The 144,179-nt window shown below is 42.0% G+C and overlaps 4 protein-coding genes, 9 non-coding genes and 1 pseudogene across 13 annotated transcripts; 7 read left to right on the top strand and 7 right to left on the bottom strand.

Annotated features, from left to right (window-relative positions):
- Positions 1-7,770: 7,770 nt before the first annotated feature.
- On the bottom strand, positions 7,771-7,877 carry LOC141777835 (U6 spliceosomal RNA). The gene has a single exon (XR_012595999.1). It is a non-coding gene; the product is annotated as a U6 spliceosomal RNA (small nuclear RNA).
- A 3,815-nt stretch (positions 7,878-11,692) lies between these two features.
- LOC141777302 (uncharacterized) lies at positions 11,693-15,069 on the top strand. The gene is made up of 4 exons (XM_074651441.1): positions 11,693-11,775; positions 13,135-13,531; positions 13,660-14,267; positions 14,395-15,069. The coding sequence occupies exons 1-3, from the start codon at positions 11,693-11,695 to the stop codon at positions 13,924-13,926; spliced, it is 747 nt and encodes a 248-aa protein (XP_074507542.1). The 3' UTR covers positions 13,927-14,267; positions 14,395-15,069.
- A 6,369-nt stretch (positions 15,070-21,438) lies between these two features.
- LOC141777836 (U6 spliceosomal RNA) lies at positions 21,439-21,513 on the top strand (annotated as a pseudogene).
- Positions 21,514-53,844: 32,331 nt separating this feature from the next.
- trnat-ugu (transfer RNA threonine (anticodon UGU)) lies at positions 53,845-53,918 on the top strand. Its single transcript has one exon. It is a non-coding gene; the product is annotated as a tRNA-Thr (tRNA).
- Positions 53,919-54,211: 293 nt separating this feature from the next.
- trnat-agu (transfer RNA threonine (anticodon AGU)) lies at positions 54,212-54,285 on the top strand. Its single transcript has one exon. It is a non-coding gene; the product is annotated as a tRNA-Thr (tRNA).
- Positions 54,286-54,520: 235 nt separating this feature from the next.
- trnat-ugu (transfer RNA threonine (anticodon UGU)) lies at positions 54,521-54,593 on the top strand. The gene has a single exon. It is a non-coding gene; the product is annotated as a tRNA-Thr (tRNA).
- Positions 54,594-55,525: 932 nt separating this feature from the next.
- Positions 55,526-58,352, bottom strand: LOC141777283 (uncharacterized). The gene is made up of 7 exons (XM_074651408.1): positions 57,692-58,352; positions 57,431-57,502; positions 57,054-57,292; positions 56,651-56,704; positions 56,426-56,536; positions 56,184-56,261; positions 55,526-56,076 (listed from the first exon to the last, which is right to left on the bottom strand). Exons 1-3 carry the CDS (start codon positions 58,350-58,352, stop codon positions 57,228-57,230), a joined length of 798 nt encoding a protein of 265 aa, XP_074507509.1. The 3' UTR covers positions 55,526-56,076; positions 56,184-56,261; positions 56,426-56,536; positions 56,651-56,704; positions 57,054-57,227.
- A 10,159-nt stretch (positions 58,353-68,511) lies between these two features.
- On the bottom strand, positions 68,512-68,584 carry trnat-cgu (transfer RNA threonine (anticodon CGU)). Its single transcript has one exon. It is a non-coding gene; the product is annotated as a tRNA-Thr (tRNA).
- Positions 68,585-68,830: 246 nt separating this feature from the next.
- trnat-agu (transfer RNA threonine (anticodon AGU)) lies at positions 68,831-68,904 on the bottom strand. The gene has a single exon. It is a non-coding gene; the product is annotated as a tRNA-Thr (tRNA).
- A 296-nt stretch (positions 68,905-69,200) lies between these two features.
- On the bottom strand, positions 69,201-69,273 carry trnat-ugu (transfer RNA threonine (anticodon UGU)). The gene has a single exon. It is a non-coding gene; the product is annotated as a tRNA-Thr (tRNA).
- A 3,004-nt stretch (positions 69,274-72,277) lies between these two features.
- trnat-agu (transfer RNA threonine (anticodon AGU)) lies at positions 72,278-72,351 on the bottom strand. The gene has a single exon. It is a non-coding gene; the product is annotated as a tRNA-Thr (tRNA).
- A 706-nt stretch (positions 72,352-73,057) lies between these two features.
- Positions 73,058-73,131, bottom strand: trnat-ugu (transfer RNA threonine (anticodon UGU)). The gene has a single exon. It is a non-coding gene; the product is annotated as a tRNA-Thr (tRNA).
- Positions 73,132-78,462: 5,331 nt separating this feature from the next.
- LOC141777788 (voltage-gated inwardly rectifying potassium channel KCNH6-like) lies at positions 78,463-135,579 on the top strand. The gene is made up of 20 exons (XM_074652343.1): positions 78,463-78,689; positions 81,809-82,039; positions 102,391-102,555; positions 104,592-105,084; positions 105,264-105,427; positions 109,131-109,210; positions 111,221-111,343; positions 122,936-123,108; positions 124,590-124,728; positions 125,989-126,099; positions 126,399-126,553; positions 127,642-127,883; positions 129,204-129,403; positions 129,724-129,811; positions 131,282-131,446; positions 131,603-131,724; positions 131,947-132,018; positions 132,343-132,442; positions 134,361-134,469; positions 135,311-135,579. The coding sequence occupies exons 1-20, from the start codon at positions 78,614-78,616 to the stop codon at positions 135,513-135,515; spliced, it is 3,213 nt and encodes a 1,070-aa protein (XP_074508444.1). The 5' UTR covers positions 78,463-78,613; the 3' UTR covers positions 135,516-135,579.
- Positions 135,564-140,389, top strand: LOC141777278 (uncharacterized; the record flags this gene model as incomplete). The annotated part of the gene is made up of 3 exons (XM_074651402.1): positions 135,564-135,850; positions 137,122-137,635; positions 137,961-140,389. Coding segments are annotated over 3 exons (1,086 nt in total), but the record flags the coding sequence as incomplete, so codon positions are not given.
- Between the last annotated feature and the right edge of the window lie 3,790 nt (positions 140,390-144,179).

Here is a 144,179-nt window from a genome sequence, read left to right as displayed (position 1 = left end):
GACAGACAGCTACTTTATTTGACCTCTCAGGTGGTGTTTCAGCCGACTATAGAACAAACCGTCTGTAGTTGTATTGTTTTCTACTGTTGTTGTTTCCAGAGTGAACAGATGTAGAGGAGGAAACACACACAGCTGTGTAGATGTGTGTAGATGAAGCTTTACATCTAAATAATGCTCCTTGTTCACTGCAGCTGAGGACAAAGACTTTAGATACTTCACGTGTTCATCCTCAGCTGATAGAAGGGAGATGATGTTTCACTCTCATGGTGTCAATAATCAAACAGCATGTTGTAATCAGTCATCACTGTCTGGACCAGCAGCATCTGGCTCTATCTCTGTACCATTTATATATATATATATATATATATATATATATATATATACACACACACAGTATTATTATTATTATATTGAATGTAACCTTTGAATGATTTGAGGTGTTCAATAAAAACAGGCCTTCTGTGCTGAACTGTGGATCGTTGTCTCAGACTGTGTTCTTGTTTCAGGCTGACAGAATGATGTTATTATAACCTCACATTTAAAAAGATCATCATGTGAGAGTCTGTTTAATGCAGAAGGCTTACTTTCATTTCAAAGGGGGGGGTGGGGGGGAGATGAGAGATCTTTGTCCACCCAGACCCTGATTCTGGTTCAACAGCTGGGTCTGGGATCAGGGAAACGTCATCGGAACCGGACTGATGTGGTTCAGGACTGATGTGGTCTTGCTGTGTTGTAGTACAGTCTTCAGGTTTCAGTCTGAGGAGACAAACAAGGTCATCTGCTGTGCAAATAAGGTGAAAAAGCTGTTTCCATGCCAGAGTATCTATCAGAGCATTCCAGCTTCTTAAAAGTGGGATAAGGGCTTATCTGGGTTTCTACAACCGAGCAGAGCTTCAAGAAATAAACCACATATTCAAAAATCTTGATCATAACCAGGATACTACTATACATATACTATACTATACATATACTATACATATACTATACTATACATACCGCAAGGCCCTAAGGGCGCTGGCACATGCCAACATTTAGTTTTGTTTTTTTTAAACAGAGTTTATTTATACATTTTGCTAATACAACTCTTACAATCCATTGCACAAACATGTTTGGACTGGTATATAACCCCCCCACCCCCCACCCCCCACCCCCCACCCATGACAATACCCGGAGGGCACTCAGAAAAATATATATATATATATATATATATATATATATATATATATATAAAGTGTACAAGAATGAATATAAATACATAGATAAATAAATAAAAATAAATAAATAATAATAATAATAATAAATAAACATAAATCATGATAAATTGATAGAGGTCTAGGGTGTTACACCCTGTCATTTAGGGCACTTTTCCTTTGAAATGTTCCTGGTCAAATATCCATATACATATACATACACATACATATACATACACATACATATATGTACATACATATACGTACATACATATACACATACATACACACACATACATCAAACTTTAATCAGCCACAAAGTTATCTGAGTCTAAAGAGTCAACGTGACTAAGAAAAGGTTGCCAGATCAATGAAAACTTCTCGGCTGACCCTTTAATAGTATACCTAATTTTCTCCAACTTAATAAAATATAACATGTCTCTGAGCCATTGTGCAAATGTTGGAGGGTTGCAATCCTTCCATCTAATCAAAATTTGTCGTCTGGCCACCAGCGTAGCAAAAGATAGAAGGTTTAGTTTATTGTTGTTTAACGTAAAATTTTGTGGTACCACCCCAAACAAAGCAAGACAAGCTGATGGTTCTAAGAATCTGTCGGTAGTTTTGGAAAGCATATTGAAAATTAATTGCCAAAAATTAGATAGTTTAGGACAATCCCAAAACATGTGAATTAGAGTGGCCTGGTTCTGCTTGCAGCGGTCACACATGGTGTCTATATCGGATTTGAATTGGGATAGTTTAACTTTGGTCCAGTGCAGTCGATGAAAAATTTTAAACTGCATGACAGTATGTCTCATACATATGGAAGATGAGTATATTCCCCTCATCATTTTTGACCAGATAGTATCTGAAATAACAACACCAAGGTCCCCCTCCCACTGATTTTTAAGGGAGTTAAGACTTGTCATATTTTCTCTCATTAATAAGGAATATATGTCACCTATCTTTCCCTTTCTGAATGATGTGATGTCTAGTCTAGGAGCGTGTTTAGTGGCTGTGTAGGGAATTGAATGATATTTGAAGACATGAAGCTGCGAGTTTGTAGGTATCTGAAAAAGTGTAACCTGGGAATATTGAATTTCTGAACAATCTGCTCAAAAGAGGCAAATGAGCCATTTATGAACATGTCTTTAAATGAACAAATCCCATTTCTCTGCCAACCACTGAATAAGGCATCCGTCAAAGGCGGCAGGAATGCATGGTTATTTACAATGGGAGCCAGTATTGAAAATTTACAGATCTCGAAGGATTGTCTGAATTGTTTCCAAATTTTTAAAGAATGAATAACAACTGGGTTACAAGTATATTTAGTAATAGGCTCCGAGTATGGCAGGCTAGAGCATAATAAGGCAAGTAATGAGGTGTTCTTACAAGAGTCTCTCTCTAGTATTAGCCATTCAGGCACAGCTGTTACTTCAGTTCCTTCCATCCAATAGGAAATAAATTTGATATTTGCTGCCCAATAGTAGAACTGAAAGTTTGGCAGACTAAGCCCTCCCTGCTGCCGAGGTCTCTGTAGTATAGCTTTGCGTATACGTGGATTCTTCTTACTCCAAATGAAAGAAGAAAGCTTTCTGTCCAGGGAAATGAAAAATGTTTTAGTTAAGAAGACTGGTATAGACTGAAACATATAAAGAAGTTTAGGCAATAAGTTCATCTTTATAGCGTTAATTCTACCTGCCAGAGATAAGGGTAGCAGATCCCAACGATTAATATCCTCCTTGAGAGAGGACAGAAAAGGAGGGAAATTTGCTGAGAAGAGGTCTTTAAAATTGGATGTGACCCACACACCAAGATATTTAATTTTGTCCATGCACACTTTAAACGGCACAGTACGAATAAACAGGGAGTCTCTTGCTGCCAAATTTATGGGCATCAATTCACTTTTTTGTGTATTTACTTTATAGCCAGAAACTTTGCCAAATTCAATTAAGAGATTAAGAGCTGCAGGAAGAGAGGAGGGTGGGTCAGACAGGTAGAGTAGCATATCGTCTGCGTATAGCGAGACGTTATGTTCCAACCCTGCCCTTGTAATACCTTTAATATCCTTATTATTACGCAAAGCTATAGCCAACGGCTCAATCGTAATCACAAAAAGAAGGGGGGACAGAGGACACCCCTGTCTCGTCCCTCGTGTTAGTTGAAAAGGAGGTGAAATCCGAATCTCTCAAGAGTACAAAATAAATAGTCCCACTCCACCCGATCAAAAGCCTTTTCGGCATCTAGAGATATCACCACTTCCGGTTCGTCGGGTGGAGAGGGACCATAAATTATATCGTATAAGCGCCTGATGTTGAAAGAGGACAGTCGATTTTTTACAAAGCCCGTCTGGTCAGGAGAGATTATGGTTGGGAGGACTGTTTCAAGACGGCGAGCAATCATTTTTGCCAGGATTTTGCTGTCCACATTGATCAAGGAAATAGGACGGTAGGAACCACATTCCTGTTGATTTTTGCCTTTTTTCAGAATAAGTGATATGGTAGCTTGTCGTAATGTTTCAGGCAGTGAGCCAGCTGACAGGGAGTCGTTATATACAGAGTTTAAAATTGGAGCCAATTGATTTGAAAATTTCTTAAAGAATTCCCATGGATACCCGTCTGGGCCAGGGGATTTTCCACATTGCATACTCCTGATGGCCATGTCAATTTCTCCAATTGAAAACGGAGACTCTAGCTCGGCAGCTGTCACAGGGTCTATATGAGGGATCTCAACACTTTGAAGAAATGATTTAATCAAGTAATCATCTTTCAACGATTCAGATGTATACAAGTTATGATAAAACCTTAAAAAGCGTGAGTTAATGTCAGAGTGATCTATACAGACCATTCCAGACTCATCCCGGATCTCAGGGATTGCCTGCCTTGCTGCTTTTTGGCGAAGTTGGTGTGCAAGGATCCTCCCTGTTTTTTCACCATGCTCGTAGTATGTATGATGAGATCTAATCAGGAGGTTCTCAGCTTTTTGTGTGGTTAATAAATCAAATTCTTTTTGGAGGAGTAAACGTTCTTTAATGCCATCGGCTGATGGGGATGTTGCCAATTGTGAGTCAAGATTACCAATCTGAGTCATCAATTCATTAGCACGGAAATTTCTGGTTTTCCGTAGATGTGCGTTATAAGAAATAATTTGGCCCCTCAAATATGCCTTAAGTGCTTCCCATACTGTTGATGATGACATCATTGGTGTTTGATTAATTTCTAGAAAAAAATCAATCTGTGATGAGATAAAATCTGAAAATGTTTTATCTGAAAGTAAAAGTGGGTTGAGTCGCCATGGTCTGTAAGCGTTTTTTGAGGTTGGTAGATTAAGCTTCAGTTTAAGGGGAGCATGATCAGAGATTACAATCGTATGGTAGTCACATTCCTGCACCAAAGGGAGAAGATTCTTATCCATTATGATATGATCAATGCGTGAAAATGTTTTATGAACAGCTGAAAAGAAGGAATACTTGCGAACAGTAGGATTGAGAGCACGCCAAACATCAACCATCCCATAAGTATCAAGAAACAGCTGAATTGAAAGGGCAGCTTTAGAAGTTGGTGTAGTTTTGGCAGCGCTACGGTCTAGACTAGGGGATATCACGCAGTTCATGTCTCCACCTATCAACAAATGATGTTCGTTTAAATCAGGTAATCGGGAGAAGAAATTAGTGAAGAAAGCAGCGTCGTCCCAATTAGGGGCATAGACACTAGCTAAGATAACTGGGATGTTATATAATTTGCCTGTAACAATCACATATCGGCCCATTGGGTCTGCACAAATCTGAGAAGAAATAAAAGGCACATACTTACTAATAAGGACTGCTGCTCCTCTTGACTTACACTGAGATTTTGAATGATAAACTTCACCAACCCATCTAGTATGCAAACGTGAGTGGTCAGATATATTCAGATGAGTTTCCTGAAGGAAGGCAATATCCACCTTTAACTGATGCAAATGTGTCAGGACTCTCTTGCGTTTCACATGATGGTTCATCCCCTTAACATTCCAGCTCACAAAAGAAATTGGGCATGTAGCCATCATTCCTAAAGTCATATTGTGTACCATGGCCAGAGATAATGAGTATATCTAGTGACAAATAATAATTTGCATGTTATGCCCCTATCGTTGCTCAAATAAAAAAAATAAAAAATAATATAACATATGATGTAAGCCAAATGAAAAAATAAACCCAAGTACAGAAAACCCTTTAAGTCCCTCATTTCCCTTCCCTTCTCACCCATCCTAGCTGGGTTGAACCTTCTTCCCAAAGTAACAATATCCACACTATGTGCTTGTATTGGGGAAACTACTAAACTAGAAGCTAAACTCAACAAAACATGAAAACTTCTGGGCGTAGATATCAATATAAAATAAAATAACCCTCAATAAGGTTTCAACTAACTCACTTTAACCTTCCATTTATTTATATATGAACTCACATCAAGAGGCTACATACTGCAAATGTATAAAGATAACATACCAATTGTAGCAAGCAAATAATTTAGGCCTGCATACGGACCTTGACATTAACCTGATATTGGCTTAACACTATACCCAGAGTAAATAGGCAAACAGGCTGGTATAGATTATATCAAGTTAAATTCAAATCAACCTCCTAATGCTTTAAATAATTTCCCAACTAACTTATTTTAATTCACCATGGTTTAAACAAAGAAAGAAAAAAAAAAAAAAGAAAAAATACCTCACATCAGGAAGTTAGACATATCTGCAATTGCTATCTAAATATTACACACTACTGTATAATATAACAAATGAAAATCAACAGTGTACATTAACAGGCTTATAGGCTACTGACATTAGCTTGACATCATCACGTCACTTACCCAGACAGGCTGGTTTGAGATTATGTCAAATCAGTTTGGACAGCCTACAGTAAGAAATAATATCCTCCTTCCATGAGAGCCAGTCATTAACGAGGATCAGCCGCTTGTTTTGTAATGTTTTTCGTGATGTATTTCTGGGCTTCATCGGGCGACGTAAACATTTTCTCCACTCCGTTGTAGGTAATACGAAGTCGCGCTGGGTGAAGTATGCCAAAGCGAAGTCCCTCGACCCCCCGCAACATTTAGTTTTAATCAAACTCTGGTGCGTTGCAGATGTGCATCATCATACAACTCTTGAACCATCTTTTAACTGTTCACCGGAGCACTATTAATCTTTTTACTATTGTTCTATATCATTTACTACCATCCCTCACTGTTTTACTGTTTACTGTAGTTTAACAACCTTTACTTACCTTGAAGCTCTTCTCCATCCTTGATCTTACCCTGAAGTTCTTCTCCATCCTTGCCCTTACCCTGAAGTTCTTCTCCATCCTTGCCCTTACCCTGAAGTCCTTCTCCATCCTTGCCCTTACCCTGAAGTTATTCTCCATCCTTGCCCTTACCCTGCTTGTCCGACAGCCTGGGTGAAATGTTGATTCATAGGTATGTGATATTACCAGTTGGCAGAAAGGTGAGTGGTGTTGGAACTGCCACATCCCAAATATTAGGGCTGAGTGGGAGAATGCTGGATTCAGACCAGTTGATAGTGTAATCAGATATTTTAGAAAAAGTATTTATGAGGCGGATGGTTTCGGGTAATGAAGATGAAGGATTTTGTAAGTAAAGTAGAATGTCGTCTGCATAAAGGCTGACCTTGTGATGCATATTGTTTGTTTGGATTCCTGTGATGTTTACTTTTTGATGGATGGCTGCTGCAAGTGGTTCGATGAATATGAGTTTGAGTGGGTTATAGAATTCTGTTATTGTAAATGGTTTGTCAAGTGTATTTGCTGTCAAGTGTATTTGACTTAGTATTTCTAAATAATTACTTTGTATTTCAAATTAATGACTTAGTAGTTCAAATGAATGACTTTGTATTTCAAAATATTGACTTTGTATTTCAAAATAATGACTTTGTATTTCAAAATAATGACTTTGTATTTCAAAATAATGACTTTGTATTTCAAAATAATGACTTTGTATTTCAAAATAATGACTTTGTATTTCAAAATAATGACTTAATACCTCAAAATAATGAGTTAGTATTTCAAAATAATGACTTAGTATTTCAAAATAATGACTTAATACCTCAAAATAATGAGTTAGTATTTCAAAATAATGACTTAGTATCTCAAAATAATGACTTAGTATTTCAAAATAATGACTTAATACCTCAAAATAATGAGTTAGTATTTCAAAATAATGACTTAGTATTTCAAAATAATGACTTAATACCTCAAAATAATGAGTTAGTATTTCAAAATAATGACTTAGTATCTCAAAATAATGACTTAGTATTTCAAAATAATGACTTAATACCTCAAAATAATGACTTAGTATTTCAAAATAATGACTTAGTATTTTCAAATGACTTAGTAGCTCAACAAGTACCACAATAAATCATAAAAAAATCATAAAATCATCAATAAACATCACAGTCATAAAACATCAGAAAATAATCAGAAAAGTCATAGAAAATAAATAGAAAAGTCAGAAAATAATCAGAAACAATTCTAAAAATTTCCAAAAAAATCATTAAAACATCAGAAAACATCCCATAATGATCAGAAAAGTCATAATAGAAGGAACGCTTCACGAATTTGCGTGTCATCCTTGCGCAGGGGCCATGCTAATCTTCTCTGTATCGTTCCAATTTTAGAATATGCATTACCGAAGTAAATGCAATAGGAGGAAGATCCTGAGATGTTTTTATAGGCACTAGTCCTTTACGGGACCAGACTGAGGGTCTGGAGGACAGACGAGACTCTACTGGCTTCTAGTAAATACATGTGAACAGTAGAGACAGGTCTGGGGGCTGTGCTGGTGGTTAGGTACCTTAACTAAACCATAATGGCTCTCCAGCTCTGGTCTGGATTAGTCTGAGGTGGTACGAGTTCAGGCTGAGCCTGTGAGTGTTCCAGAGGCATGCTGGGAGATTTAGACAGGCTGGGGTGACGTCAGCCGTTGAGGATTGGATGCCTGAAGGCGCGAGAACAAAAGGCTGACTCGACGCCCCTCCTCCAGGAGGACTCTGACCCCCCTCCAGACCCTCAGGGGTTAGCGGGGGCTGGTAGAGCCACACTGTGAGAGACGGGCGGCGGGGGGGGGGGTAGAGAGAAAGCAGGAACCGGTCTGGATTACATCATCCTGCCGCCTTCGAGCCGGAAGAGACGAGGAGGACGCTCGCAGCAGAGAAAGCTCCTGGACGTCTGGAACCTGCTTCACAATAAGAAAACAGACCCAGGAGACTGATTTGGACCTGAACCAGGACCTGGACACACTCTGACCCTGCTGCTATGTGGATTAAAACAGCCTGCATGTCCTGCTCTTTGTCCTGCTGCTGAATGCCTCTGAAGTGGCTCCTATCTGGACTCAGTCTACAGCGGTTCTGGTCTAGTCGTGCTGTGTTTGCTGCTTGTGAACATTAAACGTGTTGATGTGAGAGTCTGACGGATCCAATCACACTTTAATCTCTTTATTTCACCAGTTAAACTGCTGCTTAGAAGCAGGAAGAGAACCCTTCTGTCTGCCTCTGGCTTCTATTCAAACATACCAGCTGCAGTTCACCGACCCGCCACCGAGTGTCGCTGTCGGACCGCTCTACATGGGGCGTTCAAGGGCGCCGCGGAAGCGTCGGACTCCAAAGAACTGAAAGAGAAGAGAGAAAGAACCCAATTAGCAGTCACAGAACACCAAGAACATAGTAAAATAGTACATTAACTTGACTTATTGTCCACATAATGAGCTCCATGAGCGTTTCTGTGATAACAGGCCCCACTGACTCACGTTAGTCTCAGCAGAAACAGCCCGTTCTCACGTTGACACAAACACATCCACCAGACTCACTGATACATTCTTTCACTTTAGTGAAAAACGTTCACAACTCCACAAATATGACTCGGAACATCAATCCGGTTTGTTTATTAAAGCCCATTGATAAATTCGGCATACATAACGGTTCACTATTTCAGCTTCATTTAGACTTTTAAACCAGTTCTTAAGTGTTCCCACGAGCAGCTAGCGAAGCAGCAGAGGACTTGTGAGAGTTAAAACTGCATTAAACTCTGCTGAACTTACATGCTTTATGTGCCGAACTGAGCAGAACACCGTCAAGTTTCGTCAAATATATTTATATTTGTGAAGAAGAAAAAGTGTGTTATGTCTCGTGAATCACATATGCTCACATTTTAAACGGAGTCTGGCTCAGGAGGAGTGATTCTCTGATTCTACTGCGACCACCTGCTCTCGCTGTTCTGATCATTAATTAAACTAACCGAGCAGGAGAAACTCTACCGCTCTTAAATTCATTCTTATTGACATCATTTACAAGCAGAATTCATCAAATCATGCTAAAGAGTCGTATGAACTCTGTTAAAGTTTTACAGGGAGAGGTTGTCGTGTGCACATAACCAATAATACCTTAATTTAGTTCATCTGTTGTCGGAGTCTGGCTCCAGAAGCTGCTCTCCTCTGAGGCTCCACTCATCACCTGTCAATTACCTGCAGAGGGGGCGGGGCTTCTTCTTCTTCTTCTTCTTCTTCTCTTCCTAATGTGTGTAGCGTCGCTGTGCTGTGACAACCTGCTGTCAGCTCTGTGATGGTGATGCATCTTCATCTTCATCTTCATCTTCATCTTCCAGTTTATTTAACTTCAGGAGGAGGAAGAGGAGGATCTACTCTTCATCCTTCAGGTCATCACAAACATCAACACATCTGGACACAGCTGGTTTCAGGAGATGAAACTCTGTAGTCACTGTTCCCTTTGATTATTATTATTTTTATTATTATAATTAACATTATTATTATTATTAATGCTATTATTATCATTATTATTATTAATTATATTATTATTGTTAATACTATTGTTATTATTATTATTATTGTTAATGCTATTGTTATTATTATTATTAATATTATTATTATTAGTAGTAGTAGTATTAGTATCTAGATTACTTTTAATATCTGAGATAATATTTTCAGATTGTTGTCTTTGACCCAGTGAAGTGCTGAAGAAGATAATACAGAAATACATCATATTTAATAATATAAAGGACAACAAGAAATACATTCATAAACATTTATTAACATTTATTATTAGAAATAGTTTTTCTAAATCAATAAGAAATGCATTAAAACTTAATTATAAAGTAAATAAATACATTTTAAAAGTGATGTCTCGTAAACGGGAGATTTTGGGTTCAAATCCCAACAGTGCCTCACACAGGACAGCAGTCTGTGGACTTTAACAGTAGAAAAAAGATTCAGGACATGATGTGACATATTTCTGGAAAACATTGTCTCATTTGGAAACAATGGAAGAGAGAACGGAACACCAACAAGAGGAGGTGCGGTAGTACTGTAGTCTGGTAGTTATAGTTTATGCTATGTGGGGGGAGACAGGGAAGGGGGGTTCTGCTCCTGTGTATTTGCTACGGAAGGATGAAGAAATGGCAAGGATGGAGAAATGCCTCAAGGTAATGAATAAATGGTAAAGGAAGGCGGGGTACACCCTGGACAGATCGGCAGACTATCACAGGGCTGAGACTAGAGACAGACAACCATGCACACTCACATTCACACCTAAGGGCTCATTCCATATCTCTTTGTACACTGGAACAGCGCCACCTGTCCCTCGACGTGCCAAAAACAGGGATGAAGCAGTCCTCGGTAGTATAGTGGACAGGATGCAAATTGGTGATTTCGTTCCTCAAATTGGTGTATTTGTGTTTCCAAAAAAAGACAAGCTCTGTAAGAGTGCTATTGTGAAGTGTGCTATACATTGTGTCTACCCGTCATCATCCTCCTCCTCCTCCTCCTACTCCTCCTAATCATCAGGAATTCTGCTACTCTATCTCATCATCCTCATCATCATCATTATCATCATCATCACCATCATCACAACTCCATCTGGAAACATTGTCCACATTGTCTAAACTGAACTCCTTTACCTCCGTATTCATGTTCTATCATATATTGAACTTGTGGTTCCATGATCACATACTGGAGGTAAACCAATAACCAGTCAGTTTTTGTAAAGATGAACAACTTTATTTAGAAAAAACACACACAAACACAGCAAACCAAAATCCAACATAAATATATAAAATAAAAAACCAATATATTATATATACACACACACACACACACACACACACACACACACACACACACACACACACACACACAAACACTCTTCTCTGTCAGCCACTGCTCCACAGTCCTGCCCTTTAGGTCTGACGCCGCGCAGAACGTCTCCCTGGTCTTTCTGTAGAGACTGTGGCCAGTGGCTTTCGCCCTTTGTTGGCCACACTGGCGGCAGGTCCTCTGTTTCAGGGGCGGCAAAGGGCCTTCCTGCATGGCCTTCCACTTCTTCTCCAGCCTCCAGATGGTGGTCCTGGGGATGCAGGTCTTCATCTACTGCTTCAGAGTCATCCGTCCTGCTGCCGCCACCTTGCAGAACTGATGTCCTCTGAAGCTGTAAAATCCCCTGTGACCGGCATGACCACCACACATGGGGCAAGAGGCTGCTGGCTGCGCTACAGAATCCTCCTCAGAGCTGCTAGTGGGCTGGGCTACAGAGAGTTTGAGGGGACACACACACACTAAAAAAGGAAGGAAATAAAGAAAGAAACAATGCCATTCACGACCTAGATCTCACAGCTGATGAGGAAATGGATTTACTCACAAAATGGTAGGACAAGGAATCATCGGAGCACGTGAGGAGAATTCGGTCAGTCTATGTGTCTGACCCCAGCGCAGCGCTAGGAATGGCTTGGAGGAGGTTAAACGAGTGTTATGGCGAGATGATTGAAAATGCACTTTTTAAAAAACTGGATGCCTTTACTAAAATCTCTAACAGAGACTACGCCAAGATTAGAGAACTTGGAGACCTTCTAATGGAGCTGCAAACGGCCAAAGATGATGGATACTTACCAGGACTGGTGTATTTGGATACCGCAAGAGGGATCAATCCAATAGTGGAGAAGTTGCCCCATTATCTACAAGAGAGGTGGATTTCTCACGGCATGAAGTTTAAAGAGGAAAACCATGACTGTTTCCCTCCATTTTGGTATTTCACCAGTTTCATCTGCCATGAGGCAAAAGCAAGGAACGACCCTAGCTTGTGCCAAAAACAGGGATGAAGCAGTCCTCGTTAGTATAGTGGACAGTATCTCCGCTTGTCACGCGGAAGACTGGGGTTTGATTCACCGACGGGGAGGCTAGCGTCTTCTACCAGCTGCTTATTATTCACCAAGAAAGACAAAAGCTGTAAAGCAACAGCAGTTGTTACTTCACAGCAAAATGGAGAATTCACAATTAGATGCATCTCATAATAGGAAATTATTCATCCATGAAATGTAATATCCATACCATGTGTTGATGCTACGGAGAAGGACTTTCCTTTGTCATCATGGAAGTTCTGGCAAACAGTTAAGACGACTCAGGAAGGGAGATCAGGGTTTGGCTCAGAAACATACCAGAAGTTGTTTTACAAAAAGATAAATATTTAATAAAGATTCTCTTGGCAAGTAGTAAGAAAGCCATAACTCGAAAGTGGTTGCAGACTGATCCTCCAACATTAGACCAATGGCGGGGTATTGTTAATCAAATATATCGTATGGAAAGACTCACATTTATTTTAAGGCTTGAATTGGAAAAAAGTATTGAGTACTGGGAAAAATGGATTGTGTATTTACACCGTTGATTGAAGTGTGACAATTTATATTAAGATGTATTTACAAAAATGTACTGTGATTTCACATTGTAACACCCATGATGACCTCATGTTCTTTGTTCTCAAATAAAAAAAGAGTTTAAAAAAAAAAGAAAGAAAGTAAGCAGTAAAGCTGGGGACACACCAAGCCAACATCAGGGACGCTGACCAGCAAGTCCGCTGCAACAGCTAGCGACAGCAGCAGGTCTTGAACCGGCTGACCCAGGAGTTGTACAGGCAAACACTGGTTGAAGACTACACAGAGGCCAGGGGGTACACTGGTAAGGGTTAACTCTCTGAAACTCTCCCTCATACAAACACACAGAGAGATTTGGTTAAATTCACGTTTATGTATTGATTACCTATCAGCTCAATCCAACCACCAGCCGGATCAGGACCTGGGGGGAGATCCTGATGTACCTGACGGCATCGAGCTGGAGGAGGAGGAGGAGGAGGAGGAGGAGAAGGAGGAAGAGGAGCTGCTCTACACCAATGCAACTCTCCACTCCTCTGAGACAGTGGTCCAGCCTCCTCCAGCTGCCTCCCAAAGCGCCCCGGTCCAGCAGGACCCAGTCCAGGAGGACCCAGGACAGCAGGAGCCAGCCACTCCAGACCGCGGTGATGTGAGTACTTTAGAGACTGGTCTGACCTGCTGTTATTCTTAATAACTGTAGTCTTGTGAAGCACGTTGTGACTAACTTCCCTTCCTTCACTGATGTTGATCCTCCTGTTCTCTCCCTGTTTTCTCCAGAGCTGCTCCAGGCCTGGAGGTACAACAGCTGAGGGTTACGAAGATGTGGTGAGGCTGGCTGACAGCCTGGTGGAGCTGCGCCACTACATGTTCGCAACCCACGCCAAGGCTCAGGAGATCGTGGCCTTGTGGCAGAAGCTGCCTGCCCAGGACAAGCAGGCTCTTGACTTCCCCGCTCGGCACAGGGACAAGCAACCGACGGGGAAATACAAGGTGTCCTACAGAAGGACCACGACCTGCGTCGGTTTTGACAGCCTTAGACGGTGAGCCAAAAACCAAACTGAATATATAAACTATATCTCAGTGTTCACTAGGAGCTGGCTGTGGAGACGTGTTACTGATAAGCTGATTGGTGTCCGTCACGTGTGCGTACGGATACGACATCGGCCTCGGCCAGTGGCCCAGCACCAGCAGGGTAGTGGAGGCCATTTGTGTCCGGCTGTGCTGGGAGCACCTGGAGGGCCGGGTTGGGGGCAGGAGGAGCAACCGCTGGACGCTCGTCCTGAGCGATTACACCATAAAAAGAGAAATGTCATCACAAACGAGGACATTATGACTCCCACCCGGCTCCAGCTTTTCAAGATTAACCAGAGGACACTGACTCAGTGGTGAGTTCTCCCCACTATCATGTCCTCCTGAGGTTACAGCCTGTCTGCTACAGGTGGGACATCACTTCCTCTCTCTCTCTCTCTCTCTCTCTCTCTCTCTCTCTCTCTCTCTCTCACACACACACAGGTACAATCAGAGGGGGAAGGCGATTGAGCTGAGGATGCTAGAGCAGTACATCCCGGCATCCATCGTGTCCATGGATGCCTCCAGCCTGCTGCCCCATGCCAGGCCGCTGCTGGGGACTCCACAGAAGCGTTACGACCCCCTGGTCTACGAGGACCCTGAGAACACCACAGGTCAGGGGGTCGTCGGGCAGAGAGAGGTGCATCCTCCCTCTCCTCCCTCCACCACCACCAGCAGCAGTAGCCACCACCAGCCGCCACCACCACCAGCAGCAGCCACCTCCGCCGCCTCCTCTCTGCCTCCACCAAACCCCCCCCCTCATCTTCGCTCCACCAACCCCCCCCCTCATCTTCGCTCCACCGGTGTATTTTATCCGGCCGCTGCCCCCCCAACCCCAACCTCTTCCTCCTCTCCCAACCCAACCACCCAGACCTCCCGACAGACCTACATACATTCTTCCCACCCCTCAGCCCACCACCTGGTCCCAGCCAGCACCACATCCTCTCCCTGTCCCCGTCTCCACGGCCTGGAGACGAGGAAAGAGGGAGATGGAGAGGAGAGAGGAGGAGAGGAGAACAGGACTTAATCCTCCTCCCAAAAAGAGGGCCACATTTGTGGTTAAGTGCAGCCTCTGTGGGAAACGCTGGACCGCCGAGTTTGGCCACCGCTGCAAGCCAGACAAGACATTATGATGTTGATTTGTAAAAAGTCTGAATTCATGCTGTGTCAGGTCTGTTCGCAACACGACAAGCAAACAGCTGTTAAAATGCTTGTTTTCTGAATAGAGTTCTGATGAATCAGTGCCATGCTATGCAGCTGCTCATAAACTTTGACATAAACTTTAGTGAAGTATTTATATATTGTTACACACCACTTATATGATGAATGCACATGCTTTAATAAAACACTTAAATATGTTTAACCTCACAGACTGTATGTCATGCTAATGTGGCACACCTGAGACAGTGTGGCCACATTTCAGTGATAATATGGTGTGTGATGATTTGACTTATTATTTTGGATCATTATTTGCATTTATGTTAGGACCTTTATTTATTTTCTTACATTAATGGAGTAATGATACGGTTTTAAAAATGAAGTAGTGAGGCGGAACGTTTGTGTTCACTTCAGTTGCTCCGGGGAACTTCTTTCCTCAGAAGCAATCTGGCGGGAAAACGAGATGCACCGTGTCCTCATTGCTACTCTTCTACCTGCTTAATACAGGTAACATTTCTGCTACGGTGACACTCATCCCTGGGACCCGTAACACTAACACCTTTTCACCTTGTATAAATGCATAATATACTGACCCTTGTGTGAAGGATTGACAGAAGAGGACTTGAAAGAGCGTGCTACATGGATGAGTGAAGCGATTCACTGTCCCATGTGGAGAAACGCTCAAAGCGTTCCGGACCAAGTTTTCTGTCTTTCACGCTGGTTGAAGATGTGGTGACTTGGAGCTGAAGGCAAACCTCAGTATCTATCTCTGGACTTACCAGCTTCTCTTTGAGGTGAATGTGGTTTTCGCAAGGTGTAAAGACGGAAGGCCTGCCATACTCTAACACACTGTTTTTTAAACATTGCACCCTAGGCATATGAGAGCTGCCCAAACACACTTCGCCTACCAGAACCCACCCCAGGTCCAGCTTGAGGGCAAAGGGAGCATTGTGACGCCCATTCACTCGCTTCCTCACCTTGTAGACTCTCAAGATGTCATGACTTAGCAGCAGGAGGATTTGAGCTTTCTCGTCTAGTTCTGGGATCTTCAAGGCGATAGACTTCAGGTGTGGATGGTGACGGGCTGCCTGGTGTTTAGGTATCTCAGATCTGTTATCTGGTATTTCGTCACATTCTATCAGTGTCGGAAGTGACAGACTGACTCCACCATGTACAGGCTCTATCTGGTAACCGTCAGCCCTTCTTCCAGCTGTGTCTGTTATACCAGTACAGGTCTTCAGTGAGTAAGGAGATGCATTGCTGTTGACGTGGAAGTGCTCAAAGAATTCTGACTTCGCTAGCGATCTGTTGCTCTGATCGTCGATCATCGCGTACATCTTCACTGCATTCTCCCGCTTACCTTTCGGATAGACTCAGACCAAACAAATCTTTGAACAGGACTTGGCTGTAAGACCTTTGCCGCAGACCTCTGTGCATGCATTGTTCACAGATATTAATGAAGATGAGGCTTCTTTCTCCCCGCCATGACCTGTAGAGGGGCTGAACGCCTGATAGTCTGAAGGGGGTGGCCCTGGATGGAGAGCCGTGCTGTGGTTTTCACTGTTGCACTCTGTATACTTAACCACGGCTCTGCAATGGCGTGCAAAGTGAGAGGAAGATGCGCAACACCTGAAGCAGATGCCGTTCTCCTTCAAATAAGCTTTCCGCTCCTCCAGTGTCTTCAACCTGAAGCCCCGGAACTTCCTCAAGGGGTGAGGCTTATTATGGATAGGACAATGTTTACCAGGGTCATTCTCTTTGGAACATGGATCTATGTTGGAGGGTTTTTTGGGGAAAACATCCATTTTGTTGACAGCAATAGGCATTCTCTGACTGTTGTCCTTGGGTGTAAATCCGTCACCCTTTGTAGGATTACTGCTGAGGATGGCGAAGCTAGGGTCGTTCCTTGCTTTTGCCTCATGGCAGATGAAACTGGTGAAATACCAAAATGGAGGGAAACAGTCATGGTTTTCCTCTTTAAACTTCATGCCGTGAGAAATCCACCTCTCTTGTAGATAATGGGGCAACTTCTCCACTATTGGATTGATCCCTCTTGCGGTATCCAAATACACCAGTCCTGGTAAGTATCCATCATCTTTGGCCGTTTGCAGCTCCATTAGAAGGTCTCCAAGTTCTCTAATCTTGGCGTAGTCTCTGTTAGAGATTTTAGTAAAGGCATCCAGTTTTTTAAAAAGTGCATTTTCAATCATCTCGCCATAACACTCGTTTAACCTCCTCCAAGCCATTCCTAGCGCTGCGCTGGGGTCAGACACATAGACTGACCGAATTCTCCTCACGTGCTCCGATGATTCCTTGTCCTACCATTTTGTGAGTAAATCCATTTCCTCATCAGCTGTGAGATCTAGGTCGTGAATGGCATTGTTTCTTTCTTTATTTCCTTCCTTTTTTAGTGTGTGTGTGTCCCCTCAAACTCTCTGTAGCCCAGCCCACTAGCAGCTCTGAGGAGGATTCTGTAGCGCAGCCAGCAGCCTCTTGCCCCATGTGTGGTGGTCATGCCGGTCACAGGGGATTTTACAGCTTCAGAGGACATCAGTTCTGCAAGGTGGCGGCAGCAGGACGGATGACTCTGAAGCAGTAGATGAAGACCTGCATCCCCAGGACCACCATCTGGAGGCTGGAGAAGAAGTGGAAGGCCATGCAGGAAGGCCCTTTGCCGCCCCTGAAACAGAGGACCTGCCGCCAGTGTGGCCAACAAAGGGCGAAAGCCACTGGCCACAGTCTCTACAGAAAGACCAGGGAGACGTTCTGCGCGGCGTCAGACCTAAAGGGCAGGACTGTGGAGCAGTGGCTGACAGAGAAGAGTGTTTGTGTGTGTGTGTGTGTGTGTGTGTGTGTGTGTGTGTGTGTGTGTGTGTGTGTGTGTATATATAATATATTGGTTTTTTATTTTATATATTTATGTTGGATTTTGGTTTGCTGTGTTTGTGTGTGTTTTTTCTAAATAAAGTTGTTCATCTTTACAAAAACTGACTGGTTATTGGTTTACCTCCAGTATGTGATCATGGAACCACAAGTTCAATATATGATAGAACATGAATACGGAGGTAAAGGAGTTCAGTTTAGACAATGTGGACAATGTTTCCAGATGGAGTTGTGATGATGGTGATGATGATGATAATGATGATGATGAGGATGATGAGATAGAGTAGCAGAATTCCTGATGATTAGGAGGAGTAGGAGGAGGAGGAGGAGGATGATGACGGGTAGACACAATGTATAGCACACTTCACAATAGCACTCTTACAGAGCTTGTCTTTTTTTGGAAACACAAATACACCAATTTGAGGAACGAAATCACCAATTTGCATCCTGTCCACTATACTACCGAGGACTGCTTCATCCCTGTTTTTGGCACGTCGAGGGACAGGTGGCGCTGTTCCAGTGTACAAAGAGATATGGAATGAGCCCTTAGGTGTGAATGTGAGTGTGCATGGTTGTCTGTCTCTAGTCTCAGCCCTGTGATAGTCTGCCGATCTGTCCAGGGTGTACCCCGCCTTCCTTTACCATTTATTCATTACCTTGAGGCATTTCTCCATCCTTGCCATTTCTTCATCCTTCCGTAGCAAATACACAGGAGCAGAACCCCCCTTCCCTGTCTCCCCCCACATAGCATAAACTATAACTACCAGACTACAGTACTACCGCACCTCCTCTTGTTGGTGTTCCGTTCTCTCTTCCATTGTTTCCAAATGAGACAATGTTTTCCAGAAATATGTCACATCATGTCCTGAATCTTTTTTCTACTGTTAAAGTCCACAGACTGCTGTCCTGTGTGAGGCACTGTTGGGATTTGAACCCAAAATCTCCCGTTTACGAGACATCACTTTTAAAATGTATTTATTTACTTTATAATTAAGTTTTAATGCATTTCTTATTGATTTAGAAAAACTATTTCTAATAATAAATGTTAATAAATGTTTATGAATGTATTTCTTGTTGTCCTTTATATTATTAAATATGATGTATTTCTGTATTATCTTCTTCAGCACTTCACTGGGTCAAAGACAACAATCTGAAAATATTATCTCAGATATTAAAAGTAATCTAGATACTAATACTACTACTACTAATAATAATAATATTAATAATAATAATAACAATAGCATTAACAATAATAATAATAATAACAATAGTATTAACAATAATAATATAATTAATAATAATAATGATAATAATAGCATTAATAATAATAATAATGTTAATTATAATAATAAAAATAATAATAATCAAAGGGAACAGTGACTACAGAGTTTCATCTCCTGAAACCAGCTGTGTCCAGATGTGTTGATGTTTGTGATGACCTGAAGGATGAAGAGTAGATCCTCCTCTTCCTCCTCCTGAAGTTAAATAAACTGGAAGATGAAGATGAAGATGAAGATGAAGATGCATCACCATCACAGAGCTGACAGCAGGTTGTCACAGCACAGCGACGCTACACACATTAGGAAGAGAAGAAGAAGAAGAAGAAGAAGAAGCCCCGCCCCCTCTGCAGGTAATTGACAGGTGATGAGTGGAGCCTCAGAGGAGAGCAGCTTCTGGAGCCAGACTCCGACAACAGATGAACTAAATTAAGGTATTATTGGTTATGTGCACACGACAACCTCTCCCTGTAAAACTTTAACAGAGTTCATACGACTCTTTAGCATGATTTGATGAATTCTGCTTGTAAATGATGTCAATAAGAATGAATTTAAGAGCGGTAGAGTTTCTCCTGCTCGGTTAGTTTAATTAATGATCAGAACAGCGAGAGCAGGTGGTCGCAGTAGAATCAGAGAATCACTCCTCCTGAGCCAGACTCCGTTTAAAATGTGAGCATATGTGATTCACGAGACATAACACACTTTTTCTTCTTCACAAATATAAATATATTTGACGAAACTTGACGGTGTTCTGCTCAGTTCGGCACATAAAGCATGTAAGTTCAGCAGAGTTTAATGCAGTTTTAACTCTCACAAGTCCTCTGCTGCTTCGCTAGCTGCTCGTGGGAACACTTAAGAACTGGTTTAAAAGTCTAAATGAAGCTGAAATAGTGAACCGTTATGTATGCCGAATTTATCAATGGGCTTTAATAAACAAACCGGATTGATGTTCCGAGTCATATTTGTGGAGTTGTGAACGTTTTTCACTAAAGTGAAAGAATGTATCAGTGAGTCTGGTGGATGTGTTTGTGTCAACGTGAGAACGGGCTGTTTCTGCTGAGACTAACGTGAGTCAGTGGGGCCTGTTATCACAGAAACGCTCATGGAGCTCATTATGTGGACAATAAGTCAAGTTAATGTACTATTTTACTATGTTCTTGGTGTTCTGTGACTGCTAATTGGGTTCTTTCTCTCTTCTCTTTCAGTTCTTTGGAGTCCGACGCTTCCGCGGCGCCCTTGAACGCCCCATGTAGAGCGGTCCGACAGCGACACTCGGTGGCGGGTCGGTGAACTGCAGCTGGTATGTTTGAATAGAAGCCAGAGGCAGACAGAAGGGTTCTCTTCCTGCTTCTAAGCAGCAGTTTAACTGGTGAAATAAAGAGATTAAAGTGTGATTGGATCCGTCAGACTCTCACATCAACACGTTTAATGTTCACAAGCAGCAAACACAGCACGACTAGACCAGAACCGCTGTAGACTGAGTCCAGATAGGAGCCACTTCAGAGGCATTCAGCAGCAGGACAAAGAGCAGGACATGCAGGCTGTTTTAATCCACATAGCAGCAGGGTCAGAGTGTGTCCAGGTCCTGGTTCAGGTCCAAATCAGTCTCCTGGGTCTGTTTTCTTATTGTGAAGCAGGTTCCAGACGTCCAGGAGCTTTCTCTGCTGCGAGCGTCCTCCTCGTCTCTTCCGGCTCGAAGGCGGCAGGATGATGTAATCCAGACCGGTTCCTGCTTTCTCTCTACCCCCCCCCCCGCCGCCCGTCTCTCACAGTGTGGCTCTACCAGCCCCCGCTAACCCCTGAGGGTCTGGAGGGGGGTCAGAGTCCTCCTGGAGGAGGGGCGTCGAGTCAGCCTTTTGTTCTCGCGCCTTCAGGCATCCAATCCTCAACGGCTGACGTCACCCCAGCCTGTCTAAATCTCCCAGCATGCCTCTGGAACACTCACAGGCTCAGCCTGAACTCGTACCACCTCAGACTAATCCAGACCAGAGCTGGAGAGCCATTATGGTTTAGTTAAGGTACCTAACCACCAGCACAGCCCCCAGACCTGTCTCTACTGTTCACATGTATTTACTAGAAGCCAGTAGAGTCTCGTCTGTCCTCCAGACCCTCAGTCTGGTCCCGTAAAGGACTAGTGCCTATAAAAACATCTCAGGATCTTCCTCCTATTGCATTTACTTCGGTAATGCATATTCTAAAATTGGAACGATACAGAGAAGATTAGCATGGCCCCTGCGCAAAGGATATGGTTCAATCTTCTCTGTGGGAGGAGGGAGGGAAGGGGTGCTCTGCTCCCGTGCACCTGCCGCGGAGCAGGAGGTCGGCGGTTCGACCCCTGCCTGCGGCAAGGCTGGAGAAGAGCTTCAAGGCAAGGGCAAGGATGGAGAAGAACTTCAGGGCAAGGGCAAGGTTGGAGAAGAACTTCAGGGTAAGGACAAGCAGGGTAAGGGCAAGGATGGAGAAGAACTTCAGGGTAAGGGCAGGGATGGAGAAGAACTTCAGGGTAAGGGCAAGGATGGAGAAGGACTTCAGGGTAAGGACAAGCAGGGTAAGGGCAAGGATGGAGAAGAACTTCAGGGTAAGGGCAAGGATGGAGAAGAACTTCAGGGCAAGGGCAAGGTTGGAGAAGAACTTCAGGGTAAGGACAAGCAGGGTAAGGGCAAGGATGGAGAAGAACTTCAGGGTAAGGGCAGGGATGGAGAAGGACTTCAGGGTAAGGACAAGCAGGGTAAGGGCAAGGATGGAGAAGAACTTCAGGGTAAGGGCAAGGATGGAGAAGCAGGGTAAGATCCAGGATGGAGAAGAACTTCAGGGTAAGGGCAAGGTTGGAGAAGAACTTCAGGGTTAGGGCAAGGAGGATGGAGAAGAACTTCAGGGTAAGGGCAAGGATGGAGAAGGACTTCAGGGTAGGGACTTCAGGGTAAGGGCAAGGATGGAGAAGCAGGGTAAGATCAAGGATAGAGAAGAACTTCAAGGTAAGGGCAAGGATGGAGAAGAGCTTCAGTGTGAGGTCAAGAGGTCAAGGATGGAGAAGAGCTTCAGTGTGAGGTCAAGAGGTCAAGGATGGAGAAGAGCTTCAGTGTGATGTCAAGGATGGAGAAGAACTTCAGTGTGAGGTCAAGAGGTCAAGGATGGAGAAGAGCTTCAGTGTGATGTCAAGGATGGAGAAGAACTTCAGTGTGAGGTCAAGAGGTCAAGGATGGAGAAGAGCTTCAGTGTGATGTCAAGGATGGAGAAGAACTTCAGTGTGAGGTCAAGAGGTCAAGGATGGAGAAGAACTTCAGGATGGAGAAGAGCTTCAGTGTGAGGTCAAGAGGTCAAGGATGGAGAAGAGCTTCAGTGTGATGTCAAGGATGGAGAAGAACTTCAGTGTGAGGTCAAGAGGTCAAGGATGGAGAAGAACTTCAGGATGGAGAAGAGCTTCAGTGTGATGTCAAGGATGGAGAAGAGCTTCAGTGTGAGGTCAAGAGGTCAAGGATTGAGAAGGATGGAGAAGAGCTTCAAGGTAAGTAAAGGTTGTAAACTGTACAGTAAACAGTAAAACAGTGAGGGATGCTAGTAAATGATATAGAACAATAGTAAAAAGATTGATAGTAAAGAAAGGTTTGTAATGGAATCTGTGCTCCAGTGAATGAGATGAGTGAAGAGATGGTTCAACAGTTGTATGATGATGCACATCTGCAACGCACCAGTTTGATTAAAACTAAATGTTGGCATGTGCCAGCGCCCTTAGGGCCTTGTGGTGTGTATAGTATAGTATATGTATATGTATAGTATATGTATATGTATAGTAGTTTCCTGGTTATGATAAAGATTTTTGAACATCTGGTTTATTTCTTGAAGCTCTGCTCGGTTGTAGAAACCCAGATAAGCCCTTATCCCACTTTTAAGAAGCTGGAATACTCTGATAGATACTCTGGCATGGAAACAGCTTTTTCACCTTATTTGCACAGCAGATGACCTTGTTTGTCTCCTCAGACTGAAACCTGAAGACTGTACTACAACACAGCAAGACCACATCAGTCCTGAACCACATCAGTCCGGTTCAGTCCGGTTCCGATGACGTTTCCCTGATCCCAGACCCAGCTGTTGAACCAGAATCAGGGTCTGGGTGGACAAAGATCTCTCATCTCCCCCCCACCACCCCCCCCTTTGAAATGAAAGTAAGCCTTCTGCATTAAACAGACTCTCACATGATGATCTTTTTAAATGTGAGGTTATAATAACATCATTCTGTCAGCCTGAAACAAGAACACAGTCTGAGACAACGATCCACAGTTCAGCACAGAAGGCCTGTTTTTATTGAACACCTCAAATCATTCAAAGGTTACATTCAATATAATAATAATAATACTGTGTGTGTGTATATATATATATATATATATGTATATGTATATATAAATGGTACAGAGATAGAGCCAGATGCTGCTGGTCCAGACAGTGATGACTGATTACAACACGCTGTTTGATTATTGACACCATGAGAGTGAAACATCATCTCCCTCCAATCAGCTGAGGATGAACACATGAAGTATCTAAAGTCTTTGTCCTCAGCTGCAGTGAATAAGGAGCATTATTTAGATGTAAAGCTTCATCTACACACATCTACACAGCTGTGTGTGTTTCCTCCTCTACAGATGTTCACTCTGTAAACAACAACAACAGTAGAAAACAATACAACTACATATGGTTTGTTCTATAGTCGGCTGATACACCACCTAAAAGGTCAAATAAAGTAGCTGTCTGTCTCTCTGTCTGTCTGTCTGTACTGTATGTCTCTGTCTGTGTTTCTGCAGAGAAGGACATTAATAATAAAGAGACATCAGAGAGACTGAAACACACAACAACAGGAGGAGGTAACTCTGTTTGGATCCTGCCTCCTCTTCTCAGCCAGTCAGTCCTCCACAGAGCGTCCTGAAGTGATGTCCTCTGTCCCGGCTGTGTCCACAGACCAGACAGATGTAACGCTCCGTCTTCAGTCCAGCAGGGCCTGGATCAGCTTGGGGACGCGCTGATAACCTGGCTGGACATCAGGACCCTGCACCTCCTCCTCCTCCTCCTGAGAAGAAACACAAGAAAGGAAGAGAAGAAGTTGTGTTGTGATTAAACGGAGCGCTGTGAAACATGTAACCGCTAACCCTACCACATCACAATAAAAGGATTCTAATATCTTCACTGTCATTATTATTGTCACCAGTAGCTCCGTCTCCTCCTCTCACATCTGTATGACATCAATACCAAACTAAAGCATCACAAAATGTTCATCATCACATGTTCTGACATCTTTATATATATGAAATATAGGATACAGTAGGTGGATGAACAGATGCTGTTAGTACAGTTAGCTGTATTAATACAGCTAACTGTATTAACAACTGTATTAATACAGCTGTATTAATACAGTTGTTAATACAGCTGTATTAACAACTGTATTAATACAGCTGTTAACAGACAGCTGTATTAATACAGTTAGCTGTGTATTAATACAGCTGTTAATACAGTTAGCTGTCTGTTAACAGCTGTATTCAGCTCTACTGGACTGTAGAACTCCAGACACATGAATGAAAGTAGCCTCGTGTTTCTTGGCTCTACATGATAATCATGAGAGATCAGTTTAATGGAAGCAGATGGATCAGATAAGATAATATCAGGTGATATTAAACAGGTGAGTTACAGCTACAGCAGAGTGTTAGAGATGTTAGCAGCCAGCAGCTGAATAAAACAGTTTAAACAACATGAACGTTAGCTGGTTAACACGGAGCAGTGATTCATAGTGTAACGTTATAAGTTCATACAGTAACATTAAAGTTTGACGTTATTACAACTATAAACTATAATCTCTATAGCATCACGGTGGTTGTTGACATCACTCAGGTATCAGTCAACGGGACGTAAAAAGCCGTAAAAACCCCTCAGCTATCTCCGCGCGGTAACGTCAGACATGAATGTGTGTTTTTATAGAGTTATACGCTCATAATTAATGAATAATAACATATTTAACTCACGTAGTAGCGCCGCTGTCAGGCTGACGGCGAGAATCCAACATGGAGGATGTTCGCTTTGGCTTTGACCCGCCCTACGAGGCTCCCCATTGGCTCCGGCCAATTGTGTCACCGACCCGATTGGACGGCAAAAGCTTGGATCGTCTGACTGGCTCCGGCCAATTGTGTCACCGATCCGATTGGCTCTCGCCAACTTGTTCCAATTGTGTCAAATTCACAGAGAAGAATGAGCCCAGCTAGGCGCAAGGATGACACGCAAATTCGTGAAGCGTTCCTTCTATTATGACTTTTCTGATCATTATGGGATGTTTTCTGATGTTTTAATGATTTTTTTGGAAATTTTTAGAATTGTTTCTGATTATTTTCTGACTTTTCTATTTATTTTCTATGACTTTTCTGATTATTTTCTGATGTTTTATGACTGTGATGTTTATTGATGATTTTATGATTTTTTTATGATTTATTGTGGTACTTGTTGAGCTACTAAGTCATTTGAAAATACTAAGTCATTATTTTGAAATACTAAGTCATTATTTTGAGGTATTAAGTCATTATTTTGAAATACTAAGTCATTATTTTGAGATACTAAGTCATTATTTTGAAATACTAACTCATTATTTTGAGGTATTAAGTCATTATTTTGAAATACTAAGTCATTATTTTGAAATACTAACTCATTATTTTGAGGTATTAAGTCATTATTTTGAAATACTAAGTCATTATTTTGAGATACTAAGTCATTATTTTGAAATACTAACTCATTATTTTGAGGTATTAAGTCATTATTTTGAAATACTAAGTCATTATTTTGAAATACTAACTCATTATTTTGAGGTATTAAGTCATTATTTTGAAATACAAAGTCATTATTTTGAAATACAAAGTCATTATTTTGAAATACAAAGTCATTATTTTGAAATACAAAGTCATTATTTTGAAATACAAAGTCATTATTTTGAAATACAAAGTCAATATTTTGAAATACAAAGTCATTCATTTGAACTACTAAGTCATTAATTTGAAATACAAAGTAATTATTTAGAAATACTAAGTCAAATACACTTGACAGCAAATACACTTGACAAACCATTTACAATAACAGAATTCTATAACCCACTCAAACTCATATTCATCGAACCACTTGCAGCAGCCATCCATCAAAAAGTAAACATCACAGGAATCCAAACAAACAATATGCATCACAAGGTCAGCCTTTATGCAGACGACATTCTACTTTACTTACAAAATCCTTCATCTTCATTACCCGAAACCATCCGCCTCATAAATACTTTTTCTAAAATATCTGATTACACTATCAACTGGTCTGAATCCAGCATTCTCCCACTCAGCCCTAATATTTGGGATGTGGCAGTTCCAACACCACTCACCTTTCTGCCAACTGGTAATATCACATACCTATGAATCAACATTTCACCCAGGCTGTCGGACAAGCAGGGTAAGGGCAAGGATGGAGAATAACTTCAGGGTAAGGGCAAGGATGGAGAAGGACTTCAGGGTAAGGGCAAGGATGGAGAAGAACTTCAGGGTAAGGGCAAGGATGGAGAAGAACTTCAGGGTAAGATCAAGGATGGAGAAGAGCTTCAAGGTAAGTAAAGGTTGTTAAACTACAGTAAACAGTAAAACAGTGAGGGATGGTAGTAAATGATATAGAACAATAGTAAAAAGATTAATAGTGCTCCGGTGAACAGTTAAAAGATGGTTCAAGAGTTGTATGATGATGCACATCTGCAACGCACCAGAGTTTGATTAAAACTAAATGTTGCGGGGGGTCGAGGGACTTCGCTTTGGCATACTTCACCCAGCGCGACTTCGTATTACCTACAACGGAGTGGAGAAAATGTTTACGTCGCCCGATGAAGCCCAGAAATACATCACGAAAAACATTACAAAACAAGCGGCTGATCCTCGTTAATGACTGGCTCTCATGGAAGGAGGATATTATTTCTTACTGTAGGCTGTCCAAACTGATTTGACATAATCTCAAACCAGCCTGTCTGGGTAAGTGACGTGATGATGTCAAGCTAATGTCAGTAGCCTATAAGCCTGTTAATGTACACTGTTGATTTTCATTTGTTATATTATACAGTAGTGTGTAATATTTAGATAGCAATTGCAGATATGTCTAACTTCCTGATGTGAGGTATTTTTTCTTTTTTTTTTTTTTCTTTCTTTGTTTAAACCATGGTGAATTAAAATAAGTTAGTTGGGAAATTATTTAAAGCATTAGGAGGTTGATTTGAATTTAACTTGATATAATCTATACCAGCCTGTTTGCCTATTTACTCTGGGTATAGTGTTAAGCCAATATCAGGTTAATGTCAAGGTCCGTATGCAGGCCTAAATTATTTGCTTGCTACAATTGGTATGTTATCTTTATACATTTGCAGTATGTAGCCTCTTGATGTGAGTTCATATATAAATAAATGGAAGGTTAAAGTGAGTTAGTTGAAACCTTATTGAGGGTTATTTTATTTTATATTGATATCTACGCCCAGAAGTTTTCATGTTTTGTTGAGTTTAGCTTCTAGTTTAGTAGTTTCCCCAATACAAGCACATAGTGTGGATATTGTTACTTTGGGAAGAAGGTTCAACCCAGCTAGGATGGGTGAGAAGGGAAGGGAAATGAGGGACTTAAAGGGTTTTCTGTACTTGGGTTTATTTTTTCATTTGGCTTACATCATATGTTATATTATTTTTTATTTTTTTTATTTGAGCAACGATAGGGGCATAACATGCAAATTATTATTTGTCACTAGATATACTCATTATCTCTGGCCATGGTACACAATATGACTTTAGGAATGATGGCTACATGCCCAATTTCTTTTGTGAGCTGGAATGTTAAGGGGATGAACCATCATGTGAAACGCAAGAGAGTCCTGACACATTTGCATCAGTTAAAGGTGGATATTGCCTTCCTTCAGGAAACTCATCTGAATATATCTGACCACTCACGTTTGCATACTAGATGGGTTGGTGAAGTTTATCATTCAAAATCTCAGTGTAAGTCAAGAGGAGCAGCAGTCCTTATTAGTAAGTATGTGCCTTTTATTTCTTCTCAGATTTGTGCAGACCCAATGGGCCGATATGTGATTGTTACAGGCAAATTATATAACATCCCAGTTATCTTAGCTAGTGTCTATGCCCCTAATTGGGACGACGCTGCTTTCTTCACTAATTTCTTCTCCCGATTACCTGATTTAAACGAACATCATTTGTTGATAGGTGGAGACATGAACTGCGTGATATCCCCTAGTCTAGACCGTAGCGCTGCCAAAACTACACCAACTTCTAAAGCTGCCCTTTCAATTCAGCTGTTTCTTGATACTTATGGGATGGTTGATGTTTGGCGTGCTCTCAATCCTACTGTTCGCAAGTATTCCTTCTTTTCAGCTGTTCATAAAACATTTTCACGCATTGATCATATCATAATGGATAAGAATCTTCTCCCTTTGGTGCAGGAATGTGACTACCATACGATTGTAATCTCTGATCATGCTCCCCTTAAACTGAAGCTTAATCTACCAACCTCAAAAAACGCTTACAGACCATGGCGACTCAACCCACTTTTACTTTCAGATAAAACATTTTCAGATTTTATCTCATCACAGATTGATTTTTTTCTAGAAATTAATCAAACACCAATGATGTCATCATCAACAGTATGGGAAGCACTTAAGGCATATTTGAGGGGCCAAATTATTTCTTATAACGCACATCTACGGAAAACCAGAAATTTCCGTGCTAATGAATTGATGACTCAGATTGGTAATCTTGACTCACAATTGGCAACATCCCCATCAGCCGATGGCATTAAAGAACGTTTACTCCTCCAAAAAGAATTTGATTTATTAACCACACAAAAAGCTGAGAACCTCCTGATTAGATCTCATCATACATACTACGAGCATGGTGAAAAAACAGGGAGGATCCTTGCACACCAACTTCGCCAAAAAGCAGCAAGGCAGGCAATCCCTGAGATCCGGGATGAGTCTGGAATGGTCTGTATAGATCACTCTGACATTAACTCACGCTTTTTAAGGTTTTATCATAACTTGTATACATCTGAATCGTTGAAAGATGATTACTTGATTAAATCATTTCTTCAAAGTGTTGAGATCCCTCATATAGACCCTGTGACAGCTGCCGAGCTAGAGTCTCCGTTTTCAATTGGAGAAATTGACATGGCCATCAGGAGTATGCAATGTGGAAAATCCCCTGGCCCAGACGGGTATCCATGGGAATTCTTTAAGAAATTTTCAAATCAATTGGCTCCAATTTTAAACTCTGTATATAACGACTCCCTGTCAGCTGGCTCACTGCCTGAAACATTACGACAAGCTACCATATCACTTATTCTGAAAAAAGGCAAAAATCAACAGGAATGTGGTTCCTACCGTCCTATTTCCTTGATCAATGTGGACAGCAAAATCCTGGCAAAAATGATTGCTCGCCGTCTTGAAACAGTCCTCCCAACCATAATCTCTCCTGACCAGACGGGCTTTGTAAAAAATCGACTGTCCTCTTTCAACATCAGGCGCTTATACGATATAATTTATGGTCCCTCTCCACCCGACGAACCGGAAGTGGTGATATCTCTAGATGCCGAAAAGGCTTTTGATCGGGTGGAGTGGGACTATTTATTTTGTACTCTTGAGAGATTCGGATTTCACCTCCTTTTCAACTAACACGAGGGACGAGACAGGGGTGTCCTCTGTCCCCCCTTCTTTTTGTGATTACGATTGAGCCGTTGGCTATAGCTTTGCGTAATAATAAGGATATTAAAGGTATTACAAGGGCAGGGTTGGAACATAACGTCTCGCTATACGCAGACGATATGCTACTCTACCTGTCTGACCCACCCTCCTCTCTTCCTGCAGCTCTTAATCTCTTAATTGAATTTGGCAAAGTTTCTGGCTATAAAGTAAATACACAAAAAAGTGAATTGATGCCCATAAATTTGGCAGCAAGAGACTCCCTGTTTATTCGTACTGTGCCGTTTAAAGTGTGCATGGACAAAATTAAATATCTTGGTGTGTGGGTCACATCCAATTTTAAAGACCTCTTCTCAGCAAATTTCCCTCCTTTTCTGTCCTCTCTCAAGGAGGATATTAATCGTTGGGATCTGCTACCCTTATCTCTGGCAGGTAGAATTAACGCTATAAAGATGAACTTATTGCCTAAACTTCTTTATATGTTTCAGTCTATACCAGTCTTCTTAACTAAAACATTTTTCATTTCCCTGGACAGAAAGCTTTCTTCTTTCATTTGGAGTAAGAAGAATCCACGTATACGCAAAGCTATACTACAGAGACCTCGGCAGCAGGGAGGGCTTAGTCTGCCAAACTTTCAGTTCTACTATTGGGCAGCAAATATCAAATTTATTTCCTATTGGATGGAAGGAACTGAAGTAACAGCTGTGCCTGAATGGCTAATACTAGAGAGAGACTCTTGTAAGAACACCTCATTACTTGCCTTATTATGCTCTAGCCTGCCATACTCGGAGCCTATTACTAAATATACTTGTAACCCAGTTGTTATTCATTCTTTAAAAATTTGGAAACAATTCAGACAATCCTTCGAGATCTGTAAATTTTCAATACTGGCTCCCATTGTAAATAACCATGCATTCCTGCCGCCTTTGACGGATGCCTTATTCAGTGGTTGGCAGAGAAATGGGATTTGTTCATTTAAAGACATGTTCATAAATGGCTCATTTGCCTCTTTTGAGCAGATTGTTCAGAAATTCAATATTCCCAGGTTACACTTTTTCAGATACCTACAAACTCGCAGCTTCATGTCTTCAAATATCATTCAATTCCCTACACAGCCACTAAACACGCTCCTAGACTAGACATCACATCATTCAGAAAGGGAAAGATAGGTGACATATATTCCTTATTAATGAGAGAAAATATGACAAGTCTTAACTCCCTTAAAAATCAGTGGGAGGGGGACCTTGGTGTTGTTATTTCAGATACTATCTGGTCAAAAATGATGAGGGGAATATACTCATCTTCCATATGTATGAGACATACTGTCATGCAGTTTAAAATTTTTCATCGACTGCACTGGACCAAAGTTAAACTATCCCAATTCAAATCCGATATAGACACCATGTGTGACCGCTGCAAGCAGAACCAGGCCACTCTAATTCACATGTTTTGGGATTGTCCTAAACTATCTAATTTTTGGCAATTAATTTTCAATATGCTTTCCAAAACTACCGACAGATTCTTAGAACCATCAGCTTGTCTTGCTTTGTTTGGGGTGGTACCACAAAATTTTACGTTAAACAACAATAAACTAAACCTTCTATCTTTTGCTACGCTGGTGGCCAGACGACAAATTTTGATTAGATGGAAGGATTGCAACCCTCCAACATTTGCACAATGGCTCAGAGACATGTTATATTTTATTAAGTTGGAGAAAATTAGGTATACTATTAAAGGGTCAGCCGAGAAGTTTTCATTGATCTGGCAACCTTTTCTTAGTCACGTTGACTCTTTAGACTCAGATAACTTTGTGGCTGATTAAAGTTTGATGTATGTGTGTGTATGTATGTGTATATGTATGTACGTATATGTATGTACATATATGTATGTGTATGTATATGTATGTGTATGTATATGTATATGGATATTTGACCAGGAACATTTCAAAGGAAAAGTGCCCTAAATGACAGGGTGTAACACCCTAGACCTCTATCAATTTATCATGATTTATGTTTATTTATTATTATTATTATTATTTATTTATTTTTATTTATTTATCTATGTATTTATATTCATTCTTGTACACTTTATATATATATATATATATATATATATATATATATATATATATTTTTCTGAGTGCCCTCCGGGTATTGTCATGGGTGGGGGGTGGGGGGTGGGGGGTGGGGGGGTTATATACCAGTCCAAACATGTTTGTGCAATGGATTGTAAGAGTTGTATTAGCAAAATGTATAAATAAACTCTGTTTAAAAAAAACAAAACTAAATGTTGGCATGTGCCAGCGCCCTTAGGGCCTTGCGGTATGTATAGTATAGTATATGTATAGTATATGTATAGTATAGTATATGTATAGTAGTATCCTGGTTATGATCAAGATTTTTGAATATGTGGTTTATTTCTTGAAGCTCTGCTCGGTTGTAGAAACCCAGATAAGCCCTTATCCCACTTTTAAGAAGCTGGAATGCTCTGATAGATACTCTGGCATGGAAACAGCTTTTTCACCTTATTTGCACAGCAGATGACCTTGTTTGTCTCCTCAGACTGAAACCTGAAGACTGTACTACAACACAGCAAGACCACATCAGTCCTGAACCACATCAGTCCGGTTCCGATGACGTTTCCCTGATCCCAGACCCAGCTGTTGAACCAGAATCAGGGTCTGGGTGGACAAAGATCTCTCATCTCCCCCCCACCCCCCCCTTTGAAATGAAAGTAAGCCTTCTGCATTAAACAGACTCTCACATGATGATCTTTTTAAATGTGAGGTTATAATAACATCATTCTGTCAGCCTGAAACAAGAACACAGTCTGAGACAACGATCCACAGTTCAGCACAGAAGGCCTGTTTTTATTGAACACCTCAAATCATTCAAAGGTTACATTCAATATAATAATAATAATACTGTGTGTGTGTATATATATATATATATATATATATATATATATATATAAATGGTACAGAGATAGAGCCAGATGCTGCTGGTCCAGACAGTGATGACTGATTACAACATGCTGTTTGATTATTGACACCATGAGAGTGAAACATCATCTCCCTTCTATCAGCTGAGGATGAACACGTGAAGTATCTAAAGTCTTTGTCCTCAGCTGCAGTGAACAAGGAGCATTATTTAGATGTAAAGCTTCATCTACACACATCTACACAGCTGTGTGTGTTTCCTCCTCTACATCTGTTCACTCTGGAAACAACAACAGTAGAAAACAATACAACTACAGACGGTTTGTTCTATAGTCGGCTGAAACACCACCTGAGAGGTCAAATAAAGTAGCTGTCTGTCTCTCTGTCTGTCTGTCTGTACTGTATGTCTCTGTCTGTGTTTCTATAGAGAAGGACATTAATAATAAAGAGACATCAGAGAGACTGAAACACACAACAACAGGAGGAGGTAACTCTGTTTGGATCCTGCCTCCTCTTCTCAGCCAGCCAGTCCTCCACAGAGCGTCCTGAAGTGATGTCCTCTGTCCCGGCTGTGTCCACAGACCAGACAGATGTAACGCTCCGTCTTCAGTCCAGCAGGGACTGGATCAGCTTGGGGACGCACTGATAACCTGGCTGGACATCAGGACCCTGCACCTCCTCCTGAAAAGAAACACAAGAAAGGAAGAGAAGAAGTTGTGAAACATGTAACCTTAAGCGCTGTGAAACATGTAACCTTAACCCTACCACATCACAATAAAGGATTCTAATATCTACACTGTCATCATTATTGTCACTAGTAGCCCCTGTCACACAGCAGAATCAGAGAACAGAGGATTTAAGAAATGCTCCTCTTCCTCCTAGTTCTGCTGATATCTGTGTCCTCAGCAGGTGAAGTCCTGAACCAGAGGACACATACAGCTACATTACAGTGGTTTCCTCCTCTCACATCTGTATGTCATCAATACCAAACTAAAGCATCACAACATGTTCATCATCACATGTTCTGACATCTTTATATACATGAAATATAGAATGCAGTAGGTGCATGAACAGATGTGGGTTAGCTGTCTGTTAACAGCTGTATTAACACAGCTGTTAATACAGTTAGCTGTGTATTAATACAGCTGTAATAATACAGCTGTATTAACAGCTCTACTGGACTGTAGAACTCCAGACACATGAATGAAAGTAGCCTCGTGTTTCTTGGCTCTACATGATAATCACGAGAGATCAGTTTAATGGAAGCAGATGGATCAGATAATAAGATAATATCAGGTGATATTAAACAGGTGAGTTAGAGCTACAGCAGAGTGTTAGTGATGTTAGCAGCCAGCAGCTGAATAAAACAGTTTAAACAGCATGAACGTTAGCTGGTTAACACGAAGCAGTGATTCATAGTGTAACGTTATAAGTTCATAGAGTAACATTAAAGTTTGACGTTATTACAACTATAAACTATAATCTCTATAGCATCACGGTGGTTGTTGACATCACTCAGGTATCAGTCAACGGGCCGTAAAAAGCCGTAAAAACACCTCAGCTAGCTCCGCGTTGTAACGTCAGACATGAATGTGTGTTTTTATAGAGTTATACGCTCATAATTAATGAATAATAACATATTTAACTCACGTAGTAGCGCCGCTGTCAGGCTGACGGCGAGAATCCAACATGGAGGATGTTCGCTTTGGCTTTGACCCGCCCTACGAGGCTCCCGATTGGCTCCGGCCAATTGTGTCACCGATCTGATTGGACGGCAAAAAGCTTGGATCGTCTGATTGGCTCTCGCCAATTGTGTCACCGATCCGATTGGCTCTCGCCAACTGTGTCAGGGCTCGTTCCAAATGTGTCAAATTCACAGAGAAGAATGAATTCAGCGAGCCTGGGAGGATATGGTTCAATCTTCTCTGTGGGAGGAGGGAGGGAAGGGGTGCTCTGCTCCCGTGCACCTGCCGCGGAGCAGGAGGTCGGCGGTTCGACCCCTGCCTGCGGCAAGGCTGGAGAAGAGCTTCAAGGCAAGGGCAAGGATGGAGAAGAACTTCAGGGCAAGGGCAAGGTTGGAGAAGAACTTCAGGGTAAGGACAAGCAGGGTAAGGGCAAGGATGGAGAAGAACTTCAGGGTAAGGGCAGGGATGGAGAAGAACTTCAGGGTAAGGGCAAGGATGGAGAAGGACTTCAGGGTAAGGACAAGCAGGGTAAGGGCAAGGATGGAGAAGAACTTCAGGGTAAGGGCAAGGATGGAGAAGAACTTCAGGGCAAGGGCAAGGTTGGAGAAGAACTTCAGGGTAAGGACAAGCAGGGTAAGGGCAAGGATGGAGAAGAACTTCAGGGTAAGGGCAGGGATGGAGAAGGACTTCAGGGTAAGGACAAGCAGGGTAAGGGCAAGGATGGAGAAGAACTTCAGGGTAAGGGCAAGGATGGAGAAGCAGGGTAAGATCCAGGATGGAGAAGAACTTCAGGGTAAGGGCAAGGTTGGAGAAGAACTTCAGGGTTAGGGCAAGGAGGATGGAGAAGAACTTCAGGGTAAGGGCAAGGATGGAGAAGGACTTCAGGGTAGGGACTTCAGGGTAAGGGCAAGGATGGAGAAGCAGGGTAAGATCAAGGATAGAGAAGAACTTCAAGGTAAGGGCAAGGATGGAGAAGAGCTTCAGTGTGAGGTCAAGAGGTCAAGGATGGAGAAGAGCTTCAGTGTGAGGTCAAGAGGTCAAGGATGGAGAAGAGCTTCAGTGTGATGTCAAGGATGGAGAAGAACTTCAGTGTGAGGTCAAGAGGTCAAGGATGGAGAAGAGCTTCAGTGTGATGTCAAGGATGGAGAAGAACTTCAGTGTGAGGTCAAGAGGTCAAGGATGGAGAAGAGCTTCAGTGTGATGTCAAGGATGGAGAAGAACTTCAGTGTGAGGTCAAGAGGTCAAGGATGGAGAAGAACTTCAGGATGGAGAAGAGCTTCAGTGTGAGGTCAAGAGGTCAAGGATGGAGAAGAGCTTCAGTGTGATGTCAAGGATGGAGAAGAACTTCAGTGTGAGGTCAAGAGGTCAAGGATGGAGAAGAACTTCAGGATGGAGAAGAGCTTCAGTGTGATGTCAAGGATGGAGAAGAGCTTCAGTGTGAGGTCAAGAGGTCAAGGATTGAGAAGGATGGAGAAGAGCTTCAAGGTAAGTAAAGGTTGTAAACTGTACAGTAAACAGTAAAACAGTGAGGGATGCTAGTAAATGATATAGAACAATAGTAAAAAGATTGATAGTAAAGAAAGGTTTGTAATGGAATCTGTGCTCCAGTGAATGAGATGAGTGAAGAGATGGTTCAACAGTTGTATGATGATGCACATCTGCAACGCACCAGTTTGATTAAAACTAAATGTTGGCATGTGCCAGCGCCCTTAGGGCCTTGTGGTGTGTATAGTATAGTATATGTATATGTATAGTATATGTATATGTATAGTAGTTTCCTGGTTATGATAAAGATTTTTGAACATCTGGTTTATTTCTTGAAGCTCTGCTCGGTTGTAGAAACCCAGATAAGCCCTTATCCCACTTTTAAGAAGCTGGAATACTCTGATAGATACTCTGGCATGGAAACAGCTTTTTCACCTTATTTGCACAGCAGATGACCTTGTTTGTCTCCTCAGACTGAAACCTGAAGACTGTACTACAACACAGCAAGACCACATCAGTCCTGAACCACATCAGTCCGGTTCAGTCCGGTTCCGATGACGTTTCCCTGATCCCAGACCCAGCTGTTGAACCAGAATCAGGGTCTGGGTGGACAAAGATCTCTCATCTCCCCCCCACCACCCCCCCCTTTGAAATGAAAGTAAGCCTTCTGCATTAAACAGACTCTCACATGATGATCTTTTTAAATGTGAGGTTATAATAACATCATTCTGTCAGCCTGAAACAAGAACACAGTCTGAGACAACGATCCACAGTTCAGCACAGAAGGCCTGTTTTTATTGAACACCTCAAATCATTCAAAGGTTACATTCAATATAATAATAATAATACTGTGTGTGTGTATATATATATATATATATATGTATATGTATATATAAATGGTACAGAGATAGAGCCAGATGCTGCTGGTCCAGACAGTGATGACTGATTACAACACGCTGTTTGATTATTGACACCATGAGAGTGAAACATCATCTCCCTCCAATCAGCTGAGGATGAACACATGAAGTATCTAAAGTCTTTGTCCTCAGCTGCAGTGAATAAGGAGCATTATTTAGATGTAAAGCTTCATCTACACACATCTACACAGCTGTGTGTGTTTCCTCCTCTACAGATGTTCACTCTGTAAACAACAACAACAGTAGAAAACAATACAACTACATATGGTTTGTTCTATAGTCGGCTGATACACCACCTAAAAGGTCAAATAAAGTAGCTGTCTGTCTCTCTGTCTGTCTGTCTGTACTGTATGTCTCTGTCTGTGTTTCTGCAGAGAAGGACATTAATAATAAAGAGACATCAGAGAGACTGAAACACACAACAACAGGAGGAGGTAACTCTGTTTGGATCCTGCCTCCTCTTCTCAGCCAGTCAGTCCTCCACAGAGCGTCCTGAAGTGATGTCCTCTGTCCCGGCTGTGTCCACAGACCAGACAGATGTAACGCTCCGTCTTCAGTCCAGCAGGGCCTGGATCAGCTTGGGGACGCGCTGATAACCTGGCTGGACATCAGGACCCTGCACCTCCTCCTCCTCCTCCTGAGAAGAAACACAAGAAAGGAAGAGAAGAAGTTGTGTTGTGATTAAACGGAGCGCTGTGAAACATGTAACCGCTAACCCTACCACATCACAATAAAAGGATTCTAATATCTTCACTGTCATTATTATTGTCACCAGTAGCTCCGTCTCCTCCTCTCACATCTGTATGACATCAATACCAAACTAAAGCATCACAAAATGTTCATCATCACATGTTCTGACATCTTTATATATATGAAATATAGGATACAGTAGGTGGATGAACAGATGCTGTTAGTACAGTTAGCTGTATTAATACAGCTAACTGTATTAACAACTGTATTAATACAGCTGTATTAATACAGTTGTTAATACAGCTGTATTAACAACTGTATTAATACAGCTGTTAACAGACAGCTGTATTAATACAGTTAGCTGTGTATTAATACAGCTGTTAATACAGTTAGCTGTCTGTTAACAGCTGTATTCAGCTCTACTGGACTGTAGAACTCCAGACACATGAATGAAAGTAGCCTCGTGTTTCTTGGCTCTACATGATAATCATGAGAGATCAGTTTAATGGAAGCAGATGGATCAGATAAGATAATATCAGGTGATATTAAACAGGTGAGTTACAGCTACAGCAGAGTGTTAGAGATGTTAGCAGCCAGCAGCTGAATAAAACAGTTTAAACAACATGAACGTTAGCTGGTTAACACGGAGCAGTGATTCATAGTGTAACGTTATAAGTTCATACAGTAACATTAAAGTTTGACGTTATTACAACTATAAACTATAATCTCTATAGCATCACGGTGGTTGTTGACATCACTCAGGTATCAGTCAACGGGACGTAAAAAGCCGTAAAAACCCCTCAGCTATCTCCGCGCGGTAACGTCAGACATGAATGTGTGTTTTTATAGAGTTATACGCTCATAATTAATGAATAATAACATATTTAACTCACGTAGTAGCGCCGCTGTCAGGCTGACGGCGAGAATCCAACATGGAGGATGTTCGCTTTGGCTTTGACCCGCCCTACGAGGCTCCCCATTGGCTCCGGCCAATTGTGTCACCGACCCGATTGGACGGCAAAAGCTTGGATCGTCTGACTGGCTCCGGCCAATTGTGTCACCGATCCGATTGGCTCTCGCCAACTTGTTCCAATTGTGTCAAATTCACAGAGAAGAATGAGCCCAGCTAGGCGCAAGGATGACACGCAAATTCGTGAAGCGTTCCTTCTATTATGACTTTTCTGATCATTATGGGATGTTTTCTGATGTTTTAATGATTTTTTTGGAAATTTTTAGAATTGTTTCTGATTATTTTCTGACTTTTCTATTTATTTTCTATGACTTTTCTGATTATTTTCTGATGTTTTATGACTGTGATGTTTATTGATGATTTTATGATTTTTTTATGATTTATTGTGGTACTTGTTGAGCTACTAAGTCATTTGAAAATACTAAGTCATTATTTTGAAATACTAAGTCATTATTTTGAGGTATTAAGTCATTATTTTGAAATACTAAGTCATTATTTTGAGATACTAAGTCATTATTTTGAAATACTAACTCATTATTTTGAGGTATTAAGTCATTATTTTGAAATACTAAGTCATTATTTTGAAATACTAACTCATTATTTTGAGGTATTAAGTCATTATTTTGAAATACTAAGTCATTATTTTGAGATACTAAGTCATTATTTTGAAATACTAACTCATTATTTTGAGGTATTAAGTCATTATTTTGAAATACTAAGTCATTATTTTGAAATACTAACTCATTATTTTGAGGTATTAAGTCATTATTTTGAAATACAAAGTCATTATTTTGAAATACAAAGTCATTATTTTGAAATACAAAGTCATTATTTTGAAATACAAAGTCATTATTTTGAAATACAAAGTCATTATTTTGAAATACAAAGTCAATATTTTGAAATACAAAGTCATTCATTTGAACTACTAAGTCATTAATTTGAAATACAAAGTAATTATTTAGAAATACTAAGTCAAATACACTTGACAGCAAATACACTTGACAAACCATTTACAATAACAGAATTCTATAACCCACTCAAACTCATATTCATCGAACCACTTGCAGCAGCCATCCATCAAAAAGTAAACATCACAGGAATCCAAACAAACAATATGCATCACAAGGTCAGCCTTTATGCAGACGACATTCTACTTTACTTACAAAATCCTTCATCTTCATTACCCGAAACCATCCGCCTCATAAATACTTTTTCTAAAATATCTGATTACACTATCAACTGGTCTGAATCCAGCATTCTCCCACTCAGCCCTAATATTTGGGATGTGGCAGTTCCAACACCACTCACCTTTCTGCCAACTGGTAATATCACATACCTATGAATCAACATTTCACCCAGGCTGTCGGACAAGCAGGGTAAGGGCAAGGATGGAGAATAACTTCAGGGTAAGGGCAAGGATGGAGAAGGACTTCAGGGTAAGGGCAAGGATGGAGAAGAACTTCAGGGTAAGGGCAAGGATGGAGAAGAACTTCAGGGTAAGATCAAGGATGGAGAAGAGCTTCAAGGTAAGTAAAGGTTGTTAAACTACAGTAAACAGTAAAACAGTGAGGGATGGTAGTAAATGATATAGAACAATAGTAAAAAGATTAATAGTGCTCCGGTGAACAGTTAAAAGATGGTTCAAGAGTTGTATGATGATGCACATCTGCAACGCACCAGAGTTTGATTAAAACTAAATGTTGCGGGGGGTCGAGGGACTTCGCTTTGGCATACTTCACCCAGCGCGACTTCGTATTACCTACAACGGAGTGGAGAAAATGTTTACGTCGCCCGATGAAGCCCAGAAATACATCACGAAAAACATTACAAAACAAGCGGCTGATCCTCGTTAATGACTGGCTCTCATGGAAGGAGGATATTATTTCTTACTGTAGGCTGTCCAAACTGATTTGACATAATCTCAAACCAGCCTGTCTGGGTAAGTGACGTGATGATGTCAAGCTAATGTCAGTAGCCTATAAGCCTGTTAATGTACACTGTTGATTTTCATTTGTTATATTATACAGTAGTGTGTAATATTTAGATAGCAATTGCAGATATGTCTAACTTCCTGATGTGAGGTATTTTTTCTTTTTTTTTTTTTTCTTTCTTTGTTTAAACCATGGTGAATTAAAATAAGTTAGTTGGGAAATTATTTAAAGCATTAGGAGGTTGATTTGAATTTAACTTGATATAATCTATACCAGCCTGTTTGCCTATTTACTCTGGGTATAGTGTTAAGCCAATATCAGGTTAATGTCAAGGTCCGTATGCAGGCCTAAATTATTTGCTTGCTACAATTGGTATGTTATCTTTATACATTTGCAGTATGTAGCCTCTTGATGTGAGTTCATATATAAATAAATGGAAGGTTAAAGTGAGTTAGTTGAAACCTTATTGAGGGTTATTTTATTTTATATTGATATCTACGCCCAGAAGTTTTCATGTTTTGTTGAGTTTAGCTTCTAGTTTAGTAGTTTCCCCAATACAAGCACATAGTGTGGATATTGTTACTTTGGGAAGAAGGTTCAACCCAGCTAGGATGGGTGAGAAGGGAAGGGAAATGAGGGACTTAAAGGGTTTTCTGTACTTGGGTTTATTTTTTCATTTGGCTTACATCATATGTTATATTATTTTTTATTTTTTTTATTTGAGCAACGATAGGGGCATAACATGCAAATTATTATTTGTCACTAGATATACTCATTATCTCTGGCCATGGTACACAATATGACTTTAGGAATGATGGCTACATGCCCAATTTCTTTTGTGAGCTGGAATGTTAAGGGGATGAACCATCATGTGAAACGCAAGAGAGTCCTGACACATTTGCATCAGTTAAAGGTGGATATTGCCTTCCTTCAGGAAACTCATCTGAATATATCTGACCACTCACGTTTGCATACTAGATGGGTTGGTGAAGTTTATCATTCAAAATCTCAGTGTAAGTCAAGAGGAGCAGCAGTCCTTATTAGTAAGTATGTGCCTTTTATTTCTTCTCAGATTTGTGCAGACCCAATGGGCCGATATGTGATTGTTACAGGCAAATTATATAACATCCCAGTTATCTTAGCTAGTGTCTATGCCCCTAATTGGGACGACGCTGCTTTCTTCACTAATTTCTTCTCCCGATTACCTGATTTAAACGAACATCATTTGTTGATAGGTGGAGACATGAACTGCGTGATATCCCCTAGTCTAGACCGTAGCGCTGCCAAAACTACACCAACTTCTAAAGCTGCCCTTTCAATTCAGCTGTTTCTTGATACTTATGGGATGGTTGATGTTTGGCGTGCTCTCAATCCTACTGTTCGCAAGTATTCCTTCTTTTCAGCTGTTCATAAAACATTTTCACGCATTGATCATATCATAATGGATAAGAATCTTCTCCCTTTGGTGCAGGAATGTGACTACCATACGATTGTAATCTCTGATCATGCTCCCCTTAAACTGAAGCTTAATCTACCAACCTCAAAAAACGCTTACAGACCATGGCGACTCAACCCACTTTTACTTTCAGATAAAACATTTTCAGATTTTATCTCATCACAGATTGATTTTTTTCTAGAAATTAATCAAACACCAATGATGTCATCATCAACAGTATGGGAAGCACTTAAGGCATATTTGAGGGGCCAAATTATTTCTTATAACGCACATCTACGGAAAACCAGAAATTTCCGTGCTAATGAATTGATGACTCAGATTGGTAATCTTGACTCACAATTGGCAACATCCCCATCAGCCGATGGCATTAAAGAACGTTTACTCCTCCAAAAAGAATTTGATTTATTAACCACACAAAAAGCTGAGAACCTCCTGATTAGATCTCATCATACATACTACGAGCATGGTGAAAAAACAGGGAGGATCCTTGCACACCAACTTCGCCAAAAAGCAGCAAGGCAGGCAATCCCTGAGATCCGGGATGAGTCTGGAATGGTCTGTATAGATCACTCTGACATTAACTCACGCTTTTTAAGGTTTTATCATAACTTGTATACATCTGAATCGTTGAAAGATGATTACTTGATTAAATCATTTCTTCAAAGTGTTGAGATCCCTCATATAGACCCTGTGACAGCTGCCGAGCTAGAGTCTCCGTTTTCAATTGGAGAAATTGACATGGCCATCAGGAGTATGCAATGTGGAAAATCCCCTGGCCCAGACGGGTATCCATGGGAATTCTTTAAGAAATTTTCAAATCAATTGGCTCCAATTTTAAACTCTGTATATAACGACTCCCTGTCAGCTGGCTCACTGCCTGAAACATTACGACAAGCTACCATATCACTTATTCTGAAAAAAGGCAAAAATCAACAGGAATGTGGTTCCTACCGTCCTATTTCCTTGATCAATGTGGACAGCAAAATCCTGGCAAAAATGATTGCTCGCCGTCTTGAAACAGTCCTCCCAACCATAATCTCTCCTGACCAGACGGGCTTTGTAAAAAATCGACTGTCCTCTTTCAACATCAGGCGCTTATACGATATAATTTATGGTCCCTCTCCACCCGACGAACCGGAAGTGGTGATATCTCTAGATGCCGAAAAGGCTTTTGATCGGGTGGAGTGGGACTATTTATTTTGTACTCTTGAGAGATTCGGATTTCACCTCCTTTTCAACTAACACGAGGGACGAGACAGGGGTGTCCTCTGTCCCCCCTTCTTTTTGTGATTACGATTGAGCCGTTGGCTATAGCTTTGCGTAATAATAAGGATATTAAAGGTATTACAAGGGCAGGGTTGGAACATAACGTCTCGCTATACGCAGACGATATGCTACTCTACCTGTCTGACCCACCCTCCTCTCTTCCTGCAGCTCTTAATCTCTTAATTGAATTTGGCAAAGTTTCTGGCTATAAAGTAAATACACAAAAAAGTGAATTGATGCCCATAAATTTGGCAGCAAGAGACTCCCTGTTTATTCGTACTGTGCCGTTTAAAGTGTGCATGGACAAAATTAAATATCTTGGTGTGTGGGTCACATCCAATTTTAAAGACCTCTTCTCAGCAAATTTCCCTCCTTTTCTGTCCTCTCTCAAGGAGGATATTAATCGTTGGGATCTGCTACCCTTATCTCTGGCAGGTAGAATTAACGCTATAAAGATGAACTTATTGCCTAAACTTCTTTATATGTTTCAGTCTATACCAGTCTTCTTAACTAAAACATTTTTCATTTCCCTGGACAGAAAGCTTTCTTCTTTCATTTGGAGTAAGAAGAATCCACGTATACGCAAAGCTATACTACAGAGACCTCGGCAGCAGGGAGGGCTTAGTCTGCCAAACTTTCAGTTCTACTATTGGGCAGCAAATATCAAATTTATTTCCTATTGGATGGAAGGAACTGAAGTAACAGCTGTGCCTGAATGGCTAATACTAGAGAGAGACTCTTGTAAGAACACCTCATTACTTGCCTTATTATGCTCTAGCCTGCCATACTCGGAGCCTATTACTAAATATACTTGTAACCCAGTTGTTATTCATTCTTTAAAAATTTGGAAACAATTCAGACAATCCTTCGAGATCTGTAAATTTTCAATACTGGCTCCCATTGTAAATAACCATGCATTCCTGCCGCCTTTGACGGATGCCTTATTCAGTGGTTGGCAGAGAAATGGGATTTGTTCATTTAAAGACATGTTCATAAATGGCTCATTTGCCTCTTTTGAGCAGATTGTTCAGAAATTCAATATTCCCAGGTTACACTTTTTCAGATACCTACAAACTCGCAGCTTCATGTCTTCAAATATCATTCAATTCCCTACACAGCCACTAAACACGCTCCTAGACTAGACATCACATCATTCAGAAAGGGAAAGATAGGTGACATATATTCCTTATTAATGAGAGAAAATATGACAAGTCTTAACTCCCTTAAAAATCAGTGGGAGGGGGACCTTGGTGTTGTTATTTCAGATACTATCTGGTCAAAAATGATGAGGGGAATATACTCATCTTCCATATGTATGAGACATACTGTCATGCAGTTTAAAATTTTTCATCGACTGCACTGGACCAAAGTTAAACTATCCCAATTCAAATCCGATATAGACACCATGTGTGACCGCTGCAAGCAGAACCAGGCCACTCTAATTCACATGTTTTGGGATTGTCCTAAACTATCTAATTTTTGGCAATTAATTTTCAATATGCTTTCCAAAACTACCGACAGATTCTTAGAACCATCAGCTTGTCTTGCTTTGTTTGGGGTGGTACCACAAAATTTTACGTTAAACAACAATAAACTAAACCTTCTATCTTTTGCTACGCTGGTGGCCAGACGACAAATTTTGATTAGATGGAAGGATTGCAACCCTCCAACATTTGCACAATGGCTCAGAGACATGTTATATTTTATTAAGTTGGAGAAAATTAGGTATACTATTAAAGGGTCAGCCGAGAAGTTTTCATTGATCTGGCAACCTTTTCTTAGTCACGTTGACTCTTTAGACTCAGATAACTTTGTGGCTGATTAAAGTTTGATGTATGTGTGTGTATGTATGTGTATATGTATGTACGTATATGTATGTACATATATGTATGTGTATGTATATGTATGTGTATGTATATGTATATGGATATTTGACCAGGAACATTTCAAAGGAAAAGTGCCCTAAATGACAGGGTGTAACACCCTAGACCTCTATCAATTTATCATGATTTATGTTTATTTATTATTATTATTATTATTTATTTATTTTTATTTATTTATCTATGTATTTATATTCATTCTTGTACACTTTATATATATATATATATATATATATATATATATATATATATATTTTTCTGAGTGCCCTCCGGGTATTGTCATGGGTGGGGGGTGGGGGGTGGGGGGTGGGGGGGTTATATACCAGTCCAAACATGTTTGTGCAATGGATTGTAAGAGTTGTATTAGCAAAATGTATAAATAAACTCTGTTTAAAAAAAACAAAACTAAATGTTGGCATGTGCCAGCGCCCTTAGGGCCTTGCGGTATGTATAGTATAGTATATGTATAGTATATGTATAGTATAGTATATGTATAGTAGTATCCTGGTTATGATCAAGATTTTTGAATATGTGGTTTATTTCTTGAAGCTCTGCTCGGTTGTAGAAACCCAGATAAGCCCTTATCCCACTTTTAAGAAGCTGGAATGCTCTGATAGATACTCTGGCATGGAAACAGCTTTTTCACCTTATTTGCACAGCAGATGACCTTGTTTGTCTCCTCAGACTGAAACCTGAAGACTGTACTACAACACAGCAAGACCACATCAGTCCTGAACCACATCAGTCCGGTTCCGATGACGTTTCCCTGATCCCAGACCCAGCTGTTGAACCAGAATCAGGGTCTGGGTGGACAAAGATCTCTCATCTCCCCCCCACCCCCCCCTTTGAAATGAAAGTAAGCCTTCTGCATTAAACAGACTCTCACATGATGATCTTTTTAAATGTGAGGTTATAATAACATCATTCTGTCAGCCTGAAACAAGAACACAGTCTGAGACAACGATCCACAGTTCAGCACAGAAGGCCTGTTTTTATTGAACACCTCAAATCATTCAAAGGTTACATTCAATATAATAATAATAATACTGTGTGTGTGTATATATATATATATATATATATATATATATATATATAAATGGTACAGAGATAGAGCCAGATGCTGCTGGTCCAGACAGTGATGACTGATTACAACATGCTGTTTGATTATTGACACCATGAGAGTGAAACATCATCTCCCTTCTATCAGCTGAGGATGAACACGTGAAGTATCTAAAGTCTTTGTCCTCAGCTGCAGTGAACAAGGAGCATTATTTAGATGTAAAGCTTCATCTACACACATCTACACAGCTGTGTGTGTTTCCTCCTCTACATCTGTTCACTCTGGAAACAACAACAGTAGAAAACAATACAACTACAGACGGTTTGTTCTATAGTCGGCTGAAACACCACCTGAGAGGTCAAATAAAGTAGCTGTCTGTCTCTCTGTCTGTCTGTCTGTACTGTATGTCTCTGTCTGTGTTTCTATAGAGAAGGACATTAATAATAAAGAGACATCAGAGAGACTGAAACACACAACAACAGGAGGAGGTAACTCTGTTTGGATCCTGCCTCCTCTTCTCAGCCAGCCAGTCCTCCACAGAGCGTCCTGAAGTGATGTCCTCTGTCCCGGCTGTGTCCACAGACCAGACAGATGTAACGCTCCGTCTTCAGTCCAGCAGGGACTGGATCAGCTTGGGGACGCACTGATAACCTGGCTGGACATCAGGACCCTGCACCTCCTCCTGAAAAGAAACACAAGAAAGGAAGAGAAGAAGTTGTGAAACATGTAACCTTAAGCGCTGTGAAACATGTAACCTTAACCCTACCACATCACAATAAAGGATTCTAATATCTACACTGTCATCATTATTGTCACTAGTAGCCCCTGTCACACAGCAGAATCAGAGAACAGAGGATTTAAGAAATGCTCCTCTTCCTCCTAGTTCTGCTGATATCTGTGTCCTCAGCAGGTGAAGTCCTGAACCAGAGGACACATACAGCTACATTACAGTGGTTTCCTCCTCTCACATCTGTATGTCATCAATACCAAACTAAAGCATCACAACATGTTCATCATCACATGTTCTGACATCTTTATATACATGAAATATAGAATGCAGTAGGTGCATGAACAGATGTGGGTTAGCTGTCTGTTAACAGCTGTATTAACACAGCTGTTAATACAGTTAGCTGTGTATTAATACAGCTGTAATAATACAGCTGTATTAACAGCTCTACTGGACTGTAGAACTCCAGACACATGAATGAAAGTAGCCTCGTGTTTCTTGGCTCTACATGATAATCACGAGAGATCAGTTTAATGGAAGCAGATGGATCAGATAATAAGATAATATCAGGTGATATTAAACAGGTGAGTTAGAGCTACAGCAGAGTGTTAGTGATGTTAGCAGCCAGCAGCTGAATAAAACAGTTTAAACAGCATGAACGTTAGCTGGTTAACACGAAGCAGTGATTCATAGTGTAACGTTATAAGTTCATAGAGTAACATTAAAGTTTGACGTTATTACAACTATAAACTATAATCTCTATAGCATCACGGTGGTTGTTGACATCACTCAGGTATCAGTCAACGGGCCGTAAAAAGCCGTAAAAACACCTCAGCTAGCTCCGCGTTGTAACGTCAGACATGAATGTGTGTTTTTATAGAGTTATACGCTCATAATTAATGAATAATAACATATTTAACTCACGTAGTAGCGCCGCTGTCAGGCTGACGGCGAGAATCCAACATGGAGGATGTTCGCTTTGGCTTTGACCCGCCCTACGAGGCTCCCGATTGGCTCCGGCCAATTGTGTCACCGATCTGATTGGACGGCAAAAAGCTTGGATCGTCTGATTGGCTCTCGCCAATTGTGTCACCGATCCGATTGGCTCTCGCCAACTGTGTCAGGGCTCGTTCCAAATGTGTCAAATTCACAGAGAAGAATGAATTCAGCGAGCCTGGGCGGATATGGTTCATTCTTCTCTGTGGGAGGAGGGAGGGGAGGGTTTGAGGAGGGGTGTTCTGCTCCCGTGTATCTGCCGCGGAGCAGAAGATCAGTGGTTCGACCCCTGCCTGCGGCAAGGATGGAGAAGAGCTTCAAGGTGAGTAAAGGTTGTTAAACTGTACAGTAAAACGTAAAACAGTGAGGGATGGTAGTAAATGATATAGAACAATAGTAAAAAGATTGATAGTAAAGAAAGGTTTGTAATCAAATCTGTGCTACAGTGAACAGTTAAAAGACGGTTCAAGAGTTGAGAGATGATGCACATCTGCAACGCACCAGAGTTTGATTAAAAGTAAATGTTGGCATGTGCCAGCGCCCTTAGGGCCTTGCGGTATGTATAGTATAGTATATGTATAGTATATGTATAGTAGTATCCTGGTTATGATCAAGATTTTTTGAATATCGGGTTTATTTCTTGAAGCTCTGCTCGGTTGTAGAAACCCAGATAAGCCCTTATCCCACTTTTAAGAAGCTGGAATACTCTGATAGATACTCTGGCATGGAAACAGCTTTTTCACCTTATTTGCACAGGTGCACAGGTCAAACTGAAACCTGCAGACTGACTCTGTACTACAACACAGCAAGACCACATCAGTCCTGAACCACATCAGTCCGGTTCCGATGACGTTTCCCTGACCCAGCTGTTGAACCAGAATCAGGGTCTAGGTGGACAAAGATCTCTCATCCCCCCCTTTGAAATGAAAGTAAGCCTTCTGCATTAAACAGACTCTCACATGATGATCTTTTTTTTTTTTTTTTTTTAAAGTTATTTTTTGGGGGCATTTTTAAGCATTTATTGATAGGACAGTGGATAGAGTGTTGGAAAGGGGGAGAGAGAGAAATGACATGCAGAAAGGACCACAGGCCGGATTCGAACCCTGGTCCACCGCTGCTAGGACTGAGCCTTGGCCATACATGGGCGCTCGCTCTACCGACTGAGTTAACCAGCCGCCCGTGATCTTTTTAAATGAAATGTTATAATGACATTATTCTGTCAGCCTGAAACAAGAACACAGTCTGAGACAACGATCCACAGTTCAGCACAGAAGGCCTGTTTTTATTGAACACCTCAAATCATTCAAAGGTTACATTCAATATAGTAATAATAATACTGTGTATATATATATATATATATATATATATATATATATATATATATATATATAATGTGTACAGAGATAGAGCCAGATGCTGCTGGTCCAGACAGTGATGACTGATTACAACATGCTGTTTGATTATTGACACCATGAGAGTGAAACATCATCTCCCTCCTATCAGCTGAGGATGAACACATCCATATCTAAAGTCTTTGTCCTCAGCTGCAGTGAACAAGGAGCATTATTTAGATGTAAAGCTTCATCTACACACATCTACACAGCTGTGTGTGTTTCCTCCTCTACATCTGTTCACTCTGTAAACAACAACAACAGTAGAAAACAATACAACTACATACGGTTTGTTCTATAGTCGGCTGAAACACCACCTGAGAGGTCAAATAAAGTAGCTGTCTGTCTCTCTGTGTCTCTGTCTCTCTGTCTGTCTGTGTTTCTGCAGAGAAGGACATTAATAATAAAGAGACATCAGAGAGACTGAAACACACAACAACAGGGGGAGGTAACTCTGTTTGGATCCTGCTTCCTCTTCTCAGCCAGTCAGTCCTCCACAGAGCGTCCTGAAGTGATGTCCTTTGTACCGGCTGTGTCCACAGACCAGACAGATGTAACGCTCCGTCTTCAGTCCAGCAGGGACTGGATCAGCTTTGGGACGCCCTGATAACCTGGCTGGACATCAGGACCCCGCACCTCCTCCTCCTGAAAAGAAACACAAGAAAGGAAGAGAAGAAGTTGTGAAACATGTAACCTTAAGCGCTGTGAAACATGTAACCTTAACCCTACCACATCACAATAAAAGGATTCTAATATCTACACTGTCATTATTATTATCACCAGTAGCTCCTGTCACACAGCAGAATCAGAGAACAGAGGATTTAAGAAATGCTCCTCTTCCTCCTAGTTCTGCTGATATCTGTGTCCTCAGCAGGTGAAGTCCTGAACCAGAGGACACATACAGCTACATTACAGTGGTTTCCTCCTCTCACATCTGTATGTCATCAATACCAAACTAAAGCATCACAACATGTTCATCATCACATGTTCTGACATCTTTATATAGATGAAATATAGAATACAGTAGGTGGATGAACAGATGTGGGTTAGCTGTCAACAGCTGTATTAACACACAGCTAACTGTATTAACAGACAACTGTATTAGCTGAATACAGCTGTCTGTTAACAGCTGTATTCAGCTCTACTGGACTGTAGAACTCCAGACACATGAATGAAAGTAGCCTCGTGTTTCTTGGCTCTACATGATAATCACGAGAGATCAGTTTAATGGAAGCAGATGGATCAGATAATAAGATAATATCAGGTGATATTAAACAGGTGAGTTAGAGCTACAGCAGAGTGTTAGTGATGTTAGCAGCCAGCAGCTGAATAAAACAGTTTAAACAGCATGAACGTTAGCTGGTTAACACGAAGCAGTGATTCATAGTGTAACGTTATAAGTTCATAGAGTAACATTAAAGTTTGACGTTATTACAACTATAAACTATAATGAATTATAAATAATCAGAAATAATAAAGCTTCCAAACAAATTGCAGACTTTTTCATTTTATTTAAAAAACAAAAACTGTCAAACAGCAGCGGAAACAGAGTTCTAGACTAACTGGTGAACATAAAGTACAGTGAAAACATACATCATAAATGAAAACAAGGAGGAGGAGAAGGAGGTTAAATAACGCTCCAAAGTTGGGCTAACTTTTAGCGGGGAAAGAATTAACTGTCATGTCCATTTTCAAAGGGGTCCCTTGACCTCTGACCTCCAGATCAGTGAATGTAAATGGGTTCTATGGGTACCCACGAGTCTCCACTTTACAGACATGCCCACTTTATGATAATCACATGCAGTTTGGGGCAAAAAACATAAGCTGAGACTCTGGTGGATCCAATGAGCCCAACTGGATTCATGTGTGATGATGTTAGTCCCCATAGGAGACATTTTATTGACCTCCCTGTATAAAATGACCTGTGGTGAACTCTAGGATAATCACAGCCTCATGAAACTTTACAGCCACAAACTAAAGACCTAGAGCATTCAGAGGATGGATGGATCAAACTAGAGACCTAGAGCATTCAGAGGATGGATGGATCAGACTAGAGACCTAGAGCATTCAGAGGATGGATGGATGGATGGATGGATGGATGGATCAGACTAAAGACCTAGAGCATTCAGAGGATGGATGGATGGATCAGACTATAGACCCAGAGCATTCAGAGGATGGATGGATCAAACTAGAGACCTAGAGCATTCAGAGGATGGATGGATCAAACTAGAGACCTAGAGCATTCAGAGGATGGATGGATCAAACTAGAGACCTAGAGCATTCAGAGGATGGATGGATCAAACTAGAGACCTAGAGCAAAAGTCAAAAGTTTTTGATCCCAAATCACAGCATGGCCTTTTCTCTGGTGTTCCTCTTCCTGTTGACCCACAGTGCTGAGCTGCATCTCAAATGTCCCTCAGTCCCCGCCCTGGTCTCCCCCCCGTGTCCTCATTTCCTCCCTCCATTCCTCCACAGTTTTTACGCCAACCGATGCGCAATACGCGACTCCTCCAATGCGAGTGTGGCCGGTGTCGATCGTCCTGGGCTTGCCACACTTGCTGCAGGTGTACTGCAACATCGGCCGGCGGGTTTTGCTCCTGGGCGGCGGCCCCAGCCCTGCGGCAGCTTTGGCCGCCTTCCTCTTCCTGTACATCGTGGACCGGGACAGTTTTTTTTGGTCCAGAAAGAGGAGGCTGGCCAGCAGGGGGAGGAGTGATAAGGCCACCCGGGTGCGGTGCTGGAGGAGGACGAGGATGGGGGTGGCCACCAGATGAGGGTCCTGGCTGCTCCTCATCTGGTGGAGGGGGAGTAGGGAGTGGAGGGGGAGGAGGGGGACCTTGATGTGAGGGTCCTGGCTGGTCCTCGGGGACATTGAAGCTAAAGGGCTGTCCTTACCCGACCTGTACAGAGGACAGCCCTTTAGCTGGAGGACGACGCCAGTTCCCTGCAGCAGCTTATCCCTCCCCGCCCCTTTCTGGCGCCGAGAGAACCTGGAAGACAAACACAGGCTGTTTTTAGGCTCCTCATCTAACATCAATGACAGTAGAGATTACAACACATCAACACAGCTTCATGTTTAACTCTTACCACTGGTACAGGGTCCTCTGACTTAGCTCAAAGAGCTGGATTTCAGTCTGAGCCATCATCCTCGGCTTGCCAGCACTGCCTCTCTGATGGCCACGTAGTCTGCGAGGACGAGGGACCAGCGAGTCCTTGTGACCCCCCCCCCCCCCGAACGAGTCGGATAAGTCGGTCTACCCTTCTGTCAGAAAGGACCTCATGAGGACCTGCCCGTACTCGTTACCAACGTTAGTAACCCAGGTGGCCGTGTCAGAGGCTGTACCTGCGAGCTTCTTCATCACCTTGAGGGAGAGAGATTTCAAATGTTAATATGAGTGTATAAACACACACACAGATGCCTTGCACACACATTCCAGATATCTAGCATGCTGAATATCTGGACATGTTGGGGACTCCTGCCAGAAGCTACAGCCAATGAGAGCGCAAGAAGTTTATAATAAAGTTTAGTCTTCCTTTGTAAAATGTGCCGCTCTGCCTGTCTGTTTGCAAGTCAGTAGACTTGTCAATGTCTGTGATTGGTCATATGCTGCAAATACCGCCCCGTTCATGTGAAAACGCTCATATCCAGACTGAGAAAGCCTGGGTTGATTTACCGAGTTGATAACCACCGCTGTAGGACCGCTTAGCGGGATCTCATTTGTTAGGGTTAGTGAAGCCAGATAACGAGAAGATACCGTATGTTGAATTTGCTTCGTAGTACAGACCTCTGGTCAAAAGTTGAATGTTGTGATGAAGAAACAGAAAGCTCCTGTGTTGAACTCTTTGCAACTATTTTTTACATTTTGGATATGTATGCAACTTTGATTTGAGAGAAGAAGACAACAAAAAACAGAGACGCTGTGGCTTAGTGGTTAAAGTGCCTGTCTTGTAAACAGTAGATCTTGGGAAAATAGATTCAGGACATGATGTGACATTGTCCTGGAAAAACATTGTCTCATTTGTGTGGAAATGAAAGGAAACAATGGAAGAAAGAACGGAATGAACACCAACAAGAGGAGGTGGTGTAGTACTATAGTCTGGTGACGTGTCCAGGGTGTACCCCGCCTTCACATAATGTCAACTGGGATCTGCACCAGCCCCCCCCCCCCCCCGCCCGACCCTGAATAGGATGAGCAGGTACAGATAATGGATGGATGGATGTTTATCTCTGCCAGCTCTGTACCAATGTTTTAGTCTAGGCAGGAAAACTACATAGTTAAGTTTAGAGGAACACTGTTGTTCTGGTTAAATGTTGACTGTTGGAGTGAAGAAACACAGAATGGAAGAAGCTATCAGTGAGTTTCTAAGTGTTTTAAATCCAGTACTGTTTACATCCATGTTTACTAGCCCGTTGTCTTCTTGCAACGGGGAGCTGCAGCAGTAGGAGGCGCTGTGGCTTAGTTGGTTAAAGTGCCTGTCTTGTAAACAGGAGATCCTGGGTTCAAATCCCAGCAGTGCCTTTTGGTTGCAGAGATTGTCTCTCTCTTTGGACTAAATGCATTTCATATGAACTACCCAATACAAGTTTGTTTGACCCCCGACCACAGTCAGCATCGCATGCACCTGAAACCACAACCAACAGTGATGTCACAGGGTCTCGGAGTATACCTGTACACTGCAGCATGGTGAGAAGTTAAAGGTGCCCTGTTTAGTTTTCTTGTAAACAAACAAAGTTCATGTTTACATCATAGAAATAGAATAGAAGTAGAATGCCCATCAAACTGTTTTCCATGGTCATTCGACTACTGTAGGAGGTGCTGTGGCTTAGCTGGTTAAAGTGCCTGTCTAGTAAACAGGAGATCCTGGGTTCAAATCCCAGCAGTGCCTGGTTGTTGCAGAAATGAGCTCTTAAATGAAGTCTGTCATGTTTATCTCTGCCACCTCAACATCAAGGGTTTAGTTTAGGCTGGAAAACTCAGTGGTTCAGTTTAGAGCAAGACTGGTTCCGGTTAAAAGTTGACTGTTGTGATGAGGAAACAGAGAGCTCCTGTGTTGAACTCTTTTTTACATTTTGGATATGAATGCAGCTTTGACATGAGAGAAGAAGACGGCAAGAAACGGTGGCGCTGTGGCTTGGTGGTTAAAACGCCTGTCTTGTAAACAGGAGATCTTGGGTTCAAACCCCAACAGTGCCTCACACAGGACAGCAGTCTGTGGACTTTAAAAGGAGAAGAGTTATTCAGGACATGATGTGACTTTTTTCTGGAAAAACATTGTCTCGTTTGGAAACAATGGAAGAGAGAACGGAATGAACACCAACAAGAGGAGGTGCGTTAGTACTATAGTCTGGAAGTTATGGTTTGAGAGGGAAGGGGGATTCTGCTCCTGTGTATTTGCTGTGGAGCTGAAGGTCATGGGTTCCATTCCCACCTGAGGCAAGGATGGAGAAATGTGTCAAGGTAATGGATAAATGGTAAAGGTAGGCGGGGTACACCCTGGACAGATCGGCAGACTATCACAGGGCGGACACTAGAGACGGACAACCAATCACACTCACATTCACACCTACGGGCTCATTCCATATCTCTGTATATTCCCTGTATACACTGGAACAGCGCCACCTGTCCATTGACGTGCCAAAAACAGGGATGAAGCAGTCCTCGTTAGTATAGTGGACAGTATCTCCGCTTGTCAGCGCGGGGCAAGTCGCGTATAGGTGGCATACACTGACAGCCACTGAAATTGCAGACTTATTAACGCTGTCCAAGGTGCTGAAAACGCGGCTCTGGTCCAGCAGTTTTCTCCTGAATATTTAAGAATGATTATCTGGAGCTGGTTCGAATCCCACTTGGTACAAAGTCTGTGATACATTGTCAAAGATAATGAGCTATTTGGGAATCAAGAAATGTGAGTCTTAGTTTGTTATTTACTTCTTCTGATTATCATTAGATTAGACTAGTCTGGTTATATCAAGTTCTTGACTTACTTAAAGCTATTAACCAATTATATTACAGAGTTTTCTTCCTATGTGTAACATTTAAATTGCAATTACTTAATTACTTCAATTAGAGACTTTACTGTTCACTATAAATTATTAATTTATTAATGAGACATGTAGACATTAGTGAATTAAATGTATTTATTAACCACAACTGTAACAGTAAATATTCAACAGAGCCCATATTGCAAGGTCACACATATATCACACAAAAATGTAAGGTAAAGTAAATATAATATTGTATATAATAAATGTAATAATTATTTACATGAGCAAAATATACAGTATATACAGTGGAAACCGGTTACAGTGATCACGGTTACATTGATAAACCGCTTATATGGGGCAGTGGTGGCCCTCCCTCATTACCACCACTGAGATGCCCTTGAGCAAGGCCCCCCCAACCGCTCCAGTGGAGTTGCTCAGTGACCAGCAGATCAGACTGTGGTTGTACTGGGCAGCTTCCAGGTGTGAATGTGTAACTGTGTGAATGTGATCAGGGCGTTCCTGAAAAAGAGAGCATTGCCCTCAGTGAACCTCCCCCTGAATAAAATAAAGGTAAAAACAAATAAATAAAATATGGATCAAAAAGCTTGGGACAGAATCATTCCTATGCAAATGCTGTTTAAGCTGTGGAGGAGGACAGCTGGGGACAGCTGATGGCCTGGGTAATGGCTGACCTGGTCAGGCAAGAAGAAAGACATAGCAAATTATTAAGATTGTGTGTTGACTTGATTCTATCTCTTTGACACGCACACAACCAAATCAAGAACATTCAAATACTTACTTTGAGCTCTTGGCGGTTGCAGCGGCGGTTGAATGGGCTCTGCAGACGTCTCAGGAGAAATCGGAAGTGCCTCTGACACTATATAGAATATTAAACATTTCATTATTATTCACAGTAAGATAAATAAAAAACTTGACTATGACATTGTGCACCAGTATCTGATTTACATCAATGAGAACAGTTCCGATGGACACTACATATGGATATTTTTAAGATGCAAATACAGTTAAAATAATACACACCTGGGACAGTGACAGTTGTCTCTGTTGGCAAGGGTCCTGGTGTTTCTGGCATCAGGAACATCAGCTCCTGAGGAAGGGGCACAGGTCTCTTTACCATCGGCAGAGCAGGGGCTGCAAGGAGATAAGGACCACAAAAAGTAATCAATTATTGGTTTATAACGGACATAATCAGAGGGAATATGACAGAAAGGTTTAAATGGATAAAAAGAAATATAATGCATTTACCATCTACTTGTGAACCCGTCAGTTCAGTTGGTGTGGACAGTGTAGCAGATGGTACTACAACAGAAAAAATCTTGTCAGTCATTTATATTTTGACAATATAAAAAAAACTGGTGTTAGTAAAGGCATACATTATCCATCTTTTACTTCACCTGCTTATCTCAGCCTTATATAGTTAAACAGACTGTTTGTTACATTAAAGTATAAAGAATTTCATTCATACACATGCAGTTTAGTTCTGTATGGATAAATATTTAGTAGTCAGTCATTACAATTTAGCCTAAGCAGGGGAAGCAACATGGCACACTGCAAACACATGCATACAAGTGTTAGTAACCACAGCAGTCCTATATATATATATATTCATCATATAAGTCTAAAAACTGGAATAAAGAGTGCTACTTACCCTCGCCATGACTGGAATCAATTCATAGTCACTAGGACAACAAGTTGAACAGCAAAACACAAACATGACCAGAACATGGTCAACATGAGAAGGAACGGTTTATGTCATGCTTCGGTTTGGGATAAGAATTCATGGTCCCAGAGTCTCTGTCGACGACAGGACGTTTTTGTTTGGTTAAGAACCTCTTTCTGTTCCCGAAGCCTGTCGTCTGGCAGTTGATGCTGATGGTGCAGAAACAGCTGTAAAACACAAACAAAAACAATTAAATATAAACTATATAGAATACACAATTAATATTAAACAGGCTGAACTGTAAATTATTTTGAATCTTCAGGCAGTAGAAACAAACCAATATAAGACAACAAATGTTTACTCACAGCTCTGCACATGTTGCTTAGAAGGACAGATACCCAGCATCGCTCTCTCCAGCTCTTCATCTTCATCCATCACTGTGATGCAAACGGACAAGAATTAGAATGTACTAAAAATATGGCTTTACTGTACTTAGGATAGTATGAATAAAATCACCACTGAAATAATGGAAGACGAAGTTTACTCCCTTTGGTGTACTAAAATACACTGGATACCATGACAGCATATACATTTTTTTGACAAAACAAATGGAAAACAAGACCCACCCATGGCTTCAGCAGGGGCCTGTGAGGCATGTGTCACCAGAGAGGAGCCAGAGGGGGAGGGCAGCTTCTTCTGCAGGTACACTTGTAGTTTGTGCATCTTTGTTCCTGGAGCACAGCTTTTCCTCATAATAAAGGCTGCATAGCCATCATCCCTGCTGTCCCAAATCTCTCTCCAGGTGCTTTTGGCACGAGAGCCAAAACCAACCAGCTGGTCATCCTCTGATGCTGCTGCTGTCACAACTGGCTTTTGTTTCTCATAATTGAGAAGAGACTGGATTTCTTGAAAGCTGAGGGCATAGCTCACAAATGACAGCAGGCTGTCCTTGCTGTGCCCCCCTGCCATGAACACTCCTGCAGTCTCCTCCTTTTGCTGGTTCTTGATTAGGTAGATGGTATACCCAATGTCATTTTCAAGGAGCCAGCGGAAGGACTTCCCTTTATATTTCCCAAACTGCAGGATGTATTCTCCAGCCACCTCAGTTTTATCTGAAGCATCCCCTCCTCTTAAAATGATCACAGACAGTGCATTTTTCCTGACCAGCTCCTCCTTCACGGGTGCAGACTTGTCCTGTAGAGAGGGGTTGTCTTTAAGGAGTTTGGCTGCATCCGTTGGATCCTGACGGAGATAACCAAGTGGTCCCTTGCGGAATGTGACACTCATTCTCCCAGGGAAAAAAACAGTTTTCTGCATTTTACCTGTAGTGAAGAAAAGCATATTGATCTATTAATATGTTATAGACAGGCATTGTTTTCATAACAAATGTTAATAGTGAGGGTCTCAAGGGAGAGCAGGAATTAGGCGGTTCACATCTCAGCTCTAGCCCCTTTACTGTCTACATATTCTCACTGTATTTATCAGGGTTTTGAAGAAAAAAAAAATGATATCAAATACCTTTACTTTAATATTACCTTTACTACTTTGTATAGTACCTTGATTAAGTGCCTGCCTTTGTGTATGTCTTAACGATGAGCTCTGGTTGTTGAGGCAGACTATTTACACCTCAAAGATGCCCCCCCCCCCCCCCATGGGTTAAATGCTTTGAACTACCCATGGGAAAGAACTTGAAGGTGAAGGGAGCTCAGCCCCCCCACCCCCAACCAGTGATTCTGACTCAAGTAACACTGAAGTGTGAAGTGTCTTATCCAGCAACGCCCTGCATTCAATTCACCTTTCCTATCCCAAACAGACATGCATTAGACTATATTTGATATATTCTGCTTTTGACAAGCTCAGACAAACGTGGCCTATTTAGTATTTTGAAAATTGTAATATGGTATAGAAGCATATAATAAGTGTTAAAATTAAGCATGAATAGTACGTTGTACACAACATGACAAAGTATGAAAAACCCTCAGAGACATTGGTTCTCAATTAATAAACAATATTCTGGTGTTCTCTCATTTTAACAGAGGTGGAAGAAGTACTCTGATCTTGTACTTCAGTGATAGTACTGATACCACAGTGTAGAAATACTCTGCTACAAGTAAAAGTCCTGCATTAAAAACCTTAAGTATAAGTACATGCTGTGACAACAGCAACGTTATACAACGGAGACTGAAAGTAGTCGACGTAGCGTTAAGTGCAAACACGACGACTTTATGATTCATATGAAGCTTGTTCATTTATCATTCTGTCAATGTGTGTATGTAAAGTAACGTTAGTGTGTCCAGAGTAACGTTATATCTAACCTTACTGCTGATGTAAGCTGCTGATACACCGTAGTTAACGCTACATTAGACATTAATGTTAACTAACAACGTGATGCTTTCAACCTAAGGAATGTTAAGTTTCGTTAGCTTGTAATTCATCCCAAAGTACCGCAGCAGCTCGACACAATAAACTGAGGAAACACGGCTAATGACAACTTTATAGCGCTCACACAAGCAAGAACACGTCACACAGCGCCAGGATACATTATAATAACATGTTGGTTCGTTTTTAATAATGTTACGTTAGCTTGTAGTTCATCCCAAAGTACCGCGGCGACACAATAAACGGGAGAAACACGACTAACGGTTACTTTATAGCGTTCACAGAAACAAGAACACGTCAGACAGCGCCAGGATACATTATAGTAACATGTTGGTTCGTTGTTAATAATGTTACGTTAGCTTGTAGTTCATCCCAAAAGTCGCCAACACGGCCGCGGCGACACAATAAACTGAAGAAACACGGCTAACCGTTAACTTTATAGCGTCCACACAAGCAAGGACACGCCACACAGCGCCAGGATACATTATAGTAACATGTCGGTAATCTTTATTTATCTAAATATAACTCACCGTTTGGCGTAATGTCCACAGAGCGCAGCTCAAGCTCAAGTCGATGCGAAGTGTAGCTCATCCAGACCAACACTGCCAGAGTGGCGAAGGAAACAACAACTCCTCCTCTCCTCGGAAAAAGGGCGCCAAACAAACAATAGCGGCCAAAGATATATTGCATCCGTAGTGGTTCAGCACTACCATAGAGAATGAATGGAAATGTGTTTAGGGCGCTTTAGCTAAAGAATCCCCGGGTGCCGGCAATGTCCACCACTAGGAGGTGCTAAAACACTGGTAACAGAACTCAAAGGCTGTGGGCAGCAGAACAGGAAGGAAGGAAGGAAGGAAGGAGGGGAGGGGGGAGGGGACCAAGGGGAGGACTCTGATTGGCTGGGAGTGTGTAGCTGGTCAACGATAAAGGTGAGAAACTCTGGTTTGCTCTGGTCTGAATCAGGGACCAAATTGTTACAATGTTGCATATTGCCTCAAGTTTGGTTTGTGTTTACAAGCGGACCAAAATTTTGGTGCGCAAAGAAGCTGCTCTCTGATTGGTCAGAATGTCCATGCTGGAAAACTCCCGGAGGTAAACAATGAAGAGCAGACTTCCAGAACGCAACAATGGAGGGACATCTACATGGCTTGATCTCGGCCCTGATCGTCTTTTTTTCTTTTTATTTTACCTCGTAGCTATTTTTCACTTCAAGGCAAAAGATCCAGTTTGAAAATGAAGAGCGGCAGCGACTGGAAAACACTGTGTTGATGCTCTGGAGTCGCTGAAGGCGCATATCAAGACGGACGGAGGAGGAGGCGTTCATTAACCTTCATAAACTGGGACATGCTCATCGGCCTAAAATATTTCCTTAGATCCATCAGGTATGAACGTGGTCTTATTTCTTCATGTTGAAGAACTGTCAATGAAATGCTGTCTCCTCTGCTGTCTCCTTTGATGTTTCCTCTGATGTTTCCTGTGATGCATCCATTTCTTCATTGTGTTCATGCAGACAGAAAAAAGCGGCCCAGTACCATGAAGCACGTTGAGGACTACCCTCCTGTGGGCCAGGGGGAGGTGGCGCCGAGGTCCATGGCATACAGGAGGAAGGAAAGGGCTGAGGCGGTGGCTAGAGCCAAGAGCAGCGGGTAAGGAGATCAAAGCGATGAGGAAACCTCCTAAGTCTTAGCCCTGCTCTAAATGCGGTAGGCCCAAACGGCGCGAGTTTGGGCACACAACCTGTAAGGGCAGAGACTTCTGCTCTAAAGTCAAGGGCCGCTCCGTGGAGGACATCCTCCACGAGATGAAGAAGAGGGATGGGCATAAAATACCAAGGACCACAAAGTGGCGTAGAAAACAAACAGCATTGGCGGAGGCAAAGGCCAAGAAGAAGGGCTGGCCATTTCATGAAAGAAAGACTTATACCTGCCAGCAGTGTGGCATGCCTAAGACATTTAAGTACAGCCACACAAGCCGAAATGGCAAACAGTTCTGTACCCTTTCAAATGAGGGCGAGGGCAAGACTGCGGAGCAGTGGTTGGCGGAGCAGAGGGCTGCTGACGTGGCCACCGTTGCCAGCGAAGCCACCGCTGCCTGCGTTGCTGCCCTTGCTGCCATCACCAGCACCACCACCGACGACGCCCCCACCAATACATGCTTCCGATGCATCCGATGCCTCTACCTCTGCTATTTCTGCCGCCTCCTCCGATGCCTCTACCCCTGCCGCCACCTCCGATGCCTTTGATTGATTGATTGATTGATTTCTTTCTTTCTTTCCTTTTTTAGTGACTGACTGTTGTGTGTGTGTTTCCTCAAACTCTCTCAAAGCCTCTTGCCCCATGTGTGGTGGTCCTGCAGGTCAAAGGGGATTCTACAGCTTCAGAGGTCATCAGTTCTGCAAGGTGGCGGCAGCAGGACGAATGACTCTGAAGCAGTGGATGAAGACCTGCATCCCCAGGACCACCATCTGGAGGCTGTAGAAGAAGTGGAAGGCCATGCGGGAAGGCTCTTTGCCGCCCCCGAAACAGAGGACCTGCCGCCAGTTTGGCCAACAAAGGGCGAAAGCCACTGTCCACAGTCTCTACAGAAAGACCAGGGAGACGTCCTGCGCGGTGTCAGACCTAAAGGGCAGGACTGTGGAGCAGTGGCTGACAGAGAAGAGAGGGGGCATCACAACAGCAGCACTTTTAAAATCCTAGGAGGAGGAGGAAGAGAAAGAGATAGACTCCTATGTGTGTATATATATGTGTGTGTGTATATAATATATTGTTTTTTAATTTTATATATTTATGTTGCATTTTGGTTTGCTGTGTTTGTGTGTGTTTTTTCTAAATAGAGTTGGTCATCTTTACAAAAACTAACTGGTTATTGGTTTACCTCCAGCATGTGGTCATGGAACCACAAGTTCAATATATTATAGAACATGAATACGGAGGTCATTATTCAACCAAATGACTACTTTAAAGTACAGAAACACAACAATGAACTGTTTTCAAAATGAGAACAGCGAAAGGAGTTCAGTTTAGACAATGTGGACAATGTGTCCAGATGGAGCTGTGATGATGGTGATGATGGTGATGATGATGAGATATCCATCCATCCATCCATCTTCAACCGCTTATCCGGGATCGGGTCGCGGGGGCAACAGCTCCAGCAGGGGACCCCAAACTTCCCTTTCCCGGGCCACATTAACCAGCTCTGACTGGGGGATCCCGAGGCGTTCCCAGGCCAGAGTAGAGATATAATCTCTCCATCTAGTCCTGGGTCTTCCCCGTGGTCTCCTCCCAGCTGGTCGTGCCTGGAACACCTCCCAAGGGAGGCGCCCAGGAGGCATCCTTGCTAGATGCCCGAACCACCTCAACTGGCTCCTTTCGACGCAAAGGAGCAAGGACTCTACTCCGAGTCCCTCACGGATGACTGAGCTTCTTACCCTATCTCTAAGGGAGACGCCAGCCACCCTCCTGAGGAAACCCATTTCGGCCGCTTGCACCCGCGACCTCGTTCTTTCGGTCATGACCCAACCCTCATGACCATAGGTGAGAGTAGGAACGAAGATTGAACGGTAGATCGAGAGCTTTGCCTTCCGGCTCAGCTCTCTTTTCGTCACAACGGTGCGGTAAAGCGAATGCAATACCGCCCCTGCTGCTCCGATTCTCCGACCAATCTCACGTTCCATTGTCCCCTCACTCGCGAACAAGACCCCGAGATACTTAAACTCCTTCACTTGGGGTAAGGACTCATTCCCTACCCGGAGTAGGCAAACCACCGGTTTCCTGCTGAGAACCATGGCCTCAGATTTAGAGGTGCTGATTCTCATCCCGACTGCGTCACACTCGGCTGCGAACCGATCCAGTGAGTGCTGGAGGTCGCAGACCGATGATGCCAACAGGACCACATCATCTGCAAAAAGCAGCGATGAGATCCTCAGCACACCGATCTGCAAACCCTCCTCCACCCGACTACGCCTCGATATCCTGTCCATGAATATCACGAACAGGATTGGTGACAAAGCGCAGCCCTGGCGGAGGCCAACCCCCACCGGAAACGAGTCCGACTTATTGCCGAGGATCCGAACACAGCTCTCGCTTTGGGCGTACAGGGATTGGATGGCCCTGAGAAGTGCCCCCCTCACCCCATACTCCCGCAGCACCCCCCACAGTATCTCCCGGGGGACCCGGTCATATGCCTTCTCCAAGTCCACAAAACACATGTAGACTGGATGGGCATACTCCCAGGCCCCCTCCAGGATCCTTGCGAGAGTGAAAAGCTGGTCCGTTGTTCCACGGCCAGGACGGAATCCGCATTGTTCCTCTTCGATCTGAGGTTCGACTATCGGCCGAACCCTCCTTTCCAGCACCTTGGAGTAGACTTTACCAGGGAGGCTGAGCAGTGTGATACCCCTGTAATTGGCACACACTCTCTGGTCCCCCTTTTTGAAAAGGGGAACCACCACCCCGGTCTGCCACTCCTTAGGCACTGTCACCGACTTCCACGCGGTGTTGAAGAGACGTGTCATCCAAGACAGCCCCTCCCCACCCAGAGCCTTCAGCATTTCTGGGCGGATCTCATCAACCCCCGGGGCTTTGCCACTGTGGAGTTGTTTGACTACCTCAGTGACTTCCACCAGGGTAATTGATGATGGTCCCCCATCAGCTTCCAGCTCTGCCTCTACCATAGAGGGCGTATTGGTCGGATTCAGAAGTTCCTCAAAGTGCTCCTTCCACCGCCCGATTACCTCCTCAGTTGAGGTCAACAGTGTCCCATCCTTACTGTACACAGCTTGGATGGTTCCCCGTTTCCCCCTCCTAAGGTGCCGGATGGTTTTCCAGAAGCACTTTGGTGCCGACCGAAAGTCCTTCTCCATGGCTGCTCCGAACTCCTCCCACACCCGCTGCTTTGCCTCCGTCACGGCAGTGGCTGCTGCTCTTCGGGCCCGTCGGTACCCTGCAACTGCCTCCGGAGACCTCCGAGATAACATATCCCGGAAGGCCTCCTTCTTCAGTCGGACGGCTTCCCTGACCACCGGTGTCCACCACGGTGTTCGAGGATTGCCGCCCCTTGAGGCACCTAAGACCTTAAAACCACAGCTCACCGCCGCAGCTTCAGCAATGGAAGCTTTGAACATCGTCCACTCGGGTTCAATGCCCCCAACCTCCACAGGGATGCCAGAAAAGCTCCGCCGGAGGTGTGAGTTGAAGATCTCTCGGACAGGGGCCTCCTCCAGACGTTCCCAGTTCACCCTCACTACGCGTTTGGGCTTACCAGGTCTGTCCAGAGTCTTCCCCCACCCTCTGACCCAACTCACCACCAGATGGTGATCAGTTGACAGCTCCGCCCCTCTCTTCACCCGAGTGTCCAAAACATGCGGCCTCAGATCAGATGATACGATTACAAAATCGATCATCGACCTTCGGCCTAGGGTGCTCTGGTACCACGTACACTTATGAGCATCCTTATGTTCGAACATGGTGTTCGTTATGGACAATCCATGACTAGCACAGAAGTCCAACAACAAACGACCACTCGGGTTTAGATCAGGGAGGCCGTTCCTCCCAATCACGCCACTCCAGGTGTCTCCATCGTTGCCCACGTGCGCGTTGAAGTCTCCCAGGAGAACTATGGAGTCCCCTACTGGAGTCCCATACAGGACTCCATTCAGGGTCTCCAAGAAGGCCGAATACTCCGAACTGCTGTTTGGTGCATACGCACAAACAACAGTCAGAGTTTTCCCCCCCATAACCCGAAGGCGTAGGGAGGCGACCCTCTCGTCCACCGGGGTAAACTCCAACGTAGCGGCACTCAGCCGGGGATTTGTGAGTATCCCCACACCCGCCCGGCGCCTCACACCATGGGCAACTCCAGAGAAGAATAGAGTCCAACCCCTATCCAAGAGTACGGTTCCAGAACCGAGGCTGTGCGTAGAGGTAAGCCCTACCAGATCCAACTGGTAGCGCTCCACCTCCCGCACAAGCTCCGGCTCCTTCCCCCACAGAGAGGTGACGTTCCACGTCCCCAGAGCCAGCCTCTGCCGCCCGGGTCCAGTCCGTCGAGGTCCCTGGCCTTCACTGCCACCCGTGTGGCAGCGCACCCGACCCAAGCGGTTCTTCCTGCAGGTGGTGAGCCCACAGGATGGAGAGGAGGGGGGTGCCACGTTCCTTTTTCGGGGTATCCCCGGCCGGGCTCCGTGGCAAGCCCGGCCACCAGACGCTCGTTGACGGGCCCTCCGTCTGGGCCTGGCTCCAGACGTGGGCCCCGGGCTTCCTCCGGGCCGGGTAACTCCTCCTCTGCCTCGTGTCGTCATTGGGTTTTTTGTGAACCATTCTTAGTCCGGCCCCTCACCTAAGACCAATTTGCCATGGGAGACCCTACCAGGAGCACGAGGCTCCAGACAACACAGCCCTCAGGGTCATAGGGACACACAAACCTCTCCACCACGTTAAGGTGATGGTTCCCGGAGAGGCATGATGAGATAGAGTAGCAGAATTCCTGATGATTAGGAGTAGGAGGAGGAGGAGGAGGATGATGACGGGTAGACATAATGTATAGCACACTTCACAATAGCACTCTTACAGAGCTTGTCTTTTTTGGGAACACAAATACACCAATTTGAGGAACGAAATCACCAATTTGCAATTGAAGTTTCCCCAATTGCCCAACTTGCACATTGTTACGGATTTTCTTGCGCTATCAGTGCTTGATCTTTTCAGTTCTCCTTATAGCTAGTTCGCACCAGACAAATTTCAACCTGATTTTCGCTCCCCTTTCCGCCGCATGACAATATCCTCAGTCATTGGGAGACCCCAATGGATTTCGAATCCATCGCCTTAACCACTCGGCCACGACAACCTGTAAAACAGCCGTAAATACCAATTTCCCAAAATCTTCTGTATTTTCCCAATTGCTGAGAAGAACAGGGCATATCATTGTTCAGTTAAACGTCCACTTGGTTTTCTTGCCTTTGTGATGGTTGGTGCATTCTGAGCTGTCTGTTTCCTCATCACAACAGTCACCTTTAACCAGAAGCAGTCTTTCTCTAAACTTAACTACTAAGTTTTCCTGCCTAAACTAAACCCGTGATATAGAAGTGGCAGAGATAAACATGACAGACTTAATTCAAGAGCTCATTTCTGCAACAACCAGGCACTGCTGAGATTTGATACTGTCCACTAACAACGAGGACTGCTTTATCCCTAATTGTGGCACGTCAACGGACAGGTGGCGCTCTTCCAGTGTATACAGGGAATATACAGAGATATGGAATGAGCCTGTAGGTGTGAATGTGAGTGTGAATGGTTGTCTGTCTCTAGTGTCCGCCCTGTGATAGTCTGTCGATCTGTCCAGGGTGTACCCCGCCTACCTTTACCATTTATCCATTACCTTGACACATTTCTCCATCCTTGCCTCATGTGGGAATCGAAGCCATGACCTTCTGCTCCGCAGCAAATACACAGGAGCAGAATCCCCCTTCCCTCTCAAACCATAACTTCCAGACTATAGTACTAACGCACCTCCTCTTGTTGGTGTTCATTCCGTTCTCTCTTCCATTGTTTCCAAAATGCTTCCCATTTTTCTTCATGTGTCTACTCAATCAACAATTACTGTCAAAGAATCCCTTTGTTTGCTTTGATACTGATGTTTTTTTTTAAGTTGTTGAACCTGCGCGGGGAGACCCCAATGGATTTCGAATCCATCGCCTTAACCACTCGGCCACGACAACCTGTAAAACAGCCGTAAATACCAATTTCCAAAAATCTTCTGTACTTTCCCAATTGCTGAGAAGAACAGGGCATATCAATGCAACGTACTTGTTCAGTTAAATGTCCACTTGGTTTACTTGCCTTTGTGATGGTTGGTGCATTCTGAGCTGTCTGTTTCCTCATCACAACAGTCACCTTTAACCAGAAGCAGTTTTTCTCTAAACTTAACTACTAAGTTTTCCCTTGATATAGAAGTGGCAGAGATAAACATGACAGACTTAATTTAAGAGCTCATTTCTGCAACAACCAGGCACTGCTGAGATTTGATACTGTCCACTAACTAACAAGGACTGCTTCATCCCTAATTGTGGCACGTCAACGGACAGGTCAGGTGGCGCTCTTGTATATAGGGAATATACAAAGATATGGAATGAGGCCGTAGGTGTGAATGTGAGTGTGAAAGGTTGTCTGTCTCTAGTGTCAGCTCTTTGAATGTCTGCTGATCTGTGCAGGGTGTACCCCGCCTTCGCCCAATGTCAGCTGGGATCCTTTACCATTTATCCGTTTGTCAGTAGAAGAAGAAAAGGACTGCGATGGCTGGGAATCTAACCCAGGTCAACTGCTTGGAAGGCAGCTATGCTCACCACTATACCACCATCGCTGCGCAAAAAAGTCTTCACACCAAATTTCCAAATTTCCAAAATCACTTAATAACTCGGCGTTACAAATGTCAACAAAAGCCCCAGATCAGAGGCAAAACGTCATTGGCTTGCCACTCGCACTTGGCATTCAAGCATCATGTGTGAACTGCTCAAAAACGCTCGCCGAGAGGCTCGCAGACATATTCCAGATATCTAGCATGCTAAATATCTGGACCTGTCGGGGACTCCTGCCAGAAGCTACAGCCAATGAGAGCGCAAGACAAGGGTTGAGGGGAAACCTCGGGTCACAGTAGGAATTTACTGCATGTCAAAACACCAAGTTTTGCAGTAAAGATATGGGATGACTTTGAAAGTCTTGTAGTGTGAACATAGCTATCCATATACTAACGTGCCCTACTCCCCCAGAGTCACCCTTTTACTGTGACCATAATACCTATTGGAGATGCCGGGGATTGAACCCGGGGCCTCATACATGCAAAGCATGCGGTCTACCACTGAGCACCTGAATAAAAGAAGAAATCTGACTAAAACACTGATGGTTAATCTGGTACGTTGCTTTGAAATCTGTGAAATGCAACTGCGATGGCCAGAAATCAAACCGGGGAAAGTGCTTGCACCACTATACCAGCAATCACAGTAGTACATTTGCTGCCTTAAGGCCCTGACTTTCTCAGCTCAGTCTTCTACTGATAAAGTCTGCTGTCCTGTGTGAGGCACTGTTGGGATTTGAACCCAAGATCTCCTGTTTACGAGACAGGCGCTTTAACCACTAAGCTACAGCACCACTGTTTTTTGCTGTCTTCTTCTCTCATATCAAAGCTGCATTCATTTCCAAAATGTAAAAAAGAGTTACAAATAGTTTAATACAGGAGCTGTCTGTTTCCTCATCACAACAGTCAACTTTAAACAGAACTACAGTCGTTCTCTAAACTTAACTACTGAGTTTTCCAGCCTAAAATAAACCCTTGATGTTGAGGTGGCAGAGACAAACATGACAGACTTTATTTAAGAGCTCATTTTTGCAACAACCAGGCACTGCTGGGATTTGAACCCAGGATCTCCTGTTTACTAGACAAGCACTTTAACCAACTAAGCCTCAGCACCTCCTGCAGTACTCGAATGAACATGGAAAACAGTTTCATGTGCATTCTACTTCTATTCTATTTCTATGATGTAAACATGAAATTTGTTTGTTTACAAGAAAACTAAACAGGGCACCTTTGACTTCTCACCATGCTGCAGTGATGTACAGGTGTACTCCGAGACCCTGTGACATCACTGTTGGTTGTGGTTTCAGGTGCATGCGATGCTGACTGTGGTCGGGGGTCAAACAAACTTGTATTGGGTAGTTCATATGAAATGCATTTAGTCCAAAGAGAGAGACAATCTCTGCAACCAAAAGGCACTGCTGGGATTTGAACCCAGGATCTCCTGTTTACAAGACTGCCGCTTTAACCACTAAGCCACAACACCTCTGATCTTGGTTGTCTTCTTCTCTCGTATCAAAGTTGCATACGGAGCAAGCCAATGAGTAATATCAAGAGGAAAAACACAGAGGGCTCTTCCCATTTTTCTTCTTGATCTCACCTGATCATTCCAATACACGGATATTTTCACAACGACATGGCCATCTGGAATATGTGGTCAGCAACTGCTTTATTTTATGTCCGTATCATAATAACGGCTTGTATATCCACCGTCCTCGGTCTTCCGGTTTCCCTTTTTGAATGACAAGTACACACTACCGCGACCTGCTGGTAGGAAGAGTTATTTCATCTCAGGCAGGCACAGAACGTACGTGCTAACTGGCCGTCGGCTGTAGTCTTTACGGTGTGTTCAAGTGCAACTTGTCGGTCAAAGCAAAGGTGACGTGAGGCGACGCAACAGGCGGCCTTCGTTGCCGCTAGTTCTTTGATGTTGGCTTGGTGTGTCCCCAGCTTTACTGCTTAATTCTAACAACAATACCAAGCAACAGTATACCAATACCACCATCACTGCGCTAAACTGTTATTACACAAAATTCACGAGCCCTGCTTTTGAAAAAAAGCACGGGGCTGTCACCTCTAATTACCTATTTTCAATATCGTATCAAACACAGTATCCAAAATTGGGTTTGATTGGCTGACAATTTGATTTTAAGAGACAACACACAAAACACACAAAGTGTCTACTAAATCAACAATTACTGTCAAAGAATCACTTTGTTTGCTTTGTTACTGATGTTTTGAAGTTGCACCTGAAAATTGCTCAGCAGGTAAGCCTACGCAAGTATCATTGGTGGGTTCCCACTGCGCCGGGAGACCCCAACGGGTGCTATCGGTGCTTGATCTTTTCAGTTCTCCATCGGCGTTCAAGCACCATGTGTGAACTGCTAAAAAACGCTTGCCGAGAGGCTCATCGATGCCTGGCACACACATTCCAGATATCTAGCTTGCGAAATATTCGAACCTGACGGGGACTTTCTGGGCATTGAGACTGAAACGAGCCCTGCATTTAAAAAATGCATGGGGTTGTCACCCTTTACTGACTCATTTTCGATATTGTATCGAACACAGTTTAAAAAATTGGGTTAGATTGAATACCAATCTTAAGGATTTTAAGAAACAACACACAAAATCAAGTGTCTACTCAATCAATAATTACTGTCAAAGAATCACTTTGTTTGCTTTGATACTGATGTTTCTTTCTAAGTTGTACCTGAAATGTCTCTGCTGGGAAGCCTACACAAGTATCAATGGTGCACTCCCGCTGCCGAAAAGTGTCTTTCGTTGTCGGCAGGATTTGAACGGGCAAGGGGAGACCCCAATGGATTTCAAGGCCATCACCTTAACCACTCGGCCACGACAACCTGCAAAACAACCGTAAATACCAATTTTCAAAAATGTTCTGAACTTTCCCAATTGCTGAGAAGAACAGGGCATATCAATGTAACGTACTTGTTCAGTTAAACGTCCACTTGGTTTTCTTGCCTTTGTGATAGTCGGTGCATTCTTTGCTTTGCGCTATCAGTGCTTGATCTTTTCAGTTGTCCTTATAGCTAGTTCGCACCGTACAAATTTCGCCCTGATTTTCCGCACCCCTTTCCACTGCTCGACAATATCCTCAGTCAGAGACAGCAGTTCTCCTCCCCTGCTGAACGCAGCCTGAGCCAAACCCTACTCTCCCTTCCTGAGTCGTATGCCAGAACTTCCATGATGCCAAAGGAAAAGTCCATCTCCGTAGCCTCCCGGAAATCAACATATGGTATGAATATCACATTTCATGGACGAATAACTCCCTATTACGAGATGCTGCTAATTTTGAATACTCCATTCTGCTGTGAAATAACAACTGCTGCTGCTTTACAACTTTCTGTCTTTCTTGGTGAATAATAAGCAGCTGGTAGAAAACACTACCCTACCTGTCACGGAATCGAAACCCTGTCTTCGGCGTGACAGGCAGAGATTCTGTCCGCTATACTAACGAGGACTGCTTCATCCATGTTTTTGGCACGTCAATGGACAGGTGGCGCTGTTCCAGTGTATACAGAGAAAATACAGAGATATGGAATGAGCCTGTAGGTGTGAATGTGAGTGTGATTGGTTGTCTGTCTCTAATGTCAGCCCTGTGATAGTCTGCCGATCTGTCCAGGGTGCACCCCGCCTTCGCCCAATGTCCAGCTGGGATCGGCTCCAGCTCCTCCACGACCCTGAATGGGATGAGCGGTTACAGATAATGGATGGATGGATGGATATAGGGAATGATTGAAGTTGAAGGACAGTGACACATTTTGGTTGTGTTGACTCTGGTAGACCACAGATGTGAAATGTGGATAAAACCACGTAAATGGACTATTCAATGTCATGTCATGCTGAATTTGCAGGTTACGCCTTTCAGCATTGACTTGGGGGTTTCTGTACCTCATTGGCTCAAATCTTTTTCTTTTTTGTGAATGTTGTTTTCATGCTGATAATGGGAGGACTGAAACCCATCTACAATAAACCCTTTTCAACAAATAACTAGATTCACGATGAAGGAGTGTTTCTAATAAAATATATTTATATTTCCTGTGCCTACTGCATTTACTGTCACTCAAATCCATGACACAGCAGCTGTGACTGACTCCAGTTTAAAATGTATCATCTGATCTCTCCAAGTCAACTAGCTGTTGACTTGGAGAGATCAGAAGTTTGGCATTTGAAATGTTTTCAGTGAAGTATGCAGGTGCATTAAGGCGGGCACGTACGTAAAAGGCCTTTTCGTCAGATTCTGTAGTGTAGTGGTCACGTTCGCCTCACACGCGAAAGGTCCCCAGTTCAAAACTTGGCGGAAACACATACCTCTGTACACCGTTATTCTCTATCACAGTCCAAGTCTGCAGAGTTAAATTCCTAGTAAACTGGCTATTAAGTGACTGTCCTGTGTGAGGAGCTGTCTGTTTCCTCATCACAACAGTCAACTTTTAACCAGAACCAGTCTTTCTCTAAACTAAAAGAGCAGGCACTGCTGGGATTTGAACCCAGGATCTCCTGTTTACTAGACAGGCACTTTAACCAACTAAGCCACAGCGCCTCCTGCAGTTGTTGCTCCATATTGCAGAAAGACAATAAACTAGTAAACATGGATGTAACTATACTGGATTTTAAACACTTTTTTTTTTGAGGAAGGTAATGGAGCTAAGTAGTGAACAGCTGGCTAGTTAGCTAGCTTGCTAATTCTGCCATGCTTTAATTCTACACTGGTTACAGAAAATGAGCCGAACAGCAAACTGGTGGCCAGTGGCAGCGCTGGGTCGGTCCCTCTGCCTCACTTCCCGCCACTCCGGAAAAGATCAAGCTACCTCTACTAAATAGCCAGCCATCGGTGACCGTCTCCGGAGCTGTGTCTGCTCTCTTCCCAGCGAGCTGGGACAACATCTTACTGTCCAACTGACGCACTGACGTGTGTTGTCACCATAACAATTAACAAAAATCAACATTTTCTTTTGCAGCAGTTGAATGACCACGGAAAACAGTTTGATGTGCATTCTACTTCTATTCTATTTCTATGATGTAAACATGAACTTTGTTTGTTCACAAGAAAACTAAACGGGGCACCTTTAACTTCTCACCATGCTGCAGTGATGTACAGGTGTACTCCGAGACCCTGTGACATCACTGTTGGGTGTGGTTTCAGGTGCATGCGATGCTGACTGTGGTCAGAGGTAAAACAAACTGGTATTGGGTAGTTCATATGAAATGCATTTAGTCCAAAGAGAGAGACAATCTCTGCAACCAAAAGGCACTGCTGGGATTTGAACCCAGGATCTCCTGTTTACAAGACAGGCACTTTAACCAACTAAGCCACAGCACCTCCTAAAGCTGCAGCTCCCCGTTGCAAGAAGACAACGGGCTAGTAAACATGGCCGTAAACAGTACTGGATTTAAAACACTTAAAAACTCACTGATAGCTTCTTCCATTCTGTCTGTTTCTTCAATCCAACAGTCAACATTTAACTGTCAACCGTCAACAAAAACAGTCGCGACATGATGAAAACAGAGCCATGTTTCATAATTTTCACCATCTTAACCTCATCATTCACAACACAACACAAAATTGCCATTTATGATTTAAGGAAAATGGCCTCAAGGGTGGAAGTAACAAAAAATAATTGATGAAAATGCATACACTGTAAAAAATAAAAACATGTTGTTTTTACGAAAAAACTGGCAGCTGTGGTTGCCAGAATTATTATGTACAGTGAAAATGTAAACAACTTTACAGAACAACTTGCACATTTTACAGTTTAGAACTGTCGTAATTTACAATTTCAATCGGTAAATCCAACAGCCCTTCTCTGCTGTATTGGCATTGCCACGCTACTATTAGACTAATTATTTCAGTAAGATTTTCATGCACTTATTGTACATTGAATCCCATTTAATTTAACTGAAAAAACACCAAACAAGAAAACACTGTTTAACTGAATTTTCATACAAAATTTTACTCAAAAGTTGTTTATAACATAGTGTCTTTTTAAGTATTAATGACTAGTTTTACAGTGAAAGCAACATCTAAATACTGCAACTTAATTTTCTGTGAAATTTAACCATTACAATTTAAAGGCATAAAATGCTGTTCAATGACTCCTATCAATCTCAGATATATTTTTAAATTTTTTCATTGCCTGTTGGGATTATTGCTCAGTGAAAAATATAAACTGTTTCTATATATTACAGGTAGATTGAACACTTATGTTAGACAATGTCATTTAAACTCCACTGCCTTCTTAAAAATGTTTGACTTTTACCAGAAGTTTGAAAAATGCAACCCAGAGTACACAGATTAAGCATTTTAAATTTGAAAAGCAAAGCTATATATATCTTAAAAGTTATTGTACTGAAAGAAAAAAGAAATAATAACTTGCCTTTCCAGGAATATACTTACCTCCGAGCAGCAACAATAACATCTGTCATTTCTCAACATATTCGTAATATGTACTTCACAAACATTAGAATAGAGAGCATGTGACCGATAAGTAATCATCCTAAAATGCCTTAAAGGGACTATTTGTAACTTTCAGAAATGCTTCTTAACAGTGACACCTGTGGCCTTGAAATCAACGAAAGTCAGCGTCGGGCTCGTGCTTGTGCTCGCTCTAAATAGACATGAACGAGCATCGCTCAAAACAGTGAGGCGACACACATCAGCTAAAAGCACAATATCCCTCTATATTTCAGCTGCTTGGCAGTAATGTTAGCTGACCAGACGAAGGTCTCTCCATGAATCAATGCTGATCCTAGTGTTGGCTTTTCCTGCTCAGCGCAGGCTTCAGCAGCGGGGCTCCTCAACGAGTTACGTTATCGCCTCCCGCCCGCTCGGCAGCCGAAGACACCGGCACCCGGTCGGTAACGTGACGATAACGTAACTCTGTTGGTCTGGAGGAGCTGCAGCATTTATTTCTGCACAAATGTCCACTCTACATTCACTAGATATTCTCAGAGCTAAACTAACTCTTCTGCAGTGTGGAGTGAGCGCGCGTTCACGTCTAGAGGTGGAGAGAGCTCTGATCTTATAATATGCTTTCCCTTAATCTCTAAAATATGATATTTTTGAAGAAAATTGGTTGTTCGAAAAAATAAATCATTATCATCAATGGACATGGAATATACCCCCAAATAGAGAATGACTCTACTGTTGGAATAAATGTTGTGTGTGTTCAGGTTCATCCTGAGATGCGTATCAAGTGTTCTGGTTGCAGCTGGGTCCATCGCCTACAATCAATCTGCACTAAGTAAGGGCTTAACATCATCAGGAATCTGAGTTAGAACACACACAGGTATAGAATCCAAGCCGTCATCAGTCATCATCACAGCTGATCATGGAAATTCAGTCTTATAAAGTCCTCCAAACCTATTGCTTCAAAATACACACACAGTTTCATATTAGTTCTAAAGATGGGGACATTTCATCGCATAAAAGACTTTTCATTACAACATTGATCCAGTAGATGTCACTTTGTGGCTGAAGTAAGAAGGAGCTGGCCCACATCAGCCCTCCATTAGGAATACAGCAGCATTATTAAACACTGCTAAGAGGACTGTTGATGTGACCACTACCATTTCTACTATACTCTAATTGTTTTCTTAATCCTGTCACACACAATTTATCTGATGTTTGCCACGTCCATCACTTGTCACATCCAAATGACATCAGGAACAAGACATAAGAAGACTAGTGAATGCAATCTGAAAATGACAAACACTTGCCTTTTTCTCTCTAAATGATATTCAGGGTTCTGTTACATAGCTATTGTACTATAGCCATACCTGAACATATAGCCCACTGTATATGTAGCTTATGAAGATGTTTCTACCTGTGAGCTGTATTGTATTCCACTGTGTAGAGTGTGTTGGATCGGCCAGTTGTTGTTTAAAGAGAGATCAGGGTCGGTTTAAAAGCCATTTAAAGAAAATTCAGAGATTTGTTTCTAAACACATTATGAATGTTGGAAAATAATGACTGAAAATATGTTGCAAAGACTGTGAACATTGTAGTACTGGATTGTGGAGTTAGACCGTTACAGTGTTTTTCGCCAGTTTTGTGTTCAGGATTTTTTAAGCGGGGCTGAAATCATGGCTCGATGACGCAGTGGAGCCATCCTTAACATAACCCCACCCGTCTTCAGAAACCTGAACCCTTTTTGAAAACAAAACAGAAACCTAGACATTTATCAAAGGTAAACTTGGCTAGCTCAGTCAGTAGAGCATGAAACTCAAACTCTCAGCGTAGTGGGATTGAGCTTCATATCGAGCGTTGGCATGCATGTCACTATTTTTGTAATCCATCCCATGTCCTATGTATATTTATTCTTTTTCTGTACAAAAAATGTATAATCTTAAAAAAAAAAAGAAACTGACAAGGTGTCAGAGTATGGAGTACCAGGGCCACGAATGTCTTTGAGAGTACCAGGACCACAAAAGCAAGCACTTTGTCTGGGTGAGGGGCGCTGTAAAGCTCGCGGCAGCGAAGCCGTGAGCCACTCTCGCCTTGAGCCTTTCCAAGCCGACCGACCGCCTCGAATGAAATCGTCCTGGCAGGGGTCAGCCAAGACCGAGGAGAGGTCCCGCGAGGGGATCCTCCCACACCGAGCGGCCGTCCCTAACCCGGCGAGTTGAATCACCCGGGCAGACTGTAAGACAGGGGCCGTTCCCGGTCCTCACAACGTCCGCGGGCTGAGCCTAGATCAGAAGGACTCCCCAATCCGCCCGTCGGACAGCTATTCGGCGCTGGGCTTTTCCCTCTTCGCTCGCTGCTACCGAGGAATCCTGACAGGCTGCACCTTCCCCGCATGTGGGTGTGGTTTCAGCCATGGACGTATTAAGAGAGGTTTCAGGTTTCAGCGCCTCCAGCAACACGCCCCCAGTGTCTCAGAGCAGAGAATACTGATGATTTTTCCACGATTTTTAAAGCTCATTTTATATACTTGCCGATTCATTTAATCATTCACATTTGGCTGGGTGGTTAGTAACACATTTTTTCTGTGGTGTGACAAACCCAGAATGCATATTTATTTTTGCTTTACACGGACTTTAAGGCATAAGCCATATAGTCGTTCGTCTAGGACGCCAGCTTCTGGGGGGGGGCTGGTCGCCCTCTAAATAATAATAATGATGATTATAATTTTAAAAAAATGCTATTTTAAAAAATAAAGAAAGAAAGAAAGAAATAATGTTTCACCCCTATATCACTCTCTCTCAAAATTTCATTCGCCCAGCCGCAGTTAGATCCCCAGCTCCATCAGTCCACATGTCGAAGTGTCCTTGAGCACTGAACCCCCAAATGTCTCCTGAAGTCTGAGCCATTGGTGTGTGAATGAGTATTTAGATCAGATCCTGATGGGCAGGTTGGCTCCTTGCATGACAGCCTGTTATGTTCTGGTTAACAAAACTTGGACCCAAAAGCAGCACACACTAGTCAAGTTTAAAGTTGTAACAAAAGATGAATTTATTAATAATAATAAATTGAACAGTGGACAGGACTGGGGGTCCTCAGAGTCCGACATGGCTGGGATTAAGACTAAAAGTCTTAAAGGGAGCGTGGAGCATGGGGAATGGGGTTCCAGTGATCCCCCAGATGGTGATTCCAGTCCACTTGTGATCTGAGAAGCAATGATGTCAGAGAGTGAGCAGGTAGGTACAGCAGGAAGCGGAGGCAGCTGACAGGTATGTAATACCACTAGGACAAAAGGACAAAAACTGGATGAGTACAAAAAAGGTACAAGGGGAGCAGAGACAAAGTCAAAACTAGCAAAGTAAGGTAAGTGAGCCTGAATGCGTTACTACCACTGTGGCGACGAAAACGATCTGGCGATGAATGGCAGGAAGACCAGGGTTGATATACTGCAGAGTGTGTCTTGATTGAGTGATTGGTGTCAGCTGCTCCAGCAGCCACCACCCAGGAGAAGGACAAGGAGATGGCCACACCTCCTTACAAACAGATTAGACTGACAGGGTAAAACACACAGGAGACAAAAGGACAGGGAAACAGAGGAAACACAGGGAAAACTACTAGACTGCCAGGTGATAACACGATACAGCCTCTGCCATCAGTGTATGAATGTGTGTGTGTATGGGTGAATGCTGACATGTAGTCTAAAGAGCTTTGAGTGGTGGGAAGACTAGAAAGGAGCTATATAAAAGTCCATTTACCATTTGTTTATTTATATTATCACAAATACAGTTATTTGTGAAAATTAAAATCATATTTTTTGTCTTAAAACCATTGTGATGTCTGATGTGTGTTTACGGGGCTAGGGTTAGGGTTCTGGGGGGTTGAACGGTGTAAAACAATTTCATTTTTGTTGCAATCCCCTAACCTAACTGCAATTTATCCTTTGTTTCTATGGTATCCTGTTTAATTGGTCTATAGCTTTTTTTCTTTCTTTTTGTTTAATAAATAAAAAAAATATTCAGATTTCATGCCTGTTCATGCCTTATTTAGAGCCCTATATAAATAAGTTTGCAGTATGAAATGTGGTAAAATTGGCAGTAGTTGTAGCAGCAGTGAGTGGCTGTAGTTTACCTGTTGCCTGGACCAATCAGAGGCAGGGATTCAGATTATAGGCGGGGGTTAGGGGGGGTGCTGAAGGAGAGAAAGAGAAAGAGAGAGAGAAAGAGGAGGAGAGGATGAGGACGAGAGAGGATGTGCTGAAGTCTGACCAGCAGCCCAGCAGGAGAGACAGACACACCGCTGAGACTACTTCTGTGCAAGAGAGAGACAGAGACAGATCGGAAGAGCTCGGGTTTTAGCCGAGCAGAGCCGAAGGAGGTTCCATCCTCACCGGGTCCGAGCCATGCCGGTGAGACGAGGCCATGTGGCGCCACAGAACACTTTCCTGGATACCATCATCCGCAAGTTCGAGGGACAGAGTAAGTAGACCCGAGAGGGTCCGTCACAACCGTTTGATTTCACCACTAGACATTTAATAAACACTTCATTTACTAAAATACTATTACCTAAATATTCCTGGATTATTAGTTTATTGTATGGGGATGAAATGTACCTTTTCTGTTTACAGCAGGAGAAACACTAGTGTTTTTTGTTTGTTTGTTTTCTTACCAAAGGCTGGAATATTTATGCTCATTATATCTAATGAACTGTTTACTTTTAAAACAGGCAAATAATCATAATAATAATTAGGCTAGTAAAATGTTATTATGGCATTCAGAAAAAATATAGCCAATAAGATCACTTATGGCCTATGCAGCTGTTAACTTGTGAATTTTTAGTTTTCTAAGTAGTCCTACATTTTCTTACTTGTAAACTTGTGTTGAGTATGTATGAGTAATATACATGAATTAATAAATGATATTATATTATTATAGGTTAAGATACCCAGCAGTATATCGGGCGTCTTTGAGACTACTATAAAGTAGGTACTACGCTTTCGGATCGGTCGGGACGTATGAGCGGGGCAGAGGGGTACGCTCTAGGGCTGGGACGATTCACCTATCTCCCGATTCAATACTGTCACGATACTTGGGTGCCGATTCGATATGTATTGCGATTCAATATTGCGATTTATTGTTAACTTTTTTAACCCTAGACCATGGGAAAAAGTTGAATTATACACTTCTAGGGACTTTTACTTTACTTTTTAGAAAATATCTGAATTAATACAGTGAAAATGTTTGTCATGTATGTCATGAGAGATGTCCTGAAGTCAAATATATCAGTCATTGTCAGACATTATTTATTATTTCAGCAACACAAAAATCTAAAAATAAAGACATCTCTCACAAATTAATGGTATTTTCTTTTTAATTTATAAGGGACATGTAGTGTTTCATACCTCTGGTGAATATAATCCAATCAATCTTATTTCCATATATGTATTTTGTATATACTAGTGTATAGTGTCTATACAGTTTCCTTAGTTAACACCTTATTTTGAAAACCGAACGTAGTCACACGTGTATACTTCCTCTAATTTCGCCAAGGTGGTCTCTAGCTTTGCCATCAGCTCCGTTCTGTTTATCCATCCATGGTCAGCTCCATCGGGGCCGTTTGAATGCAGAGAACATACAGACGTAGGCAAAGTTGTTGGTAACGTTCCGTTAAAGAGAGAAAACCCCACAATGGTCACTGAAATAACTTGAAACTGACAAAAGTAATAATAAATAAAAATTTACTGAAAATGAACTAATGAAAATCAGATATTGTTTTTGAATTGTGGTTCAACAGAATCATTTTAAAAAACAAACTGATGAAACTGGCCTAGACAAAAATGATGGTACCCCTAGAAAAGATGTAAAATAATTTGACCATAGGGACATATTAAACTAAGGTGAGTCCTGTAATTAGCATCACATGTATCTTCAAACTTGTAATCAGTCAGTCTGCCTATTTAAAGGGTGAAAAGTAGTCACTGTGCTGTTTGGTGTCATGGTGTGTACCACACTGAACATGGACCACAGAAAGCTAAGGAGAGAGTTGTCTCAGGAGATCAGAAAGAACATTATAGACCTTCATGTTAAAGGTAAAGGCTATAAGACCATCTCCAAGCAGCTTGACGTTCCTGTGACTACAGCTGCACATATTATTCAGAAGTTTAAGGTCCATGGGACTGTAGCCAACCTCCCTGGACGTGGCCGCAAGAGGAAAATTGATGACATATTGAAGAGACGGATAATACGAATGGTAACCAAAGAGCCCAGAACAACTTCCAAAGAGATTAGAGGTGAACTCCAAGGTCAAGGTACATCAGTGTCAGATCGCACCACCCGTCACTGTTTGAGCCAAAGTGGACTTAATGGAAAACAACCGAGGAGGACACCAAATCATAAAAAAGCGAGACTGGAATTTTCCAAAATGCATATTGACAAGCCACAAAGCTTCTGGGAGAATGTCCTTTGGACAGATGAGACAAAACTGGAGCTTTTTGGCAAGTCACATCAGCTCTATGTTCACAGACGAAGAGATGAAGCATCCAAAGAAAAGAACACTGTACCTAATGTGAAACATGGAGGAGGCTCGGTTATGTTATGGGGCTGCTTTGTTGCATCTGGCACAGGGTGTCTTGAATCTGTGCAGGGTGCAATGAAATCTCAAGACTATCAAGGCATTCTGGAGCGAAATGTGCTGCCCAGTGTCAGAAAGCTTGGTCTCAGTTGCAGGTCATGGGTCCTCAAACAGGATAATGACCCAAAACACATCTAAAAACACCCAAGAATGGCTAAGAACAAAACATTGGACTATTCTGAAGTGGCCTTCTATGAGCCCTGATCTAAATCCTATTGAACATCTGTGGAAGGAGCTGAAACATGCAGTCTGGAGAAGGCACCCTTCAAACCTGAGACAGCTGGAGCAGTTTGCTCACGAGGAGTGGGCCAACATACCTGTCAACAGGTGCAGAAGTCTCATTGAGAGTTACAGAAATCACTTGATTGCAGTGATTGCCTCAAAAGGTTGTGCAACAAAATATTAAGTTAATGTTACCATCATTTTTGTCTAAGCCAGTTTCATTAGTTTGTTTTTTTAAATGATTCTGCTGAACCATAATTCAAAAACAATATCTGATTTTCATTAGTTAATTTTCAGTGAATTTTTATTTATTATTACTTTTGTCAGTTTCAAGTTATTTCAGTGACCATTGTTGGTTTTTCTCTCTTTAACGGAACGTTACCAACAACTTTGCCTACGTCTGTAAATGTCAGTATATGGGTACGGATATGATGTCACGTTACTCAGACTACAACAATAAAAGCGGTAACGTCCTTCTACCTCCACATAGACCCAAATGAAGCAAATGTATCGATTCAGGCATTAAAAAATCTATTTCAAAATCATAAAAAATAAATTGTGATACATATGTGAATCAATTTTTTTCCCACCCCTAGCACGCTCACATGCACTAACATGCACTAAATCCACATGCGGTGTGTGTTGATGTTTCATTTAGTCAGACTATTTGGGTGGCATTTTTTAAGGTCCAATAATTTCAGTCTCAGGTATCAACTCCTTTCTTCTCTGTCCTCTTCCTCCACAGATCGAAAGTTTATCATCGCCAACGCACAGGTGGAGAACTGTGCCATCATCTTCTGTAATGACGCCTTCTGTGGGATGTGTGGTTACACCCGGGCTGAGGTCATGCAGAAGCCCTGCACCTGCAGCTTCCTGTATGGACCTCACACTAAGAGACCAGCGGTGGCCCAGATGACTAAAGCTCTGCTGGGAGCAGAGGAGAGGAAGGTGGAGATCTCCCTCTACACTAAAGATGGTACGATCCTGTCAACTCTCATTTTAATTGATTAACTCAGTCATTGTTTGTAGAGATTTAGGGTGCTTTCATATTAGGGACCCAGACCCGGATCCGAGTACACTTGTCCCCAAAGTCCAGTTCGATTGATTAGTGTGAACGCTCCGTTAAGTGGACTCGGGCACGGATCGATGAACTGTGCCCGAGTCCACTTGAAAGGTGGTCTGGAGTACGGATCACGTGTGCTCGGATTCGGTTCGCATCAGGTGTGAAAGCCAACCGTACCAAAACACGGAAGTGGACCGCTATCTAACTCGAGTAACGTTAGCAGTCAGCGAGTAGTTTTAAAATGGCAGGCCAGGGGGGAACGGGAGATTGTTTGTCTGTTTAGAATAGGAGAAAATAACACATTTGAACGGTTTTGAACATTTTGCATGGTTTTTGCCCCAAACTACATGTGATTATCATAAAGTGGGCATGTCTGTAAAGGGGAGACTCGTTTACATTCACATATCTTGAGGTCAGAAGTCAAGGGACCCCTTTGAAAATGGCCATGCCAGTTTTCCCTCGGCAAAATTTAGCCCAACTTTGCAACGTTATTTAGCGATCTCTGCTGACTAGAGGTTAACGTCACGTTTGCTGTAAAGGGGTATCGGGTGCGGTTGTATCGGAGTAGTTTTACGGTTATGATTACACGGGTGGTTATGCGCACAGTATTGGACCGGATACTGGTATCGGTATCAATGCATCCCTAATCATATTAATGTATATTATTATATGACTGATAAGGTTTGTTTAGGTTACACCACATTAACTACTTGATTAAGGTAATAGAATGACTGTAGTCATTGTTAAAAGAAATCAGGAGAGGTGATATGAACAGCAGTCACCTTTGTCACATAATCATATGTTGTTTTGGGCACTTGTGCAAATGACTAGTACAGGTATTTTCCTTATGAGAACTGTGTTCATCTCTCTTTGTGTTGCTTTAGTTCCTTTACTTTATTGTATATTGGACTCCTGTCTACCATGACATAGTTCCTATGAAAAGGCATGTTGTGTGTTGTGTTTTCCAAGTGACATTTTCAGAGTTTTCCACCTCATTTTTAAAATCCTTTCAAATCAGTAAATGAAGAGTTTTAGTCTGTTCCATTACCACCACTCTTCCTGGCCTCTGCCTCACACACGTAGACACACACTAACACACACATTGACAGTAGTCCACACTGAATGATAAATGATGTATTTCTATGTTAAAGGAACACATCCATCATCATCTGTCATTTCAAATTGACCCACTACATAGAAGGACATAGAGGAGAATATATCAGAGCTCTGGCTTATTTGGATCCATCAGCCGGAGTTTGTGATACCTTTGACCTCATCATCTTAATATCAGGTGATGAGTTGACCTTTGTAACTCAGTGTCAACATGGTGGCTCAATTAAATCAGGCTGTTCATATACAATATACAACATACTTATTATGAACTGTACAATAAGAAGGTAGACAAATAGAATAGTAATATAACTGTTTGAAATGTTATTTTTCTGCACTCTCAGAGGAACTTTCTTGTTCTCTTTGTTGTGCACCAGTGTTAATGTTGAGACAGTATAGATATGAAGGGTAGTAATTATCCAATGACGGATTTAATTTGAGACTAAATTTAGACCATAGACCAGTAAAAAGTGTGTCACAGTCTAATGTGGGAGCAGCTTAGTTATATTGCAGCCACAATGCAGATGAAGTCCACAGTCTATGAAGACGAGTCCAGGGAAACAGACTGCAGGATTGTGACCCATCAGTGATACCATGGTGATCACTGATGGGTTGTCACAGCACGCCCCTTGTTTAGACTTGTTAAGTTCGGAGCATTTTATGTGCAATGTACCTTTGACCTAATATTGGATGGCCTTTACATTCTTTATTTGTATGAAGGGTCGCATCATGAGTAGTAATACATCCATCCATTATATTCCGTCCATCCATCCATCTTCAACCGCTTATCCAGGGTCGGGTTGCGGGGGCAACAGCTCCATCAGGGGACCCCAAACATCCCTTTCCCGGTCCACATTAACTAGCTCTGACTGGGGGATGCCGAGGCGTTCCCAGGCCAGTGTGGAGATATAATCTCTCCACCTAGTCCTGGGTCTTCCCCGTGGCCTCCTCCCAGCTGGTCGTGCCTGGAACACCTCCCTAGGGAGGCGCCCAGGGTGCATCCTCACTAGATGCCCGAAACCACCTCAGCTTGCTCCTTTTAACGCAAAGGAGTAGTGGATCTACTCCGAGTCCCTCACGGATGACTGAGCTTCTCACCCTATCTCTAAGGGAGACGCCAGCCACCCTCCTGAGGAAACCCATTTCGGCCGCTTGTACCCACGATCTAGTTCTTTCGGTCATGACCCAGCCCTCATGACCATAGGTGAGAGTAGGAACGAAGATTGACCGGTAGATTGAGAGCTTTGCCTTCCGGCTCAGCTCTCTTTCCGTCACAACGGTGCGGTAAAGCAAATGCAATACCGCCCCCGCTGCTCCGATTCTCCGGCCAATCTCACGTTTCATCGTCCCCTCGCTCGCGAACAAGACCCCGAGATACTTGAACTCCTTCACTTGGGGTAAGGACTCATTCCCTACCCGTAGTAGGCAATCATTCGGTTTCCTGCTGAGAACCATGGCCTCAGATTTAGAGGTGCTGATCCTCATCCCGGCCGTTTCACACTCGGCTGCAAACCGATCCAGTGAGTGCTGGAGATCTCAGACCGATGATGCCAACAGGACCACATAATCTGCAAAAAGCAGCGATGAGATCATCAGCACACCGAACTGTAAACCCACCTCCCCCGACTACGCCTCGATATCCTGTCCATGAATATCACGAACAGGATTGGTGACAAAGCGCAGCCCTGGCGGAGGCCAACCCCCACCGGAAACGAGTCTGTCTTATTGCCAAGAACCCGAACACAGCTCTCGCTTTGGGCGTAGAGAGATTGGATGGCCCTGAGAAGTGACCCCATCACCCCATCCTCCCGCAGCACCCCCCACAGTATCTCCCGGGGGACCCGGTCATACGCCTTCTCCAAGTCCACAAAACTCATGTAGACTGGATAGGCATACTCCCAGGCCCCCTCCAGGATCCTTGCGAGAGTGAAGAGCTGGTCCGTTGTTCCACGGCCAGGACAGAATCTGACGGAATAATGGCAGATTCCATTATCTTGCATCCCCACCGTAGAAAAACGAGTACCGTCACATTTTCAGAATTTTGGCATCGACTTCGGACTATCGCTTCTCGTGAAATCCCTACTTGAAGTAGATCAGCACATTTGATGAAGTCGATGTACTTGCATGATTTTTGCAATTGGGGTTGTACCCACAAGGTTGAATGCATTTATTGTAAGTGGCTTTGGATAAAATCCAGCACTGTGATTGTGCTCAGCTGGACATGAAAGGAGAGAGTAATGTCTTTGAGTAGAGACTAATTCTGTTAAAGCCAATGATTTGAAAACACTGCCGATAATACAACATTGATTGGTTATTTTTTATTTGCATTTTGGACAGTACATTAAGGAGCAATGAATTGAGGAGAAAAGCCCCGTCTGAGAGTCCGAGTTCTGCGGTATAACATCATCGTTCCCTCAGTGTCTCTGCCGCAGCACAATATTGGAGAGTTCCCATTAACATTTAATCTGTCAATTTAGCAGCTCCTGACATTCACCTTTGTTATTGAGTTTATATTGTATTTCAACAATTCCCAGATTTATTGCTTTTGCCAGGAGACGAGGAGGCCGGAATTGTAAATGGCTTTAACAGACTGAGGATATGGCTGTGTGGGATGATTACTGATTCAGGAGCAATGGAGGTAGCTGACACAGCACTTCTAGTTTAACAGTAAATTGGAATTTTTGCTGACCATCATTAGTTCTTCGATGCCTCAGACTGCGCTGTATTTTCAGAATGTTTCCTATTACAAGAAAAAGAATAGAATTAGGTTGATTACTAGCGTGGATATGTGAGCATTTTTCTTATATTTCATAGAACTCAGTATTTCATCCAAAACTGAAGGGAATCTGAGAGATGAATGAGCCCCATCTACAAACATTCATATCACCTGGCAGAAGAAAAAGAAGAAATGAAGCTAGCGCCAACTGCCAGTGTTTCCTACTGTGTACCATTGTGTTTACTAAGGAGAGGGAGTATTAAGGCAGTGTAGAGGGCCGTACACGTGTGTCAACTATTACTGTCTGGTATAAACAGGTCTTCTGCTGACTTTGTAATAGAAGAGAACACTGATTATTTTCTTGTAGGGCCTTTCTTGGTGTCTAAATTGGTAAGGCTATGGAATTTGGGGTAAGTATATGAACAAACAAGGCTACACTGTAGGTGTGGAGGTGTGGCATTTGAAAGTCAAATTCAGATATCACATATCTACAACTAACACTTGTGTAAAGTACAACACACTATGGCCCTAAGCGTCATTCATTACACTAAAATTATTGTTATCAATAACTTATAGAAACATTGCATGCAACAGTCAATAATAATAATTTCCAAAATCACAACAGGTTTTTATCTAACAAAATATTCTGCTTCGATCCATATTTGTTGGCGCTTAGCCTTTCAAAAATGTTTTCACTGTGGTCAAAAACTGTTTGTTTGCATTCGCATGCACCTGTATTAACGGGGCGGTCTCTCAGCAATCTAACAGGACCATATATTACATTTATATAACCATAATCAATCACAAAATCATATTTTCCCAATTTTTTAGGGTGATAACTAGAGATGCAGCGATTGCAAATTTCTTTGCCGATTCCAATTTTTGCTAATTCTGATTTCTTTCTAAGAACTATAATTGACAGCAAAGTTCCAGACAATTTTTTTTCACCACCGTCCTGAAAAATAATTTAGTCCCGAAGTCAGTGTAAACAGTCAAAAATTCTAAATGTTATCCTTGCATTAAAAACACAAATTTGTATTTATTCATATACTTGCTTTAATTTAAATGTCATAATTCACACTCTATCTCTTTTATATTGCTGTGAAAACATCTCCTTCAAACAACTGGATTTATTCAACTTTCTCGACAAAAACAACATTTCACAAGGTTACATTTGAACTCATGATAACGTTTTTACGAATTTACTTTCGCCCAATACTCATTTTACTGAGCAGAGCTAGAATGCATCATAATACAAGTCAATGTAAATGCCGTTAACATGAGCTGTTAGCTCCATTATAAGCAGGACTGTGTTAGGGAGAGACTCCGTGCTGTCACTGTGATTACTCTGAGCTGCATCATGGGAATGAATTCCAATATAATAAGTGTCTGTTTAATTCAGTTGTTCCTCCACGGCTTATTTTGGACTTGCAGTTGTGACAAATTGTGAGCTTTATGTCTTCTTCACTCACGCTGAAGAACTTCCTAACCAATGACGTGTGTGTGTGTGTGTGATGTTACTGTTTTTGCCGACGTAAAACATGCGGCACACGTGTGTAAATGTGACCGGCTAAAAAATATGAGACTGATCTCTGGTAATGGAAAAATCGGTTGGTTTGGTGCATCTCTAGTGATAACATCATAAAATATGAAGACACACATTTGAAGCTTCTTTGGATAAACTAAATGAATGATTTTCATATTTGAATGTAAAAAAAATGGCATTCGATACAGCCCTAGTCTCCATTCTGTGTAGCGAGATGAGCCTCCTGAATTTGCACCCAAAATGCTGTCGTGACCTCCACAATTATTACAAATGACTAGAGGTCCCCAGGTAATACTAGTCCTGTGAGAATAGGGCTATTGTCCTTGAAAATATAATTCCTTTTCAGCACCCTTTTTTAAATTAGTGGACCGTGTCTGGAGGTTTTTGTCACATTGTACGTTTAGTCGATATTTGACCAAATGTGGATGACATTGTGGTAAAATATGCCCGCAGGCTGTTGACATCATGGCACATAAGAGCCTGAAATAGTGTATTGTCTGATGAGCCTAATGGGATCTGTGAGTTTTCCATTCTTTAACACAAATACAGACAAAAACCTCAAGGGTCTTTATTATAATAGTTCAGTAATGTGTCTCCTTGGTTTAGTTGACCTCTTTGACTTTCACCTCCCTGCGCACACACACACACACACAAACACACACACACACACACACACACACACACATACACACACACACACTGGAGACTGTTAAAAGAGACTGTGTGACCACAGTATCAGGGTACTTTGTTAATAACAGGCGGCATTTCCAGTACTCAGCTATGGTATGCACATATACACATTACATACAACACATAGTGAACATATGGGGATTATAGGAAGGTTAAAGGGGACCTTCACAGCCTCCTCGCCCTGCATTAATGTAATTAGACTGCTGAGGTCACCATGATGATGATGAGAGGATCGGTTTCTCCTCACAAACAAGTGAAAGATGATTTAAACAGGATACTGCAGGAGCGATAGGCTTTGAATGAAAATGAATGAACTGTTGCGTGCTGAAATGAGGCAAAGAGATTTTACAAGGAATGGTAATGGAATGGTGTTCGAATATATTGATTTTTCTTTTCTGTGTTGATCGCCCCAATTTGTTTCCAGCCTTCTTTGGTTTCACGGTTGTAATATCCATCTGAGGAAATGAAAACTTGACATGTAAGAATTTGGCCCTGTTCAGACCTGGTACAGACGTAGGCAAAGTTGTTGGTAACGTTCCGTTAAAGAGAGAAAAACCCACAATGGTCACTGAAATAACTTGAAACTGACAAAAGTAATAATAAATAAAAATTTACTGAAAATTAACTAATGAAAATCAGCTGTTGCTTTTGAATTGTGGTTCAACAGAATCATTTAAAAAAACAAACTGATGAAACTGGCCTACACAAAAATGATGGTAGCCCTAGAAAAGATGTAAAATAATTTGACCATAGGGACATATTAAACTAAGGTGTGTCCTGTAATTAGCATCACAGGTGTCTTCAAACTTGTAATCAGTCAGTCTGCCTATTTAAAGGGTGAAAAGTAGTCACTGTGCTGTTTGGTGTCATGGTGTGTACCACACTGAACATGGACCACAGAAAGCTAAGGAGAGAGTTGTCTCAGGAGATCAGAAAGAACATTATAGACCTTCATGTTAAAGGTAAAGGCTATAAGACCATCTCCAAGCAGCTTGACGTTCCTGTGACTACAGCTGCACATATTATTCAGAAGTTTAAGGTCCACGGGACTGTAGCCAACCTCCCTGGACGTGGCCGCAAGAGGAAAATTGATGACATATTGAAGAGACGGATAATACGAATGGTAACCAAAGAGCCCAGAACAACTTCCAAAGAGATTAGAGGTGAACTCCAAGGTCAAGGTACATCAGTGTCAGATCGCACCATCCGTCACTGTTTGAGCCAAAGTGGACTTAATGGAAGACAACCGAGGAGGACACCAAATCATAAAAAAGCGAGACTGGAATTTTCCAAAATGCATATTGACAAGCCACAAAGCTTCTGGGAGAATGTCCTTTGGACAGATGAGACAAAACTGGAGCTTTTTGGCAGGTCACATCAGCTCTATGTTCACAGACGGAAGAGATGAAGCATCCAAAGAAAAGAACACTGTACCTAATGTGAAACATGGAGGAGGCTTGGTTATGTTATGGGGCTGCTTTGTTGCATCTGGCACAGGGTGTCTTGAATCTGTGTAGGGTGCAATGAAATCTCAAGACTATCAAGGCATTCTGGAGCGAAATGTGCTGCCCAGTGTCAGAAAGCTTGGTCTCAGTTGCAGGTCATGGGTCCTCAAACAGGATAATGACCCAAAACACAGCTAAAAACACCCAAGAATGGCTAAGAACAAAACATTGGACTATTCTGAAGTGGCCTTCTATGAGCCCGGATCTAAATCCTATTGAACATCTGTGGAAGGAGCTGAAACATGCATTCGGAGAAGGCACCCTTCAAACCTGAGACAGCTGGAGCAGTTTGCTCACGAGGAGTGGGCCAACATACCTGTCGACAGGTGCAGAAGTCTCATTGAGAGTTACAGAAATCACTTGATTGCAGTGATTGCCTCAAAAGGTTGTGCAACAAAATATTAAGTTAATGTTACCATCATTTTTGTCTAGGCCAGTTTCATTAGTTTGTTTTTTTAAATGATTCTGCTGAACCATAATTCAAAAACAATATTTGATTTTCATTAGTTAATTTTCAGTGAATTTATTTATTATTACTTTTGTCAGTTTCAAGTTATTTCAGTGACCATTGTGGGTTTTTCTCTCTTTAACGGAACGTTACCAACAACTTTGCCTACGTCTGTATTAACATGCGTCCTCAGTGATCTGATCACAAGACGCATTGAGGACGCATTGAAATCAGACCCTTCAGACCACATTCAGAGGTGGTCTGGGCCACATATGACCACATTCTTTTAGCAGTGTGTACGCGAATGTGTCCTGGGCCACATTAAGGACCACCTACTCATCTGATGTCCAGCTGGGATCCGCGGGATCACCGCGCTTCTCATGTGAATAGACGGGCGGATGTGAACGCTTGTCTGCCTCACTGGAGGAACTGGCCTCTGTGCTCTACTGTAACCGGTCGGTACAACTGTATTTTATTAAAATCTATCTTGTTTATAGGCTACATATCTACAGACTATCAGACTAGGCATGCAAAGCGCATTATTATCATACTGTCGGAGATGTGTCGCTGTTTTTGTTCCGCTGCTTTGGGCCGAGCTGACACCCGACCGCCCGCCTGTTCTCTGGAGCTATGTGCCCCGCTGTTGTCTGGCAAAAGCAGCAGTGCACATAGAATAAACTTTTATTTTGATGTTAATACAATGTACCAGAATTCACGAATATGTAGGATATTACTACTGTCATTCCTTTAATATTACGTCACAGCGTCTGCTGTATTAGCCATGTGTTTACTACGTGTTTATTTGCATATAGAGTGAGGAAGTGAGATCGGATCACAAGTGGTCACTGGAGACGCATGTGGAGACGCATTCTAATATCAGGTGTAGACAGATGTACTTAAAGCAGCCATTAACCAGTTAAACATATTAGACCAGTGCTCGAACTGGGCCGGTACTCACCGGTACGCATCACCGGCACTTCTTCATTTTACTCCATGGCGTACTGTCACTTTTTCTCGCGTACCGACACGTCTCTCAAGCTGCCGATAGTCTTCTCTGCCCTCTCCATATCAGGTTCTCTGAGAGATTCATAATCATAACGGCGCAGCGCCAGCGTCTCTGAGCCTCGCCTCATAAATCGTATGAACATAAAAAACTATGTGGGGAGCACCCGGACGAGCCGACGCAAGGCACGGTAATTTATCAATACATTCTTCACGTCCCTTTTTGTAAAACAATTAGTGAACTGTTGGTCATAACTTTTTTTTAGTTGTGAACAAATATAGCTTACGAAACATTATTTAAAAAATGTCTGAATCTGCTCTTTTAGGGCAAACATTTCCAATTTAGTCTTTAAGCTTTTTTGGAGTTATATGTAGTAATAATAATAGTCTATAGAGAGATGCTATAGGCTACAAATAACACAGGAAAACAGTTAAAGTATTAACACTATGGATAAATATAAAACACACCACCGTAACCCTATAATGTGAAATATTATTGGAGTGTTATAGGCCTACTATAGAAAATGCATGGCCCAGGTATAATATTATTATTAGCAACAAAACCACAGCTGATGATGACAAATGATGACTATGATGAATAAGAGAGTACTGGCACTTATTTTTCTTTCCCCTTCAAGCACTGTATTAGACAGGTGGGCAACCATTGTTTCAAGGCTCTTTTTTTCTGAATTCTTATTTTCAAAATTGTATCCTCTATAGCTGGATGCCACAAAGCTACTTGTCACCCGCATTACTAAACCTGGGGCCTGTTTCACAAAACCAAGATAACAGATTAACCTGGGTTTTTTTCTAGTTATCCTGGCTCAGTTTAGCCTTGACTCGGTTTCACGAAAGCAGTGGCACATAAGTTACCATGGAGATTTATTCTGTGCAGCTAGCCTGCTCCAGACCAGGCTAACAGCCAGGCTTGATTTATCCAGGTGCCTTATACAGTATGTCAGCAGTCACTCCGATCGGAAACCAATGTGTTTTTTGGTGAACATATTAAGCTACTGCAGTTGTTGAGATGATGGCTGATTAAATTGCAAAGGTAGATGATGAAGCGCTCATACTTCAAAGAGCTTTCCACCGGGAAAGAGTGTTTCGGTACCGGTCGGACCCGTTGGCTTTTTCCGGACAAGCACTCACACGAGCGGTACCGATTTTCTGGAGAAGGTATACGCTACCTGTGCAGACTGCTGGGTCCCGAGATTCAGCATTCCACATCACGAAGCCATGCCCTGACCACCCCACAGATGGTGTGTATTGGGCTCAGATTTTTTGCAAGTGGCATGTTATATGCAGTAGGAGATGCTGAAAACCTCAGCAAAGCCACTATTTTTGCCGCTCCATCAGACAAGTGTATCTGGCTTTGAAAGGCATTGTGCACATCTTCGTCACCTTCCAACAGAAGAACGTGTTACTTTAGAACAGTCACAGTATGGCCTACTCATCATTTTGTGTAACAGGTTTCTCTAATGTGATTGGTGCGCTGGACTGCACCCACATTAGACTGAAATGACCCTCAGGAGCACATGAAGGGGAATTTGTGAACCGAAGATCTTACCACAGTATCGATGTTCAGGTAAGAATGAGTTATGGTTTCTGTTAACTACATTAATTAATTTTAAGCATTCAATTACCTTAACACATCTTATTGTTTCAGATGATCTGTGATGCTGACTGTGTATTCAGTAACATAGAGGCAAAGTGGCCTGGCTCAGTCAATGACTCCTGCATCTTTCGTGACAGTACTATTTACCAGAGACTATCAGAAGGCAAGCCACAAAAATTGTATTGATTAAGCACCTTTGATATTATGATAGTGTCAAAGTTTTACTGACTGCTATTGATGTAGTTGTAATGAATACATTTTGTGTTCTCAGGTGAATTCTCTGGCGTGTTGCTGGGAGACGAGGGTTATGCCTGTCAGTCATTTCTTCTCACTCCCTTTGCAGATCCCCAGCCAGCAGCACAGCACACTTACAATCTTCCCATGCAAGAACAAGGGCCAGAATAGAAATGGCATTAGGCCTTTTAAAGACTCATTTCCAGTGCCTTCACCACCTGAGGGTTACCCCCAACAGGGCCTGTGACGTTATTGTTGTTGCCTGCACTGCCCTCCATAACATTGCCTGTCTCAGGAAGGAAAGGACTGCCACAGTGGCCTTGGAGATGGACTGGGATAATGTCTAATCAACTGTCTACCTTTTGTTCTCATATTAAGTTTATTTTGCAATAAATTCTAAGCTACAGTGAACGGTGATACTCTCCCTTGATTTCTTTTGGAAAGAAGGCTACGAGTCTGACACACACTGCACCCGCACTCCATGTGGTAAAAAAACAACAGGAAAGTGAAATAGTGGTTAAAGGAAAAAGCAAACTGATGTTTTCTGCCACAACATATTGCTTTCATGTATCCCTAAACCATAAAGGATCATGAATGTTAACACTTCTGTGTGTGTATGTGTTTTATTTCACATAGCACACAATTTCAGATTAAGTTTCATAATCAGTTGTCTGCTGAGAGCTTGGGAGAGAAATAAATAACAATGCTTAATACAGTATGTTAACTTTTTTTTTTTAATTGCTAAAATAATAAAAGACAATACAAAATGTGAGCAGGCACTTTCTAATTTATACATTGTAATCAACAATTAATCAAGGCACTTACCAGCCTGCAAAATGTTTTTATATGTAGTCTTGACTTGTTGCCAGGTCCTCTTTTGTCCAGTCACGTTTGTTCTGCATGAACATTAATTGATAGGAGGTGTAAATATATATTGGTACATTTCCTGAGTAACATTAACTTCCACTGCTCACTTTTAAGGCAACGTTAAGAGCAGAGGTTAGGTTTTAGGGCCACTTGCGCATTCAGTCGGTCTGCCACGCTTGTTCACGCTGTTTTATGACAGCGGCCACGTTTCCTTTTTTGCATATGATATGCTTTACTTCGTACTCGTAAGCTTCCATTAGAAGCCGTTGCTCACTTGGTGTAAAGTATGCCGAACGCGTCTTCTCCATTTCTGCATCGATTAATCTGTGATTGATCTCGTGGTCTGTTGAAAAAATCTATCAGAATTACTTACACCTGGCTCAACCTAGTCGCTCCTCCTCAGCCTGACTTGGCCTTCGTGAAACCAATTAAGCCAGGATGAACTGACTAGACTAGGTCAAGCCTCGCTTTCTCTCTTATCCTGGATATCTTTATTCTGCTTTTGTGAAACCAGTTTAACCCCAAAACATGCAGTGTGTCTACACTGAGAGAAATGAAGCCAACGTGGAAGTGCCAAGAACTGCAGTTCCTCAAACGGCCACTTGAGGCTTGTTCCAAAAGGGGGTCAATCCCCACAGATCCTCATGTTAAAATGCCCAACTTTACAGCACATTACAGAAATAAACATGTTTACAGGCTGGTACAAAAAATGGTTTTAGTCTCTTTAGCTAATTTCCTGTTCATGACTGAACTGTAATGGGGGTGAATTCTTATATAACTCTTTAAATTATATTAAGGCTTAAAGTTCAGCGTAATTGAGGGCATGGCTGCTTTGACTGACAGGTGGGTGCCGTACCAGTTTGCTAGCTGTCTGCTCTGCTGCGTCACCCGGCCCGCCTCAGCTCCACCCACGATCCACCGCTTTGCAGATTTTTTCACAACATATCTTCAGAAACATATGGGTGGCGTCACGGAGACTGCGTCCATAATCTATGGTTTTTGTGTATGGTTTACACACACTTAAAGTTACTATGAGGAACTTTCATTTTATGTTGATTTTGCGATAGTCTTTCTGAGCACCAGAGTCCCTTTAGAAAACCTCTCATTTTACTGCAGCAGAGTCTGACAGTCTGCCCGGTGCAGTCCTGGTTCTGGTTCTCCCGTGCCTCCCTTCCCTCCAGCGGGCCCAGCAATACGGCCTGGGCCTCAAGCAGCGTGGCGACGGTGTAAGCTCTCAGCGGGGACCGGCGGAGCAGCGAGGCGAAGCTCTGCTCCTGGCCGGAGGAGGAGCTGCTGCTGCTAGGCGCGGAGTTTCTGGTGGATCTGCATGGTTTCGTCCGATACGCCTAAATCGGCGTTAAGACAACAAGTGCAACAACACTCTGCATGGATTGTCAAAAATAGTTGAAAGGCCGTACACACGTCACTGAAGATAGAAGTCACTGCTGGTAGATCCACCATGGGCATTTCCCCAAACCAATGACCTGTTGGCTGAGCAACATTGTGGGTGTGATAAATTTAGCTTACTGGGCATCCTTGCGGTGTGGTCCATTTAATCACTGATTAATCATACTTTTACCCCAACCATAGACTGTATATTGTCATGATTTCTGGGATAACAGGTTTAGAACCAAATGCAGGTAAGGAGGAGGAGATGGCAGCAGGCAGAGTTCAATTATTTTAATCATAACAAAACTTACAGAGAGACAAAAATGCAGCTGAACCCGGTAGGTAGGAACAAAAAAGGCAAAAGGAACAAAACACTGGAAAAAACTCTCAAGGGAGAAACACATTACACCAGGAGCGATGACGAACTGACAAAGAAACAGATTTAATTAAAGATTTAAAGATAACAAATTAATTCTGTCCACAGAAAAAACGCTAGTGCTTTTATTTTGAAACGGAAGCAGGAAGTCTTTTTTCATGTCCGTGACATTCTACAGATGTCTAGACATTGAAACTGTAGTAATGTTGCTGATATGATGTCAATATACTGTCAAACGATCACTTTCACTGTCTGTTGCTGCTGTAAACCACGCGTCTCGCGGTAAAAATAGGCGAGACCTTGAATCTCTAGAAGTGACGCGCAGTTGACACGCTGCCGAGCCACGCTGCTCACGCAGGCAGTGTGGCTGCTCTAACCTGTTAACATGGACGCCGAAAGTTAAACTCTTATCATGCAGGAACATTTTGCTGTATAATAAGTAGGGATGCGCCGATCGGTATTGGTCCGATATTGGCCAAAATCCCTGGATCGGATATCGGTGGGGAAAAAATAGTATAATCTGATCTAATAGCCTGACCTATCTGTCAACAACTGCCATCGAGGTAGGCCTATAAGCTACATTAAGTGTTGAGTTATATCCAGTATTTTATAATTCCTTTGTTATACTTTGGGGTTAAATTTGGCCGCGGCTGTCCGCTGCTCAGTCCGTTACATACGCTCCTCTATGTTGGCGTCTGTGCCGGGGCTGTAAGGTGCTCAGTCCGGCACATGCTCATCTAAGTTGGCGTTGCCATGTCATTTTGCCGGGGCTAAAGCCCTGAATGTTTTGAGTGTTACGCCGACAGAAAACGTAATGTCTGTGAATGTGCAATAGTGTTCGTTACAGAGCTGACTGTCAACGTAAATGCAGGTCTCTAAACCAACTTTGGGGGGGGGTCTGACGGTCAGCGCTGAGTGACTCACAGCGGGGAAGAGGAGAGGAGAAAAGGCAGAGCGTTTGTCTTCTTCATGATTGTAGCAGCCGTCTTATTTTATTTTACAAACCTCACATTGCGTAACAGCAAAACTGAAATACCCAGAAGCCCCTTCTACAGGAGCACAGGGCCGTTAGGGATAAAACAAGGTGGCCTGCACGATTCCCCAAACACGGTAAACGACTCATTTTACTAGAGTAAAGTAATTTTTTTTTTTTTTCAGATTTGCAAAAAACTGTTGTTGTTGACCCCTCCAGACAGTTGAGGAACCAGATTAAGTTATCGTAGGACATCTCTCTTATCATTTGTGTTTTTTTATGGAACCGGTCATAGAGCACATAATGTATAATGTTCAGAGGACCCAGTAATTAGATGTCCACAGTTGTTGTGCAAAGTTGCTCTCTTGTCCAGCCATGGCAATGACACTTTCACCGATCCATGTTGGGATGTTTTCTTCAGATGGCTCCATTAAGCGCCCTTCAAATGGCCTGAAAGGCAGCTGTTCTGGTTCTGTAAGATTGTTGTGTGTTGCCAGACCCCGTGCAAAATCATAAATAACCACATTAGGCATGTGTTTCCATGACAAAAGCATGTCAGCAAAGTCCGGTGGGCTCTCAGCTCAAAGATTGCATTTGACACTGTATACAATCCCACCAGGGCACATGATCGCTGCCCATTCACCTGTAAGAGTAACCAGTGAGGTAAGAGATTGAAAATCTATGACACTATAACATTCAGCTTCACAAAGTGAAAGATTTAAGATAACAAAACTTATATCTGAGTAAGCCTTTTACTACAAATTTACAAAAGAGACAAAATCCTACAGTACATGCTTAGTTCAAACCAGAACAGCTGAAATGTAACCCTCCTGAGGCAGCCCAAATCTTCTGAAAGCAACATCACCAAGATCCCGTGATCCCGTGGAGTCAAGTCCACACTCTTTGCAGAGCTTTCTTATAACAGGAACCTACATATAAATATTAATCTTATTAATTATACCCCCGCGACAACGTAGTTGGGGGTGTATAGCGCTCCGCTTGTCCTTCCGTCCATCCGTTTCGTATCCGGGGCAGAGCTCGGAAACTATTTAACTTGGGAACTTCAAATTTTGTATGATGGTTGACAGTGTGGTCTAGTTGTGCCTTTAAGGGTTAGAAGTCCAGGGTGGACTTGAGGAAGGTGAGCTAATAACAAGCTACATTGTGCTCAATAGACTTATTCCATTAGTTCCAAAAGGGCAAAACCTTTGGCCCTACTTTAGTAGGGGTCAAGCGGTGAGCGGGGTTATGTGAGCAATGCTCACTTTTGCCTTGTTTTTTTTGTTTAAGAAAAGAAAAAATACAACCTTTGATTTCAAAACACATAATGTATGCTGTATGTAGACATTGAGGAGCACATAAACCCTCTGCTTAAAAAGCTCTTCTCTTAGATGATCCTCAGTTACTGAAAGTTCGGCAGCCTCCTGCTTAGCTTTTGGGGAATTCACTTTTTCAAATTCAGTGTTACGCACCAAGTTTGAATGACGTGTGTTTCTCCCTGTCCACGGAGCCCGGACTTCGTATGTAGGAGCAACTTTGAAAGGGTTGTCTCTTGCACCTAAAATAGAAATTACATATAGCATTATCAAAATATTGTAAAGCAAAAAAAAACAACCTTTATTTTAGTGGGTGTCTGCAGATATCAGGGACGTCAATATAATACTTTAAAATTTGAATGGTTCTAAACGTTGTTGTTGTAACAGTCTTCTTTAGATGATTTTAATGATTAGGTACTGTAGTAAATCTAAGAATGACTTTTTCCACGTTTTATGTAAAAAGGTTTTCTTGGATTTCTCTTCAGGCAAGTGTGAAGTTAGTTTGGTTTATCTAGACTTATTCTGAAGACAGATCTCAAATATTGGACTGGCAGACACTCCATTATAGGATTTAATTTACCTCTTACTTAAATCCTCGTCCAATCATTTCACTTCATGACAAAAATGTTCAATGTCAACTTCTCCTTTGAAGTTCTCTGGAGGTTCCTTGATGTTCGGGCGCAGTTCGGATGTCGGACTCTGGAGGACGGTTTGTGTGTCAAATTATTGATTTCTTAAGTAAGTTGCCGTGTAATAAGCGGAATAAGGTACAGCCAGAGGCCCTTCAGGGCAATTCGCTTTGCGTCGGGGTCCATCGCACGATCTGGATTTCCTTCACAACAAGCACCTGCTAACTGTACATTATCCCTTACTTGTTACTTATATCAGTATTGATCATTATTTTTTCTTTTTTTTTTAATATTTTTGTAACATTTACCTGGAGTAAGTTTCTCAGCGTTAGGCATAAGGGCAAAGCTCAGGATTATTCGGTCATCGAAGTTGTGGACACCATTTTTCCACTCTTGATAACAGTAGCACATTCCACATTGCGGGCGGTATTCGCAGTAAGTGGCAACTTCTGAAAAACAGAAAAATAAATTACATCAACATCAAGATATTTTTCACTCTGGAGAACAATAACATCACTGATGAACACATGAGACAGATAAATATGAGAACCTACCTTCAGTTACACACCAGGTAATGAGTATTTTAGCCTTCTTTGTGATAAGGACTGGATCACTAAGTGATACAGTGCCAACACATTTCTGACAAAGGGCTTCATCGGGGACTAGGTGCCTGGGGTACTCTCTGTGTGGTACTGGATGGCTAATATCTTCTGGTAGAATCGCTGGAATCGTTTGCAACATTGCACCTTTTGGGGGGATATACAGGAGTGGTCTCTTCCTCACTCTTGTTTCCTGAGCAGTCATGGGCCCCTTCTGCCTTCTCAACCACAACCTCTTCTGTGCTGCGTACTGTACGAAACAGATTGCGCTGTGTTTGGAAGAGATGCCATTTTGCAATGTATGTGTGAATGCAAGACCGTCTCTGGTTGGTACATGGACAGGTCCATCTGTTCAGCTTTTTGTCATAGACAACCATCAAATGTCCAATACAGCTCTAGTGTGAGATTGTTGGCTCATACACTTGAGATACATTTTTTGGTATCAGGTATACCAATGGTGTGAAGAGGCAGAGGTACCTTGTTGTTGTAAGCAATTTCGTGCAAATACGAAACGAGACGATTCATCACCATTTAAAGATTTTTCAAGAACTCATCATTTAAAAGATGCAGGGAACAGTATTTTCTGGTAATATGTGGAACAAAATGTGGGCGTTATGTTTTTAGATGTAACCCCTGGAAGATGTGGTGGTATGAAGATCATATATATTCCCTGTGGCACACTGGATGAGATTGACTGAAAAACCACAAGTTACAGAGGAGTTTCTACTTTGTGAGCACACAGCTTTGCTGAGATGACCTCAAGTTTTAGTTCAAACACACAAAGAATTATGAAAATAAATAGGTATGTGATTCATGATATATGCTCTATGCAGAGAAGCAGAGGGGGAAGAAAGAAACTGGAGGGGAGGTTGTGGTAGAATGACAGGAAGGAAGAGTGCGGTGTGTGTGTGTGTGTGTGTGTGTGTGTGTGTGTGTGTGTGTGTGTGAGGACTGCATAATCTTTTGGCTTTTTCCATTAATCTCTAATCCGTTGTTTATCATTTCTTTTGGCTGATATGGTACTTATGCTCTAATGAAAACTATGATCCTATTTCTCACTGTCCCTAAAGACCGGCACCGACCTTCACTATGACCTCAACACACACACACACCCCTGTATTTCTATCTTTGTGAGGACACTCATTGACATAATGCATTCCCTAGCCCCTTACTCTAACCTTAACCATCACAACTAAATGCCTGACCCCAACCCTGACCCTAACCTAAACCTAATTCTAGCCTGAAGTCTGAACCATCAAACAGGCCACACACACACACACACACACACACATTCTCTCCATGGTTAACTTTAGGAACATATTGTAACATTAACTCAGTAAGGGATAATGTAATGTACAGCGAGCCGTTCATTGTTGTGAAAGAAACCCCGACAGGGCGATGCTGCGTGTGGTCTCTCAGCGCCCTGAAGGGGATTCTTTCACAACAATGACCCGCTCGTTGTACGTTATACCGCTTATTACACGGCTACTTACTGAAGAAATCAATATTTTAACACAAAAACAGTCCGCCAGAGTCCGATATCAGAGCTGCGCCCATAGCAACGGTCTGTTATACATAGCAACGGTCTGTTATACATAGCAAAGGTCTGTTATAGAGAAATTACAGACCGCAGAACGCCTTGATTGATCAATCAGAATTGAGTATTCGACACAGACATGTAATAAATTAACGTAATTGAAGTGTAAATAGATTAATCCACAGTCTCTGCAGATGTTCTCTGGCTGCAGAGAGAACCTATCCCAACCAGAAAATCACCAGCATTGTTCATTTGTTAAAATGACTAAAAAGACCTGTGTTTATGCTTTTCATAATTTTCAATGCTATTCATGCAACCACAAGGACCCTTATGGCTGCATGAATTCAAACCTTTATCTGTCAGAAGCAAACAAAAAAGAAGCGCGATGTTGTTACAGAGCCGCAAAATCTTTTTGGATGGATCAACGAAGCATGTGATTTTGGAGACCATCCTCCTAAGGTTGGAACAGTTAAAGATTTAGTCTCAATGGATTATCATTTTGGAAGCATGCCTGGCTATTAAATGTGTGTGTGTGTGTGTGTGTGTGTGTGTGTGTGTGTGTGTGTGTGTGTGTCTGTGTCTGTGTGTGTGTGTGTGCGCTCTATAGCAGATGGTCTTCCAGCAGTGTCATTGTGATATCATTAAGGTAGAATAAGTTAGCATGTAGCTATATTAATCCATCCTGGCTGTCAATCTAACCCTAACACTAACCCCCTCTCATGTCTCTGTCCTACACACACACACACGCACACGCACACAAACACACACACACACACACACACACACACACACACACACACACACACACACACACGTGCTCTGCCTGTTGGTCCATCATTAAATCCTGTTTCAATAAAAGACAAAGGACAGTCTGTATACATAACATTTTCTGTTTTGAACTAAATTAAAGATATGTAGAAGAAATTATGACATAAAATCATCCATTTATTATCTTGTCAATAGTTTGTTTTCTGTATGATTCAAAAACTAATAACTATGTTACACTAAACGTTTCTCCAAAAGTGGATTCTGTTTTTACATTCCACCACAAACCAAACCTTTTTTTCGTCATCCCCTACAGCCGCAGCTCAAACACACTATAGCCATTTAAAATGAATGGGATGACTTGCGTTTTCGCCGCACCACCGGGGTAGAAGGGAGGATGGAGAAGAATCAAGGAAGCTTCAACGACCAGACTGTTATTTTCTTTTATACCTTCTTTCGGTGATCTACCATGTGAATAGATGATAAAACCTACTAGTCGGTGTAGTTGGCCCCTATTGACCCACATCTATGGAGTGACTTATAGCGACCGATAACGCTTATTTAATAGTTTGACAACAGTTTAATCGGCTGATTTAATTGAATATACAGTATGTAAAGCTGATTGTTGTCTAGAAAATATGTTGACTTTTTAGTGTCAGGTGAATCAGTAGACTGACCGTCATCGGGAAGATTTAAATAATGGAGAAGCAGGCTGACAGAAATTCAAAAAGACGTCAACTCACTGAGGTATAAACTGTTTTAAAATGATGCAAATGTCCATGAGTGTATACGCACAGATGTTCTGTCTGATAGCACCATCCAGAGGAATTCTTCAGAATTACATGGATCTACTACCTTCTTTCTTCCCAAACAGAGGGTGATCCCATCTCCTGTGAAACGGGAAAGGGACTGTCATTCTCCTCTTGTGTGTGTCTCTGTCGCTGCAGAAGTGTGTTTCCACTGCACAATAGACGTGGTTCCAGTGAAGAATGAAGGTGGCCTGGTCATCATGTTCATTCTCAACTTTGAGCTTCCCACTGACCCCAAACCAATCAACAGCTCCCCAGCCAGAGAGCTCAACAGAGTGCTAAATATCCCCTGGCTGACCCTGGGTATGTTTCATTTATACTGTTCATTCACACATACTGATATATGAATGACACACACACACACACACACACACACACACACACACACACACACACACACACACACTGATTCTTAAACACTCACTACAACTTATCTACGTATGTTCTTGGTAGATTTTGATTGATTTTATTTATTATTTTGAAAGCCAAATAAACTTTTATTACAAATGAATCTCATGATCATGTTATGTATAGAAAATGACTGCATTCTAAGTATTAAATTAACTCTTGTGTTACAGATGTAGAGTCCCACATGGACCAGTTTTTGTCTTTTTAGGGGGGTACAGGGGGCCTTTATGTGGAGATAGCAGGTCAACAGTAGATGTCATTTTTTTTTTAATGCTCTAGATTACTAGTTTGTGGTTGTAAAGTTTCATGAGGCTGTGATTATCCTAGAGGTCACCACAAGTCATTTTATACAGTGAGGTCAAATAAAAAAAAAAATGGTCAGCCATGTTGAGATCTGTTGAAGAAAAATCAAGCATCGCCCACCAGCCGGAGCAAACTTTCTAATTTTACAGCTAAACAGTACACTACAAGATGATTCTGAAAACATTTGAGGAGAGAAATAGGTATAAACGTAACAGAATATTGATTCATATTTGATCAGCGCTGCCTAGTTTGACCGTTTGATCGGAATTTGCGAGTGATTGACAGCTGCCTCCGTTGAATGAACAGCCAATAGGAACGCTCTCTCTCTGAAATGACCTGTGATTGGTCAAAGTCTCCCGTCACGGACTCGATTTTTTAAAGTCTGAAAACAGAGCCATGAGGAGGAGCAGAAGTCTAGTTTTCTCTCAGAACATTTGAATTACAATATGCTGAAGGTTATTATGGAATTTTTGCCCAATGATGCCAAAAACATTCTGTCTACTGCGGGTTTAAGGTTAGAAAATACATCATGGTTCGTGTTAAAATAAAACAAGGTAACAACGTAACAACGTAACGTAACAACGTAGCGTAACAACGTAGCGTAACAACGTAGCGTAACAACGCAGCGTGAGAATGCAGCGTGAGACAACGTAGCGTGAGACAACCTAGCGTGACAACGTAGCGTAACAAAGTAGCGTGAGACAACGTATCGTGAGAACGCAGCGTGAGAACGCAGCGTGAGAATGCAGCGTGAGACAACGTAGCGTGAGACAATGTAACGTGACAACGTAGCGTGACAACGCAACGTAGCGTGAGACAAAGTAGCGTGAGACAAAGTAGCGTGAGACAACGTAGCGTGAGACAACGTAGCGTGAGACAACGCAGCGTGAGACAACGCAGCGTGAGACAACGCAGCGTGAGACAAAGCAGCGTGAGACAACGCAGCGTGAGACAACGCAGCGTGAGACAACGCAGCGTGAGACAACGCAGCGTGAGACAACGTAGCGTGACAACGTAGTGTGACAACGTAGCGTGACAACATAACCTAACGTAACAACGTAATGTAACAACGTAATGTAACAACGTAACGTAACAACCGTAACAATGTAACTAGCGTGAATAAATAACAACCACCCGTAGCAGACTTTCTTATGTAACGTTATGAAACAACGTTACATAATAAGCATAAAGTCAACATTTAGTTTTGGTTTCACACAGGACACAAACAGCGGTCACCTGGGTGAACGTCCTGTGTTTGTTTGACACGCCCGCTCTTTTTCGCTTGTTATACTCGTTGTTATACCACGTAACTTTCAATGCCGGTCGCTTGATATGCTACGTCAGTTGCTCCGACAGTTGGTAACCCCCCCCCCCCTCCAAAAAAAACAAATTGACATTCAATGTATCCGTGGTTTGCAGAAACATACAACACCAACAATTTTTCCTGGCAACTGGGCTTCCCCAGGTTAACTGTGTCAGTCACTTTATGGTAGTTTGATTAAACACAAGTGTAATTAAGAATATTCAAGCATTTCACCAGTATTAAGTGAAATAATTAAGATTTTAAAACTTTCAGTTTTCATAGTGCTTCAGTGGTGTATGTTTCTAAACTGTATTTCTCTATCCAGCTCGGCGGCAGCGTCTGCGCCTCCTCCTCCGCTCCCTCACCCCCGGTACGGGTGTCCTGTCGCAGGACACGGAGCTGGGTGCTCCGCGCGTCGACCTCCCTCCCCTTGGACACGAGTCCGTGGCCCTGGACAAACTGCTGTCCCTCCCAGAGAGACAGCAGCTGGAGGAGGCAGGAGCTGGACTACTACTGTGGGACCAAGAAAGGGAGGAGGAGGAAGAGGAGGATGGTCGGCTGAGAGTAGGGGGAAGAGGAGGAGAGAGGGGGAGCTTGGTGGCACTCAGGCGAAGGAGCGAGGGAGACAGAAAGAGAAGAGAAGGAGGGGATGTGTGTGGGCTGCTCGTGGATACAAGTGCAGGAGGAGGAGGAGGAGTAGGAGGAGGATGCGGAGGAGGGAGAAGAGGGATGGAGCTCCACACAGGCCTGCCCCCGGCTCCAGCCTCAGCCCCCCCAACACTAGCCATGCCCCTCGCCTCCTCACATGCTCCACCAAGGTCATTCACTCTCTTCATTTTCTATTGTTTAATGTTATTGTGATTGCGGTGCGACCAAAATCTGTGGGGGGGGGGGGTCAAACAGATGTTCTTGGTACTGTTTTGTGGGCTGGACCTCCTTTTAGTGTCAAAAAGTTCTGAGGTCTGACGCCCAGTTTACAAATGTACGTTCTGTCTAGGAGAGAGGAGAGAGGAAGAGGCCGAGATGAAGATGACCGTCCTTTCCACAGCAAGCATCCCTCAAGCAGCCGTAGGAAGTTAAAACATTCCTCCTCAGTGGATGCTATCAAGTGTGGCCAGACTTACTGGGAAAAGAGGCTGCAGCTGAGACACAGCTGTACTGGTGAGCATAACACTCTATTCGACCCAGTTCAGCCCCGCTCCTGTCTCCTCCGTCTGACAATAATAAACCCAAACAAATACTTTAATATACAATCTGACCATCTAAATGTCTTTCAAAAGAAGCACTGCTGTGTTATTATTTCAAAAGAAGTGAAATTAGGGCGCCTGGGTTAGCTCAGTCGGTAGAGCGGGCGCCCATGTAACAAGGCTTGGTCCTGACCGCGGCGGCCCGGGTTCGAATCCGGCCTGTGGCCCTTTCCGCATCCACTCTCTCTCTCCCCCCTTTCCAAGACTCTATCCACTGTCCTCTCAATAAAATGGAAAAATGCCCCCAAAAAAATAACTTTAAAAAAAAAAAAGAAGTGAAATTAATAAAAAATCTACTAAAACTAAAAAAAAATTCTTCCGGTCAAAGGTGGCTCATTTAAAATATCCACATTGTAAATATGTTATTTGTAGCAGAAATGATACACCATATGCAGTACAGAAGATTGATGATTGATGATTTATTTTTTTTCGACATAAAGAGCCACACCCCCATAGTTAATCGCGATTAATCACACATTTTATACATGTTCAAAATATACCTTAAAGGGAGATTTGTCAAGTATTTAACACTCTTATCTGCGTGGGAGTGGGCAAATATGCTGCTTTACACAAATGTATATATATACGTATATATATATTTATTATTGTAAATCAATTAACAACACAAAACAATGACAGATATTGATCCAGAAACCCTCACAGGTACTGCATTTAGCATAAAAAAATATGCTCCAATCATAACATGGCAAACTGCAGCCCAACAGGCAACAACAGCTGTCAGTGTGTCAGTGTGCTGACTTGAATATGACTTGACCCGAACTACATGTGATTATCATAAAGTGGGCATGTCTGTAAAGGGGAGACTCGTGGGTACCCATAGAACCCATTTACATTCACATATCTGGAGGTCAGAGGTCAAGGGACCCCTTTGAAAATGGCCATGCCAGTTTCTCCTCGCCAAAATTTAGCGTAAGTTTGGAGCGTTATTTAGCCTCCTTCATGACAAACTAGTATGACATGGTTGGTACCAATGGATTCATTAGCTTAGTTTCATATGATACCAGTATCTTAACTCTAGTTTTAAAACCCGCTTTAGAGCCCGCTACAACTCAACTCACAGTCATCTAGCTAAAGGAAATCAACATAAATAGAGGTCATTTTACTAAGAAGTACAACTTATGTCCCACATTTTCAATTTCACCTAGCTCACACAACAAACACAGTCTGTCCTCCTCTGGAGTGCCGGTCTCTTGGGCTAATGGTAATGTTCCTGAGCGTAACTGTGCACATAGGGATCTAAGTGTTTTGTTGAAATTATACTTCACACAAAGTTCTATACTGTTGTTATTCTTTATGAGGCAATAAGTTTGTAACTTTTCTTTACACCATATACGTATGTATCAAAATGGTCAACTGATCATTTTTCAGACCATTCGCACAGCAATTTGTGAAATAGTCACAAAATGTAATGTATTGTTTCGAATACATAGACACAAATTCCACTTTCATCACTTTTTGTGATGGTCATCACAAAATCAATTCGTATGTAACCCGCTTAATTGTGAATCGGGAAGTATAGAGAGCGGCAAATGCCGCATAGGGAGGAGGTCGGGACGGATGGGTGGGTTAAAAAACAGGACTGTCACCAGGAGACCAGTGTTTATGTCCCGTGTGAAAGTCAAAGTTGATTTATTTGTCACATAACTTCCATACTTAAGTTACAGCACTTCCGGAGTTATTTAAACTCAAACAATGATCTTTTCCTAAAGCTCATTAAGTAGATTGTTACCTAATCCTAACCAAGTCGATATTTTCCTGAACCTAACTAAGTAGTTTTATTTAAAAAAGACTGGAGCGGAAATTGACACATGCTGGACATTCGTAGGAAAACACAATTTTTTTTTCTTAAAAGTCGATCTGAGCGTCACAAAAAAAAGGGAAATTTGTGTCTATGTACACGAATCAAATAGATTAAATTCCCTGACTATTTCACGAACTGCCATGAGACTGTGTTGCATTTTTCTCTATACATGAGAACCATTTTGCTCCTTATCTCCTGAATATTCAATAAATGAAATAAAGATTTCAACTCCTGATCCCAGGGATGACCATGTGAAATGTCCCAGAAGAAGCCACTTAAAAAATAAAGTACCGATAGAAGGAACATCGGAGCTTCTGCTCACTGGTACTGACTCTACCATAAAAAGCACAGTACTAACCTATTGATGTAATATGTGTATAAACATACAGTATTGCTTTTACATATATATCCTACAATCATTTCCATTTTTTATCCTTTGTGCAATGTTCTAGCAGCTAATAGAGAGAAGAAAGGATCTTGTGAATCTGTCTTCATCCAAGCAGCAGAGGGCACTATAGCTCAAACATGTATTCTACATGTGCGCCAGGCTACTTGTACTGTTGACCTGCAGTTTATATGTTGTCACGTGATGTAAGAAATACCTTCATGGTTTTCAACCTTAGATAAATGAATGAAATAATAAAAACAAGCTCTTTGTATAAAAAATAACTATGTTATATAATAATAAAAGATGTCATGTTTAGTTCTGGTTTATCCACCATTCTGAAATGAGTGCAGAAGGTACTGTGTGTTAAACTGGAAGTAACCATGGCAATAATATGACCAATGCACGTGAGACAATAAATGATAAGAATGTAATAAAATTAAATTTAAAGCTATAATATCAGCAATAGTAGTACAACCGTGTGAAGTAAAAACTAGATTGATAAAATAACAATAAAATAGAATAAATGTATACAAATGAAATACAATAAAATAGGTGATTAATAAAATAACAAAAAAATTAAATTAAATAATTCAAATTAAACAAAACAAAATAAGTAATTAATAAAATAACAATAGAATAGAATAAAATTATACAAATAAAATACAATAAAATAAGTGATTAATAAAATAACAATAGAATAGAATACATTTATAGAAATTAAATACAATAAAATAAGTGATTAATAAATTAACAAAAAAATTAAATTAAATAATTCAAATGAAATACAAAAAAATAAGTAATTAATAAAATAACAATAAAATATAATAAATGTATACAAACTAAATACAATAAAATAAGTGATAAATAAAATAACAAAAAAATAAAATAATTTAAATGAAATACAACAAGATAAGTGATTAATAAAATTACAATAAAATAAAACAACATTAAACAAATTAAATACAGTGAAATAAGTTATTATTAAAATAACAATAGAATAGAATTAACTTCTACAAATTAAATACAATAAAATAAATGATTAATAAAAGAACAATGAAATGTAATACAATTCTACAACTTAAAGCAAATATAATAAGTGAATGAAATAATAAAACAATAACCATTCTTAATCAAAGGCCTGACAGACTCATGCCAGAATACAAATTGCCAAAAGTGAAAGCTATTTAGCTTGTTTAGACAGTGAGCAGAGGAAACCCTGCTGTAGTCTCAAAGTTGGAGGCTTTCAGACCCAAAACATTGATCACACATTCTGTTGTTGGTAGTACCACTTGTGGTAATCAGTAGTTTTATTTTTTATTAGAGTTTCCATTTTATTTGGCTTTGATATACTGAGCCAATGCAACAACAGTTGTCTCCTGTCCTGTCCTGTCCTGTCCTGTCCTTCAGCTGGTATGTTAACCATTAGAAAGAGCAGTGGGCCAGCTGGGACATCAGACACTGATTCACACTGCCGGACCAACAGCCAGGTAACACACACAGAAACACACACACACACCCTGTACTCTACTGTTTACAAGATGTTTCAACATATAAGGGAACTGAAAAAAATAGCTGTGAAAATAAAATGTTGCAAAATTGCAACATGCAAAAAGCAGCAAATTATCGCGGTATTAATATCTGAATCACCGTTTCACACAGTGGACTCCCCTATGTTACATTTTGTTCATACAGTTTTTGTTGTTACAGAGTTTAGTATAACATCAGTCTTCCTAAATTGGGGTTCTATAGACCCTTTTACAGTTTGTAAACCATGATGACGTACGTAAGTGCGCGCATGCAATTTGGCAACGGAAGTATGGCGGAGTGCAATAGATGGTCAAGCTATTGAAGGGCATTAACCAACAAAGATCGCGAATGCAACCTAAACCAAGTGGACAGATGTTGACTGACTTTATTACTGAGTGGGTAGAGGACATTAGCAAGTGGCCCAAAATTAAGCGGCCAGATATATACACGTATTTGGTGGAGAAACCTAGCGTGTAACGTTACAATTGTGCAGTCAGTTATTGCTGACTGCACATATGTACATATTACATTTATTTATTTATTTATTTATTGTACATACTACATTTATTTATTTATTGACGGACTGTACACACTATGTTCACCCATTCACTCTGTATCTTTTATATCTCTATTATTGTCTTTAGAATTTTTGTATACCTTTACCTCTCCTGTGATTCACTCTGTTTGCTGATGTTGCTGCTTTGACACCTGAATTTCCCTCCGGGGATTAATAAAGGTCCATCTTATCTTATCTTACAACCCGTTCTCACTCCCAAACAAACACAAGACTTTCAACCAGGAGACCGCTGTGAATGTCCCGTGTGAAAGTAAAAGTAACATTGACTTATTTTATCACGTCAGTCTTTAGTCACATGACTAGTCGGTATCGTCAGTCAGTGAAGTTAACGTCAACCATGGTTGTGTTGCCTAAACCTAACTTCCTGTGAAAACAGAAGTTTATTTTGAAAGTACACTATGCATGTAACGAGCGTATATCGACACGCCTTCCCTGGTCCGCCCGTGTGTCGGTTTCCGATGCCGAGGGGCGCTGACCAAGCGGCGCTATTTGAAGAGTTGGGAGTTAGAATGTGTTGAATGTTACACCAGCGAGAAATTATGAGCATACAAGATGTTAACTATGTTATCTGTGGTCATGCACAGAACATCAAATACCGTGACACGGACTCAGAGTTCTGAGTTTATTGAGTATTAGAATTGTCGCTACAAACGGTAGCATTTTTTATCGTCTCCTCAGTCCAGTTTTAGTCAACACGTTTAATAGCTTGCAACCATATAGAGTTGTTACGGTTTAACGAGTGACCGTGTTAACTGGTGACAATGCGTCGTGGTTACTCATAGTGACGGCAGCTGTGGTAAACAGGAACAGAATATGTAGGTGTCATCGTAAAAGCCTTCAATCAATTTAAAATACGTACTGTGTTTGTTATCTACGCTGACCATTTACGTAAGTTACTACGAGCAACCACTGCCGCTTTCGGCTGAAAGTCAATTCGTCTGGATGACTGGGGCAAAACGCCATTTCCGTTGCCAACATATGCGCATATTTTTTGATGACGTCGGCTGTAAAAAAGGTCTGTTGTCTAAGATGTAGGGTTGTTTGACAGTTAAACATGATCAAGTTGTTGCTCAGATAGTAAAAGAGGCCGGCTGAGTGGGTGGCCTGTGGTTTTTGACCTCTCCTCTTCAGCCTGTAAAATCTCATTATCACCTTTTTCTCACTGAATGATACTCTAAAATAATATTTCCTATGTTGTCACAGGCTCTGACCTTTGACCTCACTATCTTTTGGTTGCTGGTAATGTTAGAGTTATTGTTTATGCACATTGAAGCTCTTTTTTGTTGCACTGGTGAAATTCTCTGACTTAAATGCACAGTAAAATGTAAATGTTATCAAGCAAATATTTTTTTTTGCAGTCAATGTTTTGTGTGTGTGCTTTGTGCATATGCAGCAGATGATCCAGAGCCTACTGGACACAAAGACAGACGCCTTTGTGGCATTACCTCCTGGTGAAATCAGACCTCCCTGCAAACTGATGGACAGAACACACCATGTCACTGAGAAAGTCACCCAGGTTAGTAGAGGTGCCTTAATGATGCTGTTCTAAACTAGACGGACCAGCAGTTCATCCAGTGGCATCCATATTTGTCTGTGTGCTCAAGTGCATTCTTTAAACAAGTGTATTTATTGAGTTTTCAACATAACTCCTCCAGTATTTCAACGAACAAACAAGTAAGGTGCACTAAAGAACATTCACGTCAAGGCGCTATCTAATTATACTATATTTTGACAGGGCAATATAAAAAACATTCCTAAGTACAAAAGATATATGTAATGTATAAGTAAATCAATAAAAAAAAAATGAACATAAATTATGATACAGGGTCTTTAGGGGAGATAGCAGGTCCGCAGTAGATGTCACATAGAAGTGGTGTACATCATCTAAAAGCTGGGAACCTGAAGATTAATTTGAGCAGTGTATCAAGTTGTTCAAGTCATTAATCTCTAATAAACTTGAATTAATTAATTAAATTCAATTAATTTTGAAAGTGTATAATGGGTGGTTTGACATACAATTTTGCGCCAGTTTGTCATAGTGCAAACATTTTTCTCATTCTTTTCAATATTCATATTCCTTTCTGGCTAATAATGACGTTTTGAACTAGCGAGGCAACACTGCAGTAGCTAGAAGGCTATTGACCAGGTTGGCTGGACAACCTCCAGAGTCAGCTCGTTGGCTACCAGCTGGTTAGACCAGCTAGTAGCAATGATGGCAATTTGCTGAAAATATGATTTCAGGAATGTCTTTATATGGATATCCTACATATTCGTGAATTTGGGTATAATTTATTAACCTAAAACTATAAGGTTATTGTCTGTGGCGCTACTGGCGGTGTCCAACCTTGAAGTTCAGGACACACGACTTTATCAGCTCATCAAACATGTCTGCATCAGGCTCAGTATCTGATGCATCTGTTAAGATGAGCTCGCCTTTAGTTAGAGGTTTAGCCTGCAGACTAAATGTGTCTCTTACTGGGAAAATCAAAAATACATTGCATTAAGATATAATTAACCATGGCATGACAAGCAAACTAATGATTGTTCTTATCTTTAAAACCAAGTCCACTTGCTCAACTGCACTGATATGTTGGTGATATCACCCTATGTGTGTTTGCGTGCGTGTGTGCGTTCATGTGTGTAACCAGGGGTTCCCCGATTTACCAGCTGTGCGCCCATTCCATCAACACTATAGTCACACACTCTCACACACTGCAGACACAGCAGCTCACATTAGTTCTCTACATTCACCTCCTTTCTTCATGTCTTTATCCTCCTCAGAGTTCCCCTTTATCTCCCTTCCTCCTCCTCCTCCTCCTCCTCCTGTTATCTAGATGTTTTTTGTTTTATGACCCGCTGGTTGAGGTGATTAATCAAGATGGTTCATGGTTGTTCCTGTCTGTGTGTGAATACTGTATGTGTTTGTGTGGACGAGGCAGAAACTGTGTTCATCTAAACACAGAATCTCTGCTGAACACACACACACACACACACACACACACACACACACACACACACACACACACACACACACACTGTTGGCTTGTAAACTATGAACTCCATGCTCCTCGCAGGAAATAGGCTGTTCACCTTTGGACTGATAAATAGATTATTATCCATCTTATACTCAGATAATATTATTTGTGGTGGAGTATGAATGTAAGTGAAAAGCAATATAATATCGTTAAGTATGACTGATGTTCAGCGTTGCCAGGAACTCGGCATGTAAGGACCAGGTAAAATGACAACACCTTCTTCACGGGTGTTTCTGCAACTACGGTCACTTTTGATTCTCCCAAATAAAAAAATAAAAAAATAAACCTCTATGAATTTTATACATCAGAGTATGTAATACATAGAAACAGGTACACAAAATGACATATAGTCGTTAAGATTTTAATCTGTAACATGTTTATTTGTTATGGTTGTTATCACTTGTTCTTACTAAATGTCCTTACAGCAACATTACAATAACGTTCATTTTATACATTTTTTTATACATGAAAGAGTTTGATAATTGGAGACAGAGTATCAAACAGCATTCATGTTCCAGCTCCATGACAGGTGTAAAGGGACAGCATCTTTGTCACTGTCCCCCGACCCCTCAGCTATTTCAGTTGGAGGGCACTGAGGTACATGGGAGACATTTCTGTTGTGGGGCAGATCCTGGACTAGATGATTAATGAGGGGGGCAGCCGCTGATAACCGTATAGTTAATTTGCCGTGGCCAGGAGCATTTAGATGACATGTCCTCTGATTCTGTGGAGGACAATCGAATCCTACAGTAATATACTCTCATAGTACTGCTTAGACAGTCTGGGTATTTGTAGCATTTATTTAATGTCCCACTGATGTCTCATAGTATATCTACTGCCATTGTAATATAGTGAAAAAAAACTGCAACAAACAGTGAATTTATATTTTACATAATTTTTTTTACAAACTGATCAACAATTTAAACATTTTTTTGTAGTTTTCTCTTTTTTTTCTACTTCCCTCCTTATTTGTTTTCCCCTTTTCCTATTCACACAATGAGAATGCCATCCGGGATAAAAATAAGGAGCTGACCAATGGATTGTTAATGGTTTGATCCTTCGTCTCTGATATCATTTGTCTCTCTTTCTTCCTCCATGAGAGAGAGAAGGGACAAAGTCAGAGATAATGATGTCGTTGTGGAAACAATGCAGGTGACTGCCCTTAACACTGTCCCTGAGTGTGTGTGTGTGTGTGTGTGTGTGTGTGTGTGTGTGTGTGTGTGTGTGTGTGTGTGTGTGTGTGTGTGTGTGTGTGTGTGTGTGTGTGTTGATTGGATAGGCTATTGTTAGCTATAATTAGGAGGGCACATATGGAGGCTTGAGGCTCTGCAGAGGACCTTGTCCAAAAATACCTGTTAATGCACACCATCAGCGTCACTACAGTTTACCATCACTGTCAGCCACATGTGAAACTCAATGGGACTCTGTAACCCTGGTTCTTTAAAATAAACTCAAGTTTTTTCAATACTTTCAGCAGAAAAAGTAAGTGCATCTCCTCCTAAAGAGAGATGCTGTGCAAATGTACAGTACAAGACACAGCAGCGTAACTTCATTGATTATTTTCCATGTATGTATTTTCAAAAATGACATGTAGGGGAGCATTATTCGTTATTTAGTTTTCATGAAACTGCTGTCACTGCATCCCAAAATAGATGAGTTTGAGCAACACCTCTTATAACTGTGCTTCAGTTACCACCAACTCTCTGAAGACGCTAGCTGTAACTGTGTGTGGATATCAGCGCTGATCTTTGTGATTTGTACTGTTTTTTGCAATAAGGCTAATTTTCATAGAAAGGGTATGATTTTTCTGACAAATGTCTGCATATTACCAAATTTAAATACGTGCAAATAGTACAGGAGCACTGAGACGCTACAGTATTTGCTTGGCAGTTTAGTTATGGGTGCATTTCACCCTTTGTGGGTGCTTTGAGAATTACACAGTTTATTTTTGTCTGCTTTGTGCAGGTGTAGCGGAGGCAAAAATCTGCACAATCCTTTTGTGAATTCACCCCTTCAGGGTGTTGGGCATTGTGCCACTTCTCCTGGGTCAAAAACATGATACTTAAAGGTCCCATATTGTACAAAGTGAGATTTTCAGGTATTGTATATTATAAAGCAGGTTTAAGTGCTTTATGAATACTGTTAAACTATCAAAACGCTCAATATACGGAGAAATACACACAGCCCGTGTTCAGAAATTGCACGTTTGAAACAAGCCGTTAGGATTTCTGTCCATTTGTGATGTCACAAATATACAATATTTAGATCATTACACAGTTTTAAACGTAAACATTCAAAATGTGTCCGAGTTTATTTCCTGTTGCAGTGTATTTGAATGACATCAGCTGACAGGAAGTAAACATGGACCCAAACTGTTGCCTAGCAACGCAATTCCGTTGCAATTCCATTGAAATGCAGTAAAACGGAGCGTTTCAGACAGAGGGTGAATACAGGTATATTTAGACAGACAGTATGAGGAAAATAATGTGTTTTTTGATTATTACAGCATGTAAACATGTTCTATTAGAAACACAAAATACAAGTATCAACCTGAAAATGAGCATAATATGGGACTTTTAAGAAGAGTTCTTAGGGTTTTAAGTATTGGGTCTTTGTCATTTACTGTCACGCAGCTGTCGGACGTTTGAATGGAAAAGTAGCTACAGTACATGTAGTATAGCCAGTCAAATAAAGATAAATCTTGACTAATGATCCAACAGTTTATCCATTAAACTCCATTAAATTAACACAAGAGCTGAACTATAAAGGAAAATAAACAAAGTCATGGAAATCAATGATTTGCTTATCAAAATACATTCTGGAGGAAACGTTAATGCCTGCTGGATTATGTTCAGTAGCAAAAAACAGTTTTAAACCATTTCAGGACTTGTGAAGTGGAGTGCATAGATGGGCGTACAGAGCACAGGACTTTGACAACGAGGACTGACGTTTACATACTGCAACCCTATTAGCTTTATGATTGATTAACGTGCTTTAAGAGCGGATACTGTAAGAAAAATAATGAAACATATTGACAGTGAAGGTTTTGCTTTTTCTTAAAGCTAGAATTTATTTTAGAAGCATTTTTTGTTATAATTGCTAAAAATGATCTTTACATCCCGACAGCAATCAATAAATCAAATGCTCTGACAAAAAAGAAAAAAATCAAGTATCTGTAACTGTATCTCATATAACTGAAAGCTACTCTCCAAAGCCTGTACATCCTGCCTATCTTCTACTAGGACAGATATCATCCGCATACGAGTAAAACTAAAACTGGGGTATTAAAACCCAACTCTTCTAGTCTGACCCCCTGAAACCTCTTACGCAGCAACGCTAGCAATGGTTCAATGGCCAGAAAGAGCCCCCCCCCCCTGCCGGACACCCCGCCCCACCTCTACAGACCTACTCAGCCCACCCCTACCCTAACTAAACATAAGGCCCAGTTTACAACATTTGACCCCTGCAATAAAGTTTTCCCCACAACCAGAAGCAGACAATGTTTTAAACAGGTACCCATGATCCACCTTGTGAAACAACTGTTCTTGATCAAGGGCTAGCAGACCAAATTTACATTTAACAGTCCAGCCAAGTCCATCACATCCCGTAGTAAGTGGAGACTGTCCAATGTTGAGCAACCTGGTACACAGTATGTTTGGTCTTTGTGTACAATTGATCGCAAGCAGTTCTTGAGTCTATTAGCCAGAGTCTATTGGCCAGGCCAGGGCCCGTATCCGAGTCCACTTGTCCAGTTTGATTTATTAGTGTCAGCGCTCCGTACCGTACTTGGGCACAGTTCGTCGATCCGTACCCGAGTCCACTTTAAAAGGTGGTTTGGAGTACGGATCAACGTGTAGAGTCGACATATTTTCACATCAAACTCAGTGAAATAAGAGTTTGTTTCAGCCAAACCAGAGTTGGTGATTGTTGGAAAGACTAACGACAACGGTTTTGGTGAGCTTTATTTTGTTTCTGTCAAGTTTGAATGAAGTGTTTTACGATGCTCTGCCACTAGAACAGCTGATCTCAACATAAACAAATACACTTGGATGATGGCGCAAGTATACTTCGGTACGGAACAACTTTACTAATGTGAAAGCTGAACGGAGAGGGGGGGCAGTCGTACTTGGGCAGAGTACGGATCAATCGTACCTAATGTGAAAACGACCTTAGAATACATTTAAAAATCCGCACAGTGCAATGCCAGAGGTCTCTTTCTTTGGCAGAAGAGACAAGACTGCTCAAAGACAACTCGGCAGTTTCTCAAATGTCTCTGCACATTCGCATAGAACTTCAATTCGATTTGATTTCGTGCTGATCATCACAACTTTTTTTTTAAAATTCCTGTCTATGTACACAAATCAATACATTAAATTTCGTGACTATTTAACGAACTGCTGTGTAACTGGGCTGGTATATGATGATTCTAATAAAGCAGCTGCTGGTTACAGCATTATCCCTCAATACTGGACCAATTTCAGAAATTGTTGTCCCCATTTGACATTTAGACACAAAAACATAACAAATAGGGTCCAGGTTGAGAAATACCAAAGTTACCCTTTAAACTCAGCCAACACACCCCTTTTCCCCTGATTTATGATTGATTATGGTCGAGTCAAGATTTACAGCAAACCCAATATTTCTATTTCAACCATAAACCATAAACAAGCACATTGTTGTGAGCTGACAAAATGACCTGATGTATCTTCTTGTTGGAGAGGTGAAACCTTTCTGACTAAAAAGTCAACAGCTTTTTGTTGTGTGAAATATATCTACCATTTGTCTTATAGAATGTAAATGCTGCATCACTGTACATGATGGTGGAGAGAGGAGGGGGAAAGAAAGGGAGGACAAAAGGGGGAGGGGAAAGAGGGAGTGATGGGATGAGAGAGGCAGCATGGACCAGTGTGTGGGACTGAAAGTGCTGAGGAGTACTACTATAACTATAGCTCAGAGATCACAGACTAAAAGGAAAAGGAAGGAGAGGTGGGAGAAAAGAAGAGACATTTGTCTGCCTAGAGATGACATAACTGACTCAGTGATCCCAGAGAAAAAGAGACAGAGAGAGAGAAAGAGGAAGCTGTCAACTGAAATAATCCTGCAACAAGCAAAGAGAACTACCTCAACTGCTGCTGGAAGAGTTTTACTTGCAACTTCTACTCTGTCAAACCAACTACTGAAGACTACTGGACTTATTGATCACTTCTGGGACGACTTTGTTTACGCTCCCCACTCTGCACTCTTGTCTTTGGAGCATCACCGGGAGGCTTAGCAACACCAGATGCTTTTGTTGAAATGATTCCGCGAGTGATGTGAAGGGGTGCTGAAGGGAACTGGAAGGTAAATCTCACGATGTATGGCTGTGAACTGACCCACAGGAGTGTTATATGTCTTGATATAAAACCTTGAGAGTACACCATGGAGTGAGATAAAACATTGCTACAAGAACTGTACAGATTCAAGAAAACGACACCTACAATGTCTTCCAATTTCTCATATGAAAGTAAAGTTTTTTTTGGGGATATGCTCAAATATCACAGAACAAGGCAATAAAAACCTTTTGGGATAAAGTCAATGTGAACGAAACACAGCAACAGAACCCTTTATGATAAGTTCAACTATTGTGAATCGAGGGAATTCACTTTTTTTTTTTTCTTCAAATAAGAACACTGATCCAAACTTGAACTGAACTAACAGCAATGAGGTGATGGATACAATGATCTCCACAAGGCAAACAAGAAGTGGGTGGATAGAATGACAAACTATCAGAGATAAAGGGGAAGGAAAGTTGAAGGACAGCTAAAGAAGAGGAGAGTGAGGAGACTGAGAAGCACAAACAAATGGAGGGTGTGAGGAGAAGAAAAGTGAAAGGTTGCAAAGAGAGAAGAGGAGCAACTGAATAAAACCACAAAGTAAAAACAACTGTATGCAAACATAAATGAACTGTAAAACATCTGAGGCAGAAGGAGAGAAGAAGAAGAAGAAGATGAAGACAAAGGACAAAAAATGGACAGACAGAGGAGAGGACAGACGGATTGAATCGCATTCGCAGCAGGTGTTGACCATGTCTTCTTCGTTGAGTGTTCTGGACAGTAGTGCGTCTCAGGATGGCCTGTCAGGTTTGGACAGCGAACACAGAAAAGCCAGAGTGAATAGAGCTGTCCGCATCTCCTCAATAGTAGCTCAGGAGGTGAGTGGAACTGTGTGTGAGTGCGTGTGTGTGTGTGTGTGTGTGTGTGTGTGTGCAGTTGATTCATTAATAGATTCCATGTTTATTATATAATTGATCAATGTTGACCCACAATACACCCGTTTTTGTCTTTCTTAGGGGGGGTACAGGAGGTCTTTAGGGGAGATAGCAGGTCAACAGTAGATGTCACATAGAAATAGTGTACATCATCTGAAAGCTGGGAACCTGAAGATTAATTTGAGATGCAGCTCAGCACTATGTGTCAAGTTGTTCTAATCAGATATCAGAAATTAATATGGATTAATTGATTCATTAAAATAAATGATCAATAATCCCTCCAAAATACCAAATTAAGACACCAAGACCTTGAGGAACACCATAGAAAAAGCAAACATTTTCTCTCCATCTCTCTAATAGTTTAACCTTCTGCGTGAACAGTTAGCTCACCGATGCGATGCAACAGCCGTGGTGGCTAATTATGGTTAGCAGAAGGCTTAGCTAAACTATTAGCAACATCTTCTCTCCATCTCTGAAACGCTTCGATGTTGTAGATTGCTAGCGCTACAAATCACCGTATGTCATCTCAAAGGTATGCGATGAAGCAGGAGCCATACTCCTTCGATTCTGACACCCAACAACAAAGCAAAATTACATTTTCAACGTGTAAGTTTAGCCAACTATTCTGAGGTGATTTGTGTTTGCCTCCAGTCTTTCCTTTGTATTGCCTCAAGCTAACACCGTGTCGTAATCATTACATCTGCATGAATAGGGTTCTACAAAGAGGGTCATCTCCACCTCCCAGTCCTCCATCCATCAAGGTACCCAGTCCTTGACTACTTGCCCCGGGTGCTGCCGATGTGTAGGCCTACACGTGGCTCATGTTAGGTCCCAGAGGAGTTCAGATGCTGCTGCTCATTAATTACACTGTTCACAGCTCCTTCCCATGGGTCTCCATGTGTACATGTGTGTATTTAAGTTGATATACCACAGACCCACTTTCATATAGGTGCGAACATTCATCTATAATGAATGCTCTTTTTCTGTTGTGTGAACAGTTCTCACTAATAATTAGATTTCCAGTAACTCCTTTAAGTACAGGCCCCAATTTAGCCCCAATACCAGATCATTTTCATAAGGTTTGATTTTTTTATGTTAAGAACATTTCTTAAAGGGACTCAATGTAAGAATCAGAAATGTCTTGTTAACAGCGACACCTGTAGCCGTTAAGTCAACAAAAGTCAACGTCCTGTTGCTCTCACTTGTGCTCGCTCTACATAGACATGAACGAGCATCGATCAAAACAGTGAGGAGACACACGTCAGCTAAAACCACAATATCACTCTATATTTCATCTGCTTGGCAGTAATGTTAGCTGACCAGACGAAGGTCTCTCCAGGCCCGGCCGATGTTGATACTGGTGTTAACTTTTCCTGCTTCAGCCTCCCGACCGCGGTCAGAAGGCTCAAGGGAGACACCGTAGTTTTGGTCGGAGACGATAACGTTACTCGCTCCGGAGCCCCGTCCCTTCACTCAGCAGCAGGAAACAAGACACGGGAAAACCTCTATTGGTTTTGAGGAGCTGCAGCATTTATTTCTGCACAAACTTCTACTGTACATTCACTAGATATTCTCAGAGCTAAACTAACTCTTCTGCTCCGCTGCTCGCTCGTTTCGCCGCCGCTCATGCACACACACTCCCACAACACTAGTTTTCCTCCGATGTCGGTCACATTCCTGTTTTGCAAGACGGGCTTCATTAGATATAACTTTGCGGTTTTGGTGCTTCCATGTAGTTTGTGTTGGAGTCTGAATTGTGGTGGAGCTGCTGGTGGAGGCTGGTCATTTGTTTGCATTAGCGGACTCCATTTCTTCAGCTGAGCTGAAGAGAGAAAGCACACGCGAGCGCATGACGTCACATCCACTGGGACACTGACCCAGTGTCCTTCCAGTCCTTTACATTAAAAGCAGTCTACGGGCTGATAGAGGAAACATAGAAAGTTGCGGAAGGTGTCATATTTTAGGTTAGGTTACAACCTGTCCCCTCATTTGCAATAAAAAACGATTTATACGTGTAAAAAGTTATATACAGTACCTTTAAATATGTCTTAATTGAATTAATTTAATATTACCTAATTGAGTCTTCTAATTCTTAAAAAGAATTAACTTGTGTTACAACAGATATTGGTAAACTTATTTTAGATTATTCTTGTGCTGATGTTGACATGTTGTACTCTTAAAAGTATTGTAGCTCTGTGAAACTTCAACAGGATTTTTAGTAATATCCTTCATGGTCTATCTAGTAATTAATCACTGTCATCAGAGCCCACACACAGTTGTAAAGGTACAAGGTCACGGTTCTGTAGACAAGCCGTAGAGCCTGTGGTGTGTTAGAGATCATGAGAGAGCAGGTGTAAAAAAAGATGACTGTATTTTAAATGTCACCTTGGCCACTTTCAAGTTGTCCTCATGTCATGTCATAGGAGCAAAGAGAAAATATATTAAGCTGTTTTTACCTTGCTGACACAAAGGTTGATAGATGTGAGCAGGGCTAAAATAGTAACCAGGGATAAGAATGTGTACAGAAATAAAAGTAGTTGCTGGTAAGACTCACACTTGTTTACATACATGTTCTGTTCTGTTCAGAGATGTACTCTGTCATGATTATTTATCCATTGCTCAGTGTGTTGCAACACTGCTTACATTTACATACACATTCATATTCCACTACTATTCTAATTATGATAATATTATGAATTTGATATAGGTCATGTAAACAGCATACTCCGTTTGGTCGTATTGCTCTGGCTCTATCTATCTGGGGTGGAGAGGAGGTCGTGTTGCTATGGCTCTATCTATCTGGTGTGGAGAGGACGTCATGTTGCTCGGGCTCTATCTGGTTGACGTGGAGAGGAGGTCATGTTGCTCTGGCTCTACCTATCTGGCGTGGAGAGGACGTCATGTTGCTCGGGCTCTATCTGGTTGACGTGGAGAGGAGGTCATGTTGCTCTGGCTCTACCTATCTGGCGTGGAGAGGAGGTCGTGTTGCTCTGGCTCTACCTATCTGGCGTGGAGAGGACGTCATGTTGCTCGGGCTCTATCTGGTTGACGTGGAGAGGAGGTCGTGTTGCTCTAACTCTACCTATCTGGCGTGGAGAGGACGTCATGTTGCTCGGGCTCTATCTGGTTGACGTGGAGAGGAGGTCATGTTGCTCTGGCTCTACCTATCTGGCGTGGAGAGGAGGTCGTGTTGCTCTGGCTCTACCTATCTGGCGTGGAGAGGAGGTCGTGTTGCTCTGACTCTATCTGTTTGGCGACGCCGGGAAGCTGCTTGACATCCTCCTGGATCCACCTTCTCACATATGTTCACATTATACGTATTATTTTTTGTCGTATGGATTGTCTTTGTTGTATTTTCATGATGTTGTTACTCTGTAGACACGACATCTATTGCACGTCTGTCCATCCTGGAAGGGGGATCCCTCCTCTGTTACTCTTCCTGAGGTTTCTTTAATTTTTTTCCCTGTTAAAAGTTTTTTTTTAGTTAAGTTTTTCCTTATCCGATGAGAGGGTCGTACTGTAAAGGACAGAGGGTGTCGTATCCTGTACAGATTGTAAAGCCCCCTGAGGCAAATTTGTGATTTGTGATTTTGGGCTATTCAAATAAAATTGACTCGACATGACAGTGTGCTGCCCCACAGCATATTTCTAGGTACTGCAGTCCTCGACAGTCAAACACAGAGGTGAAGGAAAAACCTGAATAAACGAGTGTAGAAAAATAGAAAACATTGTGGGGCTGTAGAATAACCTCATACAGCTGTATATAATGCTTAAAGAGTGGATAAACAGACTAACGGGTCTCTCTTTCTCTCTCTCTCTCCTGTAGGTTATGTCTCTGGGTGCTGATGTGTTACCAGAGTATAAACTGCAGTCCCCCAGGATCCAGAAGTGGACCATCCTTCACTACAGTCCATTCAAAGCCGTGTGGGACTGGGTCATTTTGCTCTTAGTCATTTATACAGCCATATTCACTCCTTATTCTGCTACATTTCTTCTGAGGTTGGTGCAAATTCTCACAACAACTGTTGCTCACCTGACCTGCATGAGTTACTTATGAAGATGCAAGGGTTCCCTTGCTGTCCTCTGAACTACTGTTAGAACCAATGATGAACTCTTTTCCTTATCCAGATTTTGGATATTTCATTATTTAAATGTACTTTATTTCACAGTTAAAGTTCAAAACATTAGCAATGAAATGTGGGGATTTGGGGCCACTAGTAGGCGCTGTAATAAATCACGCACAGATTTAATAGGTTAGATCGATATGCAGAGCACAGAAAAAGCAGCACACAAACATTTCTAATATTGTGCTGAGAGCATATGGACAGGGTTCATAGTAGCAGTGTACTGTTTGATATTGTGAGTAGAGAAGGAAATGATCAGGACAGCTCATTCAGATCAGTGTGTGACACAAGGTGTCCTGTCAACTACTGCCATATCTACCTGGATACAAGGTCTTAAATTAACTTTCTTCACTTCTTGCCACTGTGGCAGACAAGTATTTTTTTTGTCTGCCACTTTTGCAATCTCTGCGCTAAATGAAGAAATAACGTTTTTGATATGATATCATTCAATGTTCGATATATTTTATAAAAACATTATATGCACAGTAAATTACAGTGTTCGAATTAAACCGTAGCTTCCGGGGATACCCTATTTTTCTGAGGTGAGAGGTTAGTGTACACAGTACTGTACTGTACTTTGTTATTGTCATCTATAGTGGTTATTTGCGTAAAAACACACAATTCAAATGATTATGATTATTTAAATATTTGATTTGATTAAAAAACTCTAAACAGGTCATAATTCTCTCTCTATCATGATAACGTTGTAAACTACCTTAACCCAATAGTCCTTTTGCTGAGCAGACCGTGAACGTCTCACAATAATAACTCAATGGCACCTCTGTTAACGTTAGTAGCTCCATTATTTATCCAGTCAGGACTGCGCTGCCCACCGGCTGCTAACAGCTAACATTACTAACTCTCATCCTGCTGATTTCAACACAGATTAATCAGGGAAAAATAGTGTGCGTCCCCTCAGGTTTAGTAGCGCCATGCTGTTGAGCGTTTTTTTTCTCTCTGCCGTGGCTCCGGTCCCAAACAAACTGAAACATGATACGTCATTGTGCATGCGTAACAGAGCATCAATAAGAGGAATCGATAGTCACAGAGGCATGAGATGCCAAGAAAGCGGACAACTACGGTTCTCTACTCCCATCACTAGTGTTATATTTTTGAAGAAAATAGTTAGAAAAAAATGTCCTTATCATCAATGGACATGAAATGTACCCGCAATTACAGAATAACTCAATTGTCGATATCGGGGGGGCAAGTCTGTAAATGTGCCTAAAATTACGTGTAATCCTTCAAGTAACATTTTTTGTTTTCAATGTTGTGGTCTAATAATTTTTCAGTGAATGTTTCATTCTTGCTTGGAGTAAAACCCACTGATTGATTTATTGATGTATTTGTCTTTAGTGACCAGGAGGAGGCAGCCATACAGACCTGCGGTTACTCCTGTTCCCCCCTCAACGTGGTGGATCTCATAGTGGACATCATGTTCATTGTTGACATCATCATCAACTTCAGGACCACATACGTTAACTCCAATGACGAGGTGAGCTTCTCTCTGTGTGTGAATGACAGACAGAGTGACTAATTAACCAATTCAATGACCCACTGGCTCATTTATAGAGATCATTTTGTAGTTTCAAGGTCAAACAAATGACCTTCTCATCAGATCATGGTAAGAATAGAGGTTTCATTTTTGCCTTATATCTTCAAATATGTCCACTGATTTTTGTTCATTATTTTGTAATATAATTGTACTGTGTTGTTTTCTCTTCTATACTTAAAGGGACTATTTGTAACTTTCAGAAATGCTTCTTAACAGCGACACCTGTGGCCGTGAAATCAACGAAAGTCAGCGTCGGGCTCGCGCTTGCTCGCTCTAAATATACCTGAATGAGCATCGCTCAAAACAGTGAGGCGACACAAGTCAGCTAAAACCACAATATCACTCTATATTTCACCTGCTTGGCAGTAATGTTAGCTGACCAGATGAAGGTCTCTCCATGAACATGATTTAGATCTGATCCTAGTGTTGGCTTTTCCTGCCTAAGTGCAGGCTGATGCAGCGGGGCTCTGCAGCATGTCTCCTCTGCTCTCTCCGCCCGCAGCCGGAGAGAGCAGAGGAGACACCGGCACCCGGTCGGTAACGAGAGGGTAACATAACTCTCTGAAGAGCTCCGTCACTTCACAAGACACGGGAAACCTCTGTTGGTCTGGAGGAACTGCAGAATTTATTTCTGCACAAACGTCCCCTGTGCATTCACTAGATATTCTCAGAGCTAAACTCTTCTGCAGTGTGTAGTGAGCGCGCGTTCACGTCTAGAGGTGGAGCGAGACAGCGAGGACGCGCGCGCATTCTGAGTGAAGGAGAGCATGCAGCGGAGACGAGGCTCCAGCCACACGCGAGCGCGTATATGCGAACGCGCATGTGTGACGACCCGCTACATTTATGCGCGTACAAAGTTACAAATAGTCCCTTTAAAATTGATTTTTGTAGAAAATGTTATGCAACATGCACATGATTACGATAATGTCATAAAATATGCAAAGTAGAATGGCTTAACTTAACTTAACAAGCTATTCCACTGGTAAAAAAAAAAGGTATTCTATGTTAAAATAAATAGTTGGTAACGGTGGTTGCTTAATTCTTGAAAAGACCCCAAATATAGAAAAACCTAATGAATCCATTGGTACCAACCATGTCATACTAGCTTTTCATGAAGGAGGTTAAATAACGTACTGTACTGTACTGTGTGCTGTAATATGATGATACATGTTGCGTACTGTTTGTGTTTCTTCTCCTCAGGTGGTGAGCCACTCCTCTCGGATTGCAGTCCACTACTTCAAAGGGTGGTTCCTCATCGACATGGTGGCGGCCATTCCCTTTGACCTCCTCATCTACCGCTCAGGAGAGGAGGTGGTTAGGGGTGGTGTAGAGGGAGAGGTAGGGAGGAGGGAGGGAAAGAAGAAGATAGATGAGGGTGGGATGAGAAATGGAGGTTTAGGTAAAAAGGGAGACGGTAGGGAGGAAAGACTGTTGGGACTGCAGAGAAACAGGGAGGAAGAGAGAAAGAGGAGAAAGAAAAAGAACATCTGGAGACTCCAATAACAGTCCTTATTTATGTGATATTGCTTTTTATCATTTGTTCACTCACATTACATTTTGTATCCAGTCACATAGTCACACAGCCGCTCTCTGTCTCCTCCTCCTAACAGACCACCACACTGATTGGCTTACTGAAGACGGCTCGGTTACTGCGATTGGTTCGCGTAGCCAGGAAGTTGGACCGTTACTCAGAGTACGGTGCAGCTGTCCTCTTCCTCCTCATGTGCACCTTCGCCCTCATCGCCCACTGGCTGGCCTGCATCTGGTACACTACTCTACTTTACTTTACTTCAGTATTTTTACCTCACACTCAAACTTGAACGCAAGTGGTTACGAAGCCTATGTAGATAAGGGATAAATGTAAAAACATGTAACACTATTACTAATAATGAAGTTAAGCAGATACACAACACTGATATGCAGAAGAATATACAAAAAAAATCTCTTATAACTCCTGAAGCAGACTAATTATATGCACACTTTTTCTAGTATTGATAGTTTAACAGACTCAGTAGAGAACAATTCAATAGGATGGGAGAGATTTAGAAAATTTTGACTTGCATATATGAAATTTTCCCGATAAAATTAGTAAGTCACCATTCAATTGTATTTTCTAGCTTTTTTTTTCATAATATAAAATAACTTATATGATTTGTTAGATTTGCGGTTTTCTCCGGAATGCTGTTTAAATATTAGAACTCATGAAATAAATAATTTGTTGTGTCTTCTTCATCATAACAGAAATCTCATTGACACATCTACAAATCTCAAATCGTCACGTGTTGGATTTTTCCCGGAAAAACGGGCCTGGGTTTTTCACATTAAACGCAGTCAATAGGCTAATAGAGGAAACCCAGAAAGACACGGAAGTACTGATTTTTTTAGGTTAGGTTACAACCGGTTCACACATTGCCAATAAAAAACGATTTATATGTGTAAAAAGTTACATACAGTCTATTTAAAGTGTCCTTTCACCAGCTGTAGAATTCCACTAGGCATAGCATTTATTATAGCTTGACATTTTTTGAATGTAATGGGAAACGTTTTAGATCCAAGAAATTCCTTACAACTACCAATTTTAGCAAATTTGATTTATTCGCTCTGGTGATGTACTCATTATTGCGTGTAATAGTTTTGTGGGGAAATAAATTGTGGAGAAGTAACTATTGATAACTTAAGAATCCGTTGATGACATTTTTGTGGTAATTGTGCTGCATCATAGTTACATACAGTAATAACATAAATTGTTGGTCTCCCATTTTCTAAAAAACACTTTGTGTTGAAATACCAAAAGAATTCTGGAGCTTTCAAAGTGTGTATAGAAGGAGCATTTTACGTGTCTTCTCACCCCAGGTACGCCATAGGTAACGTGGAGCGGTCGACCTCGGCTGGGATTGGCTGGTTGGACAATCTGGGTGAGCAGCTCGGGACGCCGTACAATGACTCCGTCATCGGGTCGGGTCCTTCCATTAGAGATAAATATGTCACAGCTCTGTACTTCACCTTCAGTAGTCTGACCAGCGTCGGCTTCGGCAACGTCTCCCCAAACACCAACTCTGAGAAGATCTTCTCCATCTGCGTTATGCTTGTTGGCGGTGAGTTCTACAAAAAAAATACTTTTTAGCCACATCAGGAAATCTAGTGAAGCTAAAGTAACAGCAGTTTGGTTTTCATCTTACCATAGTTTAGTTAGTTTAGACGGTTGGACTATTCCAATATCCTCCACACTGGTCTACCTAAAGAGTCAAATCCAAAATCCAATCCAAGAACCTTTGGGTCTTCTGGTTCTTCTTCTTCTTATCTAAAGTTGGTGAAGCAGTTTTTGTTTTTTGTGGTCCCAGCTGCTGCAAAAACGTTCAAAATTGTATTAGATGGGCTCCAACATTTACATTTAGGGTTTTTCCATTAGCCCGGTCCACTTTAACCACACCACGCCATGTCAAGCCTCACAGCAGGGGGTAGCCGCACCAAGCCGTGCTGCTTTGGACTTTAGTTTAAATCCTGTGTTCCTGTTTACTACTTTCCAACCCGATCTCATGCCGCCGGTCACGAGTATGCATTTGAGCCTTCTTGCGTGTCATTTAGTACGCTACGCAAGTGTCTGCAGTTAGGTTTATGCAAGAAAACTAACTTAGGTTGAGGTAACAAAACCACTTCGTTAGGGTAAGGGAAAACATCATGGTTGGGCTTAAAATAAGTAAGAAAACTAAGTAAAACATGTACGGAAACAACGTAACACAAATATAGAAAACACGTCACAAACGTCGATAAAAAAATGTGACATTCGCCACGAGACAAACGTCACCAACAAAACAAAACAACAATCTCGAACACGGGTCTGCTGGTTAAAAGTCCTGTGTTTGTTTGACCCATCAACCTCCACATCCGCCCACCAGCAGTAGTCTTTTTAGCTTTTTATACTATGTCATTAACTCTTACCATAGCATTTATACGGGAATGCCTTTACATTGCAGCCAGTACAGGGTACTTGGCGTACAAATGACACTCAGAAATCAAGAAAGGCGTACTTATTGCACCCTAAACGCCTTGCGCATTATCGTGGCACTTATATGCCTTTTTGTGCGAACGGGCTGGTACTTTTACATGTCAGCCTAATTTTACTGTTTACTCAGCACTTTCAGCTGTATTGGAGCTGTGTGAAGTTTCTGTTGTCGCTGATTGACATTAAAAGGTTGAGATTAGCATTACCATTGCTACCATCATTTACAATTGTCCATCATTCATTAATGTTGATGGAATCCATGCCAGCATGCTTTGTATCGTGTAATTCCTTTATTATTTTATGGTTGGTTTCTTGTTCTCAGTGCCCTAATGAACTAGACAAGCAACTATTAAACTCCTTGTTTGAGTAATAGATAAATGATACGAGGTCTCTGTTTGGGTTTCCTCTCTAGCTCTGATGTATGCCAGTATTTTCGGTAACGTGTCAGCCATTATCCAGCGGCTCTACTCTGGTACGGCACGTTACCACGCCCAGATGATGAGAGTTCGAGAGTTCATCCGCTTCCACCAGATCCCCAACCCTTTGAGACAGCGGCTGGAAGAGTACTTCCAACACGCATGGTCATACACTAATGGGATAGATATGAACGCTGTGAGTATGGGAGACTTTCAGGTGATCTCACGCTTTCTCTGTCAGCCATATTGGAAGTCCTCAGCTCAGCTAACTCTACAGAATAGGCATGGTTTCCTATTGTCTGTGTTGTGTATGACTGGTTCTTTTCCCCATAAATCTAGTGTGTGCTCAGACAGTGTCGGCTTGTTGGCTAGCTAAATCTGTTCAGCTAACATTCTGATTTCATGCTGATGTAAATACGACTGTAAGATTACTTCATTAAGGGATCATGTTTACAGTTTGCGTATTAATCCAAGGTTGTCCTCTCTTTGTGTCCCCCGTCCCTGCTGCTCCACCAGGTTTTAAAAGGTTTCCCAGATTGTCTCCAGGCAGATATTTGTCTCCACCTCAACAGGTCACTGCTGCAAAACTTTAAGGCTTTTAAAGGTACAGTAATACTATATTACTATACTATTACACATGAAAAGTGGATCTTTTACGAGCTAAATTAGATATCACACATTCAGAGTGGTGCAAAGTAAGTACATTTACTCAAGTACTGTAATACAAGTTTGAAGTTTTTTTAACTTAAGTAATTCCATTTTACTTAAAGTAGTTCACTTAACAGAGTAGTTAACGCTATGCCTCACTTATCAAATACTATTATGTTTAATAACCTTAGAAACTCATTGTCTGTTAGTATCACTAACTTCCTGTAACACAGCAGAGTAAATTTAAACATTGTTTAAACTTAAACATGTAAACCAAATCAGTAAATAGTAAACCTTTTCTGAGACATTAGAAACTACTTGTCGTTCCCTCCACAAAAAATTACAGTTTGACCTTGCAATGTGTTTAATATCAGCTTCCAAAATACTTTCAGTTTAGCCATTAAGTTATAGGAAATACAGCTCACCTTCACAGCGCCTACACAACACGCAGGAGAAATGGGACCACAGGCCCGGTGGGCCTGGGAGCAGGGGAGAGGCGGAATAGGAAACCTCAGACGGAAGAGATTGGCGACGTAGGCGGGGCCGCCTGTCAGTGGCAAAAACACACACTTTTGCTCCAAATGATTTCATTACATCCTGTTTATTCGGCCGCAGCGTTCTCCCTCAACACTGGACCAATTTCAGAAATTGTTGTCTCCATTAGTCACTTAAACACAAAAACATGGGAACATACAGGTTCCAGGTTGAAAAATGCCAAAGTCACCCTTTAAAGCATCAGTAGGTAGACTTTTTTCTGGGCATCATTGGGCAAAAATTCCATGATAACCTTTTAGCATATTGTAATTCAAGTGTTCTGAGAGAAAACTAGCCTCATGGCTCTGTTTACAGGCTTTAAAAAATCTAGCCCGTGACGGGAGACTTTGGCCAATCACAGGTTGTGATCTCAACATGGTCGCAAACTTTCTCATTTTACAGCTAAACTGTGCACTACAAGATGTTTCTGAAAACATTTGAGGAGAGAAATAGGCATTACAGTTACAGAATATTGATTCATATTTGATCAGCGCTGCCTAGTTTGACTGTTTGGTCTGACTTCGACAGCCGGCTCATAGACGGCAGCTGGACGGCAGACTCCAGCACAGCTCTGACTGGTTGTTTTCCTCCAGTTTGTGAAATCCTGCAGATTAGGAGCACCGGAGGACACAGAGGCGCATGATTTTTTTTAGATTACCTCTCTCATGCACTATACTGTCAGGATATAGTGACCGTTTTATAAAAGTAACTATTTTTAATCATATTTGCTCCGTTTCTACCCACTGCAGCTTTAAGTAAAAGATCAGGGGCAGAGTTCATCTTCCACCACTGGTCAAATATGTATAGAAACCTAGTTAAAGAAAAGATCAAGAAGAAACAAATGTTCTTGTAGCACTAGACCAACACGTTGTGTTTGTTATGGTGTCTATAGGTTCCACTAAGGGCTGTCTGAGGGCCCTAGCCATGAGGTTTAAGACCACCCACGCTCCTCCTGGTGACACCCTAGTCCATGCTGGAGACCTGATATCAGCTCTGTACTTCATCTCGAGGGGATCCATAGAGATCCTCAAAGGAGACGTTGTGATAGCTATACTGGGTAGGTGCATGCAGGAGGCTCAGGTATACTGTATATGCTAGTGGCTCCATCAAGTGGCCACAGGAAGAGTCTGTAATGTCTCTTACATGAATAATGAATGCACACATCAAGATTCCTATTTGTTCATATACCCTGACTCGTGTTTTTCTCCTCCAGGGAAGAATGATATCTTTGGGGAGCCCATCAATCTGTATGCTCTGCCAGGAAAATCCAACGCTGATGTCAGAGCTCTGACCTACTGTGATCTGCACAAGATACACAGGGAGGACATGTTGGAGGTATCACGTGTTTTTTTACGTTTTCCCGCTTAAAACCATCCAGTTTCTGAGGACTAAGTGAATGAATGGCTGATAACTGAGCAGGTGTTTGTCGGTCCATGTGATAAACACAGTATCACTAACATCAGTGTATTCACAGAGTCCTTTTCTCTAAACATGGATCAGTTTTTGTTTTTTTATGTTATGTTGGCAGTGCTGATTTCCCCTTATTTGTGTTTGCAGGTTCTGGGAATGTATCCTGAATTTTGTGAATATTTCTGGTCCAACTTGGAGATCACCTTCAATCTCAGAGACGTATGTTACTCTACAGCTCCTCTATTTATTGAAACCAAGTGGAAATTATGACTACGCTGGAGATGTCTTGAATTTGACGCGTAATAATTTAGAAGGAGACATCTGGCATTCACATGTCAGATATATATATTTTGCCGTGTGTGGGGGGCCGTTTCAGTCTGAACATTTTGAACGTGTGTTTAATGAAATTGAATGGAAATATCACAAATACTCTGTCAAGCTGTACAGCCATAGTGGACCACTATCTAACATGGATTGTTTGACATACAAAATGTTGAATGAAATGTTGAACTTGATTCTTTTCTCTCCCTTCCTTGTCTGCAGGCGAATAATGAAGCTGTAGGTTTTCCGAGTGGAGAAGACTCCGACTGTGACGGGTTCAGCAGATCTCAGAGGAAAGACAAACGCTCCTCCACTCACACAGGTACTGTAGCACTTCACAAAAATACACACAGCTTGTGAGGACAGATAGAAACTGCAGAGATGCACTGCAGTCAAGGTGGATCAGATCAGACATCATCACTCCCACTCCGTGACGGATGTGAATTCCGTTTGTAGTCACACTCGTAGCTGAATGAAGCAGACTTCTTTAAGGAGTGGAGTATAAATACAGCTGCAAGTTTTGGGATGAACTTCCCTCTCTCCAACAGAAACTGACATAACGTTTCGTAACCGTGGTTTCGTATCAAGCGGAGGGGATGTGCAAAGGTTCACAGTATTAAGAATAAAAAGAAGAGTTTGCATGTTCTCTCCGTGTCAGCGTGGGTTTTCTCCGGGTTCACCTGTTTCCTCCCACAGTCCAAAGACATGCAGATCGGGTTCATTAGGTGTGAATGTGAGTGTGAGTGGTTACTGTCTCTATGTGTCAGCCCTGTGGTGACCTGTCCAGGATGTACCCTGCCTTCGCCCAATGTCAGCTGGGATCGGCTGGGAAGTGGTTACAGATGATGGATGGATGTTTATGAGCTGCTTAATTTTTGCAACATCTGTAAATATACAACATTTTACAATCAGATATACACGTCTACCGTTTTCTAGACTAGACATTTGATTCTAAATACAATGTAACCTTTAAGTTGTTAACGTCTGTATGGCCATATTAACGGTACTGTTTGTAACTTCTTACACGTATAAATCATTGTGGGTTGGTGTCCCATGCGTTCTCACGTGTGGCTACGCTGTTCAGACTCAGACTCCAACACAAACTACACGGAAGCACCAAAACCGCAAAGTTATATCTAGTGAAGCCCGTCTGTTAAACAGTGTTGACTCTTCCTGCTTCGGCCCCCCGACCGCGGTCAGAAGACACAGGGGAGACCGTAGCTTTGGTCTACAGGGCCGGAGTCTCTGCTGTACTCTGCTCCTCTGCTCCTCTGCCTGCCTTCACTCACACACCTCGTTCTCACTCGCTCTCTCGCTCCACCTCTCACGTGCATGCGCGCACACTACACAAAGAGTTAGTACTGTAGCTCTGAGAATATCTAGTGACGTTTGTGCAGAAATAACTGCTGCAGCTCCTCCAGACCAACAGAGGTTTCCCGTGTCTTGTTTCCTGAAGTGACGGGGCTCCGGAGCGAGTAACATTATCGTCCCCGACTGGGACTGCGGTGTCTCCCCTGTTCCTTCTGACCACGGTCAGGAGGCTGAAGCAGGAAAACACAGTATCAGCATTGTTTCATGGAGATTGTTAACAAGCAATTTCTGATAACAAACAATTTCTTATTCTTACATAGAGTCCCTTTAAATGTCTATCTTAGTTTGAGCAGTTTACGTTTGTAACGGTATTTGCACGGAACTTACATTTGTACGGAGCGTGTTCCATGAGAAACACAAAACGTAGTTGCAAGTCGGCATCGACGCAGGCTCGCTGTTGGAGGGTTTTATAACCCATTTCCACTCACAGAAGTGGGTAGTGAGAGGGTGTGTGTGTGTGTGTGTGTGTGTGTGTTCGTGTTCATTTTTTCTCTCTCACTTAAACCAAAATGATTCCTCAGCATTATCTAACAACAGCATGTTCAATGTGGTTCTGACATCACTAACCTGAAACACAGGAAAGAAATGATGAGACAAGGAGACATGTCTTCCTTTGCTGAATTCTCTGCTGCTATGAGGGCAAATCACAGCCTCACGCTGCCACCTACTGTTGAGAAAGTGCTACAGCGAGTGCACTAACTTGGTCCAAACACCAGATCACTCATACAGAAAGTAAAGAAAGTCTTTCCAAAAAGAAAAGAAATACATCACATTAAAACCAAACGGTTACATTCACACACAAATGCGATAACACATTAGTGGGAGGGCATCACACCAACTCACAGTGGCTGTTTGTTTGTATCTGTCAGGTGACACCGTGTCAGCGGGGAGACAGAGAGCTGCCTACACATGTAGAAGAAGACACAGTAACTGGGAGCAGCGTACCGGCCACAACAGAGACCATCATAAACATACACTGTAAGACCTGCAGCTTTGTTCCCCACCAATAAAACATACGGGTGTTTCTGCAACTACGGTCACTTTGGACTCTCCCAAATAAAAAATAAAAAATCAACCTTTATGAATTTGAATTTGAACCATCAGTGTACATGTTGCGCTTAATGACAGATATTGCAATTCTAATGTCTAATGTCCTTACCAAGGAAATTATATGTTTTGCTAATATTGCAGATAAACGGCAGCTATAGCAAGGTCTGCTATGTTAGCTTTGACTCGTAGCATCTAATAGACATGAATTCAACAGTAATATTAAGTTCTTTTTTAAATGTAATTCAAGCTGTATGGTATAAGGACACACAATAAATACGTGGGCGGCCCAACCTGCTGACTTCTGTTTCCATGGAAACTAGATCTGTTTGGCTTTGAATAAAACTTTTACAATGGTATTTGTTCAGTGTCGCGGTAAGGACTCAGTATAATGTGGGACAGCCGCATTTAGATAAAAAAATCATATAAATGATTTGTAAACAAATAAATAATTTGAATATGGTGTAAAGTAATATGTATATGAAACAATTCCATTTGAAATGATGTCATATTATAATTGAATTAGCTCATTTGAACATATCTCAACATTGAGACCACAGTTGTGGGACATAAAATGCTCCATAAATTTGATCAAATCACATTATTTAGTAATTCATTTTTTATGTCAAGATGGGTAATAACACTGTATATATTTATCAAGCACTACAAATGTTAACATAAATCCAAAATTTCATTGCTGGGACTTAAAAATAGTTACAGAAACACCCATCATTCCTCCCCATGGGAAGCCCTGAACTCATTGTTTCTGTAGATACGGCCCCGTGTTCTCCAGTGATGATGAAGAGGAGGGTTCAGAGGTGACCGGCCCCGCTCACACCTCCATCATTCGTGCTGCTGACAGAAACACTACGAGGTGCCCTGACACTGACAGGAGAGAGAAGACCCGTAACCCTTTAACAGGCAAGTGTAAAGATACATTCAAGGCACGTGGGATAATAAAAAAAAACTGTGTATAGTGGTGGCAGCTCCGCTTGGCTCCGTGTGTGTCTCACTGTGTATCTGTGTGTGGACCAGATGCAATCTCAGGAGTGTCCAACATCTTTACGTTCTGGGGCTCAGAGAGTCAAGAGGAACAGAGATACCAGGAGGTGCCCTGCTCCCACAGCCTCCCCTCACCTCCTCCTCCTCAGCCTCCCCCCCAGCAGCTCGTTGACCTGCCCTCCTCCTCCTCCTCCTCCCACCGTCCCTCCAGCCCTCCTCCTCCTCCTGCTCCTGCTCCAACCGTCATCTCTCGGAGGCAGAAGGTGGAGTTAGAGAAGAGACTGGAGGCGCTGCAGCGACAGATAACCAGGTTGGTCACAACAGGGCTTCATCAGGGTCTTCATCAGTAGTGGTGATAACTTTACATGTATGTCACATTTCAAGTCAAATACCACAACACCAGCAAAACAGTTGTAACAGCTTAAACTCTGAGTGCAAAGAGGGGTGCACTTCACATCTACATATAAACAGTGCCTAGCTATCTGCTATATATATTTTATCCATCTATCTATCTATCTATATAATTTATATTTATGTATTGATGAGCTCAGGAGCTCGGCAGTCTTATGGCCTGTGGTATGAAGCTGTTCCTGAGCCTGCTGGTGTGGAACTGGATGCTGAAAATAAGTCTGAGACTGATTAAACACCGTAGCATCCCACCAGTTTAAAAGCAAAAACGGAAGAAATGGACATGAACTGGTTCATTTTTTTATGACGGTGAACTTAGTTCAAAATTAAGAATTGTAAACTAAGAATGTGAACTAGTTCATTTAAAGGGACTGCTTGTAAGAATCCGAAATGTCTTGTTAACAGCGACACCTGTGGCCGTTAAGTCACAAAAAGTCAGCGTCGGGCTCGCGCTTGTGCTCGCTCTACATAGACATGAATGAGCATCGCTCAAAACAGTGAGGCGACACACGTCAGCTCAAACCACAATATCACTCTATATTTCACCTGCTTGGCAGTAATGTTAGCTGACCAGACGAAGGTCTCTCCATGAATCAATGCTGATCCTAGTGTTGGCTTTTCCAGCTTCAGCCTCCCAACCGCGGTCGGAGGGAGACACCGGCACCCGGTCGGAGACGATAATGTCTCCGACCTCAGCTAGCTGAGTGACGGCAAGCAGGCAGAGGAGCAGGAGCAGAATACAGCAGAGACTCCGGCCCTGGAGACCAAAGCTACGGTCTCCTCCGCGTCCTCCGACCGCGGCCAACACTGTTTAACAGACGGGCTTCACTAGATACAACTTTGCGGTTTTGGTGCTTCCGTGTAGTTTGTGTTGGACTCTTGTCTGAACAGCGTAGCCACACGCGAGCGCGCATGGGACACCGACCCGGTAGATTTATACGTGTAAGAAGTTACAAACAGTCCCTTTAAATCTGTGTGAACTCTGAACTGTGAACTAGCTCTTGTGAAGTGTGATGTATCTGCAGCAGATAACAATCATGCAGCAGCTTGGTTGTAGAACTGACTGGTTAGCAGCTAGCTGGTTTTTCATGCTGGGCTGCTGCACTGTCGCAGACGTATAGTATAGTCAGGTAAATCTCAATACTGCTGTGTGTGTGTGTCTGTGTTTTCCAGGTTGGAGTCTCATATGTCAGCAGACATCGGGACCATCTTGCAGCTGCTGCAGAGGCAGATGCCAATGATCCCACCTTCCTACAGCACCCTGACATCAACACCTGACGCACCCTCCTCCCCCATCCTGTCCCCCACTGCTGCCTCCCCCACAGACCAGTCACCAGCCGCCGACCCCCAGCAGCAACATCAAGTCCTTCAACAGCTTGAACCAGAATCAAACCCTCTTGATTTTGTCCCCCATCTTACTGCCTCCCCCCCTCTTATCCACACCTCACCCCTTCACACTTCATATCAGACACTGTTTTCTTCCCCAAACTTTCCCCACGACACCTCCACCTCTCCACCCCTTCCTCCAACTTCCACCCAGTCTTCCTCCTCTGTCCTCACTCAGACAGGAAGTCAGCGTGTGTCTCATTCACCCTCACCCCTCGCCGCCTTAAACCCCCGGCTCCCAGGGAGGCTTGATCCACCAGTCCTTCCTGTCCGGACACAGAGCTTAGCCTCTGTCTCACAGGTACTGTAAACCTTTCAGTAGCACAGTCTCTTAATGTTCAGAAGAGGATCGGATATATCGTCAAAAAATGTTCAGTTCAGTCTCAGAATTCTGACTTCATATCTGAAGTATTGTTTTTCCTCAGAATTCAGACTTTTCTTGACATTTTTTGCAAGGTTCATGTTCACTGATCTCACAGTAATGAGTGGAATGACCATGACTTTTTAACAACACATTATATGTGGGGCAACGTGGGAAAAATGTCAAAGCAACCTTCACAGACACACAGGCTTCTGTAGATTCCGAAACGTACTGTATATCCTTACTGTATGTCTCTCCATAGCAGGATGTGGACACACATTGTGAGGAGCAGTCCTCCAAACTCAGTCCATCTGTCGACAGCCAACACCTCCTCCAGCCAACGCCTCCACAAGACAGTCCCTGTCCTCCCACCGTCGGTCAGTCAGAGCTTCACCTCCAGAGTGGAATCAACCGAGCAAAAGAGGACCTGCTGAGCCACTCGCCTGCTCAACCCAGCACAGAAGCAGCATCTAACCAATCGGAGTCGCGCGGGAGCCGGCGGCGCCTGTCGATGTCGGGAGGGCCGGCGTCATCGCTGGACAGCAGCTAGCTGACTCAGAACCGCAGTTCAAACCCAGGTAGTTAGCGGAGGTTTGGCGTGTCACCACACTGCAGAGAGTCCGCTCTGAGCTTTGTGAACAAGCTTTTGCAGGATGATTTACTGTCATCGGTCAACATAATCATATCTAGATCACAATAAATGATCAAAAGTTTGTGGATCAAACCCACATTTTGGAACCCTTGCCCTTTGTTTAGGCTCCTAGAGTTAGTTTGAGATAGTACTCCTTTTAGCTCTGGTTTAGTCTCCACTAGATCCTAAGGGTAAAGCCTATCAGCATTATACAAACGTAGCTACGAGAGAGGAAGATGAATGTTCTTCACAGCGGTTGAACTTTTTCTATTCATGCCTCTTTAAGGACTGTTTTGTGAATAGGACATTTTGACCACAGAAGCAGTGTGAAGTCATTTATTTCTCTTCATTTTCTTTCTGTGTGACATTATTCTTCAAAGCTGGCTGCTATTTCTTAACCTTTATTTAACCAGAAACGTTTCATTGAGAGCAGTGCTCTCTTTTTCAGGAAGGTCCTGCTCACATGTTGACAGCTGAAGCTGCCCACCTGGTACAACCACAGTCTAACCTGTCGGTCAGTGAGCAGCTCCACTGGAGCACCTGGGGGGTTAAAGGTTAAAGGCACTACTCAGTGGTGGTAATGAGAGCGCTGTTCTTTCACCTTCCCACCTTGATTAAATAATCAACCCTGCCATTGCTGGGGATCGGACCAAGAACCTCTCAATCTAGAAAAGTTGTATCTCATACTCGCAGGGCTCATAAAAAGTCTCATTCAGCAAGACAGTATGCACGAACTACAAGGTGCAGTGCACATAGGGACTTTGCAGTTGTGTCACAAATCTCCAGGCAGGCATGTGTGGCCAACTCTGTCTCTAACAAAATTACATCTCCATGCAACTAATGGGCATTTTCAATATTTTTTCCCAGATTACGGTCACAGTTTTAAACAGTTTTGGTTTCACACATGGCACGTCCAGCGGTCTCCTGGGTGAAAGTCCTGTGTTTGTTTGACCCACTCCGGACCTCCTCCCTACGCGGACTGTTATTATTATAAAGTTGTGATACTTCAAACAAATGTAATCCGGGAGAAAATATGCTTCCCTTGAAACGTAATTCACAATGCAGTTTCGTTCGTATGGGAACATAGTTTTTTGGGGGAACAGGCTGGTGTGGAGGTGTAGGGTAGAATACATGTGTAATATAATTAATGAAGTTAGAAAATAGGCAATTCCAAACACTGTAGCGATGATGTAGATCCATTGAGTAATGTTATTAGTAAGTTTGCATTAATGTGGTTAATTTGTCATCTAATTTCTGTAACTATGGCACAGTCATGTTTTTAGTCCCTCTGTCTAGTATATTTCATCACACGGTATAAATAATGAACACCTGCTCAGTTAACCTAAGAGGCATTTCAGAACAGAGGCTAAAAAGCTGGGCACACTGTGAAACAGATGCTGTACGTAGTCTGTTGTAGGTTGTCTGCCTGGAGTGAATCGAATAGTAATAGCAAAAAGATTTTAGAAGCAAAGAGATGAAACTGGTGCTTTTTTCAGCCGCTAGATGGCGCTGTGGTAGCGCTGCCGCCATTTTGGACTGAAAACACCAATGAGTCTGTGTCCATGGATGTATAAAGAGACGTCTGTAAATCAGAGGATACTTTTTTTTTTAGGTAAATCAACTCACCAGTAGGAACATTTAAATATCCCTTATTTAAATCTTTATGTCCTAAAAGTAGTAAAATGAACTAACACATGAATCCAGAGTTATTTTCCTCGGCATAATGAACGTGCATCAGACCCACGGGACTGCACCGCCCTGCACGCTCATATGACATATCCGGTTCTGCCAGCTTCCTGCTAGCTGTATGTGGCTGTAATAATGGATATATTGGCTGTAATTCATCACTTTTATTATCTTCTAATACACCCATGGGCTGTATGCTGTAAGCCTTTACCGTGGTGGATGTATTAACGTCTCTGTTCCTAAACAACCGGCTATCGGCCAGTAGCTAGTAGTGCTAGTAGCTAGTAGTGCTAGTAGCATGACATCAACAGAATTTAATGGAGTTGTAGGCTACTTACTAACACACAAGGCAAAAGTACAGGATACAACCTCTTCTACATTCATGGTCTGTGGTCTACTGGACCCTCTTCTACATCCATGGTCTGTGGTCTACTGGACCCTCTTCTACATCCATGGTCTGTGGTCTATTGGATCCTCTTCTACATCCATGGTCTGTGGTCTACTGGACCCTCTTCTACATCCATGGTCTGTGGTCTACTGGACCCTCTTCTACATCCATGGTCTGTGGTCTATTGGATCCTCTTCTACATCCATGGTCTGTGGTCTACTGGACCCTCTTCTACATCCATGGTCTGTGGTCTACTGGACCCTCTTCTACATCCATGGTCTGTGGTCTACTGGACCCTCTTCTACATCCATGGTCTGTGGTCTACTGGACCCTCTTCTACATCCATGGTCTGTGGTCTATTGGATCCTCTTCTACATCCATGGTCTGTGGTCTACTGGACCCTCTTCTACATCCATGGTCTGTGGTCTACTGGACCCTCTTCTACATCCATGGTCTGTGGTCTATTGGATCCTCTTCTACATCCATGGTCTGTGGTCTACTGGACCCTCTTCTACATCCATGGTCTGTGGTCTATTGGATCCTCTTCTACATCCATGGTCTGTGGTCTACTGGACCCGCTTCTACATCCATGGTCTGTGGTCTATTGGATCCTCTTCTACATCCATGGTCTGTGGTCTACTGGACCCTCTTCTACATCCATGGTCTGTGGTCTACTGGACCCTCTTCTACATCCATGGTCTGTGGTCTATTGGATCCTCTTCTACATCCATGGTCTGTGGTCTACTGGACCCTCTTCTACATCCATGGTCTGTGGTCTACTGGACCCTCTTCTACATCCATGGTCTGTGGTCTATTGGATCCTCTTCTACATCCATGGTCTGTGGTCTATTGGATCCTCTTCTACATCCATGGTCTGTGGTCTGTTGGACCCTCTTCTACATCCATGGTCTGTGGTCTGTTGGACCCTCTTCTACATCCATGGTCTGTGGTCTACTGGACCCTCTTCTACAACCATGGTCTGTGTTCTATTGGACCCTCTTCTACATCCATGGTCTGTGTTCTATTGGACCCTCTTCTACATCCATGGTCTGTGGTCTATTGGACTCCATTTTGGATCCTTGACATGAAAAAGTTTGAGATTGCTCTCAAAATCTGTGTGCTGGATTTTTCTAACTTCCATTTATGTCCATCACTCAGTTTATGCTCCTCTGGGAAGCAAAAAAGTAAAGTAAATAAGTAAGTAAATAGTTATAATCGTATGCATATTTATAATATTTTAATGTGCAACACAGGACATTTTGGTAGAGACATTAAAATTCTAAGAATAGAATAGAAATAAGTTTTGTAGGCGGACGTTTTATTGGCGTCCGGTAGTCGCTTTCAGTCCAAAAAGGCGGATGAAGAGGCTTTTCGGGTGATTTGTGTTGGTCTTTGTTATAAAAAGTAGCAAATCATAGAGTTTTGTTTGTATTGAAAGATTTTAGAGGCATATTGTGGCGTATCCAAACTGGAAGAGTTAGGGGGATGTCAGGGAATCTTTTTGCAAACAGGTCAACGTACATGAACATCATAGATTTTAATGGTTGTTTTTCACATTTATTGCATTAAATGGTAGTTTTCAACTGTCCTCAAAAAACCCAAGTATACCTTTTGCAAAGTTCTGGGTACCAAAAGGCTGCCTTTATAAAGGATTTATAAGCTGTAACTAATGGCTTTAATAACGGTTCAGTAAAGCATTAGCAAATTATTTAAAAAATGATTAAGGCCATTAGTTAAAACTCATAAACAATTTATAAAAAGTGCCTTATTAGACAGTGGGACCAACTCCAAGTGGACAATAGTGAGAACCCAACAGTCAACTTGCTCAGATGTGGTTGTAACACATATACTTTTCTTTCAAACATCAGGATGCACAACTACAAACAAACACAGATAGAGGATTTGAGGACTCTTATTATGAAGGAGTGCGACTTCCTTTGTTCATTGCTATGGTTTCCCACAGAAAATGCGGAGATCTTTGGACTGAAATTTTAAAATGTAACTGTATTTTGCGTTCTGATTGTTTAACATTTGACCGTACTAACCATTTAAACTGTGTTGTGAAGTGTGTAAAAACTAACCTGTGTTACTGCTGATACGTGTCGTTGTTGGTTTGTACATACTATTTGTCAGACAGTCTTATCCAGAGCAACTCAATGCATTCATTTCAAAGTGGGTGTCAAGTGTGTGGGTTGTATTTATGTGATTTTATTGTCACACCACTATTTATACACTTATTTTTTCCAGAGCTTCCATAGGTTCCTCCTGAGCTGCTTCATCAACTGGGCAGCACATTAAACACCATTATGTTCATCAAAATCACTTTATTACAATAAAGATTATCTATGTGGTGAAGTAAACATTCCAGATTGAGACTGGGACAAAGTTATCAATAGCTATGGATATTGTTTTTAATTATTATTTGTTTAATTATTAGTTATTTATTTGTATTGCAGCAATTTAGTTTTTCTTTTTGTGTCATGCCAAAAACGTTGGCCCATCTCAGTTGTGATTAATAGAAACTGAACATGAAAAGTATACCACCACAATATATGATACTCATTTATGTATTTATTTTAATATTTTATTTTAAATTAAAGACAATTAAACACATTTGATTGTATTTTATTTTAACTTTAACTTAAAGAAATGATATTCAAACTATTGTCTTCAGTTGAATATTATTATGAAATGTGGAAAATACCGCAATATGACATTTGCACAAACGTGATTTAACTTGTTACTGACTCAGTACTTTTTGTATTACTGTTGGTTATTTACCCAAACTTAAATGTGTTTTATTTACACAGTGTTAGACATAACAAGTTGAAGTTCTATTTAAAAACGGTAAGTTATACAAAATGATGTGCATATGGCATTCAAAACAGCAAAGGATACACACATTATTGACAATCAGTAACAAATAATAAAGTAGACATTTAAAGCAAATAACCCAACAGTAATACAAATACTAACATTCCCACTGGGTGAAAACAACGCATTGTCTTAGGTGGCTCTACCGATGGGCACTGGGTAAAACAACTGGGTCAATTTTTAATTAATTTTTAATGTGTTTATTAGAGTTGAACCTGACATTTCATCCCAGAAGCTCCTAAAGAGAAATTTCTACATTAAAACATTAAAAACTGAACATGGTTTCTTTTGAGTTTCTTTTGACACATTGACTAGAGACAGCATATGTTTCTTTGTGGCCTTCTTTTGTTGAGATACATTAAATCTGACCACTTTATTAAGTTTTCCTATCAAACACATTTCTCCATTGGAGATAATAAGTCTGTGTGAACATGAAGGACAATAAAGATTAATTTGAGTTTCATTTAATTCTTTGTCTGTTGAGAGCATATGTTCATTTTAGTACTCATCCGTTGAAGTTATGCTTATTTTAACCACTAAATAACACACCTCATAGTCATGCAGATAGTTTAGGTTGTATGTGCCTGGCCAAATAAAACCAAAACTATAGGTCTCTTTGTTTCAATAAACCAACCAACAATGAAGCAACATTGATCTTATGAAGTCCATGTTGGGCATGAACCAAACTCAATACAATGACAACTTTTGTTAACTCCTACTTAAATGACAGGAGCTTTTATGTTTCAATCGGCAGTTTTAAATCCGCAGAAACCAAATTTTCTCTGGGGTTCCACAAGGGTCAGTCCTTGGGCCAATGCTCTTCAATCTACACACTCCCGCTTGGTATTATCATAAAGAAACACAATATATCCTACCATTCATATGCTGATGACACACAGTTGTAT

The sequence above is a fragment of the Sebastes fasciatus genome, chromosome 11 (assembly GCF_043250625.1).
Source record: "Sebastes fasciatus isolate fSebFas1 chromosome 11, fSebFas1.pri, whole genome shotgun sequence".
NCBI classification, from domain to species: Eukaryota; Metazoa; Chordata; class Actinopteri; order Perciformes; family Sebastidae; genus Sebastes; species Sebastes fasciatus.
Note: the sequence above shows the minus strand (reverse complement) of the source record. Positions and strands in the feature narration are given on the sequence as shown.

Excerpts from the sequence above, each read along its gene's own strand:
- LOC141777788 (XM_074652343.1), top strand. The coding sequence starts at position 78,614 with ATGCCGGTGAGACGAGGCCATGTGGCGCCACAGAACACTTTCCTGGAT. Across the intron at positions 131,447-131,602 it reads CGTTGTGATAGCTATACTGG|GGAAGAATGATATCTTTGGG; the intron begins GTAGGTGCATGC and ends TTTCTCCTCCAG. Across the intron at positions 132,443-134,360 it reads ACGCTCCTCCACTCACACAG|GTGACACCGTGTCAGCGGGG; the intron begins GTACTGTAGCAC and ends TGTATCTGTCAG.
- LOC141777302 (XM_074651441.1), top strand. The coding sequence starts at position 11,693 with ATGACCACCACACATGGGGCAAGAGGCTGCTGGCTGCGCTACAGAATC. Across the intron at positions 11,776-13,134 it reads AGTGGGCTGGGCTACAGAGA|GAGTTGTACAGGCAAACACT; the intron begins GTTTGAGGGGAC and ends CGGCTGACCCAG. Across the intron at positions 13,532-13,659 it reads CCACTCCAGACCGCGGTGAT|AGCTGCTCCAGGCCTGGAGG; the intron begins GTGAGTACTTTA and ends TGTTTTCTCCAG.
- LOC141777283 (XM_074651408.1), bottom strand. The coding sequence starts at position 58,352 with ATGAGTGTCACATTCCGCAAGGGACCACTTGGTTATCTCCGTCAGGAT. Across the intron at positions 57,503-57,691 it reads GGCCCCTGCTGAAGCCATGG|TGATGGATGAAGATGAAGAG; the intron begins GTGGGTCTTGTT and ends TTTGCATCACAG. Across the intron at positions 57,293-57,430 it reads TAAGCAACATGTGCAGAGCT|CTGTTTCTGCACCATCAGCA; the intron begins GTGAGTAAACAT and ends TGTGTTTTACAG.